This window comes from Eumetopias jubatus, unplaced genomic scaffold, assembly GCF_037043125.1.
Source record: "Eumetopias jubatus isolate StellerSeaLion01/CBP00866 unplaced genomic scaffold, mEumJub1_p1.0 scaffold_2, whole genome shotgun sequence".
NCBI classification, from domain to species: domain Eukaryota; kingdom Metazoa; phylum Chordata; class Mammalia; order Carnivora; family Otariidae; genus Eumetopias; species Eumetopias jubatus.
In genome coordinates, this window is record NW_028274808.1 from 21847557 (window position 1) to 21991735 (window position 144179).

The 144179-nt window shown below is 37.2% G+C and overlaps 1 pseudogene; it reads left to right on the forward strand.

Annotated features, from left to right (window-relative positions):
• The first annotated feature begins 1242 nt into the window (after window positions 1–1242).
• Window positions 1243–113337, forward strand: LOC114206236 (dipeptidyl peptidase 1 pseudogene; annotated as a pseudogene).
• The last annotated feature ends 30842 nt before the right edge of the window (window positions 113338–144179 follow it).

Consider the following 144179-nt stretch of genomic DNA (forward strand, 5'->3'; position numbering starts at 1 on the left):
GAGATGAAATGAGCATAGCACAGAGTAATCTTCTCTTTAGTGGGCTTGCTGATGAAAGCAGCTTATCTTCGAGCTTCAAAATACTTTCCTGAAAAGGTGTAAACAATTAAGTTAAATCAATAATTAAAACTGAATAATGACATATTAGGAAAGTTAGGTATGGAGTAGTTAGTACTTGGTTACGTGTGTGCAATGCAAAGGAGTTGAACTATGTATTTGCATTTGCCCCATTTGAAATTGTATAATTTGGAAGAAGGGAAACATTTCTTGACAAATCAGCTGGGTCACTGCCAGTTTTGAACAAAGAGAAGCTTTTGGCAGAATACTCTAAATCCCAAAGATCTTTGGGATTTATAAACCAGTTATAAATTCTCTGCTGAAGAATTTCACAAATACAGGGAACACGTTGATACTATTAATTAATGAGCAAAGCTTAAAAAAAAAAGGATTTCAAAAGGATGACACTCCTGAATATGAATATTGATGGTCTTATTTTAAGGTCAAAGAATATATATAACAAATATTAATGGATGCCACATTTTTTCAAAGAGACAAAATATCATTCTCAGAAGAGTTAGATTTTTAAAGAATTTTAATTATGGTGTTCTCTTTAATTCTCAACGAGTCCTATACCCTAAAAAATCTGAAACATCTGTTTGACTAGTAATTTCCGTTCAGTGACAGGGCGGTACCCACCAGCCAGACGCATGCTCTAGCACCATCTAGCTAGATTCCAAGGTAATTCATTACAACTCAGTTCCGCTTCTAGTCTGTAATTATTCCAAATTTTCTTTTCATCTTTTAATTATACTGTATTATTTAGATGTTTTTGTTTTCCATTTTCTTTAAACATAGCCCCCAGGGATTTTTTTTATCCTGATTTAAATAGTCTAATGTGGTAAATGGAGTCCCACTCCTATGAAGGGGTATTCATTAGTGATAAATTCCTGGCACATTACAAAAGCATTTGTTTCTATCATAAACATGAGGCTCTGATTAGGTTTGCATTTTTGGAAGGTTGTTCCATGAAGTTACTAAAATTCCAAAGTTAGTTGTCTCTACTCACACTTGAATTATTTTTTGACGGTCCAGACTGGGTTAAAGTAAGACTCTGGCTTCAGTAGTATGCCTTGCTCCAACAGGTCAACCTTGGCAGGCCTTGAGTCAGGCTGAGGAAGTAGGGAGAGAATGCAGTGAGAGAATAGGGGTGAAGGTGGCAGTGATCCACTGGAGAAGCGGAGGATGGCTTTAAAGAGGAGAGTCCGAAACAAAACCAAGAAACTTGAAAAGGAGGAAGTAGAAAGAGGAGATAGGAGACATGAAATAGAGAAATCAAACCGAGGGACAGACAGGGATCAGTCTGGGGTAAAGAAAGTATAAGAATAGAGGAAGTCCAACAAAGAATAAAAAAATAAAGAAAGAATAAAAGAAGAAAGCCGAGAATAGGGATTTGTTTTCACCTCCGCAGTTAGCAGTCTTATGTGATACCACCTATTTGAAAACCAGGGTCCGCAAACTGGAACCAAATCAACATTGTTGAAAGTTAACTAATCCACTAACATTCACTTTCTTGATCTTCACTTGATAGGCAGAAATTTACACGAGTTGACAGTACATTTTGAAATAAGCAACTTGTCTTTTTACCCCCTCCATCTTCAGAGTCCGTTTACTTCGACAAAAGAAACAAATAAAGAAAATTGAGATTGACTCTAGTAAGTACTTTACATATTACTAACTTTTCCTCATAGTCAGAGGTGCTGAGATGTTCACGGGTGCCCAAAAGGTGTTGAGAGATATTCAGAGCTTCCTCCATGAGAATAAATTGGTATTACTGTATAAAATCATATTTCAAATGACTTTTCTTACAGTTGACAATGAGTCAAATCATAATAGATGCATATACAAGGATTTTTGACAGTTCCTTAATGCAAAAGAATATGAACAGAGCAGATCTTTACAAGTATACTGAAAAGGGAAACATTATGTTAGAAACAGTGTTTAACCTATATCTTTGGTGTTTTTAGAGTTGCATAACAATGTGTTTTTTAAAATTAACATAGAGTGTTCTGTTAGTTTCAGGTGCACAATACAATGATTGAACAATTCCATACATTTCTTAGTGCTCATCAAGATAAGTGTACCCTTAATCCCCTTCACCTGTTTCACCCCCCCCCCCATCTCCGGCAAACACCAGTTTGTTCTCTGTATTTAAGAGTCTGTCTTTTGTTTATTTGTAATACTAATGGTTTTGTAAAAATTACTTACCATTTCTCGCTTAATGAATGTGTCACATGATTCTGCAGGACTTTATCTTTGCTCTTCCTCAGTGCTACTTGGTGTCTCTATGATTCTCAATCTCCCATTTGGTTTGCCCAACTCCAGCTTCTGTGCAGGAAACATTCTATCATGAATGCCATTTGTACTACCAGGAGACTTGTTACTAATCCTTGCTTGGTTATGAACTGATAATTAAGATATGAGCAGGTATTGGGTTAAGACTTACATCCCCATAAACGTTTTTCAGAAAGAGATCTATATCTATCTATCTATCTATCTATCTATCTATCTATCTATCTATCTATCTAATCATCTATATTTTAAATAATAAGATAGTTTGTTTTTTCTATTCTACAAGAGACCCAGAAGTGGGTCAAGCTCTAGAGCAGGTAATGCAATGGCTCATAGATGTCATCAAGGACTCAAGTTCTTTCTTTTTCTTTGATATCTTCAAAGTCACCTTCACCCTTAAGCTGACTTTTGTCATGGTCATAGATGGTGGCTGCAGATTCAAATCAACAATGCTCAGAGGAAGACAGACTCAAGACTTTTACATCCTATTTTTTTTTTTTTTAAGGTGAAGAAAGCTTTCTCAGCAGCCATCCAAGAGACTTTTTCTAATGCCTTCGTAAGGATTGGGTCACGTGTTTATTCCTAATCATGGAAAGGGGTGATTACAATGATGGGCTAAGAGTGGCTCTCAGTCTTGACTGTGTTTGAAAGTTGGGAAAACTACTGATACCTGGATCTGACTCCCAGAGATCCTAGGATGCGGCCTGGGGCACTGAGAGTTTTAATGGAAAGATATTTTGAAAGGGATTCTTAAAGGAAAGAAACCTTCAAGAGTTAAAGAAATAAAAAAGGTACAATAAGAGATGGAATACATATTTTTAGACGAAACTTCCCCAGTCACTACAGGGGTCTACTGTTAAGGCAGAAGAAAGGTCAGTCTCGAGAAATTTTAGCATCATCACCTTCAAGCCTTCACAGAGATTTGTCAATAAGGCTTGTGCCATGTGGCTGGGGAATTGCATAAATAGGAAATTATGGCCCCTTCAGGGTTTTGGCCTGGTGCTGTCTGACTCCTAGACATCTGACTGCATCTGTGAAGCCACAGAATGTCCTGTGTGCTTTTGTACACGTTGAACAGGTGAGTGCAGGCTGAAATCAGCTCTCCCTGCTGCTAGGTCCTTCACTCTGGCGCCAGGCTGCATCCCTTTGAGGTGCCTTGTGGGACATTGAGGCCTTTGTGGAGGGTGACAAATACAAACCTTTTCATCACGTCTCTCTATCGAGAATGATGAATTTTGCCTTGTTTATAACAACTGAAAGAAAAAATTAAAATAAAATGTAAAATATGTTACACTCTGTAGAGTCCTGCTTTATTTATTTAGTTTTTATTTTTTTTAAGGTTTTATTTATTTATTTGACAGAGAGAGAGAGAGTGCACGCGCCCAAGCAGGGGGAGCGGCAGGCAGAGGGAGAGGTAGAAGCAGGCTCCCTACGGAGCCCAGAGCCCGATGCCGGGCTCGATCCCAGGACCCTGGGATCATGACCTATGCCGAAGGCAAATGCTTAATAGACTGAGCCACCCAGGTGCCCCAAGTCCTGCTTTATTTAGATTCTGTTCTTAGGATACCTTTATATATACTGTTTGATGTGCTGTCCAAAACATGGAAAATTTTCTAATTTTCTATTCCAAAGACTCATAATAAGGTGATAGAGAATATTTCAGTGTTTTCTCATTGTAAAAATACTAGGTCAGGAGCAGTTCTGTGGGACTCTTTCCTGAATATCTAATCAAGATCTTTAGCTGTCTAGCTGCATATATTCATGATTCATTTACTGAAGTTTTAGAATAATGAGCCCTGACTTTTAAAAAATGAGCAGTTCTGAGTTGCTTCAACTGAACTCCTAAGGACAGATAGCCTCCCCAGAAAAGCAGAAACATAAGACCAGATGGTAGTTTTATTTCTAATCCAGAGCTTCCTAATAACCATTTTTTTTTTTTAAATTTCAGGAAAGACAACCCTTATGATTGTCTCAATTTCTTCACTGGTACAAGTAGCATTATAAAAAGTACTTCATTTTAATTCCTCTCCCTTCACAGCTGTGAACAGGCATTGCATCACACATTTTATAGGCATTATTTCATTAATTGTTCATAATGACCCAGCCAAGTTAGGCATTTTGTCCTTGTTGCAGATGAGGAAGTTAGAAAGTAACATGGTCAAGATCACACAGCCAGTAGTGGTAGAGCCGGGATTTGAATTCAAGATCTAACTTGGAAGCTAGTGCTGAGGTGGGTCTAACTTGGAAGATGCCCTCTCATTAGGTGATAAGTACACTAAACAAACGGATAGATGATTGAAGGGTAGGTGGATGGATGGATAGATAAATGTGTAAATTGTTGGCTTCCTCCAATATTGGATCACCTAATATTGGATTTGTTGTTTACTGACTATTTTTTAAAAACTTAACTTTAAAAATATATATTGGACCGGGGCATCTGGGTGATTCAGTTGATTAAGTGTCTGACTCTTGATTTTGGCTCAGGTCATGATCTCAGGGTCCTGGGATTGAGCCCAATGTCCAGCTCTGTGCTCAGTGGGATATCTGCTTGAGAATTCTCTCTTTCCCTCTCCCTCTGCCCCTCCCTCACCACACTCTCTCTCAAACAAATACATAAATAAATCTTTAAAGTATATATATCTATATATATACATGCATATATATGTATATATGCATGTATATATATAAGCCCTATCTATCTATATCTATATGTATATAGATATAGATAGGGCTTATGAAGGGATATAATTATTTCCAGCTAATAATAGCAACAACAATAATGACAGTCATTAGAATTAATTGTGCGCTTATTATGAGCAAGTTGTTCTGCTAGGCACCTACATAATGATGATGATGATAAAAAGAATAATAGTACTATCATTACCACTAGAAAGTAAGAGCAAAGAATAATTAAAATGCTTTTTAATCTAAAATGTCCCAGGTACTTTCCCAAGTACTTCACATGGATTATCTCAATCCTCTTGACAACCATAGGAGGTAGGTTCCATTATTCTTTCCATTTTTTCAGATGAGGAAATGGAGGTATGTAGATGTCAAGTACTTTTCTCAGGATCATCTAGTTGGTAAGTAGCAAAGCTGAAGTTTGAATCTAAGCCATTTGATTCTAAAGTCATGTATTTTACTACATGATGTGATGTGGTCATTCAAATAAAATAATATATGTGATATGGCCATTGAAATACAATAATGTTTCTTTAAAATCAGGGGTGCCTGGGTGGCTCAGTCATGAAGCGTCTGCCTTCGGCTCAGGTCATGGTCCCAGGGTCCTGGAATCGAGCCCCGCATCGGGCTCCCTGCTCAGCGGGAAGCCTGCTTCTCCCTCTCCCACTCTCCCTGCTTGTGTTCCCTCTCTCATTGTATCTCTCTCTGTCAAATAAATAAAAATCTTAAAAAAAAATAAAATAAAATCAGCTTGATCTCAGGGCACCCGTGTGGCTCACAGAGTCTGCTTGAGATTCTCATTCTCCCTCTGCCCCTCCCCACCTCAAATAAATAAATAAATCTTTAAAAAAAATCAGCTATGATCTCTTCCACTGAATTACATTTAAGAATAGGTTTTCTTGTGCTGGTAAGACTCTAGGTCAATATTATATAGCATATACGTATAAGGTTAAAGGGGCAAATTGCCTAAATTAGATTCTCTTAAAAGTCTCCTCTAAACAGAATACACTGTTTTCAATATTCTATGCCCTATGGACAGGTTCACATAAAGTAGTTTCATAAATACTGCTTTTTGGATTTCAGCAAATCTATTTTCAGTTTTAATGAAATTTTGAAGTTTTGACAATAAACTTATTAGAGCAGACCATAGAACCAGTCTTTCTTCAGAATCAATTAAAATTTAGGACAATACGTTTTATTATTATGTGAGACTGCCATCTTTAAATTTTAAAATTTGAATATTCCAATAAGTGGGCTTTAGACTTTATGGACTTATTGATTTGGAATGTCTGTAGAGTTTGTAAATGTGTGTAACATGTTTTTCTCACAGTTTGCTGCCGCTGATGAAAATGCAGTCGGTTTTTATACCTACTAATCTCCCATAAATGTGCAGGATGGGCCTAAAGTCAGCCTCTCTGACTTCAGAAAAAGACTACTCAGATGGTTCTCTTTGTTGGCAATGATGATTCTACTTAATTCAACGTGGAATTGTATGTGCTGTGTTCATTGTGTCAGGCTCTATAGGCCATGCAAAAATGCAAAGACTTAGCGCCTGTTCTTGAGTGGCTCAGGCTAGTGGCAAGGTGGAGCCTTCGTAAGCCACTAACGTTAGGCTGGTGATTATGCATCCAGTTAACAGTCAAGCAAGTGCTATAACAATATGTGGTTGAGAGAGTTCACTTCTGATTGAGAGGGATTCTGGGAGGTGTTTTAAGAGATGGAATTTGAATTGGATTTAAAAGTTATGCAAGACCTTAAGATTGGTGTATAGGAGGCAAGATCATTAGCAGGAGTATAGGCTTTGGAACTATATAGGCCAAGCTAAGAATAGTAGCCAAACTCTTTTCTCTGTTAATATTGGGTATGTCACCTCACCTTTCCCCACCTCAGTTTTCTCACACACAAAAAGAGGACAAACTATTTGCTTCATAGAGATTTTTTTTTCCCCTCCAAGGGCGTGGGGGGAGCGCACATGCACATGTGAGTGGGGGGGGGGCAGAAGGAGAGGGGGAGAGAGAGAGAATGTTAAGTAGGTTCATGCCCAGTGCAGGACTGGACTTGGGGCTAGATGGGGGGGGGGTGCTGGATGCAGGTGGGGGCGGCTGAATGGGGGCTTGATCTCACAACCCTGAAATCATGACCTGAGCGAGCTACCCAGGCACCCCTGCTTCATAGAATTTTTGTGAGGATTATATGAGAACTTAAAAACAATGCCTAACGTAGTACCTGAAATGTTATAGGTACTTGATAAACTGTGTGAGCTCACACAGACCACATGTACACACAAACACTCAAGAAATAATGTGCCCGTGTGAATACAGGTTGTCACATGTTCAGTATTTTATTGGAGAATTGCTAATTGATAGTTAGAATTAATGAGTTTTGTTTAACTTTTAGCTATTTCTGCTTGCCCCTTAAGTGATTCTTACAGAGTTTGCCAATCTCCCTTTGCTATTTGTAAGAGGAATCCTAGATTTTCCCGGAAATTAAAGTTTTCCAGGAAAAGAGGGAGTTCTGAGGTGAATATATGGAACGATGAACATCGGGCACAGTGCTTTTACAAATTTGGAGGCCTATTTCTTATGTAATAAAAAGCAGAAAGCAAAATCTATTTCTTTTAATAATGACTTACTCCTTTATGTGGGAGACAACTATTATTACTGAGAGAATGGAGCAACCATTGACCTGCGGATGATGGTGGTTACCTCATAGTACACAGAGTGGGCGACAAGTCCACTGGAAAACAGCCCACGGTGGAAGACATGATGACATAAAATGAAAATGCTTTCTTCTCTGAGTCTTCATCTGCAGATTAAAGGAGCCTTGCCTTTTACATTAAATGAGGACATCACAGAGGATGTCTGCCGGGAAATGAAGAGGTTTTGTTCTCTGAGTGGACCTAGTCAGAGGCTGGCTGGGGAGCACCGCCTCATCCATTTGAAAAACTAGAAATGTGGCATGGTGCCCAGAAATGAGGTTAGAGCCTTTGGATGTGGAGGAGAGGTTTTTCAAGATACTTTTTTTTTTTTTTCTGGTGTGATAGACTGACTCATGGAAAACAAATCAATTCCATAGGAATTTGCCCCTGAACCTAGGTTTTTTTAGTTGAGGAATCAATTCAGAGAAAAAATTGCTTATTTATTTTGTCTAAATGAACAATTTACCCTGAGTAATATTGGGTGACATGTAGGTTACTCATATTCCATTAATTATCTCTGTTTAAAAACACTACTATTATTCTGTATAAATTTCTTTCTTTTTTTAAAAAAATTTTATTTATTTGACAGAGAGAGAGAGGGAGAGCACAAGCAGGGGGAGTAGCAGAGAGAGAGGGAGAAGCAGGCTCCTCGCTGAGCAAGGAGCCCGATGCCGGGCTCGATCCCAGGATGCTGAGATCATGAACTGAGCCCAAAGCTGATGCTTAACCAACTGAACCACCCAGGTGCCCCTATTCTGTATAAATTTGAATAAAATATATATAACTTGAGGACCTCTTCCAAAGAATGCTTTTTGACAAGATGGAAATTGGGAATAATTATATTAAACATAACCTATCTTAAGAATATTCTATTAAGAATTCCTCTTTAAACATAATTATATTAATTAATATTATTCAAATAAATATTATTGCTAGTTAATATTAGTAATAGTCAATATTATTAATTCACTCCTATTTAATCATAATTACATTAATGATCCCTCAGTGACTGAATATTTTAAGTGGCATATACTTCATAGTATTTTACTTATAGGACATATTCAGATACCGACTGTAATATTTAATGGAGCAATTTTTTAAATATGCAATTTGTAAATTAGGAATTGCCTGTATTGTTTTAAAAGTAATTAAACTGAATGTGGAGTTTTCTTCAATAGTTGACATTGTGGGATTTTAAGTTTGTTATTATTGAGGGCTTCACATGAATGATTAGTGGCTAATAATATTTTTTAAATGTTAACATTAAAGAAAGAGGGACTAGAGTAGTCTTGGTGGAAATTCTTACCAACAGTTTGCTTTTAGATATGGATCTTGATTCTAAGACATATATTTTTTAGATAATATGGAATCTAAAAAGTGTTCTCAAAAAGTTTTTAAAATTTATTTAGAATGAAAATAAGGCATCTGTTATAAAATATTCTGATTCCAGGGTCAGTGAAGACATTTTTATTGGTTCTAGAATAAGGGTTTGTTTTTTAAATGACACTTTGGATAGTTATATATTGTGGTTTTTTTAGGTGGATCTGCTGTTAAAATGTTTGCCAATTTCTCCAAAAATGTAAAAGCTATTGGGGGCGCCTGGGTGGCTCAGTCGTTAAGCGTCTGCCTTCAGCTCAGGTCATGGTCCCAGGGTCCTGGGATCGAGCCCCGCATCGGGCTCCCTGCTCAGCGGGAAGCCAGCTTTTCCCTCTCCCACTCCCCCTGCCTGTGTTCCCTCTCTCGCTGTGTGTCTCTGTCAAATAAATAAGTAAAATCTTTTTTTTAAAAAACAGAGGCCATCCTTTTCTTGTTCTTCCAGTGTTTCCTCATTAAGAAAGATGTTGGCGTTAGGTCTGGGTTGACCTACAGCATTGTTATTATCAGTTGGGTTCTTTGCATTAGACAGTTAAAGGAAGATTGTTTCTCTACTCACACACTTCTGACACCAAATGTGTGGGGTTTTCACTCCAAGCAATTCCCCAATTCTCTGCAGACACCAACTGGGTGTTCCTACAATTTAATTCAATTCTGACACTAACTGCCTGGAGCTAAGGGAGACCCCTCAGTTTATGGGCTCTGTCCCGTAAGACTGCCTCCAACTTCAGATGCCAATTGCAAGTAACGGGTTCCTAGGTTACCTACACTTCTGTCCAACTTGATTACAAATTGGAGGTTCCCATTACTTCCTCTTCAGGTCAATAATTTATTATAATAGCTTACAGAACTCAGGGAAATACTTATTATTCCTGGTTTATTATAAAGATATAAAGAACACAAATGAACAGTCAAATGCAGAGGTGTACAAGGTGAGGTCTGAAGGGTTACAAGTGTAGGAGCTTCTGTCTCTGTGGAATTTGGGGTGTGCTACCTTCCTGGCATGTAGAGGTTTTCACCAACTTAGGAGTTCTCTGAACCCCCTTATTTAGGATTTTTATGAAGGTTCCATTACTTGGGTATGATTGATTAAACCCATTGGCCATTGGTGATTAACTCAATCCTCAGCCCCTCTCTCCTCCCTGGATGTTGGGGAATGGGGCTGAAACTTTCAACCCTCTAATCCTATGATTGGTTCCTCTGGTCATCTCATTTGCATACTCAGGTATGACTTTGAAAAGCGCTTATTATGAATAACAGAAGATGTTCCTTTAGCTCCTCCTACTCAGGAAATTACAAGGGCTTTAAAAGCTCTTGCCCCAGGAACTGAGTTAAAGAATAACCTATATTTCTTATTATATCACAATATCACAACAGTACAATCAAATTAAGTAATTAATGAGAGTTGAATGAAGAGAAGCCTTTTATAAAATGGTGGGCAGTATTAAGGGTACCCAAAAGGGATGGTGTCGTTTATGGAACTAACAGTAGTGAGGTGGCATGTCCCTCCTTAGGACTGAAGGGGAAGTAGGAAATAGAAGGTTCTGGGAATAGAGAGCTGTAGGCGAAAGCCTCCTGATAGAAACTGTAGCCTTCAGTAAGAAAGTCACTTTAGCCCTGCAATTTTCTCTAATTGGCTTAACCCAAACAGAAACCACACTTGTGTGGTTACTGCAGACCATACAAATCAGCCTGCCAGGACAGGGACCAGGATGGAGAAGAGGGAAACTGGATCTAGAGGGGCCAAACAGGGATGATCCAGCACACATACTAAGGAAGTGTCCACTGAATCCTTTTTAATTGAATGCTTTCAATTTAAGAATGGAATTGAATTTATTAAGTTACATTCAGTATCCATGGAGATGATCACAGGATTTCCTTTATAGACCATCAATTTAATAATAAGTTCTATTAAGATAATGTGTTAGATTTCTTAACATTGAGCCACCCCTTCATGCCTAAATCTAACTTTATGCCTAATGTTTTACCTCTTTTTAAACTTCATAAAATTTGAATAATAAAATATGTACAATAATGTGTCTGCTTCTTTTGTTTAATATTTTAAGATTCATCCATTTATGTGTAGATACGTATAGATATGTGTTTTATTTTGTGAATATTCTATCCATTCTACTGTTGAATATTCTAGTTTGGGCTATTGAAAATATTGCTGCTGAACTTGGGGCACCTGAGTGGCTCAGTCGGTTAAGCATCTGCCTTCAGCTCAGGTCATGATCCCAGGGTCCTGGGATCGAGCCCCACATTGGGCTCCCTGCTTGGCAGGAAGCCTGTTTCTCCCTCTCCCACTCCCCCCGCTTGTGTTCCTGCTCTCACTGCCTCTCTCTCTCTCTCTCTCTCTCTCTGTCAATTAGATAAATAAATAAAATCTTAAAAAAAATTGCTGCTGAACATGCTTATAAATGTCTTTTAATGTACATAGGTACACATTTCTATTTACCTAGGAATAAAATTGCTGGGCTGTTAGGAATGCTTATTTTAAGCGTTACTAGATACTACTACACAGTTTTCCAAAGTAATTGTATCGCTTTACACTCCCATCAGCAATGTACTAGATCCCTAATTGCTCCATATTCTTGCTAACTCCTTAATTTTAGCCATTCCAGTGGGTTTTGAATGGTAACTTAATGTGGTTTTACTTTCCCTCCTGTTTACACAGGTATCTTCTCATGTGTTTATTGGACATTCAGATATCCTCTTTTTTGAAGTGACTATTTAAGTTGTCAGCTAATTTTTCTATTGGATTTTTTTCTAATTTATTATGAGTTCTTTATATATTCTGGATATGAATCCTTTGTCATATTTTTTTGATTGTAGTCTCTCACATCTGAGTTTGTCCTTTTGCATTATTAGGATTTCTTTTGGCAAATAAAAAGTCTTAATTTTTATGTGGGCTGGTTAGTTAATGTTTTCCCACATGGCTACTGCCTTTTTTCCTGTTTATAGATTTCACTTATCCAAAGTTCCTGAAGATAAGAATTATTCTCTTTTCTTTTAAAACTGCCCAGTCCAATAACATAGTGACTATCTACATACAGCTATTTAAATTTAAATGTAAGTTATTTAAAGTTAGATTACATTAAATAAAAAATTCAGTCTCTCCACTGCTCTAATAACAGTTCAAGTGCTCAGTAACCACAGGTGGCTCAATGGCTACCCTGTTGGATACAGCAAATATAGAACATTTCCATTGTCACAAGTATTTCTATTGGACTGTGCCACGCAGAAAAGTGGGAAGGTGAAGAATTACGTCGGGACCATATTCCTATAGGAACTAGAACTCCTGGGGCGCCTAGGTGTCTCAGTTGGTTAAGCCTCTGCCTTTGGCTTAGGTTATGATCTCAAGGTCCTGGGATCGAGCCCCATATTGGGCTCCCTGCTCCGCGGGAAGCCTGCTTCTCTCTCTCCCTCTGCCTGCTGCAACCCCTGCTTGTGTTCTCTCTCATTCTGTCAAATAAATAAATAAAATCTTAAAACAAAGGAACTATAACTCCTTATATTTGATTTTTAACAATGAGAATTAATCATGTTATTTTTATAATTAAAATAAGAAAGCAGAAAAATAAATTAATTTATTTCACAAGCTTTGTTTTGAAAAGAAGCAGGCATGGTTGTAGGTATACTGTAATCTGGTACCTAGCCAAATCTCTAAAAGATCATTTGTACTGGGTGCCTGGGGGGCTCAGTTGGTTAAGTGACTGCCTTCAGCTCAGGTCATGGTCCTGGAGTTCCGGGATCGAGTCCCGCATCCGGCTCCCCGCTCAGCGGGGAGTCTGCTTCTCCCTCTGACCCTCCCCCCTCTCATGCTCTCTCTCTATCTCATTCTCTCTCTCAAATAAATAAATAAATAAAATCTTAAAAAAAAGATCATTTATACTATAAACTAACAGGAACACAAATTTGGTATTTGAATGACCATGATACAGGCAATGCCCCAAACAGACTCCTGTTGCCACATAGAGGAGTTTAAGAAACTTCATCCAACCATTTCGATTAGTTTGGAGATCACACTAAATTGTTCCTCTTTAAAAATCTCCTTAATTTAAAAATCTTTACTCCTCTCTTTAACATATTTTCTTTTATTTTCATCTTTAGGACATTAAATATTTTTGTTTTGTTTTTCTAAAATATAACTGATAACTTTTCTTTCATTGTAAATTTCATGGTTGTCTAGAGGATTATGATATGGTTTTGAGGCAAAAGTTTACAAATATTTTCCTTGGTTCAATTTTAAATTGATAAAATTTATAAGTTGGATTTTAAGTAATTTATGTGATTTTTCATGTGGAACCCAGAGAAAAATCTAATGATTAATTATTGCCTCCTACTTGATGAACTTCTTCAGAGATCTAAGGGTAACTTGTTAGCCACTTAGAAAAGAAACAGGTTGGTTAAAGCCCATGTAGTCCTGAACTGTTCTGATTTCCAAAGTTACCTGTCAGACTTTGAACTAGAGGAAAGTGACAAGTTGAAAGGACTAAACAAAAATTAGCTTCCTGAAGGGTCTACTGACAATGATAAAACATTCATTCACAGATAGCCTGGGTGTGGGTGTTTTATCCCAAAGATAACAATACAGCTTTCATGATGGGTTTGCAGCATATTCATATTTTGGTAACTTAATTTTTCTTTTCTTTTCTTTTTTTTTTAAGATTTCTTTCTTTATTGATTTGCGAGAGGGAGAGAGAGAGAGAGAGCGCGCATTGCATGAGCATGTACATACAGAAGGGGGAGAGGAGCAGAGAGGGAGGGAGAGCGAGAGAGAATCTGAGGCAGACTCAGCACTCAGCATGGAGCTGTCCCAGGGCTCGATCTCACAAACCCGAGATCATGACCTGAACCAAAACCAAGAATCAGTCACTTAACCGACTGTACCACCCAGGCACCCCTGTAACTTAATTTTTCTAAACACAAAGCAAAGTCTACATTTTCTCAAATAAAACAGATGAATATTGAAATCTGACAAGTTCTCTATAGTACATACTTCCAGAGCATAATGTATGCTCTCCCAGCACTTATCACAGTTTTAATGATTTCGTTATTTTGAAATTGTTTGTCTAAATCTGTCTTTCCAGCTATACCATCAGCTACAGAGGAAAGGGCTGTTATCTGTTTTGTCTAAAACTATGTCCACTTCTTAAGATAGTATCCAACCCTCTGTGTTTACTGAGGCTATGGGAAGCTTAGAGTTTAAAATTGCTGGGACACCTGGGTGGCTCAGTTGGTTAAGCATCAGACTCTTGGTCAGGCTTAGGTCATGATCTTGAGGCCCTGGGATCAAGGCTGTGTGGAGCTTCACATGGAGCCCATGTAGGGCTCTATGGTCAGTGGGGAGTTGGCTTGAAGCTTTCCCTCCACCCCTCCCCCTCCCACATGTGCTTTTTCTCTCTCTCTCAAATAAATAAATAAATCTTTAAAAAAAAATGAAACTGCAAATAAGCACTCCAATGTGTGTAGGTTTACTTGGACTCTTATTCTAAGGCTGCTTTTTCAAAAGCTTGTTCAATAGAATTTCTAATAATTGGTATAATAAGTAGTACCTAATATAAACCTACTTTCCCCCATAGTACTCTGCTCTGTTATCTTTTTCTCTTCTACTCTTTCACTGACATTACTTTGTCTCTTCTACTAGACTAATCATCTTTAGGGCCAGGATGTAGTATTTCCAGTAGGGACTCAATTTTTCCTGATTGATTGATTAACTGCTTGGTTGAATATATAAAAAATTACCAATCCATTATTAACATAAATGTCCTTATTGAGTGAGCTTCTACCAAGAAAATAATTCTTAAGCAAAAGTTACATTTTGATTTAAATATATTTACTCCAGTCCTCTTGGTGGGGTGCGAGAAATTATGAAATATTTAATGTATTATAACAATGTGAGCTATTTATAAATAAAATCAGCAGGAACTCAGTATTCGAATAAATGTTGTTCCTATCTAAACACTGTCTTTAAAAAGGAACCGTTCTGTTTTTAAAAGATTTTATTTATTTATTTTTGCAAGAGAAAGTGAGCACACATTAGTCGGGGGAAGAGCAGAGGGAGAAGCAGACTCCCCACCAAGTGGGGAGCCTGATGTAGGACTCGATCCCAGGACCCTGGGATCACCACTTGAGCTCAAGGCAGATGCTTAACTGACTTACTTAGCCACCCCGGTGCCCTTCGAAAGAAACTGTTCTTAAAGTTAAGCCTAAGTGCGCTTATTGGGACTGCCTCAAACGTTGAGAATTAACGTTGATGAGTAGCTTCAGTAAAACCATCTTGTTGTTATGATCTAACAAGATTAATATGCTCATGAGGATAATGATCAGACTCTGAAGGAATTTTGAGAGATTTCTAAAATACATTTTCAGTGATGGTAGTTCAGTGAAATAAGTGCAAGAACATTTCTGGTGGAATACTTTAAGAAAGCTTGACTGATAGGTTCTATACTATTTACTAATAAAGTCTCATTATAGTATGAGTATAAAATATTTATAGAATGCCTCAGAATTTATAAAGTTTACCTTCATGTTGCATCTCATGTAATCTTTAAAACCAGGAGTTATTTGGAATCTCTTTTGTTTACAGAATAGGAAACTTAAATACAGAAGCATTAAGTGGTTACTCAGGACGTGTTAGTTTGTCAGTCTTCCGATTTTACAGTCCGGGGTCTTGAGGAAAGGTAGGACTCTGTTCTTCGTGTTTGCCTCAGCATCTTTCCCATGTGAACAGCATGGGTTAGGTTAGGATGGTTTGGTTTCCTACATATATCGATATAAAAACTAAGCACCAGAAAGCAGGGTCTCTACAGTTTCAAGATGATGGAATCAAATGTAGCTAGAACAAAGGAACACAAGCTGATTCAAGCTGGTGAGAAAGTTCTCAAAGATATTTGAAAATACTTCTTTCAACTTAGCATCTTTATTTAGTAGTGTGAGTTTTTTAGCCACTGAATTATGGGTTTTTTTTATTGATGTATATCATTGCAGGAGTGAATAGAAAACATGGCTGACATAAAAGTTGACTGAAAACTCTATTCTTTTCCTTAGTCTCTCCTCATGTATACGCATGTATCTTACATAAAATATACAAGGTAACTATTAAATTCAGCATTTTTTCTTCTGTTCCCATTCCTAAGATCTTACTCTTGAATCCTTCATTTATTGAGAGCTTGCTGGCATGTTCAGAATGGAGTGTTTTTATTTCAAAAGATGAACTTCAAATAAAATCTTCGATACAGATTTTGGATTTTACTCTGTTTCAGCAGGATTTTATCATGCAACACGCTTTCTTTTGCTAAGTACATGACTTGAGAAAAGGATTTGGAAGAGATGGTTCATCTAGGGTCATTTAAGAGCTTCCAAATGACCCTAGGGGGCAGCCTATGGCCTTTGGAGTAGCAAAAGAAATAAACTTGTCTAAGAAAATCCCAACTTGTTATCTAAATTTAAGACATTGACAAGCATTTGACCTTGATGGTCCCAGTAAAATGTGATAGTAAACATATGAACTATTGCTTTTCTTTATTTCTTTTATCTCTCTATTGCCCAAACTTAGAGCAACATTGAGTAAGATTAGGACTGTTTTGATTTTGACCTTCTCAATGCTATCAAAAATGAATAAGGTCAGTATTCATTTCATATGTTGATGAACTAATATATTTGTTATGATCTTAAGCAGTAATAGAAGTGAACATTTTAGAATTCTAATTTCTTTAATTCTCTGGGTCTCTAGAAGGAAAGATTCTAAAAGACAGATACATTACCTAGTTGTGATAGGCCTAATTTACTGTAAAACTTGGAATCAAATGTAAAAGAAATGAGAAATACTTAATTTGGGTAAAATATGGAATAAAGTAATAAATAGAATCAATACTAATATTCAGGATCTGACTAAACAGAAGTTATAGAAGTTTCTTCCTAACTTCAAGATTTGTATTTACCATTTCATTGTCAATTAATTATTTAATTAATTAGCAAATAGGACCCTACCGTTTGCCAGCCCTTGTTCCAGGATCTTGATATTTGTAGGTTAATAAAATAGGCAAGAAATCCTGCCCACCAGTCACTTATATATAATGTATAGAAACATTTTATATACATTCATGCTGTGTATAAAATGCATTTGCACATTTAATAGATTTTAATAACACAGTAAACAACGTTAATGGTGCATCTAAAAGCTAAAGAACCACTGGAAACACATTATATTAAGTCACATGTTGGAGACCTGTTTATTCATTATGCAAAAAATACTTCACACACACATTCAGTATGGAAATGGTATATGAAAACACGTTCTTTACTGCTCTTTGTGATTGCAATAACCATGGAGTTGTAAATCCTAAAAATGCAGTAACTTGATATGGAGGGTGGGTGGGAAAAGCTCAGTTTACTGATGTCTAAACAGTATTAACCCATGTACTTGTGGCAATAATCCTCAATAATGCAGTACAGTTTTTTCTTGATGAAATAGACTTGCCAAGCCATAGAGGACCATCGTGGCTTGTAGTCGCTGCACACTCCTTTTGGGTCAAGCAAGATGTCCTTGTTGGGACATTTTCATCTATTGACAGGATACTGGAAAAGGAGGTTAATCCCCCCCCACTACCCCTTCCCAGTGTTTTCACACTGCAGCTAGAGAATAGAATATCTCTGGAAAAATACCAATATTTTCTTGAAGTATAAGACATAATTTTATTAAACAAATTATGTATCTGACACTGATTTTTAAAACATTCTTGTAGTTTATTTATTATAAATTATATATACATTTTTATCCATTTTATTAAATGACTTATTTATTTATGTTATACTTTTTTACATTTAGAAATATGTTGAGTAAAAGTAAAATGTTTTAGGTGAGTTTAAGAACATATAGAAATTTAAAAATCTTCTTTCTACATTGATAACTAAATAGAACCAATGATCTGTCTGATTGTTTTTAGGCACATTGAGACAATTTATCAGAAATAGAGTTATTCCAGAAATCTCTTTCAAAAAGCCAGCAATTTTCCCAACTTAAGCATTTTAATAAAAAAGAGCTTCTGTTCCTGTTGCTTTTGTCCCAGAATTGGGTGGTGGTGGGGTTGGGGGAGAGAGGTTGGGGGGGGAAGCAAACTATAGAGTAAGCTTTTAAAAACAGACAAAATGATATTTTCCTTTAGAATGGACAAGGCAAGTTTCACTGAAAGAAACACATCTCAGGTAAAGCCAGTTTTACTTTTATGCTTCATCTTCTTAAAACTGACTGCAGAGAGGCTCATTGTGTGCCCTACACTTTTTGTTCTGGGCACCTGAGCGGTGCACAATGTATCACTTATCAGTAGAACAAAAGACTCCTTCATCAGGCGAGGGCCGGGGAACATGACAGCTGGGGGCCCAGAGCCTCCATAGGCTGCTACTTTGCTGGGAAGGAACAGGAAATAGACTATTCATGTGGACTTTCATGTATAACCCTATTTAATTTGACTCAAGTAAGATTAGCCTCTTTCAAAACATATCCATCCATGTTGAATGGTAATCCTAGATGTTTGTTTCTTATGAGAGACTTGAGTCAGAAAATGTAGAAAATAATTGTATTATGTAGGTTTTACAGTAGAAACAACAATTTTTATTTAGCTGAGGAGTACTCCTGTATATTTTGAACAGCTTACATTTTGGAATAACATCTGCTTATTAAAAATTACAATATAAAAATAACAATTTTTTTTTCTGACTGCAAGGCCAAAGAAAATCAGGAGGTTTTGTGCTGTTGATAGTGTAAATAAATATTTTAAAAATTTTCATTTCATTTCATTGTAGTTTAATCTAAATATTGATCTTTGTTATTGAGTCTATCCCTTTACCTTTATGTAAACATATTTATTCTTGTAGCGTTCTAAGATTATACTCATATTCCCACTAAACTAAAAGAAAAATCTGTTTGGAAGGTTGTTAAAGTGTAGAACCCTAAACTCTTGAGCAATTATAAAAGAAAACACTTTCTTGAATTGCGCAAAGATTTCTTAGCCTCTATGTAGGTCACCCCATATGAGAATAATTTAATGCAGCGTATCTCATGCATAAGTCAGCACTGATCATGTTTTCTTTCATTCTATTTTGTGTGTCCCTGACATAAATATTTGAGTAATCATAAATTAGAATAGATATCATGATATTTATGCCACCATATACTCTATGTCAAGACTGAAAACAGAATAATGTTTTATATTCGCAATAGGATTAATTGTAGAACCTTATTAATTGAGAACTCTGGAGGAAAGAAAGAAAGTCTATATTAAAAAATTTAATAAAATAAAAACATTTTACTAAACACCTAAATTTATAGCCCGACTCTTGGTGACTTAGTAAAGATATGCCATAGAGAGGTTCTTGTTTCAATAAATAGTTAAGAATCACTTCTATCAGTTTTTGCCAGTAGATGCTTTCTATAAAGCTTGAAAATAATTTTCTTCTTTCCTGGAATTATCTCTTGATCTCCTACAATACTTATGACACTGGTTTAAATACTGAGAATAGCTATAACTAAAACGACATGGTATATTTTAGGTAGTTTGTTCATAAACACTGGGATATTTGTATTGGTCACTTAAATCACCGAGTGAATAAAATTCATTTTATCACAGTATAATTACAAACTTAATGTTTTGTACAGATCTAATCTGCCATTTAGTGTTTTCTCATCTGTGTCAGGTCAGAACACTGGTCCAACATTCAAAAAGGAGTACCTGAGGGGCGCCTGGGTGGCTCAGTCGGTTAAGCGTCTGCCTTCGGCTCAGGTCATGATCCCACGTCCTGGGATCGAGCCCCGCGTCGGGCTCCCAGCCCAGCGGGAAGCCTGCTTCTCCCTCTCCCACTCCCCCTGCGTGTGCTCTCTTCTCTCTGTCAAATAAATGAATAAAATCTTTAAAAAAATAAAGCTGGCTTCCTCTCTTAAAAAAAAAAAAGGAGTACCTGAAATTTGTATTTGGTGTGTTGCTTTTGTTATAATTTGGCACCTGATTATATGTACATATCTATCTATCTATCTATCTATCTATCTATCTATCTAATCTATTGATCTAGATATATATAATATATATTTATATATCTAAATAAAGACGTATATATATCTATAGTTAGGTATAGACCCTGGTCCATATACAATGGGCCTAATAAAAATGATCTTATAGAACTTCAAGAAGAACAATATACTTGTCTCTTTAAAAGTATTCCCTTTTTCTTTACTTTTCATAAAATTCTTGTTACATTGAAACAAACATACTGATGTAGTCAAAAAGGAGTTTGAATTGAAAATTGAGTTCTGAAGATTTTTTTGAAAAAAAAAGAGAACTTAGTTATTTACAGCTGCTTACTTAAGACAAGTTGTCAGCATCTAAACAAACCAACCAACAAACCTTAACATGGCAAATAAAATCTGATTCAAAATGGCCCAGGTCTTCTTCAACAGCTTCCCTTCTCTGCTTGCCACACCTTATTACTCCAGAAAAAATTCTGCACAGAGCCTGGCACATAGTAGACACTCCACGAACGACGGCTCATGAATGGGAAGACACTGTTCAGGTACCAATAGCAATTTAAAAACAAACTAAAAATAGACAAATAGAAATGTATGAATTCTATAGTGATGCAAGCAATGGTCTAATTCACTGGCTCTTAGACTCTTAGGATCAGAATTACCTACTGGGCTTATTAAAACCTCAATCGCTGGGGTGGGCCCTTATGTTTCTGATTCAGTAGGTCTGGGATGGAGCCCAAGACAAGGTCCCATGATGGTGATGCTTCTGGTCCAGGGGCCACACTTTAAGATCTAATGGTCTAGTTAATACCACTTAAGTTGTATAACTAAACCGAGTCATTAGTTTTGTTGTTATTGTTGTTGTTCACCTGTGCATCTAATTAAAGGCCCTACTTTTGCTCATGGCACCTATATAAATTTAGGTAGACAGTGATACACAGATATTTGATCAAACACCAGTCTGGGTGTCTCTGTGAAGCTCTTTTAAAGATGATGTTAACATTTAAGTCAGTAAATTTTGAGTAAAGCAGGATTAGCCTCCCTAATATGGGTGAGCCTCATCCAATCAGTTGAAGGCCCTAAGAGAAAAAGACACAGGTCCCCTGAGGAAGAGGAAATTTTGCCAGCAGTTGGCCTTTGGACTTCAGATGCAACATCACCTCTTTCCCAGAGTCTCCAGCCGTCACCTACCCTGGAAATTTCAGACATGCCGGCCCCCATAATTGAATGACTCAGTTCCTTAACATAAATCTCTCTTTCTCCCTCCCTTTCTCCCCCCCCTTCTCTCACCCTCTCTCTCTCTTTCTCTCTCCTCACATATATTTCCTAATGTTTCTGTTTCTCTGGAGAGCCCTAACTCATATACTCACAATGTCCTTGATCGCTGCAGTCTGCCACAGGATTGGGAATCACTTGGTATCTACTCTCAGTCTTTTGCCAGGCCACTATAAAGTGGATTGATACCTTAAGGACTATCATTTTTTTTTTTTTTAGTATTTTGGATAGATATGATATAACTAAGATAAAAAAGTACTATTCCAGTGTAAATTATATCATACATATGGGTCTTAAAATTTCTAATCTTTGTTTAGACTAACAAATCCTACTGATTTTTTAAATGACTTAGCTGTTTAGCAAAATACTAAACCAATTATTCTAATTAAATAGAATACAAAAGAAGCAGTATGCTTTTTCCTTTTATTTCCATTCAAGAGCTCACATTTTTTATTGGCAGGTCAAGGTCAATTAGGAGGAGAGACAAAATTAATGGTCATTACAATGATTAATAAAATAGGGACAGCAATTCTGAATTTAGAATTATCACTCTAGTTCTTAATTTCTTCAAAGGAATGCAGTTGGGTCTTTGTTGGTTTTATAAATGCATACTATTTCAAGGAGAAATTAAGTGCCGGAGAAACAAAATGGAAAAGTAATGAAAAAATGTCCCCATCTCAAGCTTTTTGGTTCATTGTAAGGAAACTTTTTTCTCATTTTCCCTTAGTTGTAGGTACTTCAGTGGCCTAATTCCATTTTAGCAGAAAGAAGGCATCAGCAGTGGGACAGCATTTTGTCTAATTTCACACTAAGGAAACTGATCATTGAATATACATTTTTCTTTTCTTTAGCTTATACCAACAGGAATGTAAGGATTACACAAAATAATTGCATAACTGCTTACTTCCTGCCAATATAAAATTTCACTGAACACAATGATAAGGTCTTTCTCCAAATCACTGCTGACTTTTTGGTCTGACTTATGAAGGTAAATCACATAAGCTACTTAAAGTTGGAATAATGATCTTTGGAGATTAAAATGATGAAAGCTCTAAGGCTGGCCTGATGCCAAATTTTGATTTCCTGCTCTACCTTTGGGTCACAGTGTGGCGAATTTTGGAAAATTGTTCTTCTTTTTTGCAATTCACACCGATTTAGCTACTGTCATATTTAATAGTTGGCCAATTTTTGGCCAGGTAATAAACTCTAAGAACCATGACACTTTGGCATCATTTTCCCATTTATTAGTAATGAGACTGCAGATTTTGGGTGGACAGAAGAATGGGTCCAAATTCCAGATTTTCCTTCTATTAGTTCAGTGATCTAGGGCAAGTTAATCAGCATCTGGGTACAAATTATGAATAAAGTTGTGAGAATCCTCTCAAATAGGATGATGCATATAAGAGCCTAGTACATTACTGGTCACTGTCGTATCACTTGGGAGAGTCATGTATTTTCATGTCAATGTCTCCTAGGCAACTGCAATTTAACACGCCCAATACTGGACTCCTGATCTCCAGCACCTGCAAATTTCCCCAGCTCAGTTGATGGCAACTCCATCCTCCAATTGCTCAGCCTCACTATTTTCATTCCCCACATAAGTCTTTGGGGAAAGCTTTTAGATTTCATTTCCTACTTGTGGCCTCTTTGTTGCAAGCTATCATCATCTTCCGGCTGGCTGACTGCAAAAGTTCCTAAGTCATCTCCCTGCGTCCACCCTTCACCCACTAGAGTTTCTTTTCAAAAGAGCCACCATAGTGGTCTTTCAAAAATGTATGACAGGTCATGTGACACCTCCTCATGAACCTCCAGTGGTTCTGCATTTCCCTCAGAGTAAATGCCCATGGCCCCAAATGGCTCAAATGGCTCCCTCTGTGTTTTGTCCCAAACTGAATATACTGCATCAGTGCTCTGTGACCTTATATCTGCCTCCTCTCTCCTAACACATTTTTTTTTTGAGAGAGAGAAAGAGAGAGAGATATCAGGGTTTTTTTTTGGGGGGGTGGGGAGGACAGAGGCTGACCTGGGGCTAAATCTCAGGACCCTGAGATCACAACCTGAGTCAAATCCAAGTCCGATGCTTAACCAACTGAACCACCCAGGTGCCCCTCCCCTAACAGGTTTTTTTGCAGGGTCACTTCCTCTCTCCCCTAACCTGTGCTCACAAGTCACCTTCTCAGGAAGGCCTGCCTTGACCATGGCACTCTGAATTCCTCTGATTTTGCTACACTTCTCCATATTATTTACCACCTTCTAATACATCTGATAAGGTATTATTTTCCATGTTTGTTATTTATTTGTTTATCACGTTTACCATCTCTCTCTCTCTCTCCACTGAAGTATAAAGCCCCCAATGGCAGGGATTTTTATCTTTTTCATGGACATATACACCCAGTACCTAGAACAGTGTCTGACACATAGTAAGCTGATGCCTTATCTTTATATATATAATCAATATCATGTTCGTTCACCATCAGTTTAAAGATACACAGAACACTTTCATTTATATTATTTTCTTTGAGTTATAACTTGTCTTCTCCAGAAGTACACTGAGTAAATTATGTAGTCAGGATTCAAATTCCTGTTTTCTCATGCTTTTCCTATTTTTCTTCCTCCATTTACTGCATTTCCCTTGGAAAGGCAATGGGAAAGCATATCTGAATTTGTATCAAAGAGTAATATGATTTAATCTGTGCTTTAGGATAAATCACATAGGGAAAACATGTAATGATACTGGGGAGAAAAGAGACTTTACAAATATCAAGGAGGCCTGAACTGAGGTAAGAAACAGATTGTGTCAAAGTCTTTTTGGGGTAGAGTCTACAGGACTTTGAAACTGGCCTTGAGAGGCTAGAAGCAGAGAATTCAAAGATGACTCTAAAAATTTGAGCCTGAATAATTAGACAATGGAGCTACCAAAAAAGTATTCATTTTCAAGAGGATGAAGGAAGCAAGTTTAGTCCATGGGACTAAGTCATTTCCTTGCTTAGATACAAGAACCTCTCTGTTCAGTCTAGACTATAATACTGCATTTTCAACTTCATAACATTGTAGCAGAATAAATAATTGAAATGCTCTGTTGATTAGGGCATACTTCAAAGTACTTGAGGGAAAAGTAAGTGATAATCCTTTTGGATAAGAAAATAGTGTGTTTGATATAGAAATGGGAATTGTGGTAGCTAAATAAACATTCTATTTCCTGATAGGTGGTGTCATTTGGGGATCACTTTATGAAACTTTTTTTCTATATTGATTTACATTGAGCCTTTATTGTTTGGTTTTTGTTTTGCCCTTATAACTGATGGTTTGAATTATGAAACTTGGTTAATTAATATGCTATAATTTACCTTTAAAAACTTCTTATTATGGAACCTGAAGAAATAGTAAAATGAACTCATACATTCACAATTTGGCTTCAACGATTATCAACTCTTGACCAACCTTGTTTCATGTATTCATGTATTCATCCACTCCCTCGTCTCTCCTCAACTGGGTAATTTTGAGTTATATTCCATACATTATATATTTTGTCTATAAATATCCAACATACATTTATTAAAGATAAGATCTTTACTTTTTAAAAAATCACAATGCCTTTCAACATATTAAAAGTGAATAATTTCTTAATATCAGAAAATATCCAGTTTTGTCATTATCCTAATAAGCATTATTTATTCAAATATGATTGAGTACTTCCATTTAAGACTAATGTTTAGCCTCTTATTCCATGTTTTATTTTGGCAATATCTGTAAGGTGATTTTCAAAATGAAGTGTTTTGCAAATAACCAGTAATCTCCTCAAGTAATAAATGGTATATGAAGCTCAATAAAAAAAGGGACTTTTGTATATTTGTTCACCAGCTCTTAGAACATTACTGGTGCATAGCTATTGACTGACTGAATGAATATTCTATCCATCATTTGTATATTTTGTCTTTTTAGTTCGTATTTATTCTTATATATACTAGGTTTTTCTATTAGACTCTATTGCTCTTCCATTGTTTTGATTCTTTTGACTTTACTGTTTTAGTGACAATGCTTTAACTTTGATTAACTCCCCTACTTATTTCTCTTCTCATAAAAAACTTTAAACTCTTTCATATATTTAATTTATCATTGTGTATAAATTATATATATATAAATTTTCTTTCTCTTTTTAGGAAGAAAAGACAACTTTCTTTTTGACAGCTATTTGCTGGGTAGCCAATAATATATGTATATGTATATATTCCATTTATTTACTTATCAAGTTATTTATTGTAATCTCCCTTATTCATTAAAATCATTTTCCTTTTCAGTTATACTTTTTCATTTATTTAGTATAATTATGTTCTTCTTCAGATAAGATTAACCCTACAGGAAGATTTGCATCGTATACAACCTGCTTTAGCAAAAAAGATTCTCAGAATTAATTGTCCATAGACATTTTATCACGTAGGTATCAGAATGCATTCAGTTGCTTGTAACACAATACTCAAATCAAGTTAGTTAACACAACAATGAAATTAATTGGCTCACAAAATAACAAGTTCAGAATTAGGACAGGCTTTGCAGTTAGTTGGCTGATCCTTAAGTCATCAAGGACTCAGGTTTTTCCCTGGTTACCTGAATTCCCTTCTGTGGTTTCTACTTCATACTAATGCTGGTTCCCCTTTAAGTTGTAGGATTACCACAAGCTGCTAAATAAGAGTGTGTATCTTTCTGTGGCTTTTTGGGGGGGGCGTTATTTATTTATTTGAGAGAGAGAGATGGAAAGAGAGCAAGAGTAAGTGGGGGGAGGGGCAGAGGAAGAGGGAGAAGCAGACTTCCTGCTGAGCAGGGAGCTGAGCAGGAAGTGGGATGTGCATGGGGCTTGGATCCGGGGACCATGACCTGAGCTGAAGGCAGACACTTAAGTGACTGAGCCATCCAGGTGCCCTGGAAATACTACTGATTTCAATCTGCAGTCAAAACTGAGATATCCTTGTTCAGAGAGTATTTTCAGATCAACCTGATGACTGAAAACTGAGAGTAACAGCTACCTAAGGACTCATGCTCCCAGTAATTCCAAAGTAAACACATCTGAATTCTAACCCTCCATTGCCCACGCTACTCAATGTACCCATCCCAGTCTGCTACCATAGTATGGCCTCCATCTTGTCTACCTTCCTTGGATCACCAGGAATAAGTTTGTGCCATACTACTACTCCCCATTAATAAACTTGAGAATGTAGCCAGTTGTCATGGATATTTGTTTTATTTACCAGAATCTACCATAAACCTCTAGTTTGGGTTCTCACACACATTCTGTGAGAGGTTGTAAGATTAATTTGTGGCTCTCTTGTTCCTTATCAGCAATGACTCTTTCCTCTGCTCGATACTATAATTGTGATGTTTACATGCTGACATCCTTGAATACATTGTGATCTCCTTGAAGGGGTAATGTGGCTATGTATTTTATTCACTTTTGTATCTCTGATGCTAAATCCCAGGTCTAGGGATAAATCACTCAATAAGTATCCTTAAAATTTATTTTTAATTAAGATATTCATTACTTAGAATAACATTCACCCATTTTAGGGGTACAGTTTAATGACTCTTGCTGATTATGCAATCATTTAACCAGCCCACAACCTAGATATAACCCAGCTCCCTCTCCCTAAAATATTTCCTTATGCCCCTTTGCAGTTGTTGCCCTGCCTGAACCCTGGCTAATGTAACCACTAATCTGCTCTAGAAAAGAGCAGTTTTGCCTTTTGTAGAATTTCATGTGAAAAACAAAACAAAACAAAACAGCACATGGCATCCAGGCTTTTGTGTTGTGTTTGGCTGTTTGGTATTATCTATCAGGTTCCCGGGGTGCATTTTCTCTCTTTTTGAATTTTTTCACTCTATTCCTCATCTTGGGTATGATCTGGTAGTGTCGTGGTCTTTCCACTTGGAAGTTGAAGTCCTCTATAAGCATTGATAAATCAAATCTGATTTGAATTTGAAGAAGGTAGAAGAAAGATTTTGGGTAGGAAGAAACAAAGTTTTGTTGTTAGAATTTATGGATGTACAGTTAACAGGACTTGACTGATGGAATGTGAGAGTTAAATAAAAGCAGATAAGTTAAATATAAATCTGAACTCTTTGACTTCAGGAGGGGTATGAAAGTCATAGAATTAAATGAGCTATTACAGAAGAGCAAATTGAAGCAGTCTTTTAAAATAATGCATTTTTAACCTATTTAAAAATTCTTGATCAAATGAGTACTATGATAAGAATTTCATGTTAAGAATATCTTAGAATCATAAGATAGGTTTGGAAGGGGCTTTGGATCATTTCTAGTTCAATTTCTGTATTTCATCAGTAAAATAGATAATATCAGAATAAGATCTTCTGAATCTAGGATTGATCATGTTATGCTGTAATTGTCATTTAATCAGATTAAATCCCTCCTCATGGTTTCATTCTGTACTTGACAAATTAACAACTCTCCTTTTTCATTAAAATGATTTTCCTCTCTCTGTTCCCCTTAGAAATCTTGTTCCTTTTTCTCCATCGATCCATGTCTATTTCTCAAAGGCTTCCCAGACATCTGTGCATGCCCACTCATTCTAAAGGTCCATCTTTCCAGTTGAATGAATTTCTGATTCCAGAGAGCTATGTAATTGTCTCTGTATGTTTTTGTGCTTCTGCTCTTTATGTTTTATTAGAGTTTTTAAAAGCTAACATTTATCAAGTACCGTGTACAAAGCTTTTCACTTTTTTTTTTTTTTTTTGGCGAAGTCTCTCACTTAATCCTCACAATGGCGTTAGAGGGTAGTATGCTACTTTTGCCATTGAACATAGACACAGGAAGAGATTAGGTACTTGAACACTGATCACACAATTAACAAAAGGCAGCATTTGTGTTTATCAAATAAGAAAATGCACATGGAGTTCTCTCTGCAAGCTGTGCACCTCCGTGTATTTCTATGGTGAGAATTGTTTATTCTTCCATATCTTCTATTAGATATGAAATGACTTTAGGGTAGGGCTCTATGTTTTTTTCACTTTGTAATCTCCCAGCGTTTGCTCCAATGTTCCCAGTGTTATCCATACCTAGTTTTGAGTGACCAGATGATGATCTTTGCCTCGAAAAGCAATTGTGTCATGAATTCATGTAAAGCAATAGCCGAGCTGACCTTTGCTAGCAAATGCTCCTAGCAGCGGAGCAAGCCAAACTATATTGCCAATTCAGGTCCAGCAGAGCCCTGGTCATGGAGACAGGGACTGTTCCTTCAGCCAGTGACTTGCCCCTTCAGTGCCACCACTAGTGACTTCACCCAGCTCATCCCGGCTCTTCTGTAGCTTGCTCTTTTAATATAGATCATTTACCAGAAGTTAACCTATCTTACGGTGGTCATCTTTCAAATGACTTTGAGAGAGACTCAAGGCAGCAATTATTCAACTTTATTGCCTCCCCAACTGAAGAATTTTTCGCTTTAATGGGCTGCCAAGCTATATATAAAGAAAGTGCTGGTGGCATCACCAGAACGAGGAGCTAGAAAAGCAAACTCCTCTCCCTGGAACTTTAGCGAAATAGCTGGCTTTTAGATTTCTGGGTTTCAAGTAACTCTCTGATATTGGCAGCTGTGATTAGGTATTTGACCCCCTTTATCACCTGTTATGTTAACACAGAGGTTCACAATGTTGTTTCTTGTCAAAAGAACGAAGCTAAGATAGAGAAGCCTAATTGCGTATTTTGTCATGCTGATATTAACGACCCAGAGGGAGGCAGAGCACCAAAACAAATTGAGTAGAGAGAATATTTTACAAAGGTGGCAACCCATGGCGCAGAGTGCCCTGGAAAGACGGGATTTGGGCACAAGCAGCCAGATCTCAGATGTATTTGTTACTGCATGTTTATACTGTCTGTGGGTAACAGGTGCCTGGGGTATAGTTTGAATGGGGACAGATGGCTATTTTTTTGATAATCTGGGGTTGCTGTTATCAACAGATACAAGCGTATTAAGTGCATCTCAAAAGAACACACCAAGTAGGTAAGATAATAGTCATTTGATCCTTAATGAAGACTTTTATCTTACTTTCTACTACTCTGACAGTGTATTCTATTGCATTAGGCCAATTTAACTTACAATATTGTGGAACACAACAGCATTTAAAATCATTCCAGGAAATTTGGTCTGCCTTACATGATTTTGTACTTAGCTGTGGAGGATGTAGTGTGAGATTTAAGGCAGTTGAAAACAAAGTACCCAGCAGGCGATTTCAAGGCTATGGGTTCTATTTCGGTTGAGGATGAAATGAAAGAAATATGTTCCTGTGGGTATCTGTGTGAGATTCAGTGATAAGTATGATCTCAACAAAAGAGGTGAGGAACTAGAATTAAGGAGGGGGTTAATGTTGCAACTCTGAGTCTTCTTTTGCAACTGATAGCAGAGGTATGGGATGGTTTGCCAAAGTAGTGATGCTCAAAAGGCTGATGTTGCTGAACCAACTTAACAACAGCAACAGAAGAGTATTATTTTCTGTATAAATATTTTATCGCATAAAGATGTTGAAAGCGGTAAGATGTCATATCAGGATTTTTTTTAAAGGATCTATTTTTTTATTTATTTTAGAGAGAGCACATGAGAAAGGGGAGGGTCAGAGGGAGATGCTGACTCCCTGCTGAGCAGGGAGCCTGATGCGGGACTCGATCCTGGGACTCCAGGATCATGACCTGAGCCGAAGGCAGTTGCTTAACCAACTGAGCCACCCAGGCGCCCCTCATATCAGGATTTTTAAGGGTCTATATATTCTTTACTTTTCTTGGCTAATCTTAAAATGAAATAATTATATGCATGGTACATGCCTATATACATGTATAACATAATAATAATAATTACCCCTAAGAATTATTGCAGAAATTTAATATATGGCTGTTATAACTGACTTTCTTTAAGATTTTATTTATTTATTTGTTTATTTATTTGAGAGAGAGATAGAAAAACAGCATGAGAGGGGAGAGGGTCAGAGGGAGAAGCAGACTCCCCACTGAACAGGGAGCCCAATGTGGGACTCGATCCCGAGACGCCAGAATCATGACCTGAGCCGAAGGCAGTCGCTTAACCAACTGAGCCACCCAGGCACCCTATAACTGACTTTCTTATAATTTTGAAAGCAACAAACTTTTCTTAGGTTTCTAACATTATGTTTGACTAAGAAATAAACTAATATTTGACTAAAAATAAACTAAACCAATAATTTAGTATATGATTTTTGTATAAGATAAGATTTATGGCCATATCCTTTATATGATGGCTTCTGTAGTCCAGTTTCAAGATATAGGCAAGAAGTTCCCCTTGCCCCCAAAACACCTTTTAAAGCTCATAGATAAGATTAACATATAACCTATGGGCTATGTAATATTATCATAAAAGATGGGGGTTGCTGACAGGAAGTCTAAAAGGAGTAAAAATAACGAGATATGACAAATGGAAATGTTTGTACACATTCTCTGTTGAGAAAATTGTGAAGTTGTGTGTAGGTTTGGTGAGGGAGGAGTTCAGTGACTGATTAGTGCTGCCTTTCTTGTACCACAGAATAAGGGAAGGTGGGATATTTGTCTTTTATTTGCTGAACTGTAAGTGAAATGGTGTCTTGATTTTAATCTAAAACAGAGAATGCAGTTCAGGCTGACCTAAGTTGATGGAAATATTCTACAAGTGACTGCACCACTTTATATTCCCACTGGAATGGGGGTTCTTTTCAGTTTCCCCAAATCTTTGCCAACACTTGACATTGTCTGTCTGCCTTTTGGGTCACTGCCATCGCAGTGCATATGAAGTGAGATCTTGTGGTTTTAATAAGTATCTCCCTGATGAGTAATGATGTTGAGTATCTCTTCATGTGCATATTGGCCATTCCTATATCTTCTTTGGTGAAATATCTATTCAAACATTTTGGCTGCTTTTTTATTGGGTTGTTTATCTTCTTAATTATTGAGTTGTAAGGGTTCTTTATATATTTTAGATAAAAGTTTTTTATTGGATGGATATGTGATGCCAAACCTGATTTTTAGTGTGTGGCTTGTCTTTTTACTTACTTTTAAAAAAGATTTTATTTATTTATTACAGAGAGAGAGAGAGAGAGAGAGAGAGAGAATGAGTGCAAGAAGGGCAGAGGCAGAGGGAGGAGCAGACTCCCCACTGAGCAGGGAGCCCTGATGCAAGGCTCCATCTCAGGACCCTGAGATCATGACCTGAGCTGAAGGCAGACACTTAACTGACTGAGCCACCCAGGTGCCCCTACTTTCCTGATGGTGTAGTTTGAAGAACAAAAGTTTTGAATTTTGATGAAGTCCAAATTGTTAATGTTTCTTTTCTTCATGTATTTGATGAATTCAAAAAATCATTACCTAATCCAAAATGACCATAATTTACTTCTATTTTGTCTTCTAAGAGTTTAAAGTTTTAGTTCTTACAGTTACATCTATGATACATTTCAAGTTACTTTTTATGTATGGAGTGAGGTAAGGGTTCAGATTCATCCTTCTGCATGAGAATATCGATGGTCTTAGTACCGTTTGTTGTGAAGACTTTCTTCCTCCATTAAATTGTTTTGGCATCTTTGTTCAGTAATAATTTTTTGTTGGGCACAATTGTCATTGAAAATTAACGTGCATATATTTGGTTATTGTATACTGTAGTCAATATCCTCATCATGCTCACAAAGCAACCTAGAGGTAAATGCTAAATCTATAAATTAATAATATACAAGACATTGTGCTATTGTGTTAAGTCTTTGCTATTATAGGCACCATAACTAAATGCAAGAAAGATACTAATCACATAATAATATAATGTATATACGGTTATGAACTGTGACAAGTACTAAAATTATTTTTATTATTAAAAACAGTAGTTCAATAGTAAAACTACCATCAATTGCACTTTTCTTATAGTAGTGGAATATTAATTTTTATGTTGATTTTGTAATTTTAAATCTGGAAAATATTATCATGATCATATTAACAACTTCAGTTATGTGGGTTATAAAAAGAACCTACATAACAAAATTCATTTGCTGTGGTCTGAATATTTCTGGCTTTCCAAAATTCATATGTTGAAACATAAGCCTTAGAGTAGTGTTAGGAGATGGAGCTTATGGATGTTGATTAGGTCATGAGAATGAAGCCCTTATGCTATGGGATTAGTGTCCTGATAAAAGAGACCTGCGATAACTTCCTTGTCCCCTTCTGCCATGTGAAGACACAACAAGACATCTGCAACCCAGAAGAGGCACTCTGTGCTGTCACTCTAATGTCAGATTTCCAGGCTCCAGTACTGTAAGAAAAGGATTTCTATTGTTTATAAGCTACCTTGTCTGTGGTATTTTGTTACAGAAGCCCATGTGGACTAAGACATCCTCTTAATAGTTTAGTGAAGGTGAAGTTATTCACAGATTTTACTGAGCATTGAGTGAAGCATTGAGCATCTATGATAGTCTTTTGTGAATGTTTGCATTGTAATTTTCCTTTGAAGGTTAAAGTAAAGACTTCATTCGTGTGACTCTGGGCAAGTTACTTAACTCTTTTTGCCCCAGTTTTATTTTCTCTGAATAGGAGATACTAATTATATCAATCTCATCGGTTGTTGTAAGGATTAAATGAGTTAATATATATAAAATACTAAAAATGGCACTTCACTCACAGTAAGAGTAAACTGCTATTGCTCATTTAAATGTAAGCTTTTTGAGGGCAAAGATTTTTGTTACTTTAATTCACCGATATATTCCAATTTCCTAGAAACATGTCTGACACAAATTTGGGGTTTAACTATTCGGAGGATGGACAGTTTAAGATATAGAATGCCAGTTTTCAGTAGGGCAAATTGTAGGGATTTGTTAGACTAATGGCTCATGCCACTGAAAATCTTTCCCATGTCCTTCCTCTGTTATAATTTCCAAGAGTGTATGGCATGTCAATAGTATGACACAGTCATAAAATTCCCTTTGTAAGCCATAAATTTGGAACAATGTGATATATGTGTGTGTGGAAGTTTTATACAGACATGTGGACTAAATCGAGGTAAGTATAGAGCAAGACACAAGCAAACTTGGGGGTAAAAAACCCTATTCTCCCAGAATACCCACTTAAAGAATTTCAAAGATTTTAGGGGAAAATCTTGTCAGCACTTTCAGATGGTAGTTGGTATTGTGAAGAGGGCATAGAAGACAAAAGAAGAGTGAGAATGGAAAGTTTCCTTGGTTTCCACAAAGCTTCTTATAAAATTGTTGAGTTTCCAGTAACATTTAGGATGGTTTGAGAAAAGTCAACAAATTTAAATGTGAATACCACTGTAAAAGACCCCTTGGAAACTCTCACTGCTTGCCACTCTGAGCTATATCAAGTCAAGTCTAGATTCTATCAAATGAAGATTCTTACTTTAAAAGGAAAAAGAAATTTGATCACTGCGGGGAGTAGGTAAAGTCATTTGCTGAAATGAATAGGAAAAGGACACAGTTTCAAAAAGAAAGTGAGAGTATCCAAGTTGGCTCTTTCAATATGCTTCTTGACAGATGTGCCATCTCCGAGCATCTTTTCTTGAGGTACTTAAGGAAGTGAGTCTTTGACAAAGAAGGGCTCTCATGCGCCTCCCTGTGTGGCGGGCAGCTTCTCTGATTGCATTTGGTTACTTTGAAAAGCCGTAGTTCTTGTGGTTTGAGCTTTTGTGGTTTTCAGGAAAAAGTTGGAGGAAAGCTAATATATTTATTTCCAGAACCCAAAGAGGCAGATTTCATCAAAATATGTCCAGCGTATCTTTTATTAAACAAATATAATGCTAAATATCTCTGGAGCGAGTAGTTTAATGACTTGAGATGTTTCATTGCAATCTGGGTGAATATTAATTTATCATAATCTTTTCCCCATTATCTCAATGGGCTTGTTTCAATTAAATATGTGTATTTTGATTTAAGCTTTGATTTGTTTTGGAAGAAGAACTGTTCTTTTTCAGATCAGTTCTGTGACTATGTCCTCTGCTGGCAGCAAGTTAATGAAAAATATGGCTGAGATTTTCCTGAGGAGTCCACTATTTGTCATACTGGATACTGAATGAGAGGAGATGAGGACCCTAGATCTAGTTATCATAGAACAAAACAAAACAAAAGCCAAAGGTGGAGGATAAAGCAGAAAATTTGCGAAGCAAGCACGCAAAAATTAGAATCACTGTTTCAACTAGAGGAAAGAGAGTTTGTGGATTCCACGTGCTAATGATAAAAATAATGTTAAATGTGCAAAAGTACTTTAAATTGTGTATTTCCACACATACTGTTATATTTGATGCTTGCAGCACTATCGTGACACAGGGCAGGCCGGGGGTGAGCTTGTATGAACCCCATACAAGGGGTTCATAAATTTACAAATTTATAATTTACATTGTAAATTGGTGAAGCTGGGTGTTGCCTAAGGCTGCTGTAACAGATGACCATAAACTCGGTGCCTTAAATGACAGAAATGTATTCTCTCACTGTTCTGGAAGCTTGAAGTCTGAATTCATGTTGTCAGCAAGCCTGCCCTCTTTCTGGAGACTCTAGGGGAGAATCCATTTCTTGCCTCTTCCAGCTTCTGTTGGCTGTCAGCATTCATTGGGTTGTGGCCACACCCCTCTATGGCCACGTTGCCTCCTCCCCTTCTGTTCTGTGTCTCAAACCTCCCTCTACCTTTCTCTTACAAGTATGGATTTATGGCCCACCCAGATCATCCAGAATGATCTCTCTATCTCAAGGTTCTTTACTAAATTTTATCTGCAAAGACCTATCATACCCAGGTACTTAAAAAGTGTACCCTTGAAACCATTTGGTTTCCATGTATGTTAAAGAGAAATGGAATGGTGTCATCTTAGAAAAATTAAGACCTTGAAACAGAGAGTACAAAGATGAAGAAGTGAATGTGGAACTAAAGGGGTAAAGTGGTCTTACAGATTTGCAATTCATCAGGTTCAAAGTGTTTAGTATTTTTGTTTCAGTGCATTTTGGAATTTTCAAGGCAAAAGCTATGTTTTCCAAGATGATTTGAAGAAGGTCATTCTTTTTTTCTGAACTTCAGGGACTAGAGGGCTTCAGAACATAGTGTGGGAAGCAGTGAATCTGCTGCTCAGCAAAGAGAAATTTAGCTCAATTCCTTTAAATAACCTGGGAGAATAGTAGTATGAATAGCTAACATTTGGTTGAGGGTTTACTGTGAGTTAAGTACCGTGTTAAGTGCTTTAGATGAATTAACTCTGATATTTCCAACACACCTGTGAGGAAGGTCTTATTACATTTTTATATATTACATATAATATACATATTATACAAAGGTTCTATTATATTACACTTTCCAGCTGAGGATACTAAGCAAAGAGGTTTGTTCAGGTTTATACAGACGTGGCTCCTACTCGAGGCAGTCTACCTCATCGAGCCTGCTGTATTAATCCCCACGTCATTCTAATATTAAAATGTTCTAGCAGAGTGGTTCCAGTGCACCCAGGTAATTAAATATATATGCAAATCAGGTCTCAAGGCTCTGGAAAGCAGCAGCCTGGGTTACTTTGGCCTGTATCTGGCATCAGGGGAGGGAGGCTTGCTGTCCAATCAGTCCATCATCATTTCTGTCATTCACGGCTCTGACGTGAAATGAAGCTCGTGTTCCGAAGGACGGAAAGAAATATGTTGCTCTGTCCTTAAGACTTATGTCAAAAACGTCTCAGTCCTCAGGTAATTTACTTGGGCTGGTTCTATTCCTATTTACTTCAAAGCTTCAGTAGAAATGAAAGGGATGCAAAATAGTATTTGTTCTTGCAGAGAGACATCTGGATTCTTCTCCTGGATCTGGCCTTGCTGACAGGAAGTGTCTTCTGGCAATCACATGGCTCAGCTGAGGTGGAAGGTATTTATTTTCTTTTCTCCTAAATAAAATTCCAAATGGTTTCTGTTTGTTTGTTTGTTTGCTTGTTTTAATATCTTCCAGCAAATTTTCTATGGTGCACTGAAACTTTTCCCCACAGTTAGCAACTACCGCCATTGTTCACCATTTAGTTCGGGAGTGAAAGCTGAAATATTTTACAACGAAGAAGAGATTATTAGGTAGAATAAGACCACAGGCCACGTTTCAAGGGGTGTCATCAAGCTCATAGAATTAAATCAGTTATTGTTTGTAAAGTGCTTTGAACAAATGCCTGCCACATAGAAGTGCTTGTCAGCTAAGGAAATAAAATTACAACTCAGGGAGAACTTGTCTTCTCTGGCGCTGGTCCTGGGGGCTTCTGAGAAAATACTAGAGGAGTCAGCTGGTGCAGTACGAGCAAGTGTTTGTAAGTGAGCTGAGCTCAAAGTGTAACACGTAATAATTTCTAACATTTTTAAGCCTTGGAAATTTGGCACCGTGATGGATGCTCCTGAATGATGGCTGGCTTCTATTCAGATGGAAGAAGGGCTCCGAGGAGCCTCAGGAAATATAGAGAGATATTATTAGCATTGTTTCTCAGACAAGGAAATTGAGCCTCAAAGAGAGGAAGTTTCTTGCCCAAGGTCAGGCAGAGTGCGGAGACAAAACCAGCCCTCTTGGCCCCATGTCTTCAGGTCCATATCAAGATGCTTCCACTGCGCTACTCAAGGCAAATAGGCATGGTCAATAAATATTCCCATTAGAGCAAATATTTGTTTATTTTACTTTTTTTGATTTTAACAAATTCGGTTCCTAGCGAGAAGTAATTCATGTTGTAAAATTTAAATTGACAGGTTGACTTTGCTCAAACTAGTGCTTTTCATGATAGACTCAGCGAGGTGGCAAAATGCTTATTAGAATGTGTGAGAGCTAGGGGAAGTTATGTGCTTTGGGAGGGTGGGGATTTATACCTTCTTTTTTAAACGTAACTGTTGGGAACAGGGAAAGAACTTAAAAATTTGGTTGTATGTGATCTGGATTCACTCACTCAGCAAGTACTTTTTGAAAGCAGACTTTTATTACCAGTAGCTATTCCGGGCTTGGGGAATATAAAAATCAGGAAGACACGTATCTTGTAACGAGCTTTCAACAGAGTGTACACACGATCCCTAACGGAGTAACTTGTAGTTCTCGGAAGCACTAAATACTGTAAAAGAAAGCAGAAACTATTTATTATTCAACCACTAAGCTAATGTGTTCGGTGAACAGTTCATCTTCTACAGCCAAAACTTATATGTATGTATATCAATAGATTAAATAAATGTATGTATACACACCTGTGTTTTCACTTTCTCTCTAACATTATGTCAACGTCTGGCCATGAGGAGGAAGGAAAGACTAGGACAATTTATATAAGATGTGAAGTAAGAACACTAATAAAAAGATTGACAAAATAAAGCCAATCAAACCAAACCGTATTTATACTATGAGCATGATAACTAGTGACAATGTGTGTAATAACTATCTGGATCAGATGCCATGCGTTTTCACACAGTGTGTCATTTGCCTACTTATTTCCACCTCAGTAACAACCCAATTGTATCTTTCACTTAATAACTATGACTATAGCTCATACAATAATATAGGTACCAGGTTCCGTTCAATATTAGTCTTCACTAAACAATATTCATGAAACATTCAGCCCACAGAAGCATCTTAGCTGACTCTCATTCTCTCTCTCTCCATCCCTTGACAATACATATTGGACATTTACCATGAACTATGGCATGTGTCTTCTAATATTTTCTTTTTTTTCTTTTTCTTTTAAAGATTTTATTTATTTGAGAGAGAATGAGAGATAGAAAGCACGAGAGGGAAGAGGTCAGAGGGAGAAGCAGACTCCCCGCCGAGCAGGGAGCCCGAGGCGGGACTCGATCCCGGGACTCCAGGATCATGACCTGAGCCGGAGGCAGTCGCTTAACCAACTGAGCCACCCAGGCGCCCCTCTTCTAATATTTTCTTAAGACTTAAACTTCAGGGAGCCAGAAATAAAACACTGCAAAAGGCCCACACCCTGCTTCTTGTCCAAAAAACTCCAAATTTGCAGAGCGTGGGGTATACATTCCAATTTCATGGTTGATATGAGAAAGTACTATGGAATTAATTTTTAAATTGTACATATTATGAGAAGAGTATTCTTAGAGACCTTAAGCCTAAATGTGATTTAGGGTAACCTAGTAAATAACAAAATTACAGTAATGGGGTTCACAAAATTATTACCTCATTTTTATCTTTCCACGAGTGTTCTTTACTTTCCCTACTTTTTTCTAAAACAGATTTTTACCCCCTGCCCAGTTCTCTGAATCTAATTTTGCTTTAGTATAATGGATAACTTTTAGTTTCAGCAACCAGTAGAGCCTACACCCTATTCTTCAAAAGTGGAAAAGCGATGAGTGCCTTCAGGCTGCTTTTTTAGAAACAAACCTTCAGTATGAGTTTGTAGAACAATCTGGGTCTTTCGTGTCTGTTATTTTTCACCGAGGGCAAATGGATCTACTTCACCCTTAGACCCCCATCAAGCAAGTTTGCCTTCCCTTTTCCCATCCCCAAGACAAATTAAGAATGCTGAAACCTTTCACTCATAACAAAACAGTGATAAAGCAGGTAACAAGACCTCACATTAATCAGGTCTTTCAAAGAAGAGGCCCCAACCTGTACCCTTTGTCTAGCCTGCTGGTAGATGGGTTTTTTTCAGGCTCTCTTTTAGGGTCTTAGCATTCTTTAGTCCCGCAGCACATTCTCCTTGGAAATGTTTCACTTTTCAGACAGCCTCTGTGTTGATCAAAAAACCCAGAGAGCACTACAGAAATCTGAACTTCTAATGATCTTCTTTTATATTTTCTTACAATGGACAATGGCTCGCTCAATACTAATGGCCATCAGTACACAAAGAGGCAACAATGCGAAGGGATGGAGGGTGGAGAAAGAGTAGCCACCATCACAAGATGTGCTGTATCATCTTAGTGGAAAAAAAGAACCCTGTTTTCTGTAGCCAAATTGTTGCTATCTCTTCTTGAAAATATTCAAGGTCCCTGCAAACCAATGCTGAGATGAGAAAAGATAAGAGTAGATGAACAATTTTCTTCTCGGGAAGAAACATTACCGTCAGTTACGTGTAATACGGAGTCTTCTAGTGCTTTTCTATTCCCTTTCACTACCAACCCAACAGTAGAAAACCAACTCACTAATTCTGTTAAATTTTCTCCACGCAGTGCTTGACCTTTTCCGGGCGAAAGGAAGCACTCTTCCCTTGTGTGCGTACAATTATGTTAAATCAAGCGCGCCCTCTACTGATCAGTTGAAATATTACCAAGTTGGTACTGGATTCACCACATTACTGAAAAGAGAAAGGAAAGATGTTTGGGGCAGTTTTAATGGTAAGTATGTTTTTTGAAATATCATTATATAAGAAAATTATAAAAATTTTTGTATCAGGTTTAATAGAAACATAATTAAGTGTAAATCAGTTTTTATGATTTAACGTGTATAAATAGTTTACAAACTGGCAGGAGTTTTTTGGAAAAGTTAAAATAGCTTATTCTCTGCTCTCAAGATTTTTGTGACAAACACTAACATTTTAATAACACAAGGAAATAAGTTATCATTACAAAGCAGGGATTGGCAAGCTTTTTTTGAAATGAGCCAGGTGGTAAATATTTTAAGTTTTGCTAGGCATCACGTCTCTTTTTCCCCTACTCAGCTCTGCCATCTGAAGGTACTCATAGTCAATAGTGAATGAATGGGAGTGGCTGTGTTCCAATAAAACTGTTTACAAAAACAAACCTCAAGCCAGATTTGATCTATAAAGCAGTAAATCTGCAGGTCTGTTGAGCCATAAAGGAATGCAAACATCTCCAAAGTGTTGCATTATTTTAAAAAAATTACAGTGGGATGGTGGCTGCGATTTTTGCTTGAATGTTGCTAGCACTTTCAAACATTTGGGAACTGTTCTTTTTGATTAGTTTCCAGACTGAACTGACAAATAAAATAATGACACAAACAAACAAAAAAAGGAAAACTATGCACTGAAAATAATGAAAGATTAGAAATGGCAGGATTTTCAAAGGTCATTTAATACTAGTTTCTCATTTACGGAGGAGGAGACTGAAGCCCAGGGGAATTCCTGAATGCTACTCTAATCACCTGTATTGTTCACTGAATCAGCTTTAGATGATTTTTGGCTATTTTGGTAAGAGAATGTGTGGAATATGTTTTGAAACTAGAAAGAATTAAACACATATTATTGTTATTAATATAGGAATATTATAGGATAATAGGTAAAGAGGGCACCTGGGTGGCTCAGGTGGTGAAGCCTCCAGCTCTTGACTTTGGCTCAGGTCATGATCTCAGGGTCATGAGGTTGAGCTTTGTGTCAGGCTCTGTACTGGGCACGGAGCCTGCTTAAGATTCTTTCTCCCTCTCCATCTGTCCCTCTCCCTCCCCTGTTCAGGCTCTCTCTTTCTCTCTCTCTCTAAAAATATGTATAAATATATATATATATTTATATTTAAATCTATAAATATATTTTCTTTTCCATATATATATCTATGTTAGGAAATATATAGGACAAATATATAGGACACAAATATATAGGACATTTTCATTTTCTCTCCCTTTGAAGACCAAATTTACATAAATGATAAAACCACAAGTTCATAAACCTTTTCCTTGATTGGAACCACCCCAAAATTTAAAGGTATGAACTCACATAGGTATTTTCTGTAAATATCACAATTTCATAGATTTTTAGAATTTTTACTGGCAATCGAGTGTAGATGTGACTGTAATTCACCTTGATATTTGAGCAAAATTGTGATTTACATGTGATAACCAAAGATAGATGTGTCTTCACTATTGAATTATTTTTAGCAAAGGATGTCATTATGTGAAGACAGAATTTTTGTGGCAATGCGTATAACTAAGATTTCCCTGAACTTGATTCATTGCTGCCTATTCTGACCAAAGAGTGAATTTTAAATGTCTTTCAAATTAAAGCTAACAATGAAGAACTTGAAAAAATCAATTCAGCAATTATTCATTTATTCAACATTCTTTCAAAATACTTACAGGCACTATGTTAAGTGGTGGTGATATATTTCTGATTAAAAAAAGCCTGCCTGGTCAATGTTCTCAGTGAGCTTTCAGACTATAGAGGAATTATTATTGACAGGGCCTTGAGCTCTGACTTTGAGAACACAAAAATAAACGTGATGCCAAGTTTGTGCTCCAGGATGTTATATAGGGATAGAGAGAGAATAAATGAGAAATAATGAGGTAAGGGTAAAAATATAATAAATTGAAAATGAGAATAATAATTAGCTGGCACTAAAATGTCATACAGAGAGATTATTTCTGGGACAGTTTTGTGGTAGAGTGACTATTTGATCCACGCCTTGAAGCCTGAATAAGGATTGAACAAGTAGAGATGAAGCAAGAGAGGAAAGAATGAACAGATTCAACAGATGCAGCATCACTGAAGATAAAAAAAATGGGGTGTGTTTGGGGTATAATGAAGAAACAATTGGGGTTCCAGTGTGTATGCTTTTGTGAGGGGAGGGTTATGACAGAGAGCTTGTTTGGACCTAGACCATGGGGAATATTAAAGATAATGAAAAGAGGTTGAGTAGGGAGTGGAGAGGCATTGAATGGTCAGAACTGTGTTTTTGGACAGTAAACTTAAGTGGATCAAGTTCAAGGAAATTTTATTTATAAAATTTTATTTATGAAAAATGGGAAATAATGGGAGAAAAGTAACAAAGGCCTGAACTTCCCAGTGGTGTGTGTGAATAGACAGAAACTCAATCTGATTCCAATGGTGGAGAGAAGTCTACAAACCTGAATAAATGATTAACTGAGGAAATTGTTGAAGGAAGAAATGAAAATGGGTTTCAGGATCGGTCACACATATGTCTAATAGGTTGGCAATGGCATTAATAGATGAGGAAACAGGAAAACATATCTATTTGATGGGGAAAATGTGAAGTTTTCTCTTGGCCTTATGGAGTTTGAAGTAAGAATAGACTATCTACATAAATCGTAGGAATTTGCCAAAGTTTCTGATTCTTAAAAGAGATTTAAATTTAGAAGTCATCTGTACAAAGTGGTAATGAAGCAGTGGAAAGTGATGTTTTTCCCTTATGGCTTTAAAGTTTTAATTTTAATAGGACAGAACTTTTCATTTTAGTCAAACCAGAGCTATGAAATCTTTGGAAACCTAGGATATAAATTTATATGCACTGCATATTTGATAAGAATTTCTTTGGTGCTTAAATTGGAAGATATTCCTTTAGAATGGTAGCACGTTGGACTTAGCAACTTTTTTTTTCCTAAATAGGTAGGAAGGAAGAAAAATTAGCTATTGGTTTGGAAGGAATGTTTAAGATCTTTATATACTGGACATGTTACCTATTTGTCAGTAGGATGGAATAAAAAGAAAGAAAGAAACAAGAGTTCCTTTTGGGGGGGGCAGGAGGAAGCCACCTTCCCTGTTTATTTATTTTTTTTGAGATTTTGTTTATTTATTTGACAGACAGAGAGAGAGAGCGCGCAAGCACAAGCAAGCGGAACAGCAGGCAGAGGGAGAGGGAGAGGGAGAAGCAGTGGGGAGAAGCTCCCCACTGAGCAGGGAGCCCGATGTGGGACTCTATCCCAGGACCCTGGGATCATGACCTGAGCCAAAGGCAGACGCTTAAGCGACTGAGCCACCCAAGCGTCCCGAAACAAGAGTTCCTTAAAGGTTCTCTGCAGCCATTACTGTTAAAGAACAACAGCATTAAAATCATTTTCAGGAAGCTGGGCTTATGAGCTTGCAGAGTTTAGAAGGGGTGTAGAGCAATCTCTGGTTTTCCAGCTTGTATTTTCATTCTGACATCATTTCTAACCAGAGTTACTAATTTAATCCTTAACTAATTTAATGTTTTATTACAGCATTTATAGAGTCAAAAGAGATTAATGGTTATGATGAAAGCCTCTCATTTGATCTTAGGAACTTAATATTCAGCTAAAAAGGAAGAACAAAGCCTAACCAGAATGCGTAATATTTTGTGGAGTGAAGACTCAGCAGCTCACTCTGAATGAAGGGAATAAGTCAACATTTTACTGAAGAAAATAAAATACAGACCAGGATTTTGCAAAATGGATAAGAAAATGGAGAAGGGACCAACATCATCCAACCATAATGCCCCTCGCTGCATTTCTTCCCTCTTGTCACCTCCTGTTTCCAGGTAAATGAAGAACAGGGCAAATCCAGCCCAGTCTTTACACTAGTGCTCAGAAGGTCTCAGATAAGACAGGAAGGGTTCAAGGAAGAGCTACCCATGTCTAATGATTGAAATGAGAAAAGATAGGATAACAACTATGAGAGATTATTATGGTTATTTAAAAAATAAGATAATTAAACTTCCCATGTGGAGCACTCTGAATGATTACATAACTTGGGAAAAAAGGAAAAAAATTCACAACTAATGCTTTGCATTTTCAAATAAATTAAAGAGAATATAGAATGTATGAAACCATAAAACAGAGATGAAGGGAATACTCAAGAGGATAATTTGAGAGAGCTAGAGAACGAAATTGAGTATAAAAGACATAAAGTTGGAATGAATTGAAAACAATGAGATGGTTGAAATTTGAGCCAATGGTAAAAAGGCTAGGAAAATAATTCAGATTATATAAAGAAGAAAAACAAGACTGAAAGAAACTAGAGAAAATATAATATATATTAAAGATAATGAATCTCATTCTAGAGTTTAAAAAACAGAAAATATTCCAAAATACAATTTAAAAAAGTTCTTAAAATGATATTAATGTTATAACATCTGATAATTGAAATGTACACCATGTTCCAGGACAATCAACACTAATTTATATCAAGGTGAAGTTACTGGTCCTCAAGGAAAATTAAATGATTATTCAGGATTCAAGGAAAAAACTCACTTAAAAAATCAGGACAATTTTTTCACAATAGTCAGAAGGCAGTGGAAGAATATATCTGAAGTGTTGTGGGAGGAGGAGGGCAATTTTTGAAGAAAAATACTTATACCTGAGACGTTGCAGTTACGGTGTAAATGTTACAGATGAATGGTTTCAAAAGTGCAAGGGCTCAAGAATACAGCACCTATGAATTCTCCTTGGATAAAGTATATAATAAAGAAATCCAGTCCACCAAGAGATTAATCAACATATAGAAGTCAGGGTTGGATTTGGAATCGAATTTAACCAGGGCTGATGTTTTGTTAGCTGAGTATAATGGAAGGAAAGAAGATCAAAGAATTGAAGGTATATGAGTTAGTGATTAAAATAATAGGCCATAGAATCTAAACTGGGTAAGGGAGGAAGTGAGGACATGAGGTAAAAAAGTGACCACCAAACTTCTGGCTCTACCAATGGTCTTCTCAAATCTCCTTCTAGACTTACAGCAGGGGTTGGTGGGTGAGAAAAAAAACACAGTCCTCCAACTTTCATTATTTCAGCCTTTTTAGTTGCAGACTGTTTCTTATCCTTGGGTGATTGAAAGCTAAAACTCTAAAAGAGTTTATGACCATCCCTTCTGTAAATTTTGTACCTTTTATTTTGTTTCTGAGCCATTTGTAACCTCAGCAAAATTTGGGGCAAAAAGATTCCCATTTTAACATGCCATTATACAGTTATTCCTCCAAAGACTAGATACTTCTTAGCAAAAGTCTTCCACTCTCTCTACCATGTTCTCAGTCTAAATTTATGGGGCTTAAATGGGATTATAAAATATGTACTATTTATATATGAAAAGAATTTATTTCATTTTATTTGACTATAACAGAAATCAATATAGTGAAGTAGCTATGAGTTGGCCGTTGGTATCAGACAGACAGGATTCTAATTCTGGCTCCATGACTATGACCCTTATAGACTATGACCCTTAAGCAAGTAGATTAACTATTCTGTAAAATGGTGATAATAATAATTGTTTTCATAAAGATTAAGATGTAAAATGTTAATATATGTTAATCATATTAAAAAATGACATGACTTTTGTAAACCTCTTCCAGAAAATTCTTCCCAATTTATTTAAAGATTATGCTGATGCCAAAACTCGACAAAAAATTACAAGAAAACTATAGACCAATGGCTTTCATAAACATAAATGCAAAAATTCTATAAAAACTTCAGTAAATCAAATCCAAAATTATTTATAAAGGATAATATACCATGCTCAAGTGGGGTTTATGCAAGAGTGCGGCTTGGTTTAACATCTGAAATTCAATCCACATAAGCTACTACATTAACAAATTACAAAAAAAAAAAATGAATGTCTCATTAGATGCAAAAAAGGCTTTGACCAAATCCAACATCCATTTCGGATAAAAGTTCTCAGAGAGAAGGGAGTTTCCCTAACATCATAAGGGTGTCTATGAAAAACCTGTTGTTAACATGAAACTTGATGAAAGACTCAATTCTTTCTCTCAAAGAATAGAGACAAATCAAGTATGTCTGCTTTCACCATTTCTATTCAATCTTGTACTAGAGGTACTTGCCAGTGCAATAGGAAAGAATAACAAATAAATGGTATATAAATAAGAACGGCAGTAGTAAAACTAATTTTATTTACAGATGACATGAAACAAAATTCAATTGTATTTCTACATATAGGCAATGAGCAATCAGAAGTAAAAATTTAAAAAGTACATTAAAATAGCATTGAAATAATTCAGAATGCATAAAAGATGTGTAAGACTTATACCTGGAACACTATCGGGTACTAAGACAATTTAAAGAAGGCCTAAATAATTGGAGGAATATATTGTGTTTAGATTTAGATGACAATATTGAAGTCATCAATGCTTTTTAAATTGCTTTACATATTCAACACAATCATAATCAAAATCACAAAAATCTTTATCTGGAAATTTGAAACATTATTTAAAAATTTATATAGAGATGCAAAGGACCTATATATTACAAAAAAAACTGAAAAAGAAGAAGACATTTGGAGGTCTTCTCTTCAAGACTTACTATAAACCTGCTGTAGTCAAGCGTGTGATATTGTAACAGATCCGAAATTAATAGACAATACAATAATAGTAGTGGACTTCACTACCCCACTTTCAACAATGGGTAGGTTATCTAGCCAGAACATCACAAAGAAAACATTGGATTTGAACTATACTTTAGACCAAAATGACCTGAAGACATATACAGAACATTCCATGCAATAGCAGTTGAATACACCGTTTTCTCAAGCACACATAGAACATTCTGCAGGATAGATCACAAAACAAGTATTATCAAATTTAAAAAGATATAAGCATACCAAGTATCTTTCTCGACTATAGCAGAATGAAACTGGGAATCAGCAACAGGAGGAAAACTGGAAAATTCACAAATATGTGAAAATTAAACAACACACTCCTGAGCAGCCAATGGCTCAAAGATGCAATCAAAACAGAAATAAAAGGCTATCTTGAAACAAATGAAAATGGAAACATAACACAGCAAAACTTATTGGCTGCAGCAAAGGCAGTACCAAGAGGGAATTTTATAGTGATGAATGCCTACCTTAGGTAAAAAAACACCCTCAAATAAACAAGCTAACTATATACCTGAAGGAACTAGAAAAACAAGAACAAACTAAGCCCAAAGTCAGGAGAAGAAAGGAGATAACAAAATCAGAGTAGAAATAATTGAAATAGGGACTAAAAGGATAGTAGAAAAGATCAAAGAAACTAAGAGCTGATTTTTGAGAAGATAAACAAAACTGACAAATATTTAGCTAGACTTACCAAGGAAAAAAAAGAGTGTTCAAATAACAAAATTATAAATGGAAGAGGCGATATTACAATACCACAGAAATACAAAGAAGCACTAGAGACTATTATGAGCAATTATATGTCAACCACTTGGACAACCTAGAGTAAATGGATAGATTCCTAGAGACATAAAACCTACCATCTGAATCATGAAGAAATACATCTGAAAAGACCAATAGCAAGCGAGAAGAAAAACCAGTAAATAATCCGATTAAAAAACGAGCAGAGGTCTGGACTAGATATTTTTCCGAAGAAGACCTAAAAATGGCCAACAAGTACACAAAAAGGAGCTCAGATCACTCATCATCAGGGACATGCAAATCAAAAGCAGAATCACTCTCTCAAAGAGATAGGTGGACTCTCATGTTCACTGCAGCGGGATTCACAATGGCCAAGACATGGTAACAATGTAAGTGTTCACAACAGATGAATAAAGAAAGGAAAAGTGGCATATATATCCAAAGGGATATTACTCAGCCTTAGGAAGGAAGGAAATCCTGACATTGGTGACAACATGGATGGAACTTGGAGGCATTATTAAGTGAAATAAGCCAGACAGGGAAAGACATAATACTCTATATGATCTCACTTATATGTGAGATCTAAAGACGTTGAATTCATGGCAACAGTGAGATGGTTATTATGGGCTGAGGGGTTGGGGATATGGAGACGCACTAGTTAAAGAATCCAAACTTTTAGTCCTAAGAGGAATAAGTTCCAGGGGTCTAATACACAGCATGGTGACTGTGGTAACCAACACTGTATTGTATACTTGAAAGTTGCTACGTGAGGAGAGCTTTAATTATCTAATCTAATGACAATAGAAATGAAATATAATTATATGAGGTGAAGGATGTGCTAACTAACCTAACTGTGGTATACATTTCACAATATGTATGTGTATCAAATTATCACATGGTACACCTTAAACTTACATAATATCTCAGTAAAGCTTGAAAAAAAGTGTGATATCAGTGTAAAGATAGATAAATGGATAAATGGAAATCAGTGAGAATATAAATTCAATGGGGAAAGGACAATTCTTTCCGCAAACGGTGCAGAACAATGGTACAGCCACATATAAGAAACTGAAGCTCAACTCTTACCTTATAACATAAGCAAATTCCCTTGAAATTGTTCAAGAACGTAAATATAAGAGCTTACACTCTAGAACTTCTAAGGATCACCTAGGAGACAGCTTAACTGATGTTAGCCTTGGAAAAGACTTCTCAAATTCAGCACCAAAACCACAATCCATAAGAGAAAAATGATCAATATAGTCGATGTTATCAAAACTAAAACCTTGTACTCTGTTAAGCAAATAAAACTGGGAGAAAATATTGCAAAATGTGTATCTTATAAAGGACCTGTATTTAGAACATAAAAAATGTCTTACACCTTAATAAGAAAACAGTACAATAGAAAATAGGCTAGACATTTGAACAGATATTTTTTCAAAGAAATTCTGTGGGTGGCAAATAAACACATACAAAGATGCTAAAGATCATTAGCCATTATGGAAATATAAATTAAACCACAGTGGGCACGCCTGGGTGGCTCAGTCATTTAAGCATCTGCCTTCAGCTCAGGTCATGATACCAGGGTCTTGGGATGGAGCCCCACATCGGGCTCCTTGCTCAGTGGCAAGCCTGCTTCTCCGTCTGCCTGCTGCTCCCCCTGCTTGTGCTCTTTGTTTCTCTCTCTCTCTCTCTCTCTGACAAATAAGTAAATAAAATCTTAAAAAAATAAATAAACCACAATGGGATGCCACTACTGACCAACTTGAATGACTAAAATTTTAAAAGTTTGACCACCCTAAATATTGGGAAAGATGTGAATTTTCACACACTACTGGTGGGGATGATAAAACCACTAGGGAAAACGAGTTAGCATTTTCTTAAAAGGTGTACGTACACCTACCATATGACCCCACTGTTCCATTCCTAGATATTTACCCAGGAGAAGTAGAAGTACATATTCACAAAAAAGGCTTGCATGTCAATATTCATAGTGGCTCTATTTGTGATAGCTTAAAACTGGAAGTGACCAAAATTCCCATTAATTGTTGAAGAGATAGAAAATAGAATATCCATATGAGAAGGAATGAATTACTGACACATGCAACAATATGAATGAATCTCAAAATGATTATATTAAGTGAATGAAGCTAAGCTGAAAGAGGATATACGGTAAAATTCCATTTATATAAAATTATAAAAAAACGTAGACTAATCTATCATGATAGAAAGCAAGTTCAGTTGTGTGGGGATGAGAAGACAGGAGTGGTGCAGAGATCAATTATACCAGGAGTGCTCAACACATTTTAGCTATTATAGTAATAGTAGTTATTGTTACTATTATGAGCCTCTCAACCACTCCCCCCCACCCCTAAATGGAGATGGAACAAAGAAAGGGGGAATTTTTAGCTTAAATAAAAAATGACAGAGAAAACTCTGGTGTTTGATTCTAAAGATTAGATCAAATTTCTTTTATTATGCAGAACAGGGTATTGAAATTCAGGTTGAGTTATAGAAAAATAAGAAAAGCGTCCACGTTTTTTGCAGCCCAGAATATCTTTCAACTATCCTACCCTTTACATGCACAAGCATTTCTGCCGTCCCCTTCCCCAACCCACACACGCTATGGTTCTAAATCCTATTTTGCATTTTCCTTATGTCTGAGGAGTTACTGTTCCATGTGAAGGACCAAAAATCACAGTTCCATATTTCAAAAGCTAGTTTCTAAATCTGCGAAAACCCAGAAGTGAGACTAAAAAGGTCACACCAGGAACCACGAACATTTTGTGTGAACTGCTTGGCTTTGGATCTTGTCTTCCTTACTGGGCACAGTAAACCCCCAGAGCAATGATATTTGTCTGTTGACTGGTTGACTCAAGGGATATCTCTTTATATTTGACAAAATTTGGGCAAAGTGAGGGATGAAGATTCCAGGGCCTGAGGAAACTTTGCCATGGTTTTTACCAAGAGGCTGTGCTGTTTCCCATAGGAGTGAATTTGGGAATGTGCAGAGCTCTGCTGGCATTTTAAAGGTGGGACCAGGGGTGTCTGGGTGGCTCAGTCTGTTTAGCGTCTGCCTTTGGCTCAGGTCATGATCCCGGGGTCCTGGGATCGAGTCCCGCATCGGGCTCCTTGCTCACCGGAGAGCGTGCTTCTCCCTCTCCCTCTGCCCCTCTCCCTGTTTGTGCTCTTTCTCTGTCTCTTTGTCAAATAAATGAATAAAAATCTTTAAAAAAAATAAAGGTGGCAGCCACAGCTGTTAATTCTCTTGTCAAAACCAAGAATTGTCTCACTAAAGGCACCAGGGTGGGGAAACACTGAATTCTAGTCTATGTTATACAGCAAAAAAAAAAAAAAAAAAAAAAAAGTGGGGGGGCAGTCCAAGGATGTTGTACCAGACGATCCTCAAGGTCTCTCAAGTGTATTTCTCTTATAAGGGTAAGTTTGGGCTTGTGTTTTATATTCTGTTATGATTGTCTTGCAGTGGGAATGGGAAATATTTATCCACATTAGAGATGACCCTATTATGTGCCATTGATTTTGGTACAACATCAAATGGCTTCTATCCTAGGAACGTAAGAAAAAGAGGCAAGTCATTTCATTACAAAGCTTCAAGAAATGGTCTAAAAGTCAAAGGGAAGTGAAGTCAGAGACAGTGAGAACCCAGGACTTCTGATTGTTACTTCAGTGCTTGTGCTAACATTGAATTGGGATATTAGCAATTTCCTAAAAATTATCAAATAAATAATATGAATTAGAAAGGATGCACATGTATCCTTAAAAACATTGAGAAATGGGCATTTACTTTATATTTTACTCACTTTATCCCTATTTTCATTCAGAGATTGGGAACGTGGCCTCTGGTTTGACTTGCCGGCCTAAATTCCAGTCTGTCATCTGATGCTGTTTATTCTGACGGCCCCCTTTCTTCATCTGTGTAAAGGGGAATTTAGGATTGTTTGGGGGATTATATAAATAATTTATATCAAATCTCTACCAGTGCCTGGAACATGTGAAAATTAGCATAATTTTTGTTTAATCTCTACAGAGGTGCTAATAAATACATTATATAGTAGAGTTAGAAACCTCAAAGCTGGGGCGCCTGGGTGGCTCAGTCGTTAAGCATCTACCTTCGGCTCAGGTCATGATCCCAGGGTCCTGGGATCGAGCCCCACATTGGGCTCCCTGCTCAGCGGGAAGCCTGCTTCTCCCTCTCCCTCCCTCCCTCCCTCCCTGCCACTCCCCCTGCTTGTGTTCTCTCTCTCTGTCAAATAAATAAATGAAATCTTAAAAAAAGAGAATCCTACAATTGCCTTTGAAAATGACATAATTTAGAACCACAATCACTTTTCATCTCCTGACCCCAGAAAATCTTGGCCCATCCATATGTCTGATAAGGGAAATGATCCAGGTACTGAAGGCCTAGGCTCCATGGCAATTCATGTGATGTTGAGGATTTACGATCCAGAGTCACTGTTGCTTTGACTCGTGCACATTTTTAATCACCTAGCTAAGTGTTTTCCATACTTCTAAAACTTTGCTTTCTTTCACTACCTTCCATTACCTACATTTACTTTTAAACATATTATTGGTGACTGTGCCCTTTCCCCATCTCCCCAAAAGATTGGGGGAATTCTTTTCAAGTTTTCCTAGGCTTCAAATGTAAACAAGAATGAATTGACCTTTCAATTTTGTCTCTCTTTTTATAGATCTATTGTGATATTTTACTGTGTAAACCGTAAACTGTAAAAACCAAATTCTTGAATTATCCACTAGGTGGAAGCCTTGTTCTTCCATTAAATATAGACTTTCCTTTTAAAAAGGAAATTTATATTTTTTTCCCCCTTGTGAAAAGGTGAATGTGTCAGTCCTGCTACTAAGAACTCTGCTTAAGAAGTAATGGTTATATCTTGGGGCTCTTTTGAAGTTCACAGTGGAGGATTCACTTAAGGGGGAGAGGTGTGTTGATCTGTGAACAGCGTCTAGTTTCCTTTTTTCCCTTTATCCTTCATGGGCTACTCAAGTAACAATCCCCCATGAAACGTTGTTCTCCACAGAAATGTCACACTCCTCTAAGGACTAGAACTGAGGACTTCCTTTTGTCTCTTTACATAGGTAATTTATGGAAGGATCTCCTCAAATCATGTCCGTATTTCTTTTCTTTTTTTAGGTGAAAATCAATCAATCAATTAATTAATTAATTAATTTTATTATGTTATGTTAATCTCCATACATTATATCATTAGTTTTTGATGTAGTGTTCCATGATTCATTGTTTGCGTATAACACCCAGTGCTCCATGCAGAACGTGCCCTCTTTAATATCCATCACCGGGCTAACCCATCCCCCCATGGCCCTCCCCTCTAGAACCCTCAGTTTGTTTCTCAGAGTCCATAGTCTCTCATGGTTCATCTCTCCCTCTGATTTCCCCTTCATTTTTCCCTTCCTACTATCTTCTTCTTTTTTTAACATATAATGTCTGATTTGTTTCAGAGGTACAGGTCTGTGATTCAACAGTCTTACACAATTCACAGCGCTCACCATAGCACATACCCTCCCCAGTGTCTATCACCCAGCCACCCCATCCCTCCCCCCACCACTCCAGCAACCCTCAGTTTGTTTCCTAAGATTAAGAATTCCTCATACCACTGAGATCATATGATACATGTCTTTCTGTGATTGATTTATTTCACTCAGCATAAGTCTGTATTTCTTATCAGTCTTCATTGCGCCACCATTTTGAAGGAACTCTTCAGAGAAAATGTAACAGTGATATGTGTGTTTCTGACATTTTTCAAGCAGACATATTTAAAAAAAGATAACTTTTAATGGTCCGTTTGTGTTTGAATTTTCTAATGGTTTCAAGTAAGCAGGATTTAATTTTATCAAATCATATCATTTTAGCAATGTATAGGATAATGGAAAATGTTGGAATGTTGGGAGTGCATTAACTGGTAAGTAGTGGCCGAAATTTAGAGTCCATGGGGTTGGGAAATTGAGGCTTGTTCAAAGCACAGTGATATTTATCTGGTACTCAGGAAATTTCGAGTTAGGTAGAATGATGGTGCAGCCACTTTGTAAAACAGTTTGGCAGTTTCTTAAAATGTTAAACATAAATATATCATATATCATACTGCTCAGCAACTTCCCTCTTCGTTATCTAGCCAAGAGAAATGAAATTATATATCAACCCAAAGACTTCTATGTAAATGTTCATTAGTAACATTATTTATATCAACCAGAAAAAGGAAAACAATCCAAATGTCCATCAACTAGTGAATAGACAAAAAAACTGTGTATCCATACAGTGGAGTACTATTGAACAATCAAAAGGCATGGAGTAGTGATATGGACTGCAGCTTGGATGAACTCCAACAACATCTTATGTAGAAGAAGCCAGACATAGAAGATTACATATTGTATAATTTCGTTTCAAGGAAAAGTACAGAAAAGATAAATTTATGATGACAGAAAGTAAATTAATGGTCACCTGGGAGTTGGACTGGGAATAAAGAGTACCTACAAACAGGCATGAAGTTTCCTCTTGTGGTGATGGAAGTGTTTTACAATTGGATGGTAGTGATGGGCACACAAATCTGTACATTTATTAGAAATTATTGAATTTGTACACTTAAATTTTATTGTGTGTAAATCTGTTAAAAATTGGTAGAATAGGGGTGCCTTGGTGGCTCAGCTCAGGGTCCTGGGATCAAGCCCCACATCCGGCTCCCTGCTCCGCAGGGAGTGTGCTTCTCCCTCTGACCCTCCCCCTCTCGTGCTCTGTCTCTCTCTCACTCTCTCTCTCAAATAAGTAAATAAAATCTTTTTAAAAAATTGGTAGAATAAATCGGAAAGTGAAAGATTCTTATAAAGTCCAGAGAGAGAAACTCATTAGATAGTTTAGCTTCCAGGTCATGCCAGCTTCTTGTCTTAAAGTTTCAGAAAAGAGTAAGAATATATGACTTTCATTTCTCTTACCTTGAAAAAAATAGCCAAATGCTCCCAAGCTATGGGGCTTGTGTTTGCCAGAGACCTATGAGACTTTCCTCTCGCTCACACAATCCACCACACACCAAAGCAACCAGATTCTATTAGGTCTGGTCCTTTTCTCTCAAGGAACCTGGACGCTATGTTGTTTGTTTATCTTGCTCAATTTAATGTTATTATTGGGAAATGAGGTGGATCCAAAGAAAATATATTTTTCCTGGGTAACTTTTGACACACTGTAAACTTTGTTCACCTTCTCTTTTTTGCCATTATCTGGCCGGAACAATGGGTTGTTTTTTCTGACATCAGTGATGGTGAATTTAGACCTATGGCATGACATAGGTCTAAAGACTCACTCACTTAAGACATAAATCTGAAGGAAAATGTATGAAATGGATGAATATTCACAAATATATTGATTAATCTCCCTTATAGAAATGAATTTCTTCTTACTTCCCCTCCTAATCCTATTGATAATTGTTACTATTTTGAATCATTGAAAATGCTTAGAATTTGTTTTACGAAACCCATCCCCAAACCATTTAGATATAAAAGGAAATGGTCATATGTTTGCCTACATAATGCATCTGCATTTTCCATTTTGAAGGGCAAATACCCTTTCTTTGTGCCTTTGGGAAATTTTCCTTGTTACCTTGTGAGTGTTCTGACTCACTTCTTTTCCTTCCTTCCCTGGGCCAGGCTTTCAGTGGCTTCAGGAAGACAAAAAGTCAGTGCTTGCAGGGATGACCAGGAGATGAACTCTGCTTCTGTCTCTCTTCAATTTTTCAAAATCACCCAGAATGTGACGTGTGATCCACAGCTAATTCTTCAATGATGGTATCAAGCTTGGTTCTTCCCTCTACCATGCAGGAAGGATCAAAGTTACCATTTCAATTAATTTTGAGCAGAGAAGTTATCTTTTCTATCATGAACATACACCAGCTTCAATTGGAAGAAATTTTTCATTTGTTCCATATAAGAAGCCTCTGGATGAAGATTATGGGTGAGTTTTAAGAAAATTATTATTTCCTAGGTTCTGCAAATTATTTTCATGGTTGGGTTGAACATTTCAACTTTTTTTCAGTAGGCTCCTAACAATTATATTTTTTAAGCTGGCGTGGTTGTGGCCGTTCTCTTCCATGGGGACGGTTGTTGTTACTATGTGGTTGTGACTAACTGTATAGGCTAAATGCCTTTTGCTTGTCTATTCTCTCTACCTTCATCACAGTTTCTCAGTGTTGCTTGATGAAAAAAAATCCTTTCCACCTTTTTCTTGGTTTAGCTGAAAACTTTCTTCACAAGCTTGGTGAAATACTCCATTTCTGCTCCAGACCCCTCCAGCATTTTATTACTCTTCAATAGATATAATCTTTTAAGCTTTTTTTTTAACAACAAAATTGGGTGGCATGATTATATTAAGGGACAATTTCTGAATCATTGCTTTGAGATGAAAATTCTTACAAAGATTTAAAATTTTTTTAAAAGATCAAGTATGCTATCTAGAGCAATATATACCTTCAGCGCCATCCTGATCAAAATTCCAATGACATTTTTCAAAGTGCTGGAACAAACAATCCTAAAATTTGTATGGAATCAGAAAAGACCCCGAATCACCAAGGAAATGTTGGTAAAGAAAAACAAAGCTGGGAGCATCACGTTGCCTGATTTCAAGCTATATTACAAAGCAGTGATCACCAAGACAGCATGATACAGGCACAAACACAGACATATAGACCAATGGAATGGAATAGAGAGACCAGATATGGACCCTCAATTCTATGGTCAAATAATCTTTGACAAAGCAGAAAGAGATATGCAAAAAGACAGTCTCTTCAATAAATGGTGCTAGGAAAATTGGATAGCTATATACAGAAGAATGAAACTCGACCATTCTCTAACACCATACACAAAGATAAACTCAAAATGGATGAATGACCTCAATGTGAGATAGGAATTCATCAAAATCCTAGAGGAGAACATAGGCAGTAACCTCTTAGACATCGACCACAGCAACTTCTTTCAAGACACATCTCCAAAGGCTATGAAGCAAAAGCAAAAATGAACTTTTGGGACTTCATCAAGATAAAAAGCTTCTGCACAGCAAAGGAAACAGTCAACAAAACAAAAAGGCAACCCACAGAATGCGAGAAGATATATGCAAATGATACTATAGACAAAGCGCTGATTTCCGAGATCTATAAAGAACTTCTCAAACTCAACACCCAGAAAACAAATAATCAAGTCAAAAAATGGGCAGAAGACATGAACAGACACTTCTCCAAAGAAGACATACCAATGGCTAACAGACACATGGAAAAATGTTCCTCATCATTAGCCATCAGGGAAATTTAAATCAAAACCACATTGAGATACCACCTTACACAAGTTAGAATGGCAAAAATTGACAGGGCAAGAAACGACAAATGTTGGAGAGGTTGTGGAGAAAGGGGAACCCTCTTACACTGTTGGTGAGAATGCAAGTTGGTACAGCCACTTTGGAAAACAGTGTGGATGTTCCTCAAAAAATTAAAAATAAAGCTACCCTATGACCCAGCAGTTGCACTCCTGAGTATTTACCCCAAAGACACAGATGTAGTGAAAAGAAGGGCCATATGCACCCCAATGTTCACAGCAGCAATGTCCGCAATAGCCAAACTGTGGAAAGAGCCGAGATGCCCTTCAACAGATGAATGGATAAAGAAGATGTGGTCCATATATATAATGGAATATTACTCAGCCATCAGAAAGGATGAATAACCAACTTTTACATCAACATGGATGGGACTGGAGGAGATTATGCTAAGTGAAAGAAGTCAAGCAGAGAAAGTCAATTATCATATGGTTTCACTTATTTGTGGAACATAAGGAATAGCTGGAGGACATTAGGAGAAGGAAGGGAAAAATAAAGGGGGGGAATCGGAGGGAGAGATGAACCATGAGAGACGATGGACTCTGAGAAACAAACTGAGGGTTCTAGAGGGGCGGGGGTGGGGGGATGGGTTAGCCTGGTGATGGGTATTAAGGAGGGCATGCATTGCACGGAGCACTGGGTGTTATGAGGAAACAAAGAACCATGGAACACTACATCAAAAACTAATGATGTAATGTATGGTGACTAACATAAGAATAAAATAAAATTAAATAAAATAAAGATCAAGTATATTTCTTTTTTTTTTTAAAGATTTATTTATTTATTTATTTATTTTAGAGAGAGGGAGAGCAAATGAGCAGGGAGAGGGGCAGAGGGAGAGAGAAAATCTTGAAGAAGATTCCCACTCAACCCGACACAGGGCTTGATCCCAGGACCCGGAGATCATGACCTGAGCCAAACCAAGAGTTGGCTGCTTAACTGACTGAGCCATCCAGGTGCCCCTTAGAAAGATTTTTAAATGAAACACCTTTTAGATGTAATATGTTCATTGTCACGGAAAATAATAAAATCACATAACATCTGAACTATTGTGAAAAATCCAAAATTGATAGGTACCCTAATAATAGAAGATATTTCATTTTATTTGGCTTGTATTTATTTGTATACTTACCTTACCTCCTCTCTGGAACTGGGCAATGAAGTCCTTGAGGGCAGAAAACAATGCTCACCCAAATCTGTAACTTCCACAGTGTTCTGCATGTTAGTTCTCAGTGATACAAAGCTCATGAACCCCCCAGAATAGTGACTGATACAGAGTGAGAAGTCACAAAAGATGTGTCCTTCCTCCTGTTTTCTCAACTTAAAGTGGTAGGATTTAGGTTTAACCAGAGATATAGTGATGACAAATGCCATATAGCTACTAGGGATTCTACATTTTTTGTTTTTGTTTTTGCATCCTGGCTTCACAATGCTTTTGCTTTCAAATGGAATAACTAATATATTATTTTTGTTGGTATAATTGGTAATTATTTATTCCATGAAGCCAAGAAGCAGATTATCTTTCTCTTCAAAGACCTTTCATTTCCCCATTTGGTTATATTTTCCCTACCATTTTCCCAACTAAACCTTCCTCCTTCTCACCATAGCACCTCACTTGTTGTCTATGGAATACCAAAGAATCCATTTGGGGATTAGATGTCACCTGATAAATTCCACTCCCTGGTCCAAACTTTCTTTCTTTCACTCAGTAGCTGAGTGCTTACTAGGTACCAGGTTCTGTACTAGGCCTGGCTCTGGTGCTAAAACAGCCAACGCGTTACAGTTTCTGTCTTCCAAAACCATTTTTAAAAAGTGATCTCCAAAATTGAATCAACAGATAATGATCAACTGAGGTATGGAAAAATTAGAACCTCTATTTACCTTTGCAGAGAAAATTCTTTATTTCTATTTCTTAGAAGGAACATCATACATTAGCATAATATATGAACATGTGTATAGTTTATAAAGTATAAAATCCATAAATATTAAAGATGTATGCTCATATCAGTTGCTGATAGAGGTTTCAAGCAAAAATATTTTCAGACCACTGGTTTAGCACATTAGTGGCATTAACCTGTGGCTTATGAGAAATCTTAGACCCTTTACCCAACCAGAGTGTTTATGAATCTTCCCATATGCAGTAAACAGTGAATGTAAAAGTAAGTAAATATAGTATGCTTACTGTTTAAATTCATCATCAAGAGAAGTGCCCTATAACCCTATCCCCCAATTCTGTTTTCTGCTCTGAAGGGCCTTGTATATAGGAAACTTATGGCACTAGCATGATCTCTTGGTCCATAAAATAAGAAACTAAGCAATTACAGCACCACATGGATAGGGATAAGTATTAGGCGTGTTGGCAGCACTCCGAGGGGCACATTAGCCAGTTCTTAGGGTTAGGAGGAACTTTTCTAGGTAGCATCTAACCTGAAACTTAAAGGTTACATAGAAATGTGGTAGCAGAGAAGTAGAAAAAGCCTCTGGGAAGATTTAAGAACATGCAAGCATTCAGACATCAAGAAAGAGTATGTGAATTTGGGGGAATCAAACCTATGGTGGACGTGTGATGTGTAAAGGTAATGGTGTGAGAGATGAAGTATGAGAGCCAAGCAGGACCAGACCATGAGGAGCCTTGTTAAGAAGTTCGGCTTACTTCCTGAAGGTAATGGGGGAGCCATGGGTACCTTTTAAGCAGAGACATGACATGATGAGGGATGTGTATTTTATTTTATTTTATTAATTTATTTTTAAAGATTTTTTTATTTATTTGTCAGAGAGAGAGAGAGAGAGACAGAGAGAGCAAGCACACAAGCAGGGGGAGCAGCAGGAAGAGGGAGAAGCAGGCTCCCTGCTGAGCAAGGACCTGAGCTGAGGGCAGATGCTTAACTGACTGAGCCACCCAGGCATCCCTATTTTATTTTATTTTAGATTTTATTTATTTTAGAATGAGAGAGAGAGAGCGAGCAGGGGGAAGGGGCAGGGAGAGAGGGAGAGAGAGAACCTCAAGCAGACTCCCTGCTGAAAGCAGAACCCAATGTGGGGCTCGATCCCAGGACCCTGAGATCATGACTTGAGCCTATATCAAGAGTCAGACACTTAACTGACTGAGCCACCCAGGAGCCCCCGGGTGTGTTTTAGAAAGACATCTCTCTAACTACAATCTGATAGTATGACCATAGTTGCTAGTTTTCCAGGATAGGTCCAATTTCCTTTTATGGTCCTGCTGTAAATGTCAATGGTCCCCCCTTTCAATAGTAAACTTTTATTTTGATGATATATAGTTTTCCAAAGAGTGGGCTGAAGGAAACAAAGTAGCATGAGGATCTTGGCTGCACTTGGGAGCAGTCTTCCGGAGGAGAGACAACATCTTGCATTGAGTTGGTGATAGTGGGGACGGGCAGAGTAGAGGCTAGATATTGGCAGTAGGGACATGTAACAGGTATATAGGAAGCAGGTGACGGTTGATTTGATACGAAGAATGAGAGAGAACGACAAAGATTAGGACACCCAGGTTTCTCCTCTGGCAGCTGGGTAGGTAGAAGACTGTTTACCCAGATACAGAGTCCCAGAGCACGGGTAAGTTTGGGGGATGGAGAATAACAACTGAATTTTGAGAACCATGGAACAAGCTGTCTGACGATGTCTAAGAGATTTGGTAGACATTTTCCCATACCGATCTGACCTTCTGAATAGAATTCTGAGCTTCAGATAGAGATTTCAGGGTTGTCTAAAATATGGCAGCTGGAACAACTTGAGTGGATGAAATGGGCCACATTGAAGACATAGAGAAGAGGAGAGGCCTGGGGCAGAGTCCTGAGGAACTCCAACACTTGATGTGTGTGTGAAAGAGGAGTAGCTCACAGGAGAAACGAAGCAAACACAGCAGAGGAACAGGAAACAAGGAGATGTGATGTTCTGGTACCAAAGAAAGGGGATATTTCAAAGGAAGGGAGATGTCAACAGCATTGAAGGCTGTATAGAGTGAGGACTGAAAATAACCATTGGATCTGATGATAAGGTGACCTTGCAAAAGAGTTTTAGCAAAAAGGTGGGTCACTTGCAGCACTTGCCAAAGTCGAGTGGGAAAATACCTCTTTCCAGAAATCTTAATACTTTGATGTGTGTCTCTGTTAACTGTAAAGAGATATTAGTAGATGAATTAAATCCTTCATTTTATGAGCTAATTCGTTCCATTTCCAGGAAAAGAGAACAAATGACCTCGTTAAGATACATGTGTCCTTAAAAAAAAAAAAAAAGCCCACAGGGAGGTTAAGAGTAAGAATGTCTGGCTCTAAAGAACACTGCTGAGAAAGATCTTTACTATCTGTGTGGAGGAAATTTTAAGGTCTCCTTAAATGTCACTGCATAGTCAATGGCCAACTTTTCTTATAGAGAGGGCAGGAACTTGCTGTACTTTTCCCTTTCCTTGTTCTTATAGCCTAAATGCAATCAATTACCTGCTGTCATTTGCCCTGCACTATTTTTAGTACCTGCTTTTTATAATTATCAGTACATGTCAAATGCCCTGATTGTTAACTGGTGGGAAGCCAGATGAAAGAAACACACACCATGTGGGGTGTGGCCTCAGATGGGCATAGGAGTTCAGATCCTGATGTCAGATAGACCTGATTCTGCACCAAACCTCAGTTTCCCCATCTGTAAAATGTGGATGTTAATAGTGTCCTCATCAAGTTGTTCTAAGGCTTAAGTGACACAGGATGTAGAGAAAGCATTTAGTTGCCTGGTACACAGTAAACACCCATATAAAAGTTCATCACCAGATAAATTATTGTTTCTTTTCTTCTTTCTTTCTTTTTCTTTTTTTTTTTTTTTTGTAAAATGTCATTTGAAAAAGGTTTTGTGTGTAGGAGAAGCCATTTCAAGGTCAGGATTAAAGTCACATTAGAGCTGTAAGAATAATATTTATCGGCAATATTCATTTGCCTGTTTTATTGAAAAACCAGGGATAATCTTCTTAGTGTCAGTCAACCCTCTTCTGCTTCTGCTATGCATTAGCAAAAACTCAACTGTCCTTTCCTGCTTTATGTTGTTAATTGATGATTGTTGGCATCCCCATTTCCTGCAGAGGAATTTTGGCCCTTTTGGGTATAATTTAAATGTTACAAGGTTTAGCTGAATCTGCAAATAAACAAATAAATGAATCCCAAGTCACTGGGCACAGGATTTCTTAATTGTGTGATGTTTGCCACATATTTAGCCAAAGCTGTCGGAGGCTGGGGGTATACCTTCTACACTTAACCATGTTGGAAGGTCAGCTCATGGTATTTTGAGGCATCTTAGATGTATTTGTTTTAAGATTATTAGCAGTATGAATTTATTAGCCACCAATATCAAATGGACAAAATCATCAGGGCTCAGAAAGAGAAGGAAATATACTTTTCTCAGCAGCCAAACAAAGATAACAGTGATAAAAGGTAAAAATGCACATAATATATTTTCAGTGTGCAGAAAAATTACTAATTCCTGGTTTGGCTAAAATGTATTCTACACAGGAACTATGGAAGGATTTGACAAAAATGAAACTTTCACGTGTTAAGCAGCTACTAGCCTGATTTTATTTTTTAAAGTTATTATTATTATTTGTGAAGATGTTATTTATTTACTGAGAGAGAGTGAGCAGGGGGGAGGGAAAGAGGGAGACAGAGAGAGAATCTCAAGCAGATGCCCCACTGAGCATGGAGCCTGATACGGGGCGCAATCTCATGACCCTGAGATAATGACCCAAGCCAAAATCAAGAGTGGGACACTTAACCAACTGAGTCACCTAGGCACTCCTACTAGCCTGATTTTAGCATCTCATTAATTTATTAATGACTAAAACTTAGGTAAGGAAGAAAAATGAATGACACAAGGGATTTAGGGCTATTGACAAAGTGTGAAAAAAGTGACAGATATCAGAATCTAGATAATTAGTACAGAAAATGAAGGCAGGTTGGGTTTGAAAGGTTCCAAGAAAAAACAGGGGACAGTGGACCTCAGGAGTAAAAAATGTGGTAGAGTGGGAATTGAATGCATCAAAGTCAGACCAGTTCTAGGTAATGTCTGACAAGATATGAGCCCTTCGTCTTGTGCAACTGTTCCGTTCTTGTTCATCTGCCGTATTGCTACCAAACTATAGCTTCTGGAGACACTTGGGACTGGAAGTAAGTTAACTTTATAGCATTTGAAAAATGTAGCAGGATACTCGCTTACCATTGGGGAATGAGTCATTTTCCCTTTTAAAGTGAGGAGAGATACCAATCTGTCTTCCTACATAAATTTTCACACTCATTTAACTGTTTTATGATATGCTTTGGGGTCATTTGGATTCAGAGAATACTGTACACGAGTCAGTATTTTGTGATAAAATTTCCTCAGATTTTTTACCTTTTTTAAAATGTCGTTTCCAGAATTACCTTAAGAAGAGTGGCTCAGGACCAGGTTCTACAAAACCGTGTATCAAAAAAATTCATTGCACACTCAATTGCATAGTAATTCTTAGAATTTTTAATGGCAGGGGTTTGTGAACTATAGACCGAAAAATGATCAAAGAGCTATTAGAGATGACGTTACTTCTATTAATAGTCACCGTAATGGCCCCCAGCCCTGACGTCTTCTCGTATTCGGCTTCAGTCACCCCGAACCCACCACCGAGTTTTCAAGGCTTATTCTCCTAAAGTTTCAGTGATGAATGTTTTTCCCTATTTGGTGCCTGCCTTTGGAAAGATAGCTGCAAGCAAGGAACACTCATTAACTCAGTTATGGGGGGGGGGGCGGGGGAGCGCTGAAGAAAGGCAAACTTTTCTTACTGATGTAAAGTCATTTTTGGAACTATTAAACCTATAGAGGAGAAAATGATGTTTCAGTGCATAGCCCATGCCTTGTGGAGTCTGCCACAAACACAGCCGCTGACTTTTAAAGATACTATTAAAAAAAAAACACCAAAAACACAGCTGGTAGGCATAATATTTAAACATTGCCCCAACAGGATGCCCAGCAGCTGTTGCCGAAGAGCATGCGAAGCGCATAATAGTCAAAGTTAGCGCAGTCTCTGGGGGAGGCGTTCAGAGAGCGTGAACTGAAACTTGTTCCTCTTCTTTCTCTCCCTGATGGGAGGCATGGCGGCAGGAGGGAGAGGGCAGGACGTGAGAGATCAGAGAAGGTGGATTCTTCTGTGTAGGTGAGTGAAAGAGATAATGAGGTAAGTTAATTTGGGCTCCACTGAGTTATCTCTTCCTGGCACTTTTGTCTGTACAAACACAGGAAGCCGCCTCCTTCGTGAAGTTTGTAATGAAACAATTTACTTGAAAAAAAGAAAAAAAGAGCTTCACATGCTCTTCGCATTTCAATGAGAGTCCTTCCTCTGCAGCGTTTGGGTCTCTGTCATTGACTGGTAAAAATGGGATGAAAATATCCTGTCTCTGGGAAGGCTGGATTAATTCACTTGTGGTCCATCAAGTGATTTGGATTGTTTTACTCGTTCACTTCAAATGTTACCATGACAGGCTTTGAGAAGGTTAGTATATGTATTGTACTTACAAAAGAGAAAAGCAATTTTAAAAAAGCCAAACAAAAATACTATTACTCTTGCAAAACTGTGACCTCCGTTCTCCCAAAAGTTTAAGATCCCAGCAACAATCCCATACAACACCCAGTGCTCATCCCAAGTGCCCTTCTTAATCCCTATCCCCCAGCCAGCCCATTCACCCCACCACCTCTGTCCATCAACCCTCAGTTTGTTCTCTATAGTTAAGTCTTTTATGGTTTGCTCCCCCCCTCTCTCTTTTTTCCCCCTTCCTCAATTCCAACTTTAAAAGTGATTTAAAACTCAAACTTCAGAATGGATGTAGATCGAGTTTTTGAAATATTCAGACTGTACTATTCTGTACAGAATGTGGACCCAGAAAGGGCAAGCACTTTATTTTGGGAAACTTTACTTAGTGTCAGGTATTCTGTGAGTACACACTATTAATTGGTGGTGTTGATTCCAGAGGGACTCATGCATGATTGTATTTTTGAATACTGAGTTTGTTTTAAAGACCATTTTGGATAGAAGCATACATCTTTTTGTGTTTAAACCTCCAGAAGGATATTCTTCACTTTTCCAATGACTGGTGCCACCCTCTGAAAATCCCCAGTGCTAGGAAACTATTATATTTAAGTATGATTAGAGAATCACAGAACTCTTTAAGAGGTTATTTCTTTGTGTCCAGGTTGCTCTAAGAGAGCCCACTTCAAATTTATACACCTAAAATCCTGTGGATGCAACATTGCCATTTTCCTTTAGATTATATTCTGATGTCAAATAACTTCTACAGTGGAGAACTTTTTTCTTCCCAAACTAAATTCCTCCCCTTAAATTTTAAGTCTATATATCAGAACCCTGAACCAGGTACTGTCTACCCACCTTATACAAAATTATCATTCTCTTTTCCTCCTGGAATGGTGGGATTGAAGAAAAAGTTGTTAGGTGTCTGTGAGGTGCCAATTTTCACCTTGACAAACTCAGGAGATTACTGTATTTACTGACATCATTCCAAGACCAATCTTTGACTCATCTGTTGGAGATTTTACCACTTTTGACTGCAAGGGGAAGAGAAAGTTAAGTGGATCTGTTGCTCCAAGAGCATTGAGTACTCGGAGAATAAAAACTGTGGGATAATAATTTCACCCAGCAGGCTCTAGGATACTAGCAGCAGCTTTCTAGGTGATTAAAATTTCAAAGAACACAGATAGCCATTTAAATGTAATAGGATTGAAGATAAAAGTGCTCAGGCTGTTTGGTTATTTCCTTAGGATCTAGCCTAGACTTGTTACAGCTAATGTCCAATAATGGGACAATGTCCATTATTAGTCTAAAGCTTTTTCTCAATTTCCATTTTCAATGCAAATCTAATTATCACATTATCACAAACATATTAAACTATTGGGAATGAATAGAACAAACAGGAGGGTATAATTGTAGCATATTAACCCTTGATTTCATTTATATAGTCAGTGCCCTGTTGGAGATCAAAAGATATGTAATATAGTGTTCTTGCTTTTAAAGAACTAAGGATCTAGAAGGGACAAGAAGTCAGTACAAAAGCATGTTTTTCACAATGTGAGAAGAGAAGAAACAGAGATGGGAGAAAATTAGTAATTGTTGGGGGGGAAGACCAGTAAATCCGATCATGGGTATTGATCACAGTGCCAAGTCACTGGGATGGGGAGGGAGCATGTGGAATTGAAGAAGGAAAGATATTACTTGTATTAGATAGAGATCTAACCATTTCAAAAAGCAGCAGGAACCAAACATATAACTCTAAGTGATATGAATAAGAAGACATAGCCAGATTTTTATAAAAAATATCCTGTCTTTCCTTGAATTTATAATGACTACTTTTATTGCTTCAAGGTTTAGGACTACTGCCATATTGAAAAAAAAATGAGAACAGAAACTTTTCAGTATTTTCAGAAAATTGCTGGAAGGAGAAAAAGAAGCTATAAGTGATGATGACAAAAAAATGAGTCAAAGTGATAATAGACTTTTCCCATTATTTTAAAGCTAAGGCTGGTTTTTATATCTTTTGTAGAGATGTAAAAACCAGGTTGTTGCCTGGTTCTCTTAAGAACAGATCATTTAATTTACCTCTCAACTAAAGAAGACATGATCATAAGAACTGTGTATTTTCATAGTATGCTTCAATTTTCATATTCTCAGTGAGATAAAATGATTAAAGTGTGGCATAGGAATGAAGACCATGCCTCCTAGTCAGGGGACCTGTTTGAAGTCCTCTCTCATTACCACCCTGAGCTTCTTTTTATCTCCTTAGCATTTCAAGCTATTAGAGAAGAGCTGGCTCAAGCCATCCAAATCATGGTTCTCTTTCTTAGATTCTGCCGTGGTCTTGCTAGGTCACGTAAGGGCTTCTCACCTCCTCATGAAAGAGGTAGTTCAAATTACAGGGGAAAAAGGAGAAAGAAAGCAAGCACCACACATACAGCACATACAAACTAAAATAGATAAAGGATTGTGCTACCCAAGTAATGTATGCTAAAGAGAGAGAATAACTGAAAAAAGGATAATCCAGGCAGTCATTTCAGGTAGACGGTTGATTGGTTGATTCACTGATTCATCCCTGTCTTGTAGAGTGTTTACCATGGATCAGACACTTCTTTAGGGACCAAGACAGACAAGGACTCTTCATTCATGGAGCTTACATTTTAGAGGGATGAGAGAAACAATAAACAAGTAAATGCAGAGCTGAATAATCTAATTCCTTATTATGCTAAGACTTATGAAGGAAGTGACATATGGCACTGTGATAGTAAAGGGAGGGGGTAATTTAAGTCAGCCTGCATCTTTAGGAAAAGCTTCACCATTCAACGAATATTGATTTGGTATCTATAAGGTACTGGCATTGGCACCCAATGATCACTGAGTCTTTTACCAAAAACTCTTCCCCTGGTTTCCCTTCCAATTTCCATTTCTCTGATACCACCTGAGGTGCTGTCCTTTATTAGCCTTCACCTACAGGTTAAAGCATGTGACTGGGATCTCATCCTCAGGACAGCTGGGTCTGGTGAGATCCCATGAGATCACATATAGGAAATGATTTTATAAACTCTATTCAGCAAATAGTTATTATGCTCCTTTTATATGTCAGCCATGCATCAGTGAATAACACACACACACACAGCCCTTAGGGAATTTACATTCCCTTCAAAGATATATTATGATTCTTTTTCTTTTTTAACAAAAGGCCAGAATCCCTGTAATGAAACCACTTTTTGGTGCTCTATTAATTTGAGATTTCAAAAATTTGCAAAGCAAATACTGCATTGTGTTTATTTGGAGGCATTTCTACCCAACATTGTGACACCTTTCATATTTGCTTTACTCTTAATCAGGTTTGGTCACTAAGGGAAGTGAGGTATCTCTATTTCAACTTGATCAGTTAGTGCTTTATATTCCTTGCCTTCTGGCTTATTTCAAGATTTTATTTACCAAGAATCTGTCTATTTTTGAACTTATTTATTAGACTATAAGCGAGAATGAAGCTATCTCTTCCACATGCCTTATAGTTCAATCCACTACCTGAAAACTGCTAGGTAGGTCTATTTATCTTTCCTACTTTTTAATGCATTTCAGCAGACTAAGGAATATTGGTTGAAGATGCAGAAACATACATCTTATGAGAAAATGGGTTGGCTTAACATCTTCCACTTTGAGATTGGCATTCTGCCCAAAACATTCACAGCGATAAAATTATTCTTTACCCTACAATGATTAATGAGAAAAAAGTGCCTCTTTACCTCAGCTAAATTCTACAGATGACAGAGCAAATAGGAGAGAAGAAATAAAAGTTGTTCATGGTTTTTTCATGACTCAGTCAAGGTTAGAATAACCAGAAACTGATGGGTCATAGAATTCCCTCTTTCCAGTAGGTGAAAGAACTTCATGTCACTACCGACTTGGAAACTGCCCACAAGCAAATGAACAGCACTCAAGTTTTCCTAGGTAAATGATGTTCAGGGAGGAAATGGAATCCATTTTTTTAAACACTAACCTGATGATCTGGGCTCATGATTTTCTGCAGTGGAAATGACTTAAAGGATATAAAATTAACACTGCACTTTAGAATTCCCTCAAAAAGTGTTTTGGTCATTTAATCATAAGAGAACACACAGCTTCAAATTAGAAAAGGGAAACAGGTAAGAACTACAAAATGTTAGGTACAGTAGTCAAACAAATTTTCTTTTTGAGAAGACAATAAGTTTATCTTGCATTGATTCAAATCCCCTATGTATTTTTTTCCCAATTAGAATGAAGTAAGCTATGAAATACAGTGAAATTTTATAAATGGGCAATACATTTGTGGTAATTTATGATGGGAAGAAGATCCTTTTGGAGATGACAGTGTGACCAGGCACTTCCAGATCCTGGCTTTGAGGCTGCAGAGCCTCTAGGAAGGGACAAATAGGTACCTGACAGAAAGAATCAGTGGGTAAGGACTGGGATGGTAGTGACACAAGGAAGGGATGAAATGAAAAAAATAATTCAGACAGGGATCTTTTATTTCAGACAATGGAGCCGTTTTTGTAGTGCATTTTTTTTTTCAAAATGTCACTTTCTAATTTTATGTGGCAAGCTAGGCTGCTTTGTGTTTTCTGTTTCCTGAGCTTATCTAGATCAATCAGGCAGGTGCACGCAAGAATTTTTCCTTTTTTTTTTTTTTTTTGGCCAACAAATCTATTTTCTATCCAAAGATTATTTGCCTAGAGAACCAACCTATGATAGGGAGATATATGATGACAAAACGTTATGTTTTAGCTATGGTTTATGGTTTTGCTGCTATTTCTACTGCTGTGATAACCACTGTATTGAAAGGATCCAGATTACGCCCAAGGACAGGGTTGTTGCTGAATGCATTAGAAATTAATAAATCTGAGGTTCTGCAAAATTTAATTCAGAAACTGCTGGCTTTAGGTTAGAATTTTGATTTTTTTTTCCTTTCAGAGGGCTTTGAGCAAATTTTTCATACTCAAGGACAATAATTAGCTCTTGTCTGTCAGACACAGAAAATTCTGCTACATTTAGTAGGGCCCAAGAAAGGAGACTCTCTGAACTTAACTTCAGCATCCAGCTGGAGGGAGTCAGATTCAGTAGATCAATCTCTGGGCTGCTAAGGGATTGGGGAGCACTTGGGGGGTTTCCTCCTAAGGACTAAAATACTCCTGGCTGTAAAGATTTCTATGATACCAGGGTCAGGGCAAAAGCAAAATAAGGGTAAGGAATCAATTCTCTCCAGCCAGAATCTTATTTCTCCTGCTGACAGATGGAGTGCTTGGGAATTACTGTTAAGCATGGCTTCCTGAATGTTTTCTCCATTTCCCCTCATTGTAATTAAATATGAAAGAAGGAGCTGCATATTTGCTCAAGGATGTCAGGTTCCAGATTAAGATGCTCCTAATACCTGACTATTCAAAAGATGTTCCTGGGCCAAGATAATTTCTATGAGAATGTAGTAACTGGCTAAAGCAAAGGGCAATTTCTAATTTTTTCTCTTCCCTTCATTTTCTGGTGTGCCAGGGTAACGAGGTTAGTGTATCTTAGTCAATGCTATCCAATAGAACTTTTGGCGGTAATGGAAATGTTCTATATCTGCACTGTGCAATATGGTAGCCACTAACCATATGTATCTATTAAGCACTGGAAATGTGGCTCATGTGACTGGGAAATAAATTTTAAATTTTATTTAATTTTAGCTAATTTAAATTTAAATAGCTTCCTGTTGCTAGTGGCTACCACATTGACAGGGAGGTCCGAGAGATGGAATAAAGCCATAGGTGTTGTATTTATCTTCATTGACTAGAGTTCTCAGATGCTAGCATTAGAATTACAATGTCGCATGGTGTTGTCACTCCACAAAAATGAATTCACTTTGCCTTTTACTTATTTTTAAAGATTTTATTTTCCATTTTTGAGAGAGAGAGAAAGTACACAAGCTGGGGGAGAGGCAGAGGGAGAGGGAGAGGCGGACTCCCTGCCAAGCTGGGAGCCCGACATGGGGCTTCATTCCAGGACCTGGAGATCATGACGTGAGCTGAAGGCAGATGCTTAACCATCTGAGCCACCCAGGCGCCCCTACCTTTTACTTTTAGGGAGGAATATACATTTTCATGTATAAGGGAGGAATGTACATTTTCAGACAGGGTGGGCAATTCAGTGAATATGCCTTCACGAATACTTTAGCTTCTCCCATTCTGTGTTGTCAATCTGTCTCTGAATCATGTGAAGGGAAGTATCTGCTCCTGCAGAAGACATATCTTGACACTCACTAGTAATTGAACACGAATTGTCTGAAAGTTGCAATATCTCAGCTTTGTTCAGGATTCAGCTTGCATTCTTAACAGGCCAGGAGAACTGTCAAGGTGGTAGATGAGAAGTATTAGGTGAAGTTTTTCAGGTGTGGTCAGTTTTTTTGCATTACAGTTGTATTTGTAATCAAGAGTCAAATAACAGATCTTTAATGTTTTTCCCCTGATTATTTATTATTCCAGTGGGTTCTGTTGCATGATTTTTTGTGTTCACGTTTTAACTATATCATGGCAAACCAAAGTGTCACTTCAGACCAAGAACCAGAAATGTCACCCTTTCAGGATGAAAGGGTGAACATAGCCTCTCTTAATCTCATAAAGATACCAACATCTTTTCATAGTAGATCATTTATACTATGGCGAGAAAAAAATGCAAAAAAACACGCAAATATAAATATGAGCCATTGAAATGAGTTTCTATTCCTATGAACATTTTTAGTTATATACTTTTGTAGCTATTCACAGCATTCTGGCATTATCCGGTGGCTGAAGCATGCATTCCTAAGGCATAAATGTGGCTTTTATGTAAGAATTCTGGCAATTTAGAATAGCAAGCATCATGGGTAGCTAACAACTTGGCCATTCTTGTCTTGTCATCCCCATTCTCCCTGTGGCCAGGTCAAGAAGATCCTTTTGATGGCGTCTTTGAACTGGCAATACTTAACCAGAGCTGATCGTGCCTCATTTCCCAACTCTGTGTTTGGTGCCATCATGTTGGGAGCTTGAAACTGGCCACATGGCGGTATTTATACCAAATGATTGTTAAGCCCTACAAATCAAGGTTGTTTTATTTTGAGAGAGCTGGTTGTTAAAACTTTAGTAGCAGCATACCACTAGACATGGAGGTGACCAGCTTGATGCTAATTATAATGGTGGGAAGAGAAGTAGTGGGGTCAGGAGATCAGAGAACTTTGTCCCCTCTCTAATCCTGTCTCCTCATTTCCACTGACAATTTTCTATATGCCACTGAGGGGGAAATAATGTGTAAGTCAAAATGTGCCACACTCTACAGCCTCAATGGCAAACGTTGGATAATTATTTAAGAGGCTCTTACAGAAATTGAGCCCCCGTGTGAAAAGTTGAAAGACATTCACAACCAAAATGAAAGCATTACAAAGCTGCAGATAAGCTTTGTCACTGACCCATCTCATTTGGGATCCTCCACTAATTACAATAGTTGCCAAATCCTACCACATTCATGAAGAACATTGAAACGAATAACTTAAAAATGGCTTTGTACTAGAGCCATCCAAATTAAGCAAGTCCTTTAGGAAGTTATAATGGCGTCCAACAATACCTAGGAGCAAATATTCCCCCTTTCCAATAATAAAGTTGAGCGAAATTCATTATAACCTATACAGGGCTCAGTGTTCCTTCCTGACGGGTAAGTATGGCTGACTATTGCCTATAATTTTAGTCTCATTTCTAGTTGCGTCATCTTCTACAGGTTGTACTTTTCCTCATTTACACGAATCTCCTCTCGACTCAGGACATAAAGAGAGGATGAAACCGGAAATAACAAATATCTATAAAGGATTCACACTCTCTGTTCCATGTCCTTCTTGTCACCTTTGTTCCACAAATGTTTTACCAAGGTAGAAAGGCCAGTCAATTTAGATACACAAAATATGTAAAATATTGTGAGCTTTACAAATTGCCCTCTAATACCATTACTTTCTGAACAGATGGCAGCTACACTGTGGTGAGCATGGCATATAGAGATATGGAATCACTCTGCCCTACACCTGTAACCAATGTGACATCATATGTCAGCTATATTTTAATAAAAACAACAACATTACTTTGGAGATGTTTTCATAAAAAAGGAGATGATATTGCACTCACAATGTCTGAGTGAGTTGTTGCAACACTTTTTACTGGGGAGAACATTTTGCACATTTTCCACTCTCCTTTCTTCATTTTGAACTTTACATAATTCAGTAGACTCTCCCATTTTGTTGTACCGTAGTTCTTTTTCTTCCATTTTAAAAAAAAGTCTTAAAACTCATGTTTTTCAGAATATTTGCACGAAAGTATCAGGTGAAGTTACCTACCTGAACTAAATATAATTCAGAAAAATCTTTCTTCAGTTGCTGCCCATACAGAATCTCCCTAATGTACTTCAGTCCACTACAACAGTGGACAATCATAGAAGTCAAAAGATTTTTGGGGTGAGAGTGTGTTCAGGAAGGTGCAGTGCCAAATTCTGAAAGCTGGTTGTGTGGATAGACTAGGAATGCAGACAGCACGGAAATAAATTTTCTTTGGAAGTTTTTTCTTTGCAACAAAAATTCTCTTGCAGGTGAAGATCCACATATGGCAAAATAATAATCCTGTAATTCTGATTCTCTTGTATGGGCAAGCAGGGTTAGAGATAAATAAGATTTCCACTTCCCTTTCTCCAGTGGGAGTTCACACTTTTCAGAAAGCAATCTACCTTTTGGAGAACATGGCAACAAAAACAAACAGTCTTACTTCAAGTAAGAGACTTAAGAGACTAAAGGAAAAGCAGAAAGAAAAAAACCCCTACAAAACCTCCCCCCAACTCTGACAACTTAGAAGACTTAAATAAAACAAAACTGGAGTGGCTCTATATAGCAAATACACAACAGATGCCTCCTTACACAGTATTTCATAGTGTTCTGTTTGATTCTAAACAGGCAGGCTTCGGAAGCATTAAAGTGAATGTTATTCTCCCCCGCCCCCCCCGCCCCAAACCACACATCTTAACCTAAGACCTAAATTGGCAGAGTCAGAAATTCCTGTGTTTGAACCCCAGCTTCTCTTTGGCTAAGTTTTAAATTCTACAAGCCTTAGTTTCTTTATCTACAAAATTAGGGTAACTCTCATACCTTATTTCACACATTAATTATTGCTATTTTTTTTATCTCTATATTGTGATCCGACATACTTATCGGCATATCTGTTGCCATTATCCTAACCTAATTGCCTATCCTCTCTTGCTTGGACACTACTTTAATTCCCTATTCATCTTCCTCTTTCCTGTATTGATTTTCTCTGTTTCTCATCCTGTCACACAGAAATCAAAGTGATTGAAGAAACATAAAAATACCTGGATCAGATTATGTTACCTTCTCACCTAAAGTCATTCAACATTTTCCTTTTGCTCTTAGAGTAAAACCTAAACTCCTTCCCAGGACCGGCAAGGACTTCAGAAATCTGGCTCCTTGTCTGCTTCATCTCCTTTGGAATGTTGCACTCATTGTCTCTTCTGCCTGGAATGTTCTTTTTACCCCTGGTTCTGGGCACAGGAGGCTCACTGTCATTCCTTAGGTCCATCTAAAATGATCCCTCTACCTACAGGTCTTCTTTACTCCTTCATCTCAATTGTCCCCCTTCCCTCCAGCTATTGCCAATCTAATCACCATACTTGTTTTCTTTATCACAATATAAATCTTTTGCAAAATTATTGTTTTCTTATTTCTGTTTTTTTCCCCGTAGGCATATAAGCTTCATTGAGGTAAAAAACCTTGGGTGTCTTGCTCACCATCACATCTCAGGGCCCATAATCAGGTGGAATATGGTCATCACGCACAATAATGGTTACATTTATTGAGAACTGTGGTAGGCAGCCTGTCAAGTGCTTTATGTGCACTTGCTCTTTGTGTGTGTCTGTTTTTTTTTTTTTTTTAAATTGCGATATAATTGACATACAGCATCTTATTTTAGGTGTACGTAATAGTGGCTTGTTATTTGTATGCATTATGAAATGATCTGCACAGTAAGTCTAAGTTACCATCTGTCAACATACAAAGTTATTACAATGTTATTAATTATATTCCCTATGTTGTCCATTACATCCCCATGATTTATTTATTTTATAAGTGGAAATTTGTATCTCTTCATTCCCTTCACCATTTTGCCCAACCCTCCAATCCTCTCTCCCTCTGGTAAGCTGCAGTTTGCTTCCTGTATCTAGGAGTCTGTTTCTTTCTTTCTTTTCTTTTTTTTTTTAATATTTTAAAGTCCACATATAAGTGAAACCATACAGTATTTGTCTTTGTCTTGTTTCACTTAGTGTAACAGCCTCTATCCATGTCATCACAAATGGCAAGATTTCACTTTTTTTACGGCTGAGTAATATTCTATTATGTATATAGAAGATGTGGGATATGTGTATATGTATGTACATTTATCCATATGTATGTATCTCACATCTTTTTCCATTCATCTATCAACTGATATATAGGTTGCTTCCATAGCTATTTTAAATAATGCTGCAATGAATAATGCTATCATAAATAATGCTACATACATTTCTTCAAATTGGTGTTTTCATTTTCTTCAGATAAATACTCACAAGTGGAATTGTTGGATCATATGGCAGTTCTATTTTTAATTTTTTTGAGGAAATGCCATACTTTTTTCCATAGTGACTGCACCAACTTATCTTCTCATCACCAGTGTATGAGGGTTCCCTTTTCTCCACATCCTCGCCAGGACTTATTATGTTTTGTCTTTTTGATACTAGCCCATCTAGCAGGTATGAGGTGATATTCCATTGCAGTTTTGATTTACATTTCCCAGATTAGTGATGTTTAATATATTTTCATGTTCCTGTTGGTCATCTCTATGTCTATAAGTCTTTTGCCCATTTTTTAATCAGGTTGTTTTTTTGAAATTATAATTATAATTATATCATATTCTTTATATATTTTGGGTGTTAACCCAAATTGAATGTATGATTTGTAGTTGTCTTTTTCCATTCAGTGGGTTGCATTTTCATTTTGCTGATGGTTTACTTCACTGTATAAATACTTTTAGTTTCATGTAATCCCATTTGTTTATTTTAACTTTTGTTGTCCTTGCCAAAAGAGAATTGGTCCAAAAAAATATTTTACAAAATGATTGATGTCAAAGAGCTTACTGCTTATATTTTCTTCTATAAGCTTTATGCTTTCAGGTCTTACCCTCAAGTCTTTAATAAATTTTGAATGTGTTTTTGTATATGGTGTAAGTAAGTGGTCCAGTTTTATGCTTTTGACTGTAGCTGTCTAGTTTTTCCAACATCCATTGAAGAGACTGTTTTTTCCTCATTGTATACTCTTGCCTCCTTTTTCATAGACTAATTGACCATATGTGTGTGGGCTTATTTCTGGAATCTCCTGTTCCATTAGTCAATATGTCTGTTTTTATGCCACTACTATAGTTTTGATTACTATAGCTTTGTAGTATGGTTTGAAATCAGAGATTTTGATACTTCCAGCTTTGTTCTTCTTTCTCAAGATTGCTTTGGCTGTTTGGGGTCTTTTGTGGTCCATATAAATTTTAGAAATATTTATTCTAGGGGCGCCTGGGTGGCTCAGTTGGTTAAGCGACTGCCTTCGGCTCAGGTCATGATCCCAGGGTCCTGGGATCGAGCCCCACATCGGGCTCCCTGCTCAGCGGGAAGCCTGCTTCTCCCTCTCCCACTCCCCCGCTTGTGTTCCCTCTCTCGCTGTCTCTCTCTCTCTGTCAATTAAATAAATAAAATCTTTTTTAAAAAAAAAGAAATATTTATTCTAGTTCTATGAAAAATGCCATGGATATTTTGGTGGGTATTGAATTGAATCTGTAGATTGCTTTGGGTATTATGGACATTTTAACAGTATTAATTTTTCCAATCCATTATCCCAGTATATTTTTTCATTTGTTTGTGTCATCTTTAATTTTTTTCATCAATGTATTCTAATTTTCAGAGCACAGATCTTTCACTTTCTTGGTAAAATTTATTCCTAAGTACTTTATTCTTTTTGATGCAATTATAAATAGGATTATTTTTTAAGTTTCTCTTCTGATATCTCATTAATAGTGTATAGAAATGCCACCGATTACTGTATGTTAATTTTGTATCCTTCAAATTTACTAAATTCATTTATTAGTTCTAATAGTTTTTGGTGGCATTTTTAAGGTTTTCTATATATAGGATCATGTCATCTGCAAGTAGCAATAGTCTTACTTCTTCCTTTCCAATCTGGATGCTTTCATTTTTTTTTTCTTGCCTAATTGCTGTGGCTCAGACTTCCAAAACTATTTTGAATAAAAGTGATGAGAATGGGCATCCCTGTCTTTTTCCTGATCTTAGAAGAAAAGCTTGCAGTTTTTCACCATTGAGTTTGATGTTAGCTGTGGATTTGTCAGATATGGCCTTTATTATGTTGAGGGATATTCCCTCTATACCAATTTTACTGAGTTTTTATCATAAATAGATACTAAATTTTGTTAATGCTCTTTCTGCATCTATTGAAATGATGATTTTTATCCTTCATTTTATTAGTGTATCACAATGATTTGTGAATATTGAACCATCCTTTATCTCTGGAATAAATCCCACTTGATTATTGGCATATGATCCTTTCAATGCATTTTAGGGTTTGGTATGGTAATATTTTGCTGAGGATTTTGCATTCATGTTCATTAGGGATATTGGCCTGTAATTTTCTTTTTTTGTGGTATCTTTGTGGTTTTGGTGTCAGGATAATGCTGGCTTTGTAAAATAGAGTTTGGGAACATTTCTTCCTCTTCAATTTCTTGAAATAATTTGAGAAAGATAGAAATGAACTCTTCTTTAAATGTTTGGTAGAATTCACCTACGAAGTCATCTTGTCTTGATTCTGTTTTTTTGGGAATTTTGAAATTATGAATTCAATTTCATCACTTCAATCAGTTTATTCAGATTTTTTATTTCTTCATGATTCAGTCTTAGAAAGTTGTGCTTCAGTCTTGGAAGGTTGTGTCTTTCTAGGAATTTATCCATTTCTTCCAGGTTTTCCAATTTGTTGGCATGCAGTTTATAGTAGTCTCTTATGATCCTTCGTATTTCTGTGGTATATCAGTTGTAACTTCTACTCTTTCATTTCTAATTTTATTTACTTGGGTCCTCACTTTTTCTTGATAAGTTGGGCTAGAGGTTTAGCAATTTTATTTCAAGAACCAATTTTCAGTTTCTTTGATATTTTCTATTGTTTTTTAAGTCTCTGTTTTCATTTATTTCCACTCTGATATTTATTATTTCCTACCTTCTACAAACTTTGAGTCTTGTTTGTTTTTCTTTTTCTAGTTCCTTTAGGTGTAAAGTTAGATTATTTATTTGGGATTTTTCTTGTTTTTTGAGGTAGGCTTGTACTGCTATGAGCTTCCTTGTTAGAACTACTTTTGCTGTATCCCATATACTTTGGAAAGTTGTGCTTATATTTTCTTTTGCCCTAAGCTGTTTTTGGTTTCCTTTTTGATTTATTCATTGATCCATTGGTTGTTTAGTAACATGTGGTTTAATCTCCACATTTTTTTCAGTTTTCTTCTTTATATATATATACATATATATATGTTTTTTATTATGTTAATCACCATACATTACATCATTAGTTTTTGATATAGTGTTCCATGATTCATTGTTTGCATATAACACCCAGTGCTCCATGCAGTATGTGCCCTCCTTAATACCCATCACCAGGCTAACCCATCCTCCCACCCCCCTCCCCCCTAGAACTCTCAGTTTGTTTTTCAGAGTCCATCATCTCTCATGGTTCATCTCCCGCTCCGATTTCCCCCCCTTCATTCTTCCCCTTCTGCTATCTTCTTCTTCTTCTTTTTTTAACATATAAATTTCTCTTCTTGTAATTGATTTCTAGTTTCATACTGTTGTGCTCAGAAAAGATGCTTGATAAGATGTCAGTCTTCTTGAATTTGTTGAAACTTTTTTTGTGGCCTAACATGTAATCTATTCTGGAGAATGTTCCATGTGCACTTGAGAAGAATGTGTATCTTAATGACATGTTCTGTATATGTGTATTAATTCTATCTGGTCTAATGTGTTGTTAAAGGCCATTGTTTATTTACTTTCTGTCTGGATGATCTATCCATTGATATAAATACGGTATAAAGAGTTCTAATATTATTGTCTTGCAGTCAGTTTCTCCCTTTATGTCTGTTAATATTTGCTTTATTTATTTAAGTGTTCCTATATTGGGTGCATAAAATATATTATGACTGTTATATCCTCTTCTTGGATTGACCTCTCTATCATTATGTATTGCCCTTTTTATCTTCTGTTATAATCTTTATTTTAAAGTCTATTTTTTTCTGATATGAGAATTGCTACCCCACCTTTCTTTTCATTTCCATTTTCATGGAATATCTCCTATTCCTTCATTTTCAGTGTGAGAGTGTCTTTTGATCTGAAGTGAGTCTCTTGTAGGCAGCAGATAGATGGGTCTTGTTTTTTTAATCCATTCAGATACCCTATGTCTTTTGGTTGGAGTATTTAGTCCATTTACATTTAAAGTAATCAAATTACATTTAAAGTAAAAATTATAGTACGGTTATGTACTTATTGCCATTTTGTTACTTGTTTTACAGTTGTTTTTGCAATTTTGCTCCTCTTCTCTCGGTCTCTTCCCCTGTGATTTCATGATTCTCTTTAGTGTTATGTTTGGGTTTCTTTCTTTTTACTTTTTGTACATCTGTTGTTATGTTTTTGGTTTGTGGTTACCATGAGATTCGTATATAGTGTCCTATTTATATAGCGGTCTATTTTAAGTTGATATTTTCTTAACTTTGAACACATTCTAAAAGCACACTATCGTTATTCCCCCCCGTTTTATGTTTTTGACATCATATTTTACCTCTTTTTATTTTCTGTATTCCTTAACTACTTATTGAAGTTATAGTTACTTTTACTACTTTTGTCTTTTAACCTTCATACTGGCCTATTAATAAGTGGCACATTAGTGGCTGATCAACTGCCTTTACCAGTGTGATTTTTTTCCTTTCATATATTTTCTTATTTCTCTTTATGGCATTTTCTTTTCCACTTAAAGAAGACCTTTCAGGGATGCCTGGGTGGCTCAGTTGGTTAAGCATCTGCCTTAGGTTCAGGTCATGATCCCAGGGTCCTGGGACTGAGCCCCACATTGGGGTTCTTGCTCAGCGGGGAGCCTGCTTCTCCCTCTGCTGGCTGCTCCCCATGCTTGTGTTATTCCCTGCTGACAAATAAATAAAATATTTAAAAAAAAGACCTTTTAACTTTTCTTGTAAGGCCAGTTTAATGATGATGAACTCCTTTAGATTTTGCTTGTTTGGGAAACTCTTCATTTCTCCTTCAATCCTGAATGATAATCTTGCTAGGTAGAGTATTCTTGGTTGTAAGGTTTTCCCTTTCAGGACTTGGAATACATCATTCCTCTCTCTTCTGGCCTGAAAAATTTCTGCTGAAACATCAGCTTATAGTCTTATGTGGCTTCCCTCGAGTCTGATTATTTGGTTCTTTTCCTGATGCTTTTAAGATTCTTTTTTTTATCTTTAACTTTTGCCATTTTAATTATAATATGTCTTGGTGTGGATCTCTTTGGGTTCATCTTAGTTGGAATTCTCTGTATATCCTGGAGCTGGATATCTGTTTCCTTCCCCAAGTGAGGGAAATTTTCAGCCATTATTTCCTTAAATTTGTTTTCTGCCCTTCTCTCTCTTCTCCTTCTGGGACCTTATATAATATGAATGTTAGTGCCCTTGATCTCCCAGGGGTCCCTTAAACTGTCCTCATTTTTATTTTATTATTATTTTTAATTTTTATTTTTCTTAAGTAATCTCTGTGCTCAACGTGGAGCTCAAACTCATGACCCTAAGACCAGGAGTCACCTGCTCTACCACCTAAGCCAGGCAGGTGCCCCAGCTATTCTCATTTTTAAAAATTCTTTTATCTTTTTGCTGTTCTGATTGGGTGATTTCCACTGATCTGTTTTCCAGACTGCTGATCATTCTTCTGTATCATATAATCTGCTGTTGATTCCCTCTAATGTATTTTTCATTTCTGTTATTGTGTTATTTAGATAGATTCGTTCTTTCTCATATTTTATAACCCTTTCCTGAAGTTTTCACTGTGTTCTTCCATTCTTCTTCTGAGTTTGGTGAGCGTCTTTATGACCATTACTTTGAAATCTTTATCAGGTAAATTACTTAGTCTTTGTTTTCTTAGGTTTTTTTCCTGGAGTTTTATCTTGTTCTTTTGTTTGTAACATATTCCTCTGTCTCCTCATTTTGTTTGACATTCTGTGCTTCTTCCTATATTAGCTGGAACAGCTACTTCTTCTGGTGTGGAAGGACAGGTCTTGTATAGGAGCATCCCTTGTGTAGACTGCATGTGTCTAGGAGTTTGGTGGGTTGGAGCAGGGATCCCAGGGTGTGCCCAACCAGGCACCTTGGTTGGATGGCTAGAGCTGGAGGAAGTGCATGTGTGGGATCCTGAGCATATTCACTGTGGCTGCCTTGGTGGGATGGCTAAGACTGGAGCAGATGTGGGCTGGAGCTGTCCTGGGGTATGCAGTATGAGAGCTGCCCTGGTGGAAAGGTGGAACTGGAGTGGGCACAGGTGGGGGATCAGTCCCAGGATGTCTTGCATCAAGGCAGCCTTGGTGGTACAGCTGCATTGGGTGTAGGCAAGTTGGTCTCAGAAGGTGCCATGCTGGGGCTGCCTTGTCAGGATTGATGGAGCTGGAGTGGGTCCAGGTGGGGAGACCTGGGGCACATGATACCAGAGCCACCTGTGGGGATGTCTAGAGCTGGTATAAGCCAGGCCTGGGGTGCACTAGGGCAGCCCTAGCAGGGTGGACAAGGCACCTGAACCCTGCTCCTATTTGCATTATCAAGGTGGAGGGGGAATGTAAAAATTTGCACTCACCAGTGCCTTGGACTCTGGAAAGAGTTCCAGCAGTTTTCTCTCAATTTGGCGGATGCCCTAGGGTTAGTAAATGGACTTACTTAAAAGTCTAGTTTCCCCATCACCAAAGGCAAGCGAAGCAAGGGCAAAAATGATCTATTGGGACTTAATCAAGATAAAAAGCTTTTGCACAGCAAAAGAAACAGTCAACAAAACCAAAAGACAACCAACAGAATGGGAGAAGATATTTGCAAATGACATATCAGATAAAGGGCTAGTATCCAAAATCTATGAAGAACTTATCAAACTCAACACCCAAAGAACAAATGATCCAATCAAGAAATGGACAGAAGACATGAACAGACATTTTTCCAAAGAAGACATCCAAATGGCCAACAGACATATGAAAAAGTGCTCAACATCGCTCAGCATCAGGGAAATCCAAATCAAAACCTCAATGAGATACCACCTCACACCAGTCAGAATGGCTAAAATTAACAAGTCAGGAAATGACATTAACAAGTCAGGAAATGACAGACGTTGGCGGGGATGTGGAAAAAGGGGAATCCTCCTACACTGTTGGTGGGAATGCAAGCTGGTACAGCCACTCTGGCAAACAGTATGGAGGTTCCTCAAAAAGTTGAAAATAGAGCTACCCTACAATCCAGCAATTGCACTACTGGGTATTTACCCCAAAGATACAAATGTAGGGATCCGAAGGGGTACATGAACCCTGATGTTTATAGCAGCAGTGTCCACAATAGCCAAACTATGGAAAGAGCCAAGACATCCATCGATAGATGAATGGATAAAGAAGAAGTGGTATATATATATACAATGGATATTATGCAGCCATCAAAAGGAATGAAATCTTGCCATTTGCAACGACGTGGATGGACCTGGAGGGTCTTATGCTGAGCGAAATAAGTCGATCAGAGAAAGACATGTATCATATGATCTCACTGATATGAGGTATTCTTAACCTCAGGAAGCAAACTGAGGGTTGCTGGAGTGGTGGGGGGTGGGAGGGATGGGGTGCCTGGGTGATAGACATTGGGGAGGATATGTGCTATGGTGAGCGCTGTGAATTGTGCAAGACTGTTGAATCACAGATCTGCACCTCTGAAACAAATAATACATTATATGTTTAAAAAAAAGAAGATAGCAGTAGGGGAAGAATGAAGGGGAGGAAATTGGAGGGGGAAACGAACCATGAGACACTATGGACTCTGAGAAACAAACTGAGGGTTCTAGAGGGGAGGGGGTGGGGGGATGGGTTAGCCTGGTGATGAGTATTAAAGAGGGCACGTATTGAATGGAGCACTGGGTGTTATATGCAAACAATGAATCATGGAACACTACATCAAAAACTAATGATGTAATGTATGGTGATTAACATAACATAATTTAAAAAAAAAGTCTAGTTTCCCTTTAAACAGCTTCCCCCCCCCCCCGACTGTGACCAGTGTGGATGAGTCTGCCCATGGGCCCCTCAGTGATATTCCTCCCTACTGCATTCCCCCACATTGGGGGTGGGGCTCCCATCATTACTTGTCTCCATCTCTTCCTCTCTGTGTGGTCCCTCTATTATTTGTCTTGCAAACCTGCTCCATCAGCCCTAGTTCTTCTTCAGGAGCAATTGCTCTATGTGTAGGTACAGAATCAGTGTGTCTGTGGGCATAGATGAGTTCAAGGTCTTCCTGAACATTGCCACCTGGGACCTTCCTCTTGTACACACTCTTCTATTTCTCACAATTTATGAGGTAAGTATTATTTTTTATCCCGTTTTACACATGAGAATTTAAATATTGTGGCTAAGATTATTTAGTTAAAAGTGGTAGACCTGCGATCATGACCAACAGAGACTAGCTGCAGAACCTAACTCTATAATCATTTTTCATTTTCCTGATTAATATTTGTTGAATATTAAGCACATAGTATGTGCCTAGAATCTAACAATGATAAAAATAAAGCTGTAATTAATACTGTTATTATTTTTAGTGAAACAATTTTATTCTCCTATTGGCTTGCTTCCTTGGTGTTATAGTGGCCAGGGTCTGAGGTAAAGCTGTTAGAAAGTTGAATGAGTGGTTGACTCATCTGTAAAACTTCTCCGACACTAGCTGTCTGTCTATAATTCTGTGGTAGACATGCCTTGAGTCAAATCTGCTGATTTGGCTTAAGGCTGTCTCAAACAGCCTTGTAGAATATGAATCCTCCTTTTAAATTTGAGGATCTAATGCTACTTGATGTTTCACAAATCTTACTTACAATCAGTGTTACACTTCTATGGAAGCTATAAAATATATTTCAGTGACTGGAAGCCATTCAAAAGATTATCTAGAGATTTACTACTTTTAAATTGGAAGCAGAATTAGTGCAGTGGCTGAGCAACAGAGGAGAAACTTCAGGGCTGAATCTTCATCTGATCTTTACCACCATTTTCTGTGGGACTTTCCTCATTTCAGTCAAATTTGACCTTTAATAAAAGATTTATGGTAATATAAGGAGGTGAATACTCATTTAAATTTAAAATCGTTGTACTGATTTAGGGTAACAGCACATCCAAAAAGATGAGGTGATATGCCAGGAAATACAAAGCATGTTGGACAGAATTCTGTTCACAGAGTAGTGGGCTCGCCACCTTCCCTCCAACGGTGAGATAGGGGGTTCTCATGCGCTTATCTCATGGATTATGCAGATTTGAGAATAATGATACATGTAAAACACTTGTGCAAGGTCAAACATATAGTAAATAGTATTTTTCCTAATCCAATTATTAATATAAAAAGAGCTTGAGTGCTTTTTCCCCCCTTATTGGAGACTTTTAGATACCTAAAGGGATGTGTTGAGGATGACTGAACCTCTTTTTAAAAAAGGGAACAATATACAAATGACTGAATTTGTATGTGTTTATAGCAATATATGAGGCTATGGGTAGAGAGGAGGCATTATTTTCTTGTTACAAATCTCAGAGAAACTGGTAACATCCAAACCTCTGTGTTTAAAGTAGGAGCCTAAAAACAAAACAGAGTGGTCTGGATTCTCTTTTGTTACCATGTAGTCTGGCCTTGACCAAAGAACTGTTTATTACATTCTGATTCTTAGTTTTTAATCTCTCAGTGATGTCTGGCTAACTTGATACCTGCAAATGTGCTTTTTTTTTGTTTTTCATGTTACGGAAATTACAAGATAGAAGAGAGTCTTTTGTTGAGATGAAGATTTCGTCTCTCTTCTTGGAGTTTATACTCTGCTTTTCTCAGTACTGTGACACTTCCTTTTTAAGAACATTAAATACAATATTGGCACTGGCAATAAATAGTGAGAAGTTCAGAATTTCCAGGGGGAAATATTTTAAAAATTTCTTTTTCTCTGTAGCACCCTCCCTGCCCCTACTAGAAGTAGTCTGCTCATTATTCACTGACTCACAGTAGAGGGGCAGCAGGGAGGAAAACCAGGTGAAAAAGGTCTTTCTGGAATGGGTTTCTGAAGACCGAATCCATTAAGGAGTTTAGACTTGGTCATTCTGCAGGAAACATCAAAAGCAAGGATAAATATATTCTGAAGACCTAATGTACAACAAGCTGACTATAATTAATAATAATGTAGACTTGAAATTGGTTCCAAGAGTTTTTCTCAGCTTCTCGAGGTCACCTATATTCCTTGGTTTATGGATCCCTGTGTCTTCAAGGCCAGCAACAGTGTGTTGGGTTCTTTGCATGCCTCACTACTCCTGTCTTCCCTTTTGTATTCTCTCTTTCTCCGAAGACAGCTAAACTCATCTTCTAAGAGTACATGTGATTAGATTGAGTTCACCTGGATAATCCAAGATACTCTCTTTATTTCACCTTAGTCACATCTGCAAAATCATTTTTATCATGTAAGGTAACATATATACAGGTTCTTATGATTAGGATGTAATCACTATTCATGTGGTGATTTGGGGAAATCATTCTGCCCACTACAGAGCTTTATTTTCACACTTGGTTAGTCATGTGGGATTAAAGAGAACAAGGCTCACTTCTGTTCTCTACTCAACTGCAATGCACCATTTCTTAAATTCCAGCTTTATTTACAGTAATCTATCTAGACCAGGGCTTCTGAACCTCAGCATTATTGACATTTTGGACTGGATAGTCTTTGTTGGTAGATCTGACCTGTGTGTGGGAGGATGTTGAACAGCATTCTTGGCTTTTACCACTAGATGTCAGGAGTTCCTCTTCCAGTGTGAACCAGAAAAAGAAAAACAAAACAAAACAAAAACCCAAACCAAAACAAACAAACAAAGAAACAAAAAAACGGGCTCCAAACACTGTCAAAAGTCCTTCACAGGACAAAATCATTCTTCATTGGGCAGTACTCATCTAGACTGATCAGATATACTTGACTAAAAAGAACCTTTTTGTTTTTGTTTTAATAAGAGCTCCCCATTTTTCTTCATGTCAGTAAAATTCCATTAGCATGGGTACAAGGAGATCTGATCAAAATCAATTTTTCTTCTTGTGGGGACCCCCCCAGGGGGAACACAGTTACTTTCTATTAAGCTATTAACTTCTTCCTTCCTTCCTAGTTTGGTAGAGAAGAACTATACATTATTTCTTTTTTTAAATTTCTTTGTTAGTAACTTAACTAGTATTTTTGCAAGGCAACCATAATTCTTTCATGCATTACTCCTTCTTATCTTTTGCACATTTTTCTGTTCCAGTGATTGTTTTTTTGCTTATAAGTTTAATGGTTTTTATATTTAATATATAAATATTATCTTTTTATTATAAATATTATATATAATATAAATATTAACTTATTCTGTAATATATGCTGTGAATATTTTTTCAGATTTTTTTGGGTATTATTAATATTTTATGATGACCAGTCTATCAACAGAAAATTAAGATCCAACCTGTAAAGATATTCTGAAAGAAGATACCAAAATAAAAGAATGCAAGCAACAGTATGAGATAAAAGGAAAAAAAATTCTAAGATGTTAAACTCCATTAAAGTATTTAGAATTCATTCATTTGGCCATTAATAATTCCAGAATGCTTTTTTTGTCCCAGGCACTGTTCTGGGCACTTTGGATACAACAGTGAACATACTAGAGAACATTTTCTGCCTTTTTGGAGTTTACATACTAGTGGGTGGGGACATAATAATAAAAATACTAACTAAACTAAATGGCATGGGAGAAGGTGAAAAGTACTATGGAAAAATGAGACAAAATAGAGCAAGGTAGACAATCAGAAATTCTGGGGGCAGAGAGGGGGGTTTCAGTTTGCAGTATCAAATAGCATTTTCAGGTAGCACTGTAAGGTAAGATGAGAAGGCTTGAGAGAGTTGGAGGAATTAGCCATATGGGTATCCTGGGGAAATACCTCCCAGGCAGAGGAAACAGCAGGGAAAGCCTCGAAGGTGGGAGCATCCCTGGTTTGTTAAGGAACAGCAGAGAAAACAGTGTGGCTGGAGCAGAGAGAGAATGAGTGATGAGCCCAGCTAGTTATTAAGTCCGAGGGAACCTGGAAGCCATAGCAGGGTTTGGGGTGGAGAAGCAGCATGGTTTTTGTCTGATGATTTATTTTGAATGAATGTCAGTCTTACAAACGTTGCAAAAAATAGTACAGAGAGTCCCTGTATACTCGTTACCCAGCTTCCTTCAGTTTTAATACATTGTATAGCCACAGTATAATTGTTGAAACCAGGAAATTGATATTGATGCAATACTGAATCTACAGACATTATTTAAATTTTCTCAATATTAGAATTAATGTCCTTTTTCTAGATCCTTTTCTGCACTCTCACATTGCATTTATTGGTCATCATTTTGGAAGAGTACTAGCCATTTATTTTGTAGGGTGGGTCTCAAATTTTGTATGATATTTTGCCATGATCTGCTTGACATTGTGCAATTTTTGGCAAGTCTACCACAGAAGTGATGTGCTCTTCTCAGTGGATCATGCCCAGGAGTACATGATGTTGATATGTATCATTTTTGGTGATGCTTTGATGACTTGATTAAGGTGGTATCTGCCAGATTTCTGTGCTATGAAGTTACAATTGTCAATTTTAAAATGATAAGTATATTGTGGGGAGAGCCTTTGAAGCTTTGCAAATATCCTGTTTCTTGTAGTACTTTCACCAACTGGATTTAGTATTTATTGGTGATGCTTGCCTGCAGCAAATATAATGTAGTGTTTGCCAAATGATATTTCTAGTTCCATCATTATTTTTACATCGATTGACTAAAATTCTATGGTAAGGAAGGGCTGTCCCATCTCCCCCATTTATTTAGGTATTCAATTATTTATTTATGTGAGTGTGGACTCATGGATTATTATCATCTTATTTCTCATTTGTCCCAGATTTGGCCAGTGAGAGCTACTTCAAATTAGTTTCTATGTTCTTTGACATGCCCCATTATTTTGCAAGCATTTCCTTAATTTGCTGACACTATAAGATAGAATATAAGGATAGATACAGGGAGATCAGATATGAGGATATTACAGTAATTTAGGTGAGATGAAGTAACTTGATCCATGGAACTAGCAATGGAAGTGAAGATAAATGGTTACATTCTAGATATGTTTTGAAGATATAACCAAAAGATTTCCTGGTGGAAATGGTACGGGATATGATGAAAAGAGAGGGATTGAAGATTGTTACAATTTGGCCATGACACAGGAAGGTGGTAGAGCAGGTTTTGGGGAAAAGGTTGGGAATTTAATTTTGAGTATGCTCAGCTTGAGATGTTCTTTAAACATCCAAATGGGGATTGTATCAGTCTATTGAGGCTGCATAACAAAGTGCCACAGACTGTCTTGCTTAAACAATAGAAATTTATTTCTCATAGTTCTAGAGGCTAAAAGTCCACAATCAAGATGCTGGCAAATGTGGTTTCTGGCGAGGGAAATGGCCTACAGATGCTGTCTTCTAGCTACATCGGACTGACCTTTCTTTATGTGCTTTTGGAGAAAGAGAGAGCAAGCTCTCTTGTATGTCTTCTTATAAGGGCACTAATCTTATTGGATCAAGGCCCCACCCTTATGACTTCATTTAACCTTAATTACTTCCTTAGAGGGCTCATCTCCAAATACAGCCAAGCTGGGGGTTAGAGCTTCAAAATATCGATTCCGGGGGGACATAGACATTCAGTTCATTATAGGGATTTAGAGCAAGCAGTGGAAAAATAAGTCTTGCATTTGGGAGAGATGAACTGAAGATGTAAATGATACATTTAGGAGTTACGTGCATGTAGATGAGATTTATAACTGTGAGACTGATGAGACCATCAAGGCAGGGAATGCAGATAGAGAAGATAGGAGACCAAGACTGAGACTTGAGTTTTTAGAGCGAGTTTAAGAGAGAAATTGGAGACCAAGTAAAAAGGCAGGTCTTTCGAAGAACTTTGGTGTGAAGGAAAACAAATGTGGAAACAACTCAGTTTTTACTTTAAAGATAGAGCATCAATAGAATATAAGGTAATAGAAATAATCCAGTGGTAAGAGGAAATTGATAATACAGCAAAGAGAGGAAAGAATCACCTGAATGATATCCTTGGGTAGGTTAAAGGGACTGGGTTATAGTCTACAAGTCAAATAAGTTCCTTTAGAAAAGAGAAGGAATACTTTAACTTAGGGAAAATTTGGGACAGAAGAGTGAGTGAAGATGTTAGTTGGAGGGTCTATATGATTGTGAGAGTCTGTGAGGATTCTTTTTAGATTGTTTGAATAAATTATGAAGCCAAATCATTACCTGAAGATGAAGAAGGGGAGGAAGGATTTGAGGTTTGATGGTGGAATGGAGAAGGTGGGAAAAAGTCATCTAAGTAAGTGGAGTATAAATGGACAGAAGAAAGTATAATATGATTTCTAGAAAGCATTAGAGAATTTGTTCATGCTCATGAATATAAACCAAGGAAGATGAGCCAACCTGATTGTGGGTTTTTCTTTGTCTAAATTCACTCATCCAAGTTCAGGTGGGAGAGTAGGCAAAGAGTGGAATTTAACGCGTATGCAGTTTTGTCAGAGAAAGATAAGGAGGAAGAGCTCATTGAAGTTATATGCAGCAATGTGATTATAATAATCAATCATGGAATCTCAATGGGGTAAAGAGGGAAGAGGGATGCTGGGGTATTCAAAAGTAAAAGGTGGAGGTGATAATGGATTGGCAGTTCTATGAGGACTAAAGATTGTTTGAAATGCGGTTTTTATAGGAAGTGGGTGAAAAGATCCAAGATGACAGTCAAAGAATGGGAATCTTGAAATTGAGATTAGAAGAAAGTGTTGTTATTGCTAGTGACGAAGTCTAGTTATGGCCATAGGAATGACTGAAAATTCACAAGTTCTGTGTGTGTGTGTGTGTGTGTGTGTGTGTGTGTGTGTGTTTTAATACACTCTGTGTAAAGAAAGAATAGTATGGTATTACCATATCAGGGAGTATTCAAACTATATACAACTTCTAGAATTTTTGAAAGGTAAGTAGCAAAAAAAAAATAGTACATGATAATACATGATTTTATCCCATCTCTATTAAAGCATAGTTTTGATGACTTATAATGATTTTTTAAGAGTTTAATGTTATAAATAGATCCATGGCTGATGATAGCAGTTCTAAATCTATAAAAAGGTAGAACTTTGAAGAGTGTCTTAATCTCACACACACACACACACACACACACACACACACACACACACACTTTTTTTCTAAGTTCTGAAATGTGTGGTCACTATGCAGATCACTGACCATCTGGAACCTACTCAATTCGTAGACATTTTCAATCTGGTTTCTAGGCAGTTCTCTTAGCAATGAAGCATTTCTTCCATGAATACAAAATGATTTATGGATAAACTGGAACCGTAGCTTTCCTGCTATTCTTCTGACCTTTGAGAAGCAAATGCAAAATCCAATATCACAGATGACAGATTTTTATAGGATCAAGACATGACCTGGAATTATTTTCATTGCACTTAAGTAGTTGCACTCTGATCTAGAAAATCATAGTTTGTTCAGATCAATGGGTTTCCATTATTTCTGGCTTGATTTAACTGGTTTAAGTTCAACTTTAACTACAACTCATTTGTTAGAAAGATGTTGACTTTCAATGTGTATTTCAATAATCTTTTGATGTCACTGAAATATGTTTATAGTAATGTTCAGACCAGAGAACTAAGTCTAAGATAGAACTTGATTGAATTTCCTCCTATCCCTTGTTCATGGCATTTCATTTTTTTAAAAAAGATTACTTACCTACCAATCTACCTACTTATTCATATTCCTCTGAATCTATAACAGTGCAGAACTTTGAAACTGTCTTATCTCAACTAACCATATTACAGAAAAGAATTAAGGCAGCACTTACTTGCCTTTTTTTTTTAAACATGAAATTCTGTAACTGTGCTTATTTTCCACCTAAGTTCAGATAGCCTTCTCCAGTCATAATTATGCTTCCAGATATAACACATTGCTTCCTGAGGCTTTCACGAGAAGTTCTGGGTCCCTGACTTTAACTTTCTTTCCGGTCCCCAGATTCAGTACCAGCCAGATTAAGTTTGGCAACAATGCTCCTTGGGTAAAAGTGGCATGGCATTTATGTTCATTTATGCCATCATGTGATCTGTGAAGCTGAATATAAATATGTACTTGAATGAGAAACCCAGGTAAGTCAAGTGATGCAGGAACTTAGTAGAAAATTAAAATCTGGCTGAGATGTTTCTCTGCTTTTATTGATTTTGAGAGGGTATTTAATTTTCAGGGTCTTCTCCAATCCGAAGGACCGGAGGATAGAAAGTCTTCTGTGACACTTGGAGGCTTTGAATGCTCTTCCTTGGTCATAGTTGTAACATCTTTGCTACTTTTTGACCAAATTTCTGGTTCTGGTCTCAAAAAGTAGATGGATATGAAAGGGCAGGACATATTTTAAAAAGTTTTTAGTATTTTTTTCTTTTGAAAAGGGTTAGTGTCCGCTGACTACATGGTGTGATTTCAGAATTCTCAGATCGCTGAAGTACTTTCTCCACTAACTCCTTGTTGTCAGCTATTTTCCCATTAACTTTCTTCTTTACTGATTTAAAGCTTTATTCACAGTTAAAATACAAATGCCTGTATTTCACCAAAGTAATCATTTTGAACACGTGTGACAAGCCTTGCAGCTCCTCACCCTCTGTGCAGGTTTTGAAGGAGAGCTAACAGAAAAGGTGGGAACCACTGGCTCTGATGTTCTTATAATCAAACTTTCTCCTCAACTTACTGGCATAGTCAAGCTTGGTTTTCTCCCTGCCTCTCTTTTCTCCTTTCTTCCTTGTTTCCTCTTGCCTTCCCTCTCTTCTTCTTCCCTCATTACTTTTGCTTTTCCTGACTCTTTTCCTGTTGCTTTTTTTCCCACTTATAAATTTCATAAAATTTTCCAGTATATAGCTGAGTTTTGATGAGGCTGTTTAATCTTTATTTTTATTTTTAAACATGCTAGTCTCCTTGAATTAGCAGATCTATTTTCCCCCCCTTGCATCTCATGAAAATTGTCTTTAATATATAAATGTACTACAGTTAAGCATCTGACTTTGGTGCAGGTGGTGCTTTCAGGGTCAGGGTCCTGGAATTCAACCCAGCATTGGGCCCCGTGCTCAGTGGGGAGTCAGTTTCTCCCTCTCCCTCAATCCCTCCCCTCTGCTCAGGTGCTCTCTCTTTCTCTCTCATTCTCAAATAAATAAATAAAATCTTTTAAAAATATATAAATGAACTGTTCTCCCCACTTCCATTTATAGATCAGAATACAAGATTTCCCCAGAATGAAGAACAATTGATTTTCTTTTGCTGGATCATCATTATCTGTCTGAGATATCTATTAACTCTCTCCTCAGAGATTCACAATCTCTGTCTTTATTCTCTGTGTTTGGCCTCTAATTTAGTATTTGGCCCATATATTGTTTTTGTGCTATTTCAAATGTATTTATTATTTCTGTAATAGTGTTGTTTTGATCCCCACTTTGTCTTTTTAGCTTTGCAATCTCGTTTTTCACTTGATTCTGTGGTCTTATCCTTTCATCTTGGGTGTCTTGTTTTATTGATTTCGTGTTATTCGCGAGTTCTTCTAAAGTACAAATGACTCATTGTGGAGATTTTTTTTTCTTGCTCTTTGGGTAGTATTTAATTCGGTAATTGCTTCTTTTTGTTGTTCTGTCTCTGTCTCTCCTCTTTCCATTTCACTGAACTTTTCCTCCTTATTTTGTTTAGAATTTAAAACAAGAATTACATGTTTCTGGTAGTTAGAAAACACTCTGGAGATGTATAAAGAAGAATTTTTTTCTTTGCTTTGCCCCACCTCCCATCCCCCGAGGTTGCTATTGCTAATAGTTATATGTATATTTCTCTTTCTGCTAATATATATGTGAGCCCACATGTACATGTATGAATATGCTTTTTTGTTTGTTTCAAAAATAGCACCCTACTCCATATACTTCTTTGAAATTTGCTTTTCAAAAACTTGCTTTTTTGAAAGATTTTATTTTTAAATAATCTCTACACCCAATGTGGGGCTCGAACTCACAACCCAGAGATCAAGAGTCACATGCTCCACGAACTGAGCCAGCCAGGCACGCCAAAAATTTGCTCTTTTTTAAAACTTAATAATTTACACTAACTCTACTTCCAAAGCACTAATCGAACTCATTTTTATTTTTTATTTTTTAAATTTTATTTCTTTTTTAAAGTAGGCTCCACACCCAGGACGGAGCCCAACACAGGGCTTGAACTCATGACCCCGAGATCAAGACCCTGAGCTGAAATCAAGAGTCAGGTGCTTTAACAGATGAGCCACGCAGATGTCCCTAACTCATTTTTAAACACAGCTGCCTGATAACTCTATTTTATGGATGTGCTAAATTTTATTCAATTATACCATTATCAGGAACAATTTCTTTTTTGTTATTGTAAACAATACTTCAGTAAATGGTGCTACATTCATGTTACTAATGCTTTTATACCTGCTGAATTGATTCCAAAAGGGAAATTACTGGGGCAGTGGGTATGTGCATTTAGTTATTGACAGACACTATCGGATTACTTTCCAGAATGCTCCTAAAAGTTCATACTTGCTTTAGCATTGCATGTGAGTGACTATTTTAGATATTTTAAAAATAATCTTTCTCATGTCTATGAACTCTGATTTTCAAATTCTTACATTTTATTCTCAAATTACCCTGAGTTGATAATTAGAGTACTTTAAAAGCTACTATTTTGCTACCACGTAAGTTTTGTTTTGTTTTTCCTGGAGTTGATTTTATTTTGGTAGATATTGGGCTTTTTTTTTTTTCCTTTTCAGACATTTTTGAACAATTATTCAGCAAAGACTTTTGAGCACTTATTGTGCCCCAGGCACTGTTCTAGGCACCGTGGATACTGTCAGAAACAAAACTGACAACATGCCCCATGGAGTTTTCATCCTGGAGTGCAAAAAATATATAAGTAGACGAAAAATAAATAGAAGAAGTTGATGTAACAGGAACATGAAGAAAACTGTGGGAACTTATTCATATGATAGAGAGTGACCAGGTGGTGAGGGAAAACCTGTCTCAGGAACCTGAGACTTTAAAGAAAAAAAAATGGTGGCTCTCGGTGTGAAGATCTGGGGAAAGAGTATTTGAGGCAGCGGGAAAGCAATTATAAATGTCCTGAGGTCGAGACAGTCTTCAGAAATCTCTAAAGAGGCCCAGACCAGAGTATTTACAGCAGAGTGAGAAAAAAAAGAAGTGTACCTGAGATGAAGTTAGGAAAACTGGCAGGGGCAATATCACCTGAGGTTCTCCAGCCTTGGGAAAGGGTTTGGAATTCATTGTGAGTGAGAAAGGAGTCCTTTGGGTGGATTCTAGGAGGGATATGATTTTTGATGTATATCCTAAAAAGATCATTCTGGCTTCTCAATGGATAATGTATTGTAGGAAATCAGAATAAGTCAGAATGCTTTGTAGGAAATCCAGGGCAGAGGTGAAGGTAGGGTAGTTAAGAAGTAGTTAAGGTAGTTAAGAGGATAGTTAAGAGTCCAAAGAAAAGTTGACAAGTTTGGGATAGCTTTTGGAGTCAGACAGCTTATGGACTGAGGGAAAAAGAAGTATCCACAATGACTCCTAGGTTTTGGCTTGAGCAATTTAGTGGCTGGGTGTGTGTTAACCAAGATAAGAAGAGAACAGCCAAGAGATTTGAGGGATGGTAGATTAAGAGTTCTTTGCTTTTTGAGATTTAAAAATAGTAAAAGAACTGGTATTGTGGTATTGATTTGAGAACTGCCAGCATATCAGTTGTACTTGAAATGATGGAATTAGTTTTTGTCCTCATCAAAGGATAACTTAATAGAAAATTTGACAAGAGAGCTCTGAGTATATGAAGTAGGGCTGGTGGGATATAAGGCTTTTTTCTAAGGGCAGCAGAATGGGAGCTGGTTTTAATTCTGTTGCACAAAAGCATGAATGCTGAGGACCTTACTCTAGAGTATCAGACTTACACTGGCTGCCCTAGTTCTCTGCAGATAATTTATTCTACTACTGTATTGTTATTAGCAAAGACCTTTTATTTTTCCCTAGAGTCTACACGTTTGCTTTCGCCACTCTGTGTACAACAGATCTAAGTCCATACGGGTTAAAAATCCTATATGGAGGGGAACTTGGGTGGTTCAGTCAGTTAGGCATTTGCCTTCAGCTCAGGTCATGATCTTGGGGCCCTGGGATGGAGCCCAGTGTTCAGCTCCCTGTTCAGCAGGGAGTCTGCTTCTCCTTTCCCCTTTGCCCCTCCTCTCTCTTGTGCTCTCTTTCAAATAAATCAATAAAGTCCTTTTTAAAAAATCCCATGTATGTAGAGATTTTTAACCCATTTCCTTGTGCTCAGTTTCATACTGTCATGCTCTGTCAGACCATACAGATATCCACATCGTTCCAAGATTCCTGATGAGCAGGCTGATGCTCTCCACTGCTTTAGGACCATTTGCTTCCTCTTCTCTCACATTCTGTTTTTCATTCTCATAGAATGTTTTAGAAAAACCCCATTCATGACTGGCTCCTACCTTTTCTCTTTATTATTGATGGATTATAGCTTTTTGATGCTCTTATTGTTATTTTCAAGATCTCAAAAGGAAGAGAGAAACACTGGTAGGTAGTTGGTCATCTTGAAATGGAAAACTTTAATTTTTATGTGGACAAAAATGTTTGTCCTTTACAGTTGATTCTTCATCTTTCTAAAACACATTATATTATCTTTATTTTTTATAGTATTTTTGCATAATTCTCATCCCATGTTATTTAATTGTATTGACATTTATTGTGGGCAGTACTTTGTAGAACTTCCATGTAATATTTTTCAATTCTGTTAAACTCTTTCCCCATCTTACTTGAGACATATCAGTGTTACTCTCTTGAATGATATACTTGTTTTTTTGTTCTCCTTTCTGTATAAAATAAATTCCTTGGTCCCGCAAATTTTTACTTCATTTAGAGATTATGATTACCAAATACGAATTTCTGAATGCAGTATTCAGTTTTTTAATCCATCTCTGCATTCCCAAAGGATCTGCCTCCAAGCTCTAAGCATAGCGATTCAAGAAAGGCTTAATGAAATGACTAGCTGGACGGGGATATTTCTCTTACTCACTTCTATTAACTATACTTGTTTATTCATTCAACCAACATTTATGGAAGAACCCCTGTATTTCAAGCTTTGAACACCGCTACACACTGGGGATCCGGAGCTGAACAAGACTGCCATGCCTTTTAGAAATTCAAGAATGCTAACATTCAACATCTATCTTGTTTTGTAATCTGTTAAATTGTGAATGTTTTTTCTTCCCAGTAAGAAAGGTGGGTAAGGGTGAAAGTTATTTTATATATTTCTTTGGAACTCATTCTCTTCTATTTTTTCTAACAAAAAAATACATGGGTACTATATTAAAGCTCTGTGGTTCTTCTTGGTCTGTATTCTGCTGCCATCAAGGACCTTAACCGACTTACCCTGAAACAGAATGTACTTTCCATGGCTCTTTTTTTTTTAATTTATTCTTTAAATTTATTTTTATTTTTTTTAAATTTTATTTTATTTTAATATGTTAGTCACCATACAATGCATCATTAGTTTTTGATGTAGTGATCCACGATTCATTGTTTTCATAAACACCCAGTGCTCCATGCAGTATATGCCCTCCTTAATACCCATCACTGGGCCAACACATCCCCCCACCCAACTCCCCTCTAAAACCCTCAGTTTGTTTATCAGAGTCCATAGTCTCTCGTGGTTCATCTCTCCCTCCGATGTCCCCCCCCTTCATTCTTCCCTTCCTTCTCCTAATGTCCTCCATGCTGTTCTTTATGTTCCACAAATAATGAAACCATATGATAATTGACTTTCTCTGCTTGACTTCTTTCACTTAGCATAATCTCCTTCAGTCCCATCCATGTTGATGTAAAAGTTGGGTATTCATCCTTTCTGATGGCTGAGTAATATTCCATTGTATATATGGACCACATCTTCTTTATCCATTCATCTGTTGGAGGACATCTCGGCTCTTACCACAGTTCGGCTATTGCGGACATTGCTGCTATGAACATCGGGGTGCATATGGCCCTTCTTTTCACTATATCTGTGTCTTTGGGGTAAATACCCAGTAGTGCAATTGCTGGGTCATAGGGTAGCTTTATTTTTAATTTTTTGAGGAACCTCCACACTGTTTTCCAAAGTGGCTGTACCAACTTGCATTCTCACCAACAGTGTAAGAGGGTTCCCCTTTCTCCACAACCTCTCCAACATTTGTCGTTTCTTGCCCTGTCAATTTTTGCCATTCTAACTGGTGTAAGGTGGTATCTCAATGTGGTTTTGATTTGAATTTCCCTGATGGCTAATGATGAGGAACATTTTTCCATGTTTCTGTTAGCCATTGGTATGTCTTCTTTGGAGAAGTGTCTGTTCATGTCTTCTGCCCATTTTTTGACTTGATTATTTGTTTTTTTGGGTGTTGAGTTTGAGAAGTTCTTTATAGATCTTGGAAATCAGTGCTTTGTCTATAGTGTCATTTGCAAATATCTTCTCCCATTCCGTGGGTTGCCTCTTTGTTTTGTTGACTGTTTCCTTTGCTGTGCAGAAGCTGTTTATCTTGACGAAGTCCCAAAAGTTCATTTTTGCTTTTGCTTCACAAACCTTTGGAGATGTATCTTGAAAGAAGTTGCTGTGGCGTATGTGGAAGAGGTTACTGCCTATGTTGTCCTCTAGGACTTTGGTGGATTCCTGTCTCACATTGAGGTCTTTCATCCATTTTGAGTTTATCTTTGTGTATGGTGTTAGAGAATGGTCGAGTTTCATTCTTTTGTATATAGCTGTCCAATTTTCCCAGCACCATTTATTGAAGAGACTGTCTTTTTTTCCATTGCGTATCTTTTCCTGCTTTGTCGAAGATTATTTGACCATAGAGTTGAGGGTCCATATCTGGGCTCTATTCTGTTCCATGGGTCTATATGTCTTTTTGTGTCAGTACCATGCTGTCTTGGTGATCACTGCTTTGTAATATAGCTTGAAATCAGGCAACGTGATGCCCCCAGCTTTGTTTTTCTTTTTCAACATTTCCTTGGTGATTCGGGGTCTTTTCTGATTCCATACAAATTTTAGGATTGTTTGTTCCAGCACTTTGAAAAATGTCATTGGAATTTTGATTGGGATGGCATTGAAGGTATAGATTCCTCTGGGTAGCATAGACATTTTAACAATGATTATTCTTCCAATCCATGAGCATGGAAGGTTTTTCCATCTTTTTCTGTCTTCTTCAATTTCTTTCATGAGTGTTCTGTAGTTCCTATAGTATAGATCCTTTACTTCTTTGGCTAGGTTTATTCTGAGGTATCTTATGGTTTTTGGTGCTGGAAATGGAATCATTTCTCTAATTGCTCTTTCTACAGTTGCATTGTTAGTGTATAAGAAAGCAACTGAATTCTGTGCACTGATTTTTTATCCTACCACATTACTGAATTGCTGTATGAGTTCTAGTAATTTGGGAGTGGAGTCTTGGATTTTCCACATAAAATATCATGTCATCTGCAAAGAGAGAGAGTTTGACTTCTTCTTTGCCAATTTGAATACACTTTATTTCTTTTTGTGTCTGATTGCTGTTGCTAGGACTTATAGTACTATGTTAAACAATAGTGGCAAGAGTGGGCATCCTTGCCGTGTTCCTGATCTTAAGGGAAAGGTTCTCAGCTTTTCCTCATTGAGAATGATACTCGCTGTGGGTTTTTCATAGATGGATTTTATGAACTTGAGGAATGTTCCCTCTATCCCTACACTCTGAAGAGTTTTAATGAGGAAAAGATGCTGTATTTTGTCAAATGCTTTTTCTGCATCAATTGAGAGGATGATATGGCTCTTCTCTCTCCTCTTATTAATGTGTTCTATTACATTGATTGATTTGTGAATGTTGAACCTCCCTCGCATCCCAGGAATAAATCCCACTTGGTCGTGGTGGATGATCCTTTTAATGTATTGTTGGATCCTGTTAGCTAGGATTTTGTTGAGAATTTTGGAATCCATATTCATCAGAGCTATCTGTCTGAAATTCTCCTTTTTGATGGGTTTTTTTTTTTTCCTGGTTTGGGGATTAAGGTAATGCTGGTGTCATAGAATGAATCTGGAAGCTTTCTTTCTGTTTCTGTTTTTTGAAACAGCTTCAGGAGAATAGGTATTATTTCTTCTTTGAATGTTTGGTAAAATTCCCCAGGAATCCATCAGGCCCTGGACTCTTGTTTTTTGGGAGGTTTTTGATCACTGCTTCAATCCCGTTATGCGTTATTGGCCTATTCAGGTTGTCAATTTCTTCCTGTTTCAGTCTTGGCAGTTTATGGGTTTCCAGGAAGGCATCCATTTCTTCCAGGTTGCTCAATTTATTGGCATATAGTTGTTGATAATAATTTCTAATAATTGTTCCTATTTCCTTGGTGTTAGTCGTGATCTCTCCCCTTTCATTCATAATTTGATTAATTTGGGTCCTTTCTCTTTTCTTTTGGGTAAGTCTGGCCAGTGGTTTATCGATCTTATGAATTCTTTCGAAGAACTAGCTTCTAGTTTTGTTGATCTGATCTACTGTGTTTCTGGTTTCTAATTCATTGATCTCTGCTCTAATCTTAATTATTTCTCTTTTAATGCATGGCTTAGGCATCGTTTGTTGCTTTTTCTCTAGTTCTTTAATGTGTAAAGTTAGTTGGTGAATTTGGGATTTTTCTATTTTTTTGAGTGAGGCTTGGTTGGCTATGCATTTCCCCCTTAGGACCGCCTTTGCAGTATCCCATAGGTTTTGGACCGATGTGTTTTCATTCTCATTGGTTTCCATGAATTGTTTCAGTTCTTCTTTTATTTCCTGGTTGACCCAAACATTCTTGAGCAGAGTGGTCTTTAGCTTCCAAGTGTTAGATTCCAATTCTTCCAATTGTTTTCTTGTGATTGAGTTCCAGTTTTAAAGCATTATGGTCTGAGAATATACAAGGAATAATCTCAGTCTTTTGGTATCAGTTGAGACCTGATTTGTGACCGAGTATGTGGTCTATTCTGGAGATAGTTCCATGTGTGCTCAAGAAGAATGAGTATTCTGTTGTTTTAGGGTGGAATGTTCTGTATATATCTATGAGGTCCATCTGGTCCAGTATGTCATTCAAAGCTCTTGTTTCTTTGTTGATTTTCTGCTTAGATGATCTGTCTATTGCTGAGAGTGGAGTATTGAGGTCTCCTACAATTAACGTATTGTTATCAATATGACTCTTAATTTTGGTTAACAGTTGGCTTATGTAGATGGTTGCTCCCATGTTGGGGGCGTAGATATTTACAATTGTTAGATCTTCTTGTTGGATAGACCCTTTAAGAATGATATAGTGTCCTTCTGTGTCTCTAACTACTGTCTTTAGCTTAAAATCTAATTTGTCTTATATGAGAATTGTTAGCTCAGCTTTCTTTTGTGGTCCGTTGGCCTGGAAGATGGATCTCCATCCCTTCACTTTCATGTATCTTTAGGTTCAAAATGTGTCTCTTGTAGACAGCATAAGGATGGGTCCTGTCTTTTTATCCAATCTGCAACCCTGTGCTGTTTTATGGGAGCATTTAGGCTGTTCACATTGAGAGTGATTATTGAAAGATATGAATTTATTGTCATCATGTTGCCTGTGAAGCCCTTGTTTTTATAGATTGTTCCTGTAAATTTCTTTTCTATATCACTTTTGGGGTCTTTCCCCTTTTTTAGAACGCCCCTTAATATTTCTCGCAGGGCTTGCTTAGTGGTCACATATTCTTTCAGTTTCTGCTGGTCTTGGAAGCTCTGCACCTCTCCATCCATTCTAAATGACAGCCTTGCCAGATAAAGTATTCTTGGCTGCGTGTTTTTCTCGTTTAGTACCCTGAATATGTCTTGCCAGGCCTTTCTGGCTTGCCAGGTCTCTGTGGATAGGTCTGACGTTATTCTGATGTTCCTCCCTCTGTACATAAGGAATCTCTTCCCCCAACTGCCCTTAAGATGATTTCCTTGGTTCTAAGATTTATGAATTTTACCATTACATGCTGGGGCGTTGGCCTATTTTCCTTGATCTTGGGAGGGGTCCTCTCTGCCTCTAGGACATGAATGTTTATTTCATTCCCCAGATTAGAGAAATTCTCAGCTACGATTTGCTCAAATATATCTCTAGTCCTCTCGCTCTCTCCACCCCCTCAGGGATCCCAATAATTCTGACGTTGGGATGTTCCATGGTGTCACTTATTTCTTTGATTCTATTTTCATGGATTTCAAGTTGTTTTTCCCTGACCTCATTTTTTCCTTCTTGTCTATTAATTGGTCTTCTAGATCACTAATTTGTTCTTCTGCCTCGCTTACCCTAGCTGTTAGATTATCTAGATTAGACTGGATTTCATTGATAGCGTTTTTAATTTCTGCCGTTTCAGCCTTCATTTCTGCCCTTAGAGACTCCATGTTGCCATTAATCGATTTCTCCATTCTCCAGTCTTCACAATTGCTAGCCTGAATTCCATCTCTGACATCTTGATTATATCTGTATCCATTTGTAAATCTGTGGCAGAAGCCACAGTCTCTGAGTCTTCCCTACTTTGGGCATTCCTCCTCCTAGTCATTCTGTTGAGGGGTGGTTGAGGGAATGTACAGAGTCCAAATTATTGACCACAACCCAAGCAAGATGCACCTGTTTTCTAGGCACCTTAGGGTTGCCGGCCTTTTGTTCTCCCAGCCTGTCTTCTGGGGGAGGGGCCTGCTGCACTGTTAACTCAGGCAATCCTATTTGGGCAGAGTTGCCCTGACCCCTGTGGAAAGGGATGTGCTCAGTGAAAACCGTTTTTGGGGGGCTTTTGTTCTCTGGTGGCTTTCCCTGGTGGCTTTCTGCATCTCTTCTGAGAGAGCAGAAGAGATCATTTCCAACCCTCTGCCTCAGAGCAGAGAGATCGCAGTCTGTTCTTCAGTGATCTCTCCAGGTCACATTATCTCTATTTCTGTCTGTGCTATAATCTGCAGGGTCCTAGGTTGTGCACCCCCAGCAGCGCTCCCAGTCCTTGCCTACAGGCTGGGGCACATCTCTGCCCTTTGTGCTTCTAAAACTGCCAGCCACCTCCAGTTCGCATGCGCGGCCCCATCACTCAATGGCTCTTTCTTAAGACCACATTTATGGCTCTCTTATATCATACTCTTTTAAACAGTAACACTCAACACTTTTTAAATAGTAAGGTTCAAAAATATTGTCCAATTAAATATCATGGTAGGGATGGTGCAAGCTGTAACAGGTAGTGTCTGAAATAGGACTGTTCACTTGGACAGTGTTGAGGTGAAACAAGACAAGTTCAGAGTTTAAGGCACCGTTATTCAGAGATGGCAGAAATGAAGGTTTGGGTTTGGGAGTGATCTTTCAGTACTTTTAAGTAGCTCTTTCCATTTCCTTAAGCACAGAAGACCAAGACAAAAAAACACAGGGTAAGTGACAGAAAGTAACGAGGTTCTGTCACCAGTTTAGTTGTCTTCTCTTTGTTGGCATTTTGCTGTGCCCTAGATTTTTGTCATTTTTCTCTAGTGAGACTCATAGAAGGTCTATTTTTTATCTCATTGTTTTTGGTCCTTCTTTCCCTGCTGAGAATTTGGGTGTGTCATTATGTCTTAAATTTTTATGTGTATATTTTTAATTTTAAAAATAGTGGTAAGGGTGGGAATGGATCTTGAGTTAATTATACAGATTATTTCACTATGTTGTGTATGTCTGATACACATATATATGTATCTATATACATACACATACATATACACAATATGATACAACAGAGTGTAATATAGCCCACAACAATGCACAGAATCCTTCCTGCCCATTAATTTAATTCTTTGATTAACTATCTAGAATTCTTCTCACTCACTTACCTATAATATGTAGGAGCACTTAGCTGACAATACAAATCAGTTTATGATATAATCTCTTTAAATAATAGAAGTGATATGAATAATAATAGGTCTCATGTATTGAATATTCATTATATGCCAGGCACAATGGCATGCAATCCCAGATATAAAATCCCCGTCGACAAGAACAGTGTATTTGAGGTCACCATATCCCCATTATATCATGGTATCTACAAAACAAAAACAAAAACAAAGAAAGTTGAACAAAACGATCAGATTATTGGTTGAATTTGTAGATAATTTCAAGTTTCCCATCTTTAACTTAAATCAAGAATTTTAGAAATATTATTATATCATTAGCTCTCTACAGTGTTTAAAAATACATATAACATTGGATTTTACTTATTAGATATTCAGAACTTTAGTATGACTAGGATGAAGTATATTCTTAGAATATTAGGTATTAATAATACTTATTGATTATTAAATATTGATAACACTATTAACTGCTGATAACATTTATTGATTTCTCATTATGTGCCAGACAGTGTTGTAATAATTGTGAAGGAATAGAGTTTTTAGTCTTCAAGTTAAGTATCCTTATTACCCCAATTTCAGAGGAACAATCCCCCCAGGGCTAAGTGACCTGTCAATAAAAATACCATTTTGATTTTGTGCTTATATATTTTATTTTTTTTCAGTGTCTAGCATTTGCTGTTTTATTTTGATAATGTGATATATGTCAGACTATACTTTTATAAGAAAGTAAAGGAAAACATGTGGGAGAAAATATATTCTCAACAGTATATGACCTCTTTATAAGGATGGTCATTGACTGAAAATCTGCATCAGTATAACCACTGTTGGGGTGGCTATTCTGGAATAGAAGGACACTCAAGTTCTAGAGATACCTGAAATTGGTTGGTTGCCTCATTCAAGTTTAAGTAACTAGAGCAAAAAGTTGATCCCAGAAAAATCACAAAATAATCCAAATTTTAGTGTGATCAATTTTATAAAAATAAAATAATTATTATATCTGACCGAAGAATGAAAGAAAGCTTTGTCATGCATCAGATGAAATAAACTTTTTTATGTGACGTTCCAGTAGAAATTTGTTGATCCAGGATATTAACACATGGATCGACTTATTGAAAACCCTCTTCTTCTTCAAATCATTTCCTCGTCTGTACAGCAATTAATCAGGTATGAGAACGTTGAGATACCTAGGATTTTGGAGTTTATTTGAATATGCTGATAACTCCAAGCATATCTGTCTCTTCTTAGCTTCAACATAAATTATTAGTTAATGATCACAGCATCCTAGAGAGTTTGGATCAAAATATTATTCTCCCTCTGTAGGTTGCTGTGGGCACAGACCAGATAAGTGCCTTATCAGAGATAGCTGGCAAGCCAGGGGCAGAGAGGGAATTAGATTGTCAAACTCTGGATGCTTCATTGCAGGTTTAGTCGAGGGATTCTCAACAACTCCTGTGCAGACCCTGTGGCAACTGAGGAAACAGAGATGAAGCTGAGAATCAGTCCTACCTGGGTCTGCTTGCGGCTCTCACTGTGAATTTCCATGTGTTTTGGGAAGAGTTAAGAACCCAGGAGCCTATAAACTAACCTTCAGGTAATAATACAAACAATCCATTTTTTTCAAGTTCATATATTTCTTTGAGCTGGCAGCCACAACTCCCTAGTTCAATGCCAAGGGCCAGTACTGTACTGAACTTTACTGGGAAAATCTTCATCATTCTAGAAAAGAGCTAAAGAAAATAAAATGACATTTTTCTTTTCAGTTAAACCTGTAACTCTGTTTACTATAAGAAAAGTGCAATGCTGACTGAAGAAAGTCTATGATTCTGTTATATATTCTTACAAAACTCAGCTGTATTAGGTGTATAAGAGATATTAATCAGCTAAGTGAAATTCTGCAAAACTGGAAAGACAGAGTAGTATGATAAGAGGAAAGACTGGAGGCTAACTTACAGTTCCAAAATATTTATGACTTTATACTGAAAACAAAAATCACGACTGAATAGGTCTACATATTGAAAACTCAGCTTCTGGAGTTTCACAGTTTTGAAAGAAAGTTATTAAAATATAAATTGCCTGGCATTTTCTTGACATAGGCAAAATGGCAAATTTGATTTATGAAGATTGTCATTTGCAATAAAGCAGACCAGACCATAGTCATTTTACCTAATAAGGAATATAATGTTATAAATTCTTATCACAACTCCAAATGTTACCCAAAGATACAGGAAGAAGCTTGCAAAACCACAAGGAAGACACTAGAGCTGACCTACTATAAATTTACCCAAAAGGAAGAAAGGGAGAGGTGATTAAAAATACAATTCATTTTTCATTTATTAGATAAAATACAGAAAATTTTGAGGAAAAGAAAAACTTATATATCTTAAACCAGAGTAAGCATTTTGTTATATTTTGTTCAGTATTTTTCTATTTGCATACATTATTAAAACAAAATCATTCTGAACGTCCATTTTGTAATTGTTACTTCATTTATTAATATATGGCAATGATTTTTCACTATTTTTCTAATGTATGGTTTAAAAAACCTATATCTTAGTTCATCATTTATGGTACTATAATTCATTTAACTTTTGATTAATCCTTTAGTCTTTTGATTAATCTTTGAGAATTTGATGTTTAACTTTTTCATATTCAAAAGTAAAAATAACATCTATTTCAATTGCATATCTGGTAATATATTTATTTTATCTTCACATATAAAAATATTTTATGTATTGATACATTGGTTTATAAACTTTACCACCTAAAACTCTACAGATATTGGCCCATTACTTCTTGGTATTTGATGTGGAGAAGTGTGAGTTCAGTCTGATTTTTTTTCCCTTTGGAGGTAAACTTTCCTGTCTAGTCAAGAACTACATTTATGGGGCGCCTGGGTGGCTCAGTTGGTTGGGCATCTGCCTTTGGCTCAGGTCGTGATCTCAGGGTCCTGGGATTGAACCCCACACCAGGCTCCCTGCTCAGTGGAGAGTCTCCTTCTCCCTCTCTTTCTGACACTCATCCCCACTTGTTCTCTCTCTCTCTGTCTCAAATAAATTTTGTAAAAATACTTTAAAAAAGGAACTACATTTATGTTATTTTCTTCACCCTTGAAATTCTGAATTTCAACAGAATCACTTGAAGTTTTTGTCCTTATTAATGTTGCCTGTTAATCACTGAGACTTTTTCATCTGTAGACGCAAGGCTTTCTTTTGTTTAGAAATTCATTGTCTATTATAACTCAGATTTATTGTTGTAGTTAAAATGGTTCCTTTTCCAAGAACACAAATTATGTTGCACATCATTTTTCCATCAACTGCATCTACTTTTTCTTCTCTCATGATTTTAATCTCTGTTCATTTCTCATATCTTGGAGGCAGCTGTTCAAATTTGTTCTACACATTACTATTCAATTTTCAGCAGTGCTGGCTTTGTTCTTTAGTGAATCTAATATTGAATGATTCTAATCTCATGAAGATATTAATTTTTCCATCTTGCTTTTAATTTATTTCTTTTTCATTTCAACTTACCTCCTAGCCAAATTCCTTTTCATGCCAGTATGCTGTCTTATCCTCTCATCTCTGCTCTTATTTCAAAGGTTTATCCTTTGAATTTCATTGCGAATAGGTGACAGTGTTTCTAAAATTTTATTTCTTGTAGTATCCTTTAAAGGAATCCATTCATGAAGCTATGTTCTTTTGTGTTACAGAAAAATTTCCTAATCTCCATATTGTCTTGGCATTTTTAATTCATTCCTTGAATAGGAAGTCAATCCAGCTTAGTTTTGGCTAGTAAGCAAGGATGCTATGTCAATTAGAACTGCTTTAGTCTGAAGTAAGGGAAAGAACCACAGTGGCTTAACTGGATGGAGTCTTTTATTCTCACATGACCAGATGTCTAGAGCTAGGAAGTCCAGAACCAACACAGTGGGTCAAGGAAGTGGCTGAGAACGAAGGCTTTTCTAGCCGCTGAACATCCAAACCAATGTCACTAACTCGTATGATTGTGAAGGGGCTGTACCAAATCTAGGCAAATCTATCAAATCTAGGCATACACACACACACACACACACACACACACACACACACATTCATAAAATATATTGTTGTATATATAATATACCCATGTATATATATACACATATAGATCATATATATCTATTATATATATGATTTTAAAATACATAATAGGTATATAATATATATTATATTTAATAGGTATATGTACATATACACACACATATACATATGTATTTATAATGGGTATCTTGAAGAGGAAAGGGACAAAAAGAAAAAGGTTAGTGTCCAATTTTTTTTTTAAACTTGAAATATATATTTGCGAAAGCTCCACTCAGGACATTTCTGTTTCTGTTTCATTGCTTAGAACTCTGTCACTGTGTCACATGGTCACCAATGGTTGCAATGGAGTTGGAGGATAGAAGTATTTTTACCTGGTGCAAACCATCATTTTTTTAAACAAAGGATAAAGACCAATATTCACAGGTGCAAAGGCCTTTGCTGTCTTGAATTACTGGTCAATGCAAGGCTGTCTCTGGCTACATGAGAAAACAGGTCCCAGGGAAGACAAGAAATCTCAGGACATCTTTTCTAAAAAGGGGACATTGCCTAGGATGGTGATTCCCCCCCCCCCATTATCTTTTATTTCCAAATTATCTTTCTTTAAATTTTTTTTATTAGTTTCACCCTAGGATGGTGATTCTTATTGCAGCATCTTAAGTCTTATTACTAGGAGAAATCATTTCCAGATTTTGCAAGCAAGATGTTAGTTTTTGGTTGGTGTGAGTTTTTTCTTCATAGATGTTTTAGTGAGAAGATAGAAGTGACTCAGGAATTTCATCATTTATTCAGACATGATCATAGGAAAGACACAAAATGTAGTATGACATGGCAGTTCTTGATTACAGTGGTGGTTTCTGAAGTGAAAAAATCCATGGGTAGATTTGAAAGTAATATTAGTTAATTACCTTCTGTGTGGTAAGTACTAAGATATATACAAAGGTGAAGTCTATTGATGCTACCTTTTTTTATTATCAAGTAGGACAAATGAGATAAGAATGTAAATAATTCTAAGCTAAAACCTCTTTGAGGACATTGCACATGGTTTGGTCAAATTTTTTCTTCTAAATGTGTCTAATGCCTCATTGATAGAAGTAAATAGTCACTAAAAGCTTCCTAAATTAGCAATATAAAATCAAATGCCGTAGATAAATTCAGTTATGAAGATACATATGCGTGCTCTGGGGCAGAGCAGGGAAACAGATCTCAGACCGGGTAATTTGTGGGCATTGTGGCTTTTAGCTAGGCCCTATGAGGTAAGTAGGACTTGGTTAGAGATGGGAAGATGCTGAATGAGAGGGAAACAGAGGAGGGAGGACTAGCATGATATGCTACAGTTTTCAGTGAAGGAAGCAAGGAGAGGAGAAAGGAGGAAGATCTCACCTGCATCACAGGGGTTCTTGACCAGGTCTTTAATCTTTGGACAATATGAAGCTGTTGAAGTTCTGAGAGAAGGTATCAGGGATATGTGGGTTGAAATGGAGAAGGAGACACGGGAGACAGGAAAATAAATCTGGATCTTCTGCCTGGTCTCCCTGACTCCAATAGTGAGGATTTAAATAAGATGGTAAGATTATATATTAAGAAACTTTAAGTGTTCAGAATTGGGAAAATTTTAATCCTCATTACAAAACACTGTCTTCATTTTCTAGGCATGGCTTGCTTTCATTCATTCATGTATTTACTTATGTTTATGTAAAATAATGTAATAAGTGCTATGAACAGCAAACCCAAACTAAACAGATGGTCTTCCCCAACCGCCTAGTACCCCTACTTCTTCCCAATTGATTTCTGTGGTAAGCATTTCTTTATTTCCTTTTTTATATGGTTTTATTGCATTTATATGTATCTCTTAAAAAGCATGGTTTTTAAATTTATTTTATTATTATTTTTTTAAATTTTATTTTATTATGTTAGTCACCATACAACACATCATTTGTTTTTGATGTAGTGATCCACGATTCATTGTTTTCGTGTAACACCCAGAAGCATGGTTTTTTTAAAGCTGTTTTTAACTTTCTAGAAAGATATCATGTATGTATTATTTGGGGCCTGATGTCTCTCATTTAATATTATTTTGCTAAGACCCTTGACATACTTTAAAATGCAACTTCCTTTTGCATTTTTAATTATTTTTCTTTTAGTTGTGATGAACTTGATAATGACCCAATAGTATTTAAATTAAATGAATTAATTTGCCCAGTTTATTTTTATTTTTATTTTATTTTTTACTTTTCATTTATTTATTTATTTGAAATTTTTAAAATTTAAATTCAGGGCGCCTGGGTGGCTCAGTTGGTTAAGCGACTGCCTTCGGCTCAGGTCATGATCCTGGAGTCCCGGGATCAAGTCCCACATCGGGCTCTCTGCTTGGCGGGGAGTCTGCTTCTCCCTCTGACCCTCTTCCCTCTTGTGCTTTCTATCTCTCATTCTCTCTCTCTCTCTGAAATAAATAAATAAAATTAAAAAAAATAATAAAATTTAAATTCAATTAATATATAATGTATTATTAGTTTCAGAGGTAGAGGTCAGTGATTCATCAGTCTTATATAATACCCAGTGTTAATTACATCACGTGCCCTCCTTAATATCCATCACCCAATTACCCCATCTCCCCCACCCCCTTCCTCCCACAACCCTCAGTTTGTTTCTTAAGATTCAGAGGCTTTTATGGTTTGTCTCCCTCTCTTATATCATTTTCTTTTATTGTTTCCTCTCTTCCCCTATGATCTTCTGTTTTGTTTCTTAAATTCCACATATGAGTGAGAGCATATGATAATTGTCTTTCTCTGATTAACTTATTTCTCTTAGCACAGTCCTCTCTAGTTCTATCCACGTCATCGCAAATGGCAAGATTTCATTTTTTGATGGCCTGAGTAGTAGTATATATATATAGATATATATATATATATACAAGGGAATACTACTCAGTATATATATATATATATACATACATCTATCTATCTATATATATACCACATCTTCTTCATCCATTCATCTGTCGATGGACATCTTGGCTCTTTCCATAGTTTGGCTATTGTGGACATTGCTGCTATAAACATTGGGGTGCAGGTGCCCCTTCAGATCAATACATTTGTATCTTTGGGGTAAATACACAGTAGTGCAATTGCTGAGTCATGGCGTAGTTCTATTTTCAACTTTTTGAGGAACCTCCACACTGTTTTCCAGAGTGAGTGCACCAGCTTGCATTCCCACCAGTGTAACAGGGTTCCTTTTTTTTTCCACATCCCTGCCAACATCTGTCATTTCCCGACTTGTTAATTTTAGCCATTCTGACTGGTGTGAGGTGGTATCTCATTGTGGCTTTGATTTGTTTTTCCCTGATGGCGAGTGACGCTGAGCATTTTTTCACGTGTCTGTTGGCCGTTTGTATGTCTTCTTTGGAGAAATGTCTGTTCATGTCTTCTGCCCATTTCTTGATTGGATTGTTTGTTTTGGGGTGTTGAGTTTGATAAGTTCTTTATAGATTTTGGATACTAGCCCTTTATCTGATAAGACATTTTAATTTGCCCAGTTCAGCTTGTTGTCACTGGGACAAATTCATGAGAAGCCTGGATCCAATCTTAGTTTCACTTGCCATAGCCATGAAATAGTTAAATCTGTTAAATTCAATCTTAACCTAATTGAAATGTCTTTGCTACCACCCAGTAAACATCGGTTATAAAATATGAACGTAGCTTTTTTGGCTATGCACGGTAGGACATTTCCTCAGATGCACCATAGATAATTTCAGCAAAATATCATAAATTTCATGAATTTGTAGTTATCAACCCCCTAATCAGAATATTCATTAAATATGTGCTAAAGTAGTAAATATTGGATGTGCCAGTTACAGATGCATATAAAAATGTTAACTCTGGGTGATGCTTAATCTCTTAGATCAAGCAAAGCTGAGTATAGGAATTTTGTCATATTTGACTATTCATACTTTTTTTTAAGATTTTATTTATTCATTTGTGAGAGAGACAGAGAGAGAACAAGCAGGGGGAGAGGCAGAGGGAGAGGGAGAAGCAGACTCCCTGCTGAGCAGGGAGCCCGATGCGGGACTCGATCCCAGGACCCTGGGATCATGACCTGAGCCGAAGGCAGACGCTTAACTATCTGAGCCACCCAGGCGCCCCCCCCCTTTTTTTATAACACTCTAGGAGAAAGGTCCTGAACTAGATGGATATTGTTTAGTTGTTCTCCATCTCTAGGAAAAATTTCGGACCTGATTAATCAGAAAAAAATGCAATTGTCTAATTTCACAAGAAGTATACAATCTGACATGCATCTTTCCAGCATTAAATCACATCATGAGGATATTTTTCCAGATATTTGTATCTTTCCTGGGTCGTGGCTTTCCTTGCTGCTTGACAGCCTTCCAGGATTAGAGGGACTGGCTTATGCCAGTTTGCCTGGCTTTCCAGTTTTAACACCGAAAGTCTTGCATCCCAGTACGGGCCAAGCCTGTAAATGCTTTGTCAGGCACCTAGAATCTTGGATAGTTAGGCCATGTCATGATCAGTAATACACTCTCTTCTAGTGATGAATTTCAGAAATATTAGATTCTCATTTACATTTTAATATAACATTTGTACTCTTTCAAATTTGTATTTTGTAGTATGTAACAAAACCCCTAAAATATAAATATTTAAAACCCATCTTTTAAAACTAATTACATTATAGAATATTTATAAAGTCATTTTATTTAAGTGTATATAGTAATCTGAACTAGAAAGACTTTCTCGTTAGGCTTTAATGAAGAAATGAGAATGATTTGTGGCTAGCATTTCCGTTGTTTGTATGCATTGCATGAGAATAATTTGTTTTTGCAATACTGAGATTGAAAGAGCTTCCTGTTTTATTTTTCTTTCTCTAAAAGGGCTTAGAAAAACTTACTCTCTTTGAGAGGAAATAGAGTGTAGTACTTTCAAGTACTGAAATAAGAAGTTTTTTTTAAATTTTTTATTGTTATGTTAATCACCATACATTACATCATTAGTTCTTGATGTAGTGAGTACAAAGCCTGGCTCTTCCACATACTAACTCTGTGATCTTGGCCAAGTTGCTTAAGTTTATGAAAACATAATTTCTTGGGCGCCTGGGTGGCTCAGTTGGTTAAGCGACTGCCTGCGGCTCAGGTCATGATCCTGGAGTCGTGGGAGCGAGTCCCGCATCGGGCTCCCCGCTCAGCGGGGAGTCTGCGTCTCCCTCTGACCCTCCCCCCTCTCATGTGCTCTCTCTCTCTCTCTCTCATTCTCGCTCTCTCAAATAAATAAATAAGTAAAATCTTAAAAAAAAACATAATTTCTTGATGTTAGCATGGTATGATAATTAGTACCATTCAGGCTCTCTCCCCTCTGCTCTTTGGCAACTGCTCTCTCCTTTTCCTCCCCTAGGGGGCGGCACCAGCATGGGTCCCTGGCCCTGCCGGTTGCTCACTGCCCTCCTTTCTGCTTCTCTCCTTTGTTGGCACTACACACTGCCACACCTGCCAAATGCACCTAACCTGAGGTGCTGGGTATCTGGGTCTTCCAGGTGGGCCACCTTGGTTCCCAACATGGCATCAACTGACGACCACCAGAAAAAAATGTAGCGGTGCACCTTGAGAAGCTGGATACAAGCATGTGATAATTTTGTCAATACTGACCATTTCACCATCATTTACAGTCAAGGCTTTGAGATTGTGTGAATGACTACAAGTGGTTTGCCTTTTTTAATTGTAAAGAAGAGGACAGACGGCAAGGTAACCGGTTACTGCCATGAAACCATGGCTGGATGGGTGCCTGATGTGCTGGGCAGGAACTTAGGTTTCACTGGAACTAAGGTGGGACGACCTCTCAGAATGTGAGCGTGAGCACGGCACACCTTGAGAGTCTTCAGGAAAACTCTTCTAATGGGCTCTACAAATACAGCCATGACTTTGTGAAAGCAATCAATGCCATTCAAAAGTCTTGGACTGCAACCACATACATGGAATATGAGACTCTTAACCCGACAGAGATGATTAGGAGAGGTGTTGCCACAGCCAGAGAATCCTAAGGCCCAAACCTGTAGCGCTTACTGCTGACATACATGAAATGATTTTACATTTGCCAGCATCTGGGGACCAGAGAAATGATTGTGGTACCAATTTTGTTACTTCTGTTCAAAACCAAACATTTTGTGGAAGCTGCTACACATTTGCTTCTAGGGATATGCTGGAAGCAAGAAACCGTATAATAACCAACAATACTCAGACCCCAATCGTGACTCTTCAGGAGGTTGTCTCTTGCAGCCAGTGTGCTCAAGGCTGTGAAGGTGACTTCCCATACCTCACTGCAAGAAAATATGCCCAAGATTTTGGACTGGTGGAAGAGGTGTGCTTTCCCTACATAGGCACCGATTCCCCACACAAACCAAAGGAAGACTGCTTCCGTTACTACACCTCTGAGTAGCACTATGTGGGAGGCTTCTCTGGGGGCTGCGATGAAGCCCCGAGGAAGCTTAAGCTGGTCCATTATGGGCCCCTGGCAGTTGCTTTTGAAGTCTATAATGACTTCCTCCACTACCACAAGGTGATCTACTACCACACTGGTTTGAGAGACCCCTTCAACGCCTTTGAGTTGATTGATCATGCTGTTTGGTTGGTGGACTCTGGTTGGTGACTCAGGCTCTGGGATGGATTACTGGATTGTTAGAATCAGCTGGGGCACTAGCTGGGGTAAAGATGGTTACTTCCAGATCCACAGAAGAACTGATGAGTGTGCAGTTGAAAGCGTAACAATGGTGGCCACACCATTTCCTAAATTGTAGGGTATATGTCCCAGCATTTCATATTGACCACTATCAGTCATGAAAGGAGATTGATTTATTCACAGACTGGAGACTTTTATAGCAGCAATTTCAAAATATTACACACAGATTCCTCTGAAGATTTTTGCCTTTAAAATGAAAACTGCCTTTGATTTGAATATACCTTCCTATTGACCACTGGCCTATTTATAGCTATGCAGTAACAAAATACAGGATTTTGTTATTCCTTTGTACTCTAAACATGCTGTATTTTTAAAAGTCTGTGTTCTCATTGTAAAAATCACAAGAATGGCAATGATTATTAGCTTTTTAAAAAGTTTTTTATAAGAAATAATTAGTACCATTTAAAGTTTGTTATAAAGACTAAATGAAATAATGTAAGGTGGTCATGATAGTGCCTGATACTTTGAGGTTGTCAATATTTTGGCTGTAAGTAGCTATAAGGTAAGTTGAGCCCAGATTTGTGCTACAGCAAGATCTGCTCAATTTATTTTTTTTTTCTGTAATGGGAATCAAGATTTTAAAAAAGATTTCAAAATTAAAATTAAAGATTTTAATTTTTGGTGTATGTGTCTGTGTGTGTGTGTATTTGATGGCCACATCATTGGGGGACGCTAAAACATATGATAAAGGAATTCTAATATCTCTGGCCAAGTGACCTTTTTTAAAAAAAAAATATTTGAGAGAGCGCATGTGTGCCGGGGGAGGGGGAGGGGCGGAGGGAGAGAATCTCAAGCAGACTCCCTGCTGAGCAGAGCCTGACCTGGGGCTTGAACTCAGGACCCTGAGATCATGACCTGAGCCGAAACCAAGAGTCAGAGGCTTAACTGACTGAGCCACCCAGGTGCCCCCAAGTGCCCTTTTAATTGAGAACCCAGGTAGAAATGGAATACCTCACCCGAGGGTAGATTATTTCTCTATAACCCATTGTCTTCAGTCAAATTTTTCTGAGGAGATGGGGCTCGAGGCAATACATTGACTATATTTGCTCATGTTCACTCTTACTGTAGATATGTTTTACTAAAGTAAATGTTGGGTTTTTAATTGGTTTCAGAATGATTTAATCAGTGTTTATGCTGTGGTCATAAAGAATACTCTGTGATAGGCTTGCCATCTGTTCAATATAAAAATGAAATCCCCTTTGAAGAAGTGGGCAGTTGATAGAAAGATTTTAATGAATGTTTAATGTTATCGTATCTATGTGAGGGGCTTATCGTGACAGTAACATAAATGTATAAGCCTAAGGGCTCAATCTTAGTGTTTCAGCTTCTATTAAGTCTCCGTTGGAGAACTGTATTTTGAATCTCTGAAGTTGTATACTGAAGTGATACAGGGTAGATTTAGTGCAGTAAAATGTTTGCTCTAGTCAAGTTCTGTTTAGAATCTCTGCTAGTTCCTGCCTGGTCACTGCCTTCCAATAGAATGAGTCTGTTCATTCCAAGGTGGTTTTCTCCTTCAAGAACCAGTCTTTCTTTACACTTTATGGATTTCAGGAAATACTTTAATCTGCTTGGAATCTAAACTGTGTTTAGATCTTACTACTCTAATATACAGTAGTTTTTTTTCTGATATATATTCTAACAATATTCTTTCATGTTGGAATGACCTTGCTTCTCCTTCTCCTTTTTGTTTCTAAAACATGGACCCATTATAGTATCCTGCATGTCTTCTCTGATCATTGGTGTCTCTTCAAATTGAAGTATACAGTCCTAGCAAACTCAGTAAGAGGTCCAGCCAGGGAACAATTTTCTAATTTAAGACTGTCACTGCATATTGTTTAGTTTCCCCTTGGATTGGTGATTGAAGTTGTTACAAGGGTATTATAAAGGAAAAAGAGGAAAGCTTTTCCCCAAAGGTGATATCATGAAATATATAAACTTGACCTGCGATGTGAAAATTTAGTATATTTTCTTCCATATAAAATGCCATTTGGCACAGTATATGTTTCCCAGTGTCATGTTGCTATAGAATAGTTTCCTATTTGTCAGAAGCTATTTGTCAGTTTCCTCAGTATCTGTAGGTGGTAAGTGTGCTTCAGAATTCAGAGAAGGAACACTATGTGCTCAGAGCGATTTGTGGAAGTGCTTGACAAAAAATATAACCTTATTTCTGAATACTTGTGCAACCCAAACATGCATAATCAGGATGTCGGCTAGATCTCTTGCTATCAGGGACAATGTAATCCATCCTAATTAGTGATGGTGTTTATCATTACAATTTATACATCAAAAATTTTCTGACATATTTTATGTCATAATTATTATATTTTCATTTAAATCAATGTCATTTACATATAAAAGAAAGAGAGGACTCAGGTACCTGTCAGGAGAAATTGTGCCAATGTAAATGTTAGGATACTGTAGCATGCGCATACTTATGACAATGGCCTTGATAATTGTAGGCAAGTCAACTAAGGTATACAAATTAGGGTACTTTTGGCTGTGAGTGCTAACATACAAAATGCAGTGTTGGTAATAGAGACTTAGAATTTCACATGAAAAGAAGTGCAGAGACCAACCATTCAAGGGTTGATATAATGCTCAGTGGGATTAGGGCTCTCTGCATATTCCTTTTTACCCAGGGAAGAAATTCTGTCCCAGATGGGACTGGCAGATTTCCTTTTATACCTCACTGCTGAAAACTAGGTACAGCCAAACCATTCTCTGACAGGGATCTGGGGAGGGGTGAAGAGATCTGTGTGATAAGCTGGGTCCGATCACGACTCATTCCCTGGAGCTGCACCCAACCCCTGAGCATGTTGCCGCCTCAACAAAACTGGAATTCTGTTAACGGGGAAGATTGGGATGGGGTGGAGCTGGCTGCTGTGGACAAAAATTAGTGATTGCTACGCAAACCAATCAAGAGCATGGAGAGAAATGACAGATGGCCATCTCTGGCTCTTTTACACATTCTGTTCAAATCCAAAGACATGTTTAGTTAACAAACATCGTGTTTGTCACTTGGATGGAAGTGGCTTTAAATAAGTATTTTCTGCTATGTTTGTGATAAAAATGTTGAGCTTCCCCTGGTTTTAATGCTTACATCTCTTAGGATATCTCTACTTGGTACCATCAGGTAAAATCTGTCTTCTCGGGTAAATTATGTCACATGCTCAGTAAATACACCAATGGTATGGTATAAATGCAAACAAGGCTCAGAATTTTTTGGTAGAGTTTCCTTAATCATGCAGCCTGAGATTGGTTTATCTTTGTTGCATTCATTATCTCATGTTGAGGGAAATTAAGAGAATTCTTCAACTCTTTAAAAAGGGCCATGCTGCCAAATAAGCCCTCAAAACACTTTTCATTTGCAGAAAATCCAGTAAAATGTTCCGTCTGAGTCCTAAAACTTTTAAAAGCCCATGACACAGATAGTCAGAAACATGCATTTCTTACATTTTTTGAAGAGGCTGTGTTAAACATTGTGGGTGTGGCATATTTCATTTTAAAAATAAAATCTCATACAGAGTGGTGATATTATATAACCACCAAGAGCACAGGCTTCGAAGCCAGGCTATTTGGCTCTGAATTCTAACTCAGTTATGAGATTTTGAGGAGGTTGTGCCTTAGCTTTTTAGCCATAAAATGGGGACATTACCTGCCCCTCTGGGTTATTATGAGGATTAAGTTATTATTTTAGTGTTCTTCAAATAGCGTCTGGTACACAGTACATAACATTTAAGTGTCAAAAAGTACAGATATGGGATGCCATGGTGGTTCAGTTGGTTAAGCGTCTGCCTTTGGCTCAGGTCATGATCATAGGATCCTGGGATCGAGTCTCACATCAGGCTCCTTGCTCAGTGGGGAGCCTGCCTCTCTCTCTCTCCCTCTTTCTCACTCTCTAACAAATACATAAATTAATTTTTTTAAATAGTGCAGATATGCCTTGTACTATAGGTGTGTACTTTCCTTAATACATGTATTGGAAGAGGGGCATCTGGGTGGCTCAGTTTGATTTTGGCTCAGGTCATAACCTCGGGGTCATAAGATTGAGCCCTTCTTCAGGCTCCACACTGGGCATGGAGCATGCCTAAGATACTCTCTCTCTCTCTCTCCTCTTCCTCTGCCCCTCCCCCTACACTCTCTCTCTAAAAAAAATACATTAGAAGAATAAAAAAATATTAGGAAAATGTCATTCTCTACATATAGCATTCTTGTGGCATGCAACATTTTTTTCACTCACATGCCTATATGGAAACAATTATTCAATGCAATTTTAATGAGCATATTTTTTTCTAAATGTAAGTTTATTGAGGGTAACAATAACTTAACAGTCAAGCATATAACCCATTATATACCACTCAATGATGCTGATGACAGGAGGATCATATTCTATAATGTGCATGCAGAAGTCCCAATTGGCAAGTCCATTGGCAACATCCACATGTGTAGACAAATGAAATGTATAATATACCTCCCCCTATGTTGTGAGGAATAATTATGTTACTTAAAAATGAAGTGTTTAAATGATCAGTTAAGTGTGGACATGGGATAACCATGGAGAGGTGGACAGGTATATGAAAGTGAAAGAGATATACTCACAGGTCCTAGAAGAGGGAGGCACACACACCACACAAAGGGCCATATGGGAGGAGCACCATGAGAGTGGGCTCAACCAAGGAGATTGGGGACCTGTGAGAAGAAGCGTTTACTAGGTGGAGGGGTAGGATGTTATTGGTACGTTTGAATGTCACTGGGTTATAGTCAGAGGAAGGAAGGAGTGGGGCTTGTACCAGAGGCCAGCCTTGTCACACTGGGACCCCTAGTGCCTGGGACGGTACTCACAGCCTGTTTAGGGGGGATGCTGAGGCATCAGGAAATGAGGGAGTTTTGAAAGTTTGCAATACATACCCCCAGACTTTCAATAACTTTCACTAACTGCCCGTGAACACATTGCTACGATAGACAAACTTTTAAGGATCAAAGGTGGTAGGCTTTGGATTTCAGGATCACGTGTCTTATAGCAAAACTAAACAATGAAAATTATCATAAACTAAATAAAATCAAAGGAAATAAAACTGCAAACCACTAGTAGGGCCAATGGGAGTGGGTGAAGGATTGCGTTTTGGAGAGTGAGTGAATTTCCATGGAGATGAGCTGGTCCCAAGGTTCAGATTTAAATAAGGGGAATGCAGTGGGGGTAGGGTGAGGAGGACACTGCATGGGAGGGAGGGGACTCTAGCCAAGGGACCATATGGGACTTGTCATCATCCTTGTTGTTATTGGCATGGACTTCGTTATTAGAGGAACTGTCATTACTGAAGTTGAACTTTAATGAAACTGAATTTTCCTGTTGATGCTGATGGGCTAATGGGAAGTTTGAATATGTGTGTGGGGACCAGATCCTAGCAGGCTTGGAAAGCCAGGAGGAACGTCATTAATCACAGGTGTTTACAGGTAAAAATGATGCTCAAGGAGATGGTCTGAAAAATAAACGAAAGGGGAGGAAACCCTGAAGTCTGCAAGGAGAGAAAAAAGGCTTGGTAGCAAGACTGGGATAAAGTGATGGGAACCTGAATGGCAAGGAGTAGTGGTGGTAAAATAGAAAGGAAGCAATAGATGTGAAGATACTGAAAAGAATGTGTTAATACTGATCAGTATGCATCTGAATGGATTTATGTGCATGTATTATTCACTGTTTTACACGCTACTGTTCCCCTTGATTAACACAGAAAATGAAAGCCTCTTCATTTTGGTCCATGATTCATATTTCAATCTGGGGATGTCTGACTCCTTTAATCATATTTATTCATGGGTTTAAAACAGGTAGCAACTCAAAAATAAAATTATGGCTTTTATTTCATGCAGAAAGTGAATTACCTATGGATTCAAGTGAGAACATAAGACATTGTCCCCCCTCTGATTTTAGAGACTGAACATATATGTCTGTGTTTTTTTTTTTCCCTTTCATTATACATAATCACACTCTGAGAAGAGTATTCAGAAAGTCCCATAAACTGACCTATGTGATTTTTGTTCTTGTTCCTTAGAGGAGTAAATTGGAAAAAAACTATAAAGTAGAAGGAAATTTCCTTGGATTTGGGTAGCCACAAAGTTCTCCTCAAAGTTGGGGATTGCAGTTTGGCCTAAAGCATCAAATAAAGTCCACTTGAAGCTAGATCCCCTGTCTTTGCTGCTGTTCACAGTGAGGTGATGTAGATGGTTCAGCTAGTATGCTGTGATAAGTTATAATGTTAAGAACTTGGGTCTAGGGATGCCTGGGTGGCTCAGTTAGCCATCGGCCTTTGGCTCAGGTCATGACCCTGCAGTCCTAGGATCGAGTCCCACATCAGGCTCCTTGTTCAGTGGGGAGCCTGCTTCTCCTTCTGCCTGCCACCCCCCTGCTTGTGTTCTCTCTCTCTGACAAATAAAATCTTTAAAAACAAAAACAAACTTGAGTCTTAAAGGTACATAGTAAGAAACCTCAGGAAAATGCTGTAACATTGTTATTCCTATCAAGGAAAGGGAAATAATCCTAACAAAAGTGGAAGCAGATAAATCCAACTTACAAATAATAAACATTTTAAAACGGATATATATGCCCAAGAAATGCTCAAGTAGCTCCACAAGAGGACAGTAAGGATGTGCGTGGCTGTGTTGTTTGGCTCCAGAGTGTTGGAGGAACACCAGATGTCCATTATAGGAGGAATGGGTAAGAAAATGTGTGTCTGGCTTGCAATATTATGCAGCAGTTAGCAAGCAGGAGTGGATTAGCTACACACGTGGAAATACGGGTGAATATTTGACACTAAAATGCTAAGTGAAAAAGGAATTAGCTTGAAGTATATAACGCAACACTGTTTATGAAAAACGAAACATGCAAACTAACCAAGGACATCCATTTTACAAGAGCACGACAACAAATTAAAATATTTGATAATGGTTGCCTGTGGGGATGGGGTAAAAGTAGGAATGGAGGAAGGGGTGAATTGAGCAAGACATGAGACCAAAGGTGACAGTATTTTGTGTGAACTGGAGTCTGCTTTCCTGAACTCTCTCTCTCCACCCCCACTCCTGCCCCCAGCTCTGCCAAATACACAGAAATAGATGAAATACACCAAAAAACTAAACTTTAGCGCATAGAGTGTTCTTTGTTTTAAAATTTGCTCTGCACTGATTTTGGTCTGTTCATAGCTAGTTTGAACATACTTACTTTTATGTAAACCTTTGCGTTAATATTTCTTCAGTAACAGAGTTCACCTCTTCCTAAACTTTAAACATTTAAAAAATACTGCTCTGAAGCATCCATTGTCCAGAAGCAAAAAGTCTGGGGACAAGAAACACCTTCCCTGTGTCCTTTTGCTGAGGCTGTTTTCCTCCCTTGGAACCTTGCTCAAGGCTCTCAGTAGAATATTCCCATGTAACAAGACTCTCATCTGGATGTTCTCCATCTCTGGGAAAATAATGTCCATTGTGATGTTGATCTGCTTTAGTGATTTCAGTCACTTCAAACTGAAAAAGGCAAAGGACTTTTGCCAGTCAGAAACTGAAGGGTTCATACTCCCTTTTTATAATCAACCTATGTTTATCACTAAGTTAACAGATGTCTTCAAAATTATTTTAGTGTTAAGCTTCTGATTTATTCATAGATTTGAAAATTTCTACTATCCATTTTAGCATAACTATCTCATGTTCTCACCAGCTCTGCTCCTAGTTAAAATATATCTTACTGCCCTCGTGTAATAAGAAAAACTTTTACTTTTGGTATTTACTAGCCTCATGTGTAACATTTACTTGAATTTCATGGAGCAAAAAATGGATTCCTTTTATTAGTCCCTAAATAGAAAATAATGCAGCTTTAAACAACTGAATCAAAAATGATTCTGTTTAAACTGCTTGATGTTCTCTTTTGACTGTCTCAGAATTCAATAACAGATCCCATTTAGGTAAAATTTGGCTCATTATGTACTTCTTCAGAACATCTCTGGCAATAGAAGGTGCTTTGTTTAACTTACAGGTTGTAATTTTCATATCAATTCTTAGCCATCAATAATGTAATTTTGAACATCATGTTGCCTATTTTGTATAGTGCAGATACCTATATTCAGATATAAAGACTCAGAACTAACTTGGAGAGAATGTAGTGTGAGGCAAGACACTTTTAATACTCAGCTGTAGATTTATGTTGACAGGTAAAGAGAGAGATGTATTAAGATATTGAATTTATCCCATGGTTTTTGCCAGTTTTAAAAGGTAGTCATCAACAGCAATTAGGTTACTCTGATCAGAACTGCACTATTAATCACGCTAACAAGGGAGGTATATATCAAAACGTTAGAAGATAATAGAATAAATTGGGAATTATACTTAAATGTCAAGTAGATCATTGAAAAACAGTCAATGTTTCTATTTTCAATTGTGTGGCCTCAGAGGTTTAGAAGTAAACTCAGAAAACTTTTGCTTAATGTATTTTCCTTAAACAAGTTCTATAGAACTAAGGTTTCTTATTTTTGTTAGTGATATAAAGGTAACACACTTGATAAACAACAAGAAGCAGGATTTTCCAGTATCACAAGTATGTTTTTGTTAAATTCCCACAGAAATGTATTCTTTTAATTGCAGTATGAGCCTGTCATCATTCATTCATTCAAGAAATATTTAATGAGCACCTACTATGTTCCCAGTTCTGTTCTAGATGCTTGGAGCTCATCAGAGCCCCAAACAGATTTTTGTCCTTCTGGATGTTTTATTCTAATGAGGGAAGAAAGAGAGAAATAACGAACATAATAATTGAGTGGACAATATTGTATGCTGGAATGTGATAAGTGCTATGAAGAAACAGATGACAGCAGACCAATGGAAATTAGGAGAGCTGGAATGTGTGGGGGAGGAGATTGGGAGTATTAACATTGGTTGTTATTGAGCAGGTAGAATACATGACAAAACTGGAAGAGAGTGAGGAGGTTGCCAAGGAATTTTTGGAGAAGGAGCTTTCCAGGCAGAGAGAAGAGCTTAGAACACAGGCCCTAGAGCAATGAGGGTGACTGGTGTGTTCCCACAGCAAGGAAGCCAGTCTGATTGAGCCAAGTTGAGGAGGGGGATATAGAAATGAAGTCAGAGAAGTAAGGGAGGGGTAAGAACTTGTAGAGTCCTGTGGGGCCTTGAAAGAACTTTAGATTTATTTTAAGTGAAGCAGAGAATCACTGTTTGGTTTGAAGTTGAGAAATGACATGATTTAACTTATGTTTTAAAAGGCTCATCATTCTGACTTCCATGTAAAGAATAGACTGTAGAGAGATGGTCCTGTAAACCTTAGGTGAGAGAGGTTGGTGGATTGAGTAGCAATGAGAAGTGGTAACACTTGAGTGGATTTTGGAAATATTTTAAAAGGAGAACCAATAGAATATCTGGATGGATTAGATGTAGAGTGGGAGAGAAAGAGAGGAAGCAAAGACCAGAGCTTTGATGTGAACAACTGGAAGGATCAAGTCACCAACAACTGAGATAGGTCAGGCTACAGGTGAGGCATGCTGAAGGAAGAAGATCATGAGTTTGGTTTTAGAGATGCTGAGTTTGCAATGCTTGTCAAATATCTAAGTGAAGATTTTGAGCAGTCAGTCGGATATGAGTCTTGAATTTAGAATTATAGTCTAGGCTGGAAATACAAATTTGGAACCTGCCAAGATAACAATTGTGCTTAGTGCCACAAAACTGGATGGGAGTCTAAGGAAGTGAGTGTGGATAGAGAAGAGACCAAAGGCTAAGCACTCCAAAATTCTGTGCTCAGGAACAACAGGGGGACTAGACATGCATAATTCGTATGGTAGAAGGAAATTCAAGCAAGTGTGGTATCCTGAAGGCAAGGATGCATTCAACAGTTTATCAGAGATTGAAACAAGAACTTGTTATACAGAACTAGCTCACTACGGTCTATAAAATTGTCTTGGTAGAGAGTGTCTTCTGTATTGCTTAATGACCTTTGCATATAAAACCACAAGACATTCCATTGAGAGTAGAACCAGGGAAAAGCTTGTCTCTTTTAAAGGATTAATATGGTTCTCTTTAAAAAAAAAAATGACAAGACTCCCTTTATAGTGTGTATTTACATTGTACTTTGTTCCAGAAATTAATTAATTAAAAATTTTATTATTTATTTATTTGACAGAGAGAGGGAGAGAGCACAAGCAGTAAGAGTGGAAGGCAGAAGGAGAGGGAGAAGCAGGCTCCCCGCCGAGCAGGGAGCCTGATGCGGGGCTCGATCCCAGGACCCTGGGATCATGACTTGAGCCGAAAGCAGATGCTTAACTGACTGAGCCACCCAGGCGCCCCTAGAAATTTTTTTAAAAGGAGAAAATTGGAGTCGACTTTCAGATGTACATGAGGTAGGCAGGAAGGAGAAATAAGGTGATAATGCGAAGCCAAATAAACAACCATGGGACAAAACCTTAAGAGTCACTTTGATTTGTAAGAGGGGATAGCTTTGGACCTTCCAGTAGCTAGAACATACAGAGAAACATAAGCAGTTGAAAGAATGATTGTGTCTGTAAAATAAGAATAAGAATTAGTTCTGGTACTGAAATCATAGAGAAATTTTTCTCATGGGTACACATAAAGCGTTCTGTATGTTTGAATGGATGGTGCAATCAATAACACCCTTATGATATCCAGCATATCATATTCATTGCCTTTTTTCATTATTCCTGTTCTTTTGAGACCAATTATATCATAGAGAAATTTCTTCAAATCATTCTGTGAGTCATATAATTATAGCAAATACACATTTGAGTAATAATAATAATAGTATTTCAAATCAGTACACAAGCAGCTAAAATGTAGAAATAGTGTGTTTATTATTGTCTGGATTGAACCAAACATCACATTAAATGTCTAAATTACAGTTCCTGTCTCTCTTATCTATTCCCTTTTGATTCAATTTATATATGTGTATAAAAATTATATATGTCTATCTCTGTGTTTATGCTAACGGGGATGATGTGAATGTTTAATAAAGACAGCTCTTTGGCCTTTTGTTTATCTTTCCTCTGGGGGAAAAGGAAAGATGGCAATGTTAAGACAAGACATTTCTAGGAAGGAAAATGGCGGCTTCATGTACAGGTCATACATTTAAGTCACATGCTTCCTTCCAGACTTGATGACACTTGTTATATGCCTCAAGCTAGACTTTCTCACCATCAGTACTGGACTTTTATGCTGAGAGTCGCAGTAAATATTGTGCCACGTTGAGGGAAGGAGATTAAATTCTTCCAGGCATTCAGCCATTAAATTATGTTCTAATGTTCAGTGGTGTTTTTAAAGGTAAGCCTTACTATTTTAATATTAATGCATTCAAATTTGATGTTGTACCATGTCTCTGAATCAGTCCTGCTACTAGAGACGGTAGGAATCCAGGAAAGAATTTTCTGTAGCTTGCTTTTTAAAGGGAAACAATGTTATTGTCAGAAAACAGCTTGCCAAAATGCCTGTTTTTTTCACATCTTAATTAGAGAGGGGCTTGAGCAGAGATGACTTGGAGAAGTGGCAGGAATATAAGGAAGGGCATTATGTTTAACTATTTCCGTGTTGTGTGGTGTATTGCATTTAGGGAAAACATAAAACGCTAAATAGGTGATCACAGAAAACTAAGGATTAATTTTTTAGTTGTTGGGTAGTTATTGGTGGAGTCATATAATTATAGCAAATACACATTTGAGTAATAATAATAATAGTATTTCAAATCAGTACACAAGCAGCTAAAATGTAGAAATAGTGTGTTTTCTCTCTTAGCTCTCAAATACACACCAAATACCGAATATACCTGATAAATTCTTCAGAGGCCAGCAGAACCATTTTTGGGGGGCAGTGGCATATGGCTCTTGAAATGGAGAAAGTATTATATGGAGTTTTAAAAAATGTCCTTAATAGCACATTCACTGATGTACATAATAAAAGTCAAACTTTGTGAAAAGAAATCATGAATTAGATACCATTCTACTAAGCATCATGACATAATGTGGAAATATGCCATTAGGCTCTTCTTGTATGTTACTGCTTAGTTCATGTATCAAGGGCAGTTAAGCAAACAGTAATGATTTGTTGTTACAGTTGACCCTTGAACAACACGGGTTTGAACTGCATGGATTCCTTTACATGTAGATTTTTAAAAATATAAATACAGTACAGTACTGTAAATGTTTTTTCTCTTCCCTATGATTTTCTTAACAGTTTCTTTTCCATAGCTTATTTCACTGGAAGAATCCAGTATATAAATCCTATGACCCCAAATACATGTTAATTGGCTGCTATCAGGAAGGGTTCCAGTCAACCGTAGGCAATTAATAGTTGAGTTTTGGGGGAGTCAAAGGAATAGGCAGATTTTTCCAGTGCCTAGGGGACCACTGCCTCAATCCCTGCATTGTTTAAGGGTCAACTGTACTTGCAGTGATAAATCTAATCTAGGCAGCGAGAGAGAAGAGAAATGCAAATATCTATTTAATTATTTGTGAATTATGGATAGCGCATTAGTTCATTGACTTGATAGTGTCCTTCGATTGCTACCATGTGACATACACCTGGAAAAGGGAGAACATTTCATCAGTATTTGAACAGCGTTTTTTTACCTTTTGTTAAGGTCTTCCTTTTCACCTCATTGAGTTCACATTTTCTACTTGTTCTCTCTGGAGCTCCTCAGCGGAGCACTTCATCTCACTCCTAACTAGCTCCGATTGTTCCAGTACATAGTTCAGTGATCAAGCATTAAGACTGTAAGACATTGTGGGTGATTAAAAAAAAAAAGTAGTATTTGGAGGAGAAATATTCTTGAATAGACGTTGAGAAACACCGGATTACAATAAAACTGTAGCTTCATGTGACGTCTGTCAGCATAGCTAAGACCCATTTTGTCTTTAGCTGCCCCATCTCAATATTGATCCCACTGAGCTGATAGGTAAATCTCCTATTTATTTATTTTTTTTCAAGTAAATTTTGGCTGCGATTCACATCTTTCCCTTCTATACTTAGGCAATTACTTTTTTTAAACGTAAATACAGGGTTTTAAATTCATCTTTTGAGGTTGAGATCCAACTTCACACCGTGATATTTGAGCTTAGTTTTATTATTTTACACTGCTTCTCAACTCTGTGAAATCTGCATATTTGATGAGAATATATTTTACATTTTAATTACAGCTGAAATAATTATGCTAATTGTTAAGTATAAGTGTGCTATGTATATGTAAAGCATTTCACTTCATTTTCATAGGATGGGTAATAGGCAAAGTCAAAACAGCTATTGCAAGAAAGAAGACACTTTTGTAACCTAAATGTTGGCTCATGTAAAGGCAATTGGAATCTCTCCAAACTATGAACGGTTGGAGTAAAACCAGTCGGACTGAAGGGGACTTTGAGCACTCTCTTGCAAAGTGCTCAAAAACAAACTGTAGGAGATCCTTAAATAAGAAAGGAAGCTAGCTAAAGAATCAATAGGACCACTTGTTCAGAGTCAATTTGGGGTTCAGCAATGGAAAGTAGATAGACTAACTAATATGTTTTTTGTCTATGTATTGAAGATGTGAGGAACGGAATGTTATTATTAAAATGTCCCTGAAGATGTTTATATTTGGCATTTGCTGTTACATTTTAGACCTTAGCTACTTCACACACTACTATTTGTACAGCTGAACATGACCTATTAATCTGAAACATCACTCAATAATCATAAATGTGCTTGGTAAAGTCCCAAAGTAATTTCTAAAATGCCTTCTGGTCTAAAGTAATTTTCTTTATCACCAGAGAAATGATTGTCTGAGATTTTATGAAGTATTTCCTCAGAGTCAATGGGGAGCAATAAGGAGCATAAAATGCTAGCTTTCACTCTATGGGTCTATGTATTTATCCTTTCATTCCACAGACGTTTATTTAGCATCTTCTATGCTGGGGGAATACCTTCCTCGAGCATTTCACCACCTGTTGGTGTTCAAAATCTCTTCCGCAGCTAAAGCTGTGTGTGACTCCTTGATCTGACTTGGCTATCATTCTCCCCTCCCCTCCACCCACTAAGTGTGTCCACTACTCCGGTGGTCTAACTAGAGGCAACAATCTTAATGTACGCTGTGGAAAAAAGGCCCTATTGGATGCTGCAACGTTTATAAAGCACTATCAGTATGCAAATGATTGGGCAGTGCAATGATTGGGTAAACCTGGCAGCTACTTTGTAAGAACAGTTCATTCACACTACCACTATTGAGGAATTACATTTTGGTCAATCTCTATTTTATTAAAATATTTCATTGACTACCCAGTTCCATGGCCTAAAATGCAATGCAGAGAGAGGAGTGTTTAAAATGTTATCTTAAAGTTTAGAGGCAAAGGTGGGTATGTTATTTTTGGAAATTGCTCCTTTACTAGAATGTATAATTTATTTATTTTCTGTTTCTCATTTTTTGGTGTGCCAGAATTAGAATGTAAGGATCATGAAAAAAAGGATTTTGTGTGTTGTGTTTATTGCTCTATCCCCAGGGCCTGGTGCGGAGCAGGTGCTCTAAAAATTTCTTTTCCCAGTGATTGAAATGGAAAATAAAATTCTCTTTAGCAAGAATTAGAGCAAATCAAAACAACTTCTCCCACGTATGTTCGATGATTTAGGAGTCACAGAAAGGTGAGGAAGGGCAAGGTACTATAGCTAATACTTGGGCATTGAAAGGCATTCTGCATTTCTGTTTTGTGCCCGATAGAGTTATTTGAAGGTTAGAGAGGATCTCCTTTTTTTCCACTACTAATTTCAGAGTTGTTGGATACAAAAATAAGGTCCGAGTATATGAGTTGAATCTTGTCATTACATTATCCCAAATCTTAAGGTCATGAGTCTCAATAGGCAAGCATCGTCACATATGCCCGAGAAGTCAGCATCCATTTGTTGAACTGATAACTGTCTCTTAAAGGAAAGCGGAGCCTGAAACAGGAATTTGGGTGCCTGTGATTTACTGAGGAAATACTCTTCAGGGAAAGATCTTTAAGGAAGAAAGTGAAACAAGGAAAGGGGAAGAAGGGAAAAAGAAGAATCCAACAAGGATGTGGTGTTAGATGAACTCCGACATTGGTCTGATACATGGAGGCTGGATATATGTATGGGGGCTTGGGCAGTGGGGAAGTCTGGAGTATTAACTTCACAAAAGGTAAGGTGGTTGACCTTTGGAACCCCAGGTTCATCTGGTCATTGACTGGGGGCTGCGGTTGGGGTAGAGGTTGGGAGGGCAAGGTGGGTCCTACCAGCTGAGAGCAATTTCTGGAGAAGGGAGCTGCTGTGAACTTATAACTGCCAACGCAATGGAATTCTACCCTTGGGCTCAGGGTAGGGTTAAGGTGAGGTACTTTGAATTAGTAATGGCTTTTACAAATATCAGGACCAAAAGAGTTTGCTGAAGCATTGGTAAAAAAAAAAAAATAGAAATTATAGGAATTATAGCAGCAGATACTGACTTTGCCCTTCTTTTGACACAGGTTGTATTTCCTATAAGACAATAAAGTTATAAATGAGTTAGCTGGATAGAGATAGAATTTCTGTGTTGATTTATATAAAAACTCATGGCACCTCCATCTTTATCACCAGTTGCTTTACCTCTGATTATAGCTCTGTCAGGCAACAGCTCATCATGTGCCTGAGGTTGGAGTGCCTGGAAGTGACAGTTTAAGAACTTACTCTAAATAAAAAGCAGGATCAAGTTCAATTTCTCTGACAATGGGCTCTTGAAAGGCTCTGAAGAACAATAGTTAGTTGTAGGAGGTAAGGTTCTCTGGCCTTGTGGGTTTTCCTCCTAGCAAGGAACACTGAATTTTCATACAAGTCTCTATGTGAGAACTTGTATTTGCTTGATTGCTTTAGTTGAGTACACCCAGTCTCTGGGGGACTGCCACTCACCAGTAGCTGTGAAATTTGCCTTGTTTGAATTAATATTTATTACATTTAAATTCTGATGATGCCAACCACCCATCAGTGGTTACTACTACACTTTCTAAAAAGGGTCAGTCCAGAAAAAAATGATCATTGGAAATTACCTCCAGTTTAAGTCTCCAACTTTATTTCATTATTTTTCAGTGCACTGTAGTTTTATTTTTTATTTATTTATTTTTAAAGATTTTATTTATTTGACAGAGAGACACACAGAGAGAACACAAGCAGGGGGAGCAGGTGAGGGAGAAGCAGGCTTCCTGCCAAGCAGGGAGCCCAATGCGGGGCTCGATATGGGGCTCGATGCAGGGCTTGATCCCAGGACCCTGGGATCATGACCTGAGCCGAAGGCAGACGCTTAACCATCTGAGCCACCCAGGCGCCCTACAATCACCATTTTTAAAAATATTTGTATTATATATTTGATTATGGCTTCTCTTCTAGTTTATATAGTCTCTCTGTGATGTCAAATAACCATTTTGTCCTGTATATCTATCATATTTTCTCTTATAGTTTTCATCTTTGTCCTATTTCAGTGGATTCTGATAGTTCTGGTAAATTGATTAATTTGATATCTTGATTATATAGTTCTAGGAAATTGATTAATTTTTATCTTGGATTAAATCTTCTGATGTATTTCTTTTTTTTAATTTAAGATTTTATTTATTTGAGAGAGATGGTGTGTGTGCATGAGTGGGAGGAGAGGCAGAGGGAGAGGGAGAAGCAGACTCTCCACTGAGCAGGGAGCCCGACACGGGGCTCGATCCCAGGACCCTGGGATCATGACCTGAGTTGAAGGCAGATGCTTAACTGGCTGAGCCACCCAGGTGCCCCATCTTCTGATGTATTTCTGAATACATTCTGAATGCTGCTTTAATCTGTGGCATTTGTGATTTTTTTTTTTTACTTTATTTCTTTGCCTTATTCAGCTCCATGTTACTTACCCCTTTATCATCTATTTTTTTCTCTTATTTTATATACTTTATGTTTCATAAAATTTTATTGAGAACTTAATAATATGCCATCTTTTACTTCTGTTTTCTCAGTAAATATCACTAACAGGCTCTATTCTTTTCCTTCTCTAACTCTGCACAATAAATATCCAGGCCCAATGTTAATATATCCAGGATTTTATTAATATATCAATCCATCCCGATATTTATCACAGTCAGATGCAGTTCATTTGCATCCTGTCACTGTCCACAAGGATGTTATTAGAATTCTATTCTGGTGGGTTTTGCAGAAGAATTGATGAGAGGTGACATTATCAACTCTGTGATCCAGCAACCGGGATAAGGACATTCTAAATAAATGGACTTTATTTCAGTGCGGGGAGTTCTCTGTAACTGGTGATGCTTCTTTGGGAGGGGCCAGTGTTTCCACATCTAATTCTTTACTCAGACTTCATTCTAGGTATGTGTGCATTGGGGGCTGGAATAATGTCTGCTTCCTTCCTTGTCCTACTGGCTATATGTCTGGGCAACATTCCACCCTTGGTCCTCTCTTTATTCCATGTGGCTGGACGTGCCTCTGAGTACAGTAGCTGTCAGAAAGTTTTGTGAAATGTTTTCTATCTATTCTATATTCATCCTGGGCTCCCAGCATTCATACTTTAAATTTGAGGTGTTCAAAAAATTTACTGGATCTTTTGGACTTTAGGTAACACTTTCTCAAAGGCTGTGGCATGGGAATGTCATCTTGCTTTTGTGTTCAGTGTTAACTGCAGTTTCTTCTTGATTTTATTTTTCTCTGATCATTTCGATAGGGATTTGAGGAAAACAGTAATTAGATCCCAGTGGCAATGTCACAGTTAGCCTAGAAGTACCCTAGCTAGCATTTTTAATACCTACATTTTAATATTAGAGGTCCTTAGCATTTTAAAATTTTTGTAAATTTAGATTAGATTTACACTTTCTACAAATAACTTTTTTTCTGGTGTGTGAATTTTTGACATAACAAATTTATTTTTCTTTGTTGAGCTTTTTGTTGTTGTTGTTGTGGGGACCCAAGAATTGCTTGTTTCTTTTTATTTCCTTGGATTGTTCACTTTTTGAGGGATGAGATTTCATGATTTCTTAGTAAAATTTCATACACTCCAAGGGACAAATAATGTATATTAAAACAGTGGGTTGGTTGTCTGGAGTCTCTGGTAGGATGCAAATCAGGCCACTAGATCCCTGAAAAGAATTTCTCTTTGTCACAGGGTCTGATTTTTAAGTGTAATGCTCAGGCTCATCTGCCCTGCCCCTAGACTCCACAGCTGGGACCCCCTTCTCATTCCTACACTGTTATCTTTGCAGAAGAAAGGCATATGCCATTATTTCTAAAAGCTTGGGTTTGTAGGCTACTCATCAGAATATTGATCCCTGACCTTTTATCTGCAATGCTTGTTATCACACATGCAAGGCAGAAATTTCCATTCTCCCACTGGCATTCAACTATGTGCAATTTCAATAGTTCCACAAAAACAAAATGCTATAAAGAAAATACCCTGACTTCCTATGTCAACCAACCTTATAGAAGAAGCATATAAAATGTTCGTTTCCTAAATCCCTTAGTGTTGTAAGCTGTAAAAAGTAATACCTTGTCTTTCTAGATACTTTTAGTTCCCCAGATTTGCAGAGACTCAGAATGCCCCTATTTTTAAACTTTTCAGGGACTTGTGCTTTTGTTTCATGCTTCTCCAAAGGCTTGTGGCATCAGGTGATATATGGAGCTCTTTCATTTGATGGATTACCTTTTGCATATTGCAGCATATGTTTTCTGTGCCCATTTTATCAAAATGAAAAGATCACAGAAAACAAAGATTTTTCCCTAATGGTTTGCTTATGTTCACATATTGTTTGTTGTTTATATTCAACACTAACTGTACCCACTTTTATTTCCTGGAGTTATTCAACTATTTTCTATGGGCTTAGTTACTGAATATTTTTTCTGTCAAAATATGTTAGAAACACCAAGAATTGGAATTGTGGAACCAAAAATATTTGGAAGAAAACCAGACACTAGATTGCTGACCACATTCACAACAGTGATTGGGAGTGGGATATGCAGTGTGAGCCCTTTGTTCAACTGACATCTGGATCCTTCTCAGCTGGGGTAACTTAGGGTTGACAGAGATTCTGGGAAAAGGACAATATTATGCCTTGCACATTCTAAGAATGTACTTCTATCCTCAAAATACAGAAAACATTTTGTTAGTAGCACATGTATACCCAGCCTCTGGTACTGTGTTTTTGTAAGAGATCATACAGCCCAAATCTCTCTTCATGATAGTACCATTTGTTGTCTCTGCTCTTGGTGGTTTGGTTCCCTTGAACAACTGTAAGAAATATTTATCATAATGCATAATACATATATTGAGACCATTATCCTGGGAGAATTTTTGATGTTTGTTCCCCATATTTTTTAGGGATACCTCCCCTTCTGTATCATCTTTCTCCCTGAATTACTTCTTTCTTTCAGACCTACATGCCCCTGATATGGCAAAATGAGGCTGGAGCTGTCTCTCCTTTGGGGCAAGGCTCCTTCAACTCTGGAAGTCAAACATGGCCAACCGTAGGGCACAGAAGAAGTAAGAAACTGAGAAACTCTAGTGAGAAACAGTTACTGGTTTATCTTTGTATGCCTGATATTACTATTAGAATATTAAAAGCTGCAGAGACAGGATCAGGAATCATACAAATGATAACTAACATTTATTGGGTACTCATTTTCAGTTAGTAGTTTTCCCCTTTGGTAAAATTGTCAATCCTCTCAAGAACTTGGTCTATTCTCATTGTACAGTCAAAGGGCAAAGGAGTTTTTGACCTATCTCATCTGGACTTCTCTCAGTGGTGGTGTGCCTTTACTCTCTGGCACCTATTAGATAATCTAGAGGCTGAAGAGTTGAGAATTCAAAATTTTGCCTAATGTTTTCTGTGTCTCAGAGATGTTCCTACTATGGAGATCAAGAAACTTTGCAACTCTCAGGACATATTAATTAAGTTCTCTACTTCCTAGTAAAGGGCTCTCCCCACCCCCACATGTTATTGTAAAAGAGAGCTCAGAGCAATTTTTAACCCCTGTGTACATACAGGTAAGAGAACTTGTAATCAATTTTACTACAACTCAGATGCTGGGACCTTGATTACTCTTGTTTCCTTTGGTCAACAGTAGAGAAAGTTATCGAAAATAACTTTTTCCTTTTCTTTTCTAAGAACTTCCTGAATCTTTTTGGCAGTTGAAGTCACTTAATGGCATTTCAAAAATCTATATTTCAACTTTCTCTTAAAATTCTGTTAAAATACTACTATGATTAATAGATGCTGCAAATGAGTATACGTATTCAAGCATTTTCTCACAGAACAAACTTGACATGGTGAAGTTCACTGAAAATTTTCACTGACAAATTGGGATGTTGGACAAATTTGGGATTCAGAAGGACATTTTCCTATGCCATTGGACCAACTGGATTATGTCATCTTCCACAAAGTTCTGCTCCAGCTGTGAGGATTTGAACAAACACATGCATACACATCCCACTTGAGACCTACTATTCATAGTACCTGGAATTATGTGGAAATGTTGACTTTCCTCTTGAAAATTATCTTTGTAACCAGGGAAATGGGTCTGGTAATTGATTTAGGGATATTTTGTGGCAGTAGCTTGCTAAAATGTCAAAGAACAGAAATTTATTTTTGGTCAGGACATTTTGTTTTCTTATATTATACTTTAATGTTAAATACTTATTGCATTAATTAGTCTGTATAGCATCAGCTAATGCCAAGCCCTCCCTGCTGCCTGAAGTCTAATCTACTACTGTCTTAAATATGATCATCATTCTTAGCTTGCCTACATTTAGAGGAAAAGTTTCATCACCTACTGTATAGACCAAGAAAAATGTGGCCTTAGCTCTTTTTTTTTTAATGGTATTATTGCAGTTCTGCAGAAATTTTAAAATGATTAAATCAAACACATGGGTTTTCTGAGCTCAGGAAATACTTAGTTGGCCTCTTTTCGGGAGATGCTAGGTCATAAAAGTACAATAAAGTCAAGAACTGGGTAATAGGCATTTATAAGCATCTTCATAGCAATGTTAGTTATAACGGTCCCAATCTGGAATCAATCAACACGTCCCATAGAATGAATAAATAAATTGTTACATATTTATACAATGGAAGGCAGTTTAACAACAATATTAAAAATGCAATAACATGGGCAAAGCTGACAAACATGTTGGATAAAAGGACTCATAAACAGAAGGAGATAATATATATACCAAGTATATACAAATGGTATATACCATTTGTACATAGTTCAAAAAAATAGCCCAAACTGATTGATTTTCTTAGAACTTGAGGTAGTATTTGCCACTGGGGCTTTCTATCTGGAAGGGGGTGCTGGGGCTTTTGGTGTTATGGAAATGCTGTTTCTAGGTGTTTATTTCATGAATGGATTCACTTTACAAAAACCAAGGTCAGCTCAATGAGCTTTATTATTTGTGCATTTTATTTTGTTTGTTATATTTCCACAAAAAACTTTACATTAAAGGGGCATCCGGGTGACTCAGTCGGTTGAGCTTGATTTTGGCTCAGGTCATGATTTCAGGGTCCTGGGACCATGCTCATGCTCAGTGCGGAGTCTGCTTGTCCCTCTCCCTCCCCCTGCTTGCACACATTCTCTCTCTACCTCAAATAAATAAAATCTTAAAAAACAAAAACCTTTACATAAAAAAAAAGGTGGTGGGGGCGCCTGGGTGGCTCAGTTGGTTGGGCGACTGCCTTCGGCTCAGGTCATGATCCTGGAGTCCCGGGATCGAGTCCCACATCGGGCTCCCTGCTCAGCAGGAGGTCTGCTTCTCCCTCTGACCCTCCTCCCTCTCGTGCTTTCTATCTCTCATTCTCTCTCTCTCTCAAATAAATAAATAAAATCTTTAAAAAAAAAAAGGTGGTGATGAAGAGCCAAGGGAAACGGGCCAAGCTTCAGTACCATCTTTGCTGATGTGAAGTATTCTCATTTTAACAATTGTCCTTTTACTTAAATGAAATAGTTATCTATTCCAATTTAGGTGTCCTATGCTTGACTTGCTTTCTTTTTTTGACGACCTCTTAAGAGGGAAGTTGAGTTAGGCTCAAATGGCATAAAGGATAGAAATAGGACTAATTTTTTTAGGAGCCCACCTATGATTAGAAATAAAGTAATAGCAGGAAATGACTAGTCTAGATTAATAATGGCACAAGCCTATAAGCCTAGAATTCCGATAATTCTGATTTTTGATTTATCTAGACAAATTGTCTTTTCTGAATATAATTGCACATTTTCAGTGTTAGTTTGTTAGAATAAAGAAGAAAGAATCTGCATGGATAAAGAATATCAATATATTCTCTTTGCAAATGAGCAAGAAAAAGAGTCATATTTTCACAGCTAATGTCTTATTGAACATACGTGAGTAGGTTTTATGTCCGCACTTGCTTTTTTTTCCAAGTGGAGTAATTTGGGGAATTTTTATAATGATCTCCATCTTTTAGGGCAGTTTTGGTTTTATGGAAAAGTTGAGACACTAATACAGGGGTTCTGTTATATTCCAAATCCAGGTTTTCCTATTATTAACATATTTACAGTAGTATGGTACATTTATTACAATTAATGAACTGATATTTGTACATTATTATTAAATAACATTCATAGTTTACTCAGACTTCTTTAGTTTTTCTGTTCCAGGATCCCACTTCAGATGTCACATTGCATTTAGTTGTTGTGTCTCTTTAGGTTCCTCTTAACTGTGATAATTTCTCAGACTTCCCTTGTTTTTGATGAACTTGACAATTTTGAGGAGTAATGGTCAGAAGTTCTGTAGGATGCCTATTATTAGAATTTATCTGGTGTCTTTCTCATGATAAAACTGGAGTTCTGGGTTATTGGGAGACCACAGAAATGCCATTTTCATCACATCACATCAAGGGGATGTCCTATCAACATGACTCAGGACTGTTGATGTTGAGCTTGACCAACTGGCGAAGAGAGTGTTTGCCACGTTTCTCCACTACAAAGTTACTCTTTGTTTTCCTTCTCCCCTTGTTTTAATAGGAAGTAAGCCATAAAATGAATTATTTTCTCCTGTATAACCATGAACTCATACCATTCGAAGCACAAAACTTTCTCGCTTGTAAGAAGATGGAAATGATAGTCACACAATGACATGACCATCAAAGTCTCTAACATAATGCTCATGTTTCTTGTATCATTTCTCCATGGTGTTACTGCTTTTCTTATTACTGTGGGAAATGATTAGAGGAGAAGATACTGGCTATCATACTACTTGACATTTTGAGGATGTTTGCATTATTGACTTTTATTCACTTAATCTATTTGGACATGATTTTAAATTATCCACAAAACCTGATTAATGTATAGATCTTTAAAAACAGTTGGTGGTACTAATACCTTTATATCAGATTTTTGCATTTTATACAGAAATATGAAAAAGGTATTATCTTTACAGAAATGTTTACCACTCTCTATAATATTAGGTGAGTTACATTTTGGAATGATTCAACAGAAAAAGAGAGGACAGTCCTGTTATAAGACAGAGAAAGCTCACTCTGTGCTATGTGGGAGGGGAACTTCTGTCAGTGTTACCTCTTCTTGGTAAAATTAGAATTCTTTGATTCAGGTCATGATCTCAGGGTCCTGGGATAGAGCCCTGCATCAGGCTCTGTGCTCAGTACAGAGTCGGCTTGTCCCTCTCCCTCTGCTCCTCCTTCCGCTCTCTCTCTCTCTCAAATAAAATCTTAAAAAAAAAGTGATTATAGGTTTACTCAGAAAAAACTGATTATAAGGTTTCTAGAGTTGAGCTACAGGATTTTTAATAAAGTTTTGTGAGCCATAGCAACCATACATAAAAAAATGTGTATATTTTCACAGTTAATCCTTGTAAGAGCTGAGGCTGAACAGTTTGCTCAAGGTCACCTGGCTCACACGTGGCTAAAGACAGTTTAGAATACAGGTCTGTCTTCCTCCAGGTCTGTGCTCTTTAAAATAATAATAGGCTTTATATGCCAGATACTGTGTTGGGCTCGAGAACACAGCAGCATGCAAAAGACTGAGATCCTGTCTTCCCAGGAGGCATTTGCTAGTACAGGTTTTCCCACGCTGCTGAGGCAGGCCCTGCACGGAAACAAATTCACAGGGGCCCATGAGATAATTTAACTTTTTGAGAGAAACACAGTGACCTCTCTCAGACTCCATACAAACTGCTATTTGGATGTGGTTCCTCAGTACATTGAATTCGTAGGTATTTACTTTGGTGTGAGGGTGCCATCAGCAGAAGAGTTTGAGAACTTACGCTCTAGTGGTTTTTGGTAAGGGATGGTGTAGATGAAGAGCCTAGAACATTAAAAACAGCACACCAAAGCAAAGGTGCTTTCTAGCTGTGGTGTCCAACAGTAAATGCACACGCGGAAGTGCTTGAGAGTGAGGGATGCTTTAGGTGAGGTGGGGGGTGAAGTCTTCTCTAAGAGGTGGTTTTGGAACTCAAGGGCTGGGAAGGAGGCAGCTGTGCAAAAGCCAGATAGGATGCTTCCAGGCCCAGAGGCTGCCAGGGGCACTTGGCCTGGGTGAGAAAGGGCATGGCTCTGTGTGTGGAACAGAAGGGGCCCAGAGAGAGAGAGAGCTGGGTCGTGCTGACCCTAAGGACAAAGTGGAGAGAGTTTTATCCTAGGTGCAATGTAAGCTGAGCTTCCTTTCAACTACACAATCCAGTAAGTCATTTATTTGTCAGATTCTGGCTAGTTAATACATAAAATATAAATCCACAAATGTTTAGATTTATTTGTGCTCTTGTGAATATTTTCACACTTAAAGTGCATTATTGTCAGTCAATGTCTGTCCATGGCCACATATAATGGAATGATAAAGATAGATTGATGCTGTGGGAAATGTCTACAGATGTTCAAGTTACCCTGGTTTGCAATGTGGCCAAATCCAGGAAAGTGGTGGAATATTATTTCATTCACATGCCAAGTTAGCCAGTTTCTCTTTTTTTCAAACTCTGTAATTAATGAAAGAATAGATTGTGGATTGGGTTGTGCTCCCTGAAAAGATAAGTTACAGTCCTAACCTCCAAACCTGTGGACATGACATTTTTTGGAAATAAGATATAATCAAGTTAATATGTGATCATTCTGGTTGGGGTGGGGGGGCCTAAATGCAGTGACTAGTGTTTATGTAAGAAAAAATGTGAAGACACAGAGACACACATGAGGAGAAAGCCATGTGAAGAGAGAGGCATGTGACAATCTCTTCCTCAAAGCCTCCAAAAGAAGCCAACCTTGCTGACACCTTGATTGGATTTTTGGCTTCCAGAAATGTGAGAGATTAAATTTCTGTTGTTTTAAGCCACCCTGTTTGTGGTACTTTGTTTTAGCATCCCTAGAACCCAATATAGAAGGAGTTGTTTTTTTTTAACTTTTAAATTTATTTTTTTTAAATAGGTTGTTAGCACAAAGACAGAATGCTCTCAAGTTACCGTCTTCTTTTTCTTTAAATACATCCTTATTTCGATGCTAGAATTTGGGAAAAGCTTATTTTGGTATGTTGGTAAGCATTCGTACAGAATATGATACAGAATATAGATGATCTTACAGAACACAGAATAATATTAACAGCTAATCTTCTTATCCTATTATCTCAAAGATTTCCCGTGAAATGCGCCATTATTTTAGAAATTAAATGAGTTAATTTTTTTGTTTGTTTGGTTTTGATAGTACAGTAAGACAATGTATTTGTCTCTCCTACCCCAAAACATCAGGAAAGATAAATGGTCTCTCTCTACATGCTTTGTCAGCACTAAAGAAGTAAATAGTGACTTTTCACTCTGTTGGGGGTTGGTATAGTCTCCGAGGGAAATTGATATTTCTCACGTACTCATAGAAAATATTGTTTTCCTCTGAATGGAGAGGAAAAACAGTCCATTTAAAACAAGGCAGCAACATAACCAGAATTGACACTTTAAAATGTGGCCAAATTTGATACGTTGTATGGTCAACAACACTGTGAGCCACACGGAAGTTCATTTTGATGGGAAGGCAACAGTGAAATGTGATGATTTTAACTTTTTAGACTATTTGTTTTCCACAGTGGTAGCCATCAGAATTACCTGTAATATTTTTTATTTTTTAAATATAATATACATGAATGCCTGAGCCTACCTCTGAGATTCTGATTCAAAGGTGTTGGGTAAGAACTGGGTATATGTCATTAAAAAAAAAAGAATCCTATGTGTGATTCTGATATGCAGCCAAGATTGAGAACTGTGGATCCAACAGGAGTATTGTTAATAAAAAAGAGGCATGGGGGGGAGGTATTCATGCTAGGTGTGTGAATATAGCATATGGCTCAGCATCTTAAAAAATGTTTTAGATTTGTAGTAGAACTTCTATAACTATTTCATTCAAATTGTCCTTGTTTAACTGGAGGTCAGGTCCAGGTTTAGAAGTTAATTTTAACCCAAACTAGTCATCTCTTCAACAGGCCTTGATGATTTACTTCGTGTATGTTAAATGATTAACTCACAAACTTTGGCATCTGGAGAACCATATAAAAAATAGTGACAAGCCTACCATGAATAAAAGTAGGGCTACTTCAACTTTTGAGGACACCTACACTTATTATAATATCTCACTCATTAAAATATATCCACATCACAAATTAAATATAATTCATATTTAACTAATAATTTAATTGCAGCTTACAGAATGACATCATGTTATGTTTATGGAAATTATATAATTTAAAATTTTTAGTTTTAGTTATTTTCCTATTTCAAAATAATTTTTTTTCCAGGATCCTACTTTTTTTTGCCATTGTGAAACTAGTAGTTGCTACATACAAGCCAATAGGCCTATTGGTAAAATCATCCTGGGCACATTAAAATGATCTCTGGAATGTGGTCTAAGGTATTTGCTGATAGCTTTCCAAACCACTTTAGCATTCCTTATTCATTCTCATGTAAAATATAATTAGATTTCAGTCAAACTCTGAATTGAAAATAAAGGGCCTGTAAAAACTTCTGATGTACTGTTACTATGGCACTTGAAGAAATGGCCTCATGACACCAAAAACCTGAGAAAGAGCTTTATTTCCGGCTCCTTGCAATTAAAGAGAAGTCATGAGGCATATGCACAGGATTACTAGTCAGCGTTATCAGAAATGTGCGTACGCATTGATTAGGCCAGAACATCATATAGAACAATAGCTGTGTTTAATTGTTAGATCAATCAGTGGCACGTGTGCATGTGCTCACATGCACACACACACACACACACACACACACACACACAGCTTTACTCTGAACTGTTACTTTGTGAGTCTGAAGGAACATTTATCTCACCTCAAAAAATGCCAGTTATATAAGTGCAATTGTTTATTGCTCCAGTGAATCTGATGTTATTTTTTGAGAATCTTAAAATTCTGCGTGTGGTGCAGCTCAATGATTTTATGGACGTTTAACTGAAGATTGTATCTTTTTTTGTACTATGCTCTTAATTCTAAAATATTGAGCTATGCACAGAAAATGTGCTGTTACTACAGAAGCAAACAGATCAGTTGAAAGGACACCCTTTGCCTAGAGCATTTTTGCAGGTCTGAATGTGAAGCTGGATGATGAATTGGGGAATATACTTTGAAGGACAGATACACAGCAACACACACACACCCACCACACACATGCACGCACTCATGAATGCGTTTTTTTTTTAAGATTTATTTATTTGAGAGAGAGAGAATGAGAGAGAGAGAGCACGAGAGGGAGGAGGGTCAGAGGGAGAAGCAGACTCCCTGCTGAGCAGGGAACCCGATGTGGGACTCGATCCTGGGACTCCAGGATCATGACCTGAGCCGAAGGCAGTCGCTTAACCAACTGAGCCACCCAAGCGCCCCATGAATGCATGTCTTGATGTTGTATAGTACTTACTACTCAAGGTGATAAAATGTTTTATTATTGTTCTTGACACTGACCAACTATGTCACTTCTGAATCTGATATTCCCTCTGTCATTCCCATTATTGGATTCTGGCAAAGTTACCTAATGTACCACATCAGATCCACTAAACATAAAAACTAGAGACTCTCTCTGATGGTATCAACATACAAGCAATTTGTTTTCTTTAGCTATAATAAAGGGGGATGCAACTTTCTTTTAACAAAGACTGAGCTGTTGAAAACTTACAGGTTATTCTGTTGGTGTTCTTGATGTGATGAGACAGCACTGTGTCTTGGCCAAATGCGCAGGGACAAAGTTGCCTAGGATTGATTCTCAGTGCCACCCCTTACTGCTGAGCAAATCTGGGCAAGTATGTATTCTGTGCTTCAAATTCCTCACCTATACAGTGAAGCTAATAATAGTATCTGTAGGGGCACCTGGGTGGCTCAGTCAGTTAAACATCTGCGTTTGGTTCAGGTCATGATCCTGGAGTCCTGGGATCAAGCCCTGCATGGAGCCTGCTTCTCCTTCTTCCTCTGCCCTTCCCCCACCTTGTGGTCGCTCTCTTTCCCTTTCTCTCATGCTCTCTCTCTTTCTCTCAAATGAATAAATAAAATCTTTAAAAAAAATAGTACCTTTATCAGAGGGTTGACTGAGGATTCAGTAGGTCCATGACTGCTGAGCACATATAGCAGTGACTGGCAGAATCAGGAATGTGAATCTCTGTTATCCTGTGATTACTTAAAATATATTTTTCATATCCATTAAAACAACCTTTTCACCTTTAATTTTCTTCCTCATGATTTCAGTTGGTAAAAACAAAACTTGAAGCCAGTGACTCATTTATTATGAAAAATAATCTTAAATGTAAAAAATTAATTTCTGGTTATTTGAACTCAAAGAGAAGATAATGAATAGGTCACTATGCATGTGGGTAAGGTTTTGCACTGAAAAAAACAGTAGTATCAGCGAAAGGAAGCTTAGGATGAATAAGGGTATTTTCTTTAATATGAAACTTATTTTTCAAGTATTTATGAAGACATTAAATGAAAAAGTTGGCTAAGTAAAAAGAGAAGTGAGAAAAAATATGAACAAACAGCTACTAGAGGTCAGCTCTGAACTGAGAAAATGAAGACTAATTATTTTCTGACCATCTGCTGAGTTTTAAAGTTTTGAGTTTGGAGGAAAATAGTAATCTTAATCTTCATGATTTTGAATGTATCATTGATTTTCTGATTTTTTAAGTAAATCACGTACCTTGTAGAAAACATAGAAATGTAAAAAAATTATAAAGAAAAAATAAAGTTTTCTTCATAATTTTATCAATCTGGCATGAATACTGGTAACATTTTAAAATATTTTTGTGAAAAAATATTTTTACGTGAAATTTAATATCTACTTACAATTTGTATCCCACTCTTAGAAATGAATGCCATAGCCTAGTTTTTTTTTATTTAAATAGTGTCTAGACTAGTTTGTCAAATTTTGTGCATAAATATTACATTTTTTACTGAAATACTATTTTTATGATGTGTCAATTATAAATATAATTAACCCAATATTGTTGGAATTAATTGAACATATGCTCAAAAAGTATAACAGTAGATAATTAAGATCTGTCCTGGGGACACCTGGTGGCTCAATCAGTTAAGCATCTGACTCTTGATTTTTGTTCAGGTCATGATCTCAGGGTCATGGGATTGAGCCCCAAGTGGGGTTCCGTGCTCATCAGGGGTCTGCCTGAAATCTTCTCTCCCCTCCTCCCTGCCCCTCCTGGCTGCATATGGTCCCCCTGCCCCTCTCCCTCCAAAATAAATTAAATCTTTAAAAATAATGAATAAAACCTATCCTGGAAATAGCATACTTCCAGGAAATAGCATCTTCTTTTTAAGAGTTAATTTTTCAAGTTATCTGGTGTCAACCCCTAATTTCTGGGTAGAAATTATTTTTGATGAATAGCTTTCAAATAAATGTGCATTATTTTTTATTGATATAAAATTGGTATATAAGATTATATAAGTTTCAGGTATATAACATTATAATTTAACATCTGTATGTGCTGCAAAGTGATCACCACTGAAGTTTAATTGCCACCAATCACCATATAATTGACCCTTTTCCTTTTTCACTCATCCCCCATCCCCTTCCCTTCTGGTAACCACCAATCTATTCTCTGTATTATGAGTTTGTTTTTGTTCTAATTTGTTTATTCATTTGTTTTGTTGTTTCTTAGATTCCAGATATGAGTGAGAGCATATGTATGGTATTTGTCTTTCTCCATGTGACTTATTTCATCTAGCATAATACCTAAAAATTCCATCCATGTTGTCACAAATCACAAGCTTTCATTTTTTTTATGGCTGAGTAGTATTTCATTGTGTGAGTACACACACTTACATGCACATTTATCCATATATATAAATGCTTATCCATTCATCTAATGGACATTTAGGTTGTTTCCATATCTTGGCTATTGTAAATAATGCTGAGATGAACATAGAGGGGCATATATCTTTTTGTATCCGCATTTTGCCTTCTTTGGACAAATACCTTCTTTCGATCATACAGTAGTTCTATTCCTAATTTTTGAGAAATCTCTATACCATTTTCCATAGAGGCAGCTTACATTCCCACCAGTAGGGTCAAGGGTTACCTTTTCTCTACATCTTCTCCAACACTTGTTTCTTGTCTTTTTAATACTAGCCATTCTAACTGGTGGGAGGTGGTATCTTACTGTGTTTTTGATTTGCATTTCCCTGATGATTAGTGATGATTAGCATATTTGCATGTGCCTATTGGCCATCTCTAGGTCTTTAGGTAAATGTCTATACAGATCCTCAGCCCATTTTTAAATTGGATTATTTTTTCTTGTTGTAGAGTTGTATGAGTTCTTGATATAGTTTGGAAATTAATTTTTTGTCAGATATGTGAATTGCAAAAATCATCTCCCATTCAATAACTTGCCTTTTTGTTCTGATGATGGTGTCTTTTGCCATGCT